The 144,179-nt window shown below is 49.9% G+C and overlaps 1 protein-coding gene and 1 pseudogene across 2 annotated transcripts; one reads left to right on the top strand and one right to left on the bottom strand.

The window, feature by feature from the left end:
• Nucleotides 1-47,184: 47,184 nt before the first annotated feature.
• On the bottom strand, nt 47,185-117,137 carry GPATCH11 (G-patch domain containing 11). Of its 2 annotated transcripts, none has more exons than XM_078678848.1 (3): nt 116,565-117,137; nt 115,195-116,089; nt 47,185-47,944 (listed from the first exon to the last, which is right to left on the bottom strand). In XM_078678848.1, exons 2-3 carry the CDS (start codon nt 115,520-115,522, stop codon nt 47,469-47,471), a joined length of 804 nt encoding a protein of 267 aa, XP_078534974.1. In that variant the 5' UTR covers nt 115,523-116,089; nt 116,565-117,137; the 3' UTR covers nt 47,185-47,468. The 2 variants fall into 2 exon arrangements, with proteins under 2 accessions (XP_078534974.1, XP_078534975.1); XM_078678849.1 differs by having other exon boundaries at nt 115,195-115,945.
• On the top strand, nt 99,115-99,768 carry LOC144821961 (proton-coupled zinc antiporter SLC30A2 pseudogene; annotated as a pseudogene).
• Nucleotides 117,138-144,179: the final 27,042 nt, after the last annotated feature.

Genomic DNA, 144,179 nt, shown 5'->3' with positions numbered 1-144,179 from the left:
ATAGAATACATACATTAATAAATAAAGACTAAAAGTACTCAACTGGTGCTTCTAAAATATGCCTACCCCGGTGTACCTAACCTAGGTCTAGTACAAGGGAAGAAGTAAGTGAGGTGTAGCTTAGTTTCAGTATTCTTTTGCCAAGAATCTAATCCAAGAATTCTCTAAGGGTCTAATCAGCTACGTACCTTGGTTTAGAATGAAGGAGTTCTAGTATCTCTCTCTCAGGACTCTATTTCCCAACAACCCGCAAGGGTAGCTTGGAAACACTGGAGCTGGATTTCTCGGCAGGAGAAAAGACAGCGTGTCTCTCAGTGCGTCTGCTGGAGGGTCGGCTTTCTTCGGCACTTGCTGTAGCAGGGCGTCGGGCAAGTAGATGGTTGAACTGCTCCAAACCACCGTGTGTTTGCTTGGGCAAGTGTGGGCATATTTATACCTTGAAGGTGCCTGGTTTGACGTAAGGTTGGACATAATAACGTCATCAAAGACTCAGTTCTTTGAAAACTCCATGAGTTTTTGGATAAATCAATATTCAAGCAAGGGGAAGTCCCTGACTGCTGAAGGCGGGTTTTTCCAAGAAATCGTTGTGGATTTTCGGAACTAGTGCAAGTAGCCATGCCGTATTTTGACTGCATAGGCTAAGTCTAAATATGGTTATGATTTCTATGCCTATATAAGGATAGGGTGATTTATACCTATATATGGCCATGAATCGGGACAATTACACTATGGTCCTCAATTCATATACAACAAGACGCCCCACAGGAGGTGGAGCCAGCATTGTGGAGGAAAGGCACAGCCTTGGAGCACTTTGTTGACATGATTCCTTCTCTTCTTTCACTGTGCAGGGCAGAGACATAAGACGCGCCACAGGGGGTGGAGTCAGCACTGTGGGGGGCAGGCACAGTCCTATTCAGGTACCAGGTGCAACTCCTTCCGCCCACCATATGCAGATCTCTCTATTCACCACTGGGATGACTCATACTGTCTCTTGGAATCCCCCAGCCCTGTCACTCAAACTCCAGACAAGGAATACACAACTCAGCAGAGGCCGGCTTGGCTAGTTAGGCAAGAAAATACCTACTTTCTGAAAGTGATATTTTCAAACACAGAATGTTAAAACCAACTTTAAAAGATGTATTTTATCATTCTGAGTTCAGGCATACTAAACTCGAATTTCTATCATGTTCCCTGAGTCAGTTAGGATTATAAAAATTTAATAATATAACTTCCCATTCTGGCCTATGGAGAACAGGTAGCCTTGCAATAGTGAAAAACGAAAATGGCTGTAATTCACTATTAAGACATACCACAAACACCAGGGCACGTCCTACCTTTACTTACAATGCACCCTGTCCTTGGGCCTACCATAGGGGTGTCTGACATGAAGAAAAGGGAAGGTTTAGGGACTGGCAAGTGGGTGCACTTGCCCAGTTAGCATGACAGTACCAGACTGCAGACAGGCTCTGCAATGGCAGGCCTTAGACACACTTTTACAGGCCGCTTCTGTGGGTGGCACAACTAGTGCCCCAAGCCCACTAGTAGCATTTGGATTTACACACCCTGGGCACACTCAGTGCACTGTACTAGGGTCTGACAAGTAAACCAAACAAGCCAATCATGGAATCACTAATCCATTCATCAATTTACAATAGGGAGAGCATAGGCACTTATTTATTTATTTATTTATTTAGTAGTTTGTAGAGCGCACAGCTACCCCCAACGGGGGTGTCCCGGCGCTGAAGAAAGTATCTCGAAAGGTTCAGAGGGATGCGGAAGGAAATGGGCAGATTAAATTAGGGAGAAGAGCCAGGTCTTGAGTTTTTTTCGAAACAGAGGCTCTGAAGTCAGGAGTCTCAGTTCTAGAGGAAGGAGATTCCACATTCTGGAAGTGGCTACTGCAAAGGCCCTTCCTCCCGTTCGTGCGAGGCGAAAACGGGGGCAGATCATAAGGCGGAGATGGTTAGATCTGAGGTTTCGGGAATTATGTGAGAACTTCATTCTACTTCTCAGGTAGATAGGGCCTCGATCATTAAGAGCTCTAAAAGCTAGGATCCGAGATTTGAATTGAATGCGAAATCTCACTGGGAGCCAATGAAGTTTGATCAAATGAGGTGAGATGGAGTGACGGTAGGGGATGTTGCAAATCAACCTGGCAGCTGAGTTCTGAACTGTCTGTAGTTGATTTATGAGATACGCCGGGGCTCCGACATACAGACTATTTGCGTAGTCCAAGTGAGCAGTGATGAGGGCATGGACTATTGTCTTGCCTGAGTCTAATGGTAAAAAAGGGATGATTTTTTTTATCATACGGAGCTTTCCAAAGCAAGACGTAGTGACTTTGTTAATTTGGGTCTTGCAGGAGAGGGCAGTATTGAATTGAAACCCTAAGTTACGGGCAGCTTGGACTGGAACCGGAGGAGGATTTAATTCAGTCGGCCACCAGAGACTGGAAGAAATGGGAGATTTCTGGTTAAAAAATAGGACTTCCGTCTTATCTGTGTTAAGTTTTAAATTGTTAGAGGACATCCAGGCGGCAATGTTCACCATGCAGTGGCGAAAGTTGTGAAAAGAGTTTTCGGAATGATCCCTAAAGGAGAACACCAGCTGAGTGCACTTTAGCACTGATCAGCAGAGGTATCATGCCCAGAGTCCTAAAACAGCCAACAATTCAGGGATGACTCTGCAAAAAGGGCCACGTCCAACACAACCCCCTTCCAGCCAAAACGCAGGGTAGACCAATCACTACCTTGATGGGCTTCCCTGCTTTGGGCGATAGAACATGGACCTGGCCCGCAACAGCAGGGGCATATTCCAGTTCTACGCCAATCTGAACCTATTTCAATTCCTCTGTCTATACTCTCCGGTCCCACCAAGCTAACCCATGTGAAACCCTTCTCCTCACCTGTGGACACCGCCTATGCAGCATCTAACCTTAACTTGCTCACAGGTGTGTCCCAACAGACAGACAGTAAGCCACAGTGGTCACTGGCAGTAGTCGGTGATGAGACCCAGGCCTTATGCCTCTCAAAGCTCTGTGGCATCTGAGAGCGGGGGCAGTAACCCCAGGTGCTTGGCACCCTTTGTCCACTCTCCCTCCTGTGAGGTCATATCCTGACACTGACCCACCAGCCCGAGGCCTGTACCCGGCAGCTGGACCAGAGACTGGGATGGGCTCTCCCACACCCGGTCCTCCTCCTTAGGGCTTTGTACCCTCCCACCTGGAGCGGTACCCCCTTCCAGAATTGTCAGGGTGCCTGCAGCAGGTGTCCTGCACAATTCGCCCACCAGTTCAGGGGTTCTATTCTGCAACTGGGCTACCAGTTCAAGGGGGACACCCTGAACCTGGCCCTCTAGCCTAGGGTCTAAACCAGGGGTATTCAAACTGTGCGACGTGACCCCCAGGGGGGCGTGGAGTGATAGAAAGGGGGTCACGCCTTCCCAGTCACACTTCTGCCCAGGCCCTATAGCTTCAGCCCCCTCCTTCCTCTCGTGTGTCTCAGCCCGGGCTGCTGCAGTGCAGCTCGCACTGCTGGGGGCATGGCTGGGCAGTGTCTGGAGTCTTATTTCAGGCATACCGAGTTTTTCACAGGTCATTAAAGGTAATTAGCATGTTTACATATCTTTTGTAAACTTGTTACAGAGGCTTCTTTCTAGTTCCAGCACCCCCTGGGCCCCCACTCTGCCTATTCCTTACATTTGCATTTTACATTTACTAGGGTAGTGTGAGAATGCATTTCATGAAAAGGAATATAAAGTAGGGTTACCTAAAGAAAATACCAGCCCTGTGTTGTTTAAAGAGCCTGCAAAGACGTCCTCTTGACACTAAATAGAATTATAAATAAAAAAAATGTATTAATTTGTTATGTGACTGTTCTGTCTTTGGTCCCTTTAATTATCAGTCATGGATCATTGAGGCAGCCCTAGAACACAATTAAAAGTGCTTTCTATTTATATTTGCTGTTCTAAGTATGCACAGATAAGTGCTGAAAATATAGCTTTAGGTGTCTGCTTATTTTTATACCATCTGGGACATCAAAATAATGAGCTGGCAACCCTAATCATAGGACTGGGTGCGGGACAGCAGTGATTGGGGAAGAGAGGGAGTGCTGGGGTGGGTGTTGAGCAGTGATTAATTTGTAATAAAACAACATGTCCGGGCCCTCACCAGTAGACCACTGCAACTTTAACCACCCACCCATTGCCTTGCTTGCCCGGCCAATGACAATACCTATGGAATTATGAACCATAACCCTTGTACAAGTGTGACTGCAGACTATTTCAAGCCTCCAAAGCTATAAGAATTTCATTGGTGTCAGAAGTTTATCATTTTTAATGTATATTGAAATAATAAATAGCTGTTCTGCTCATCTCTAAATTACTAATATTAGAGCCACCATGTGGCAGACTCTCATAGTGCCAGTGTGCACAACTAGGTGCCAGTGCAGAGCACCGGAAACCAAATTAGGCACTGGTGCTGAGGTAACAGGGGAGAGGGACATTGGTTCAAGAAGGTGTGGAAGAACAAAGGTGTGGAAGATGAATGGAGAGACTTGAGGTGAATGAGAAGTGCTGAGGGGCACGGGAGGTGACGGGCCAGAGAGGCCATGAGATAAATGCGAGAGACTGTTAGAGATGAGGGCAGTGAAATGGCAGAAGGTGGTTAAAGGTGAAGTGAGAGGTTGAATAGGAAGAGTTCAGAAATTGTATAAAGGGCTGATAGAAGTGGCCTGCCAATTGAGAGAGTGATCCGGGATTAGCAGAGGAGAGGGGGTGAGAGGTAAAGTGGCATAGTTAAACTGCTTAACTCTGCACAAGACCGCCAGGGTTTTAAGGGACCCCTGTTGGTCTCGGCCAGGGCCAGGTGAGCTTCTAATGTGCAGCACGTATTCCTGTGGAGTGGAAGGCCCATCACAATGGTTAAATATACATCTTTCTGATGTTAATTCCTGTATTTTGGTTATAAACTGGTACTGATAGGGTGATATTGTTTCGCAGTGTTACTGTTTGTAAAAATAATGGAGCAATGCTAACCCAAAATACGCATATTCACATAACATTATTTACATTTTTTTCCCACACAATTTGATCAAGCCTGTCACGTAATTTGGTGCTCACTTGCCTCATAATTCCAGTAGTCCTGCCTACAGGTTTAGAAATTTTGTCAGGTGGCGGGCCTTACGCTTGAAAATGTTGACGGGGGTCTCGGCATCTTAAAGTTTGAAGACCTCTGGTCTAAACCCTCCAGTTGAACCGGGGTCAGAGATGAGGACTCCCTCCCTCTGCACCCCCTTCCAGAGCACTGCACCCTCCCAACTGGAGTGGTACCCCTAGAAGATACCTCGGTCAGGACTCTGATTACAGTTGCCCCTTCCTCCAGGTCAGACAACACCTGAACCTGACATGCCAACACAGGGACCACACCCTGCGGTTGAACCCTTGCCTGGCAAACCAGGACTTCCTCGGGAGCACGCATACTCTCCCGAGGGTGACACATAACTCATGTGTCGTGTGACAGTCTGCCCGGCGCAGATCTCCCGACCCCTGTCCATCTGACAGTGCGTGAAGATCCACCAGGACAGAAGTGGTGTCACCATGGTCACTTACCGGTGACTCAGCCTTTTTGGTTGGCCCCTGACCCACTGGTTCTTCCACTGGGGACTCTTTCCCCCTCTCACCCTTCAGTCTGGACCTCTGTACCCTCCCAACTGGAGCGGCACTGCCAGACACCATAACTGAGGGAGGTCTGATTACAGACACTCACAGCTCACCAGACTCTAGGGGATCCCCCACAACGGGTGGCCCATCAGGGCAACCTAGGCTCCCCACCTCGTGTTCCCTCAAAGAACCATCCAGGCTCTGAGACTGGGTTTCGGGCACCTTGGGACACAGCCCCACACTCACTCCTTCTCCACTGAGACAGGACGTGAGCCCCTACACCCCTCCCACTACAAAGGGACCTAGCTGGGCTACTCTGCACCACCTTCACCTCTCTGGGTTGGACGATACCTGAGCCACTCCTCACAGGGTCACTCCCCAATGCCTCTCCAGACCCTCTGGAATCCACCAAAAGGTCTGCCTCCAATGTGAGCTCCCTGGGGTCAGAGAACTCACTCTCCAACAGGTGTTGGCATAGCTCTGGAAAACAGGGACTTACAATAAGCTCTCCCACAATTGGATCACACAGCCCCCTACAGGGGTTAACCAAACTATCCTTCACCTCACCATCCAGTGCCTTGCACACGTACTCTCCTAAGATTGGCAAGACAGTATTTGACTGTCTCTGTCATTCAACCCACACTCTTCTGGGCAGTCTTCACATGCATACCAGGACTTCAACCTTGGGGGAACCCCTCTCCTGCACCTCTCATCTAGAGTCAGTAGAGTGTCCCTCCCACCACTAGGACCATGAACCCCTGCGCCAATTACCCCATTTTCCTTAGGGACACTGCACACTTCTGGAGCTACCTCATGTCCTTGAACCTCCTTGTGTATGTTAACACCAAGTCAGGCGCCACATCTCTGTGTGTTTGTACTACTCCCTCAGCACTAGAAAATTCAATTTTGCTGCCACCATCTGAGCTGGATTCCACTTCCAACCCAGCAAAGCTCAATCTCTGAGCTACACACATTTCATGTTGCTGGGCTGAGACACTCATGGCCTCAAGCCTCTCGAGCTCTAAATCAAGCTCCCTCATTCTCAACTCATGCTCCATTTGCATTCTCTTTTCCTCTAGGACCAATTTCCTATTCTCTAACTTCAGTTGTACACTCAACTTGAGCTTGGCCAGCTCCATTTCATGCATCCTACATCTCCCTCTGTCCTCCCAATCAAAATCAACAGAAGCTATGGATGCTGCTTTACTCATTGTGGTTAAACTTGGCAGTTCTTGGCAAAAATAGAAAATCCCAAAAAGAAATCTACCAAAAGTATGTGGTTGCGTTTTGGTCTGCACTCGCTATTAGTGTTTACCAATCACTGTACATGAGTCACAAATGCAAGCCCAGAATCCTCACCGCTGACCACCAATGTTAGATTTGGGGGTCTCTAGTTGGCACAGGTAGGTACTTGTGACAAATGGGGACCCTTACCTCTAGTCAGGGTAAAGGGGTACACTCCTAAAATAACCCCTGCTCATCCCCTTGGTAGCTTGGCATGAGCGGACAGGCTTATCTCAGAGGAAGTGTGTTAAGCATTTGTGAACTGTTAGACCTGGCACCATTGGCGTGGGTCTCCCTTCCATTTTTGCTGTTGCCTCATATATTTTTTGCTGGTGTTAGATTCTTTGGGCACTGTGCCACTGCTATCCAGTGCCACAGTGTAACCATTCAAACCTGCCTCTGCTAGGTAGTGTATTCCTATGTCTGGTGTTGTGAGTGACAGGCTGGGGAATTCCCGGAGACTGGCTGAGTCACCCAGTGGTGAATAGAGAGATCTGCATCTAGATGGGAGGGAGGAGTTGCACCTGAACCTTGAATAGGGCTGTGCCTGCTTTCCACAATGCTGGCTCCATCCCCTGGGGAGCGGCTGATGTCTCTGCCCTGCACACTGAAAGAAGAGAAGGAGTCCTGTAAACAAAGTGCTCCCGGACTGTACTTACCTCCCACAATGCTGTCTCCACCTCCTGTGGGGCGTCTGATGTTTCTGCCCTGCACTGTGAAAGGAAAGAAGGGGTTATGTACACAGAGTGCTTCAGAACTGGTTTGGACTGGGAAAAGTCCCCTCTCCCCTCAGAGAACAAAGGATTTTGGGGTATAAATATTGGGACCCTGATCCCTTGAAATTAGATCACTTTTGGACTACAAGAAGAAACCTTTACTGAGGAGAGGAACCTGACGAAACTGAGGAGACACTATTCCCAAGCTGAAGTGCTGCTTGGGGGATTGGTCTGCAGTGGTTGCTTTACTGCCAAAGGAAGGAGAAAGGAACTTTGTGTACTTTGCTTTCAACTTGTGAAGGATCTCCAAGGGCTTGGAAAAGAGTTTGCCTCCTGCTGAAGTCTCAGGGACAACAGACTTCAACCCCCAGCTCCCTAGAGTGGAAGTGCCTGCTGCTGTTTTGGGCCTTCTGAGGAACTGCGTGTCGTAAGGAGCTGGAAGCGCAACTCAGTGAGAAGAAGTGTGTTGCTGTGCCTGCCGTCGCAACTCCGAAGGAGGGTGTCGACGCAGGAACTGTCGCACTGCACCGCATCGGAGAGAAGCGCGCCACAACGAAGAGGAAGTGTGTCGCTGCTGCTGCCGTCGCAACTCCGAAGGAGGGTGTCGCCGCTGTAGTTGTCTCACTACACCGCATCCGGAGAAGAATCTCGCAATGAGGTCGGAGCGTTTCGCCGTCACTGTGCCTGCCGCCGCAACTTCGAAGGAGGGTGTCGCCGCTGGAATTGTCGCACTGCACCGCATCGATTAAGAGCACCTCACATCCCCGAGAAGTGCGTCGCCATCGGAGCTGCTGCCGTCGCATCTTGGATGGCGCCGCTGTAGTTGTCGCTTCGAGCGGAAGCTTCACGCATCGTGGGAGAAGAGCGTCGCCGCTGGAGCTATTGCCGCGCATCGTAAGGGTGTCACTGTTGCAGTCCACGCATCGAACCGAGGACTTCTCGCATTCCCGAGAAGCGTGCCGCATCTGGAAGATATTCACGTCTTTATTTCTTTGTATCTGAACTTTGCCGCACTTCCCATTGGTGCGACATTGCTTGTCGTGGAAGCGCAACGCAACCTAAGGTACATTGACGCAGTGTCGCATCTAAGAACTGAACTAAGCTTAAATCTAACATCTTAAAGTAATCATAGTGTGTATTTTTGTCGTTTATGGACTTGTGGTAACTATATAAAGTCTACTTATTTTTATATAAAACCTGTGTGGTGTTCATTTGTAGTGTTGTCACTGGATTACTGCATGTGGTCACAACTGATTAACTTACAACTCCTCTGAAATAAGCCTTGACTGCTCGCGCCACGCAACCTAGAGGGTGAGCAGGGGTTCTTTTAGGAGTGTAGTCCCCTTGTCCTGACTAGAGGAGAGGGTCCCTATTTGTCACAAGTACCTACCTGCGCCAACTAGAGACCCCCAAATGTAACATTGGCAGTCAGCGGTGAGGATTCTGGATTTACATTTGTGACTCATGTACAGTGACTGGTGAACACTACTTAGTGAGTGCAGACCATAACGATACCGTATACTTTTTGGTAGATTCCTTTTTGGATTTTTGTTCTATTTTTGTAAAGATGCCTGATTCAGTTGTAGTAGAGAGAGCAGAATCAGTAGCCTCCCTTAATTGCGAATGGGAAGAAGAGAGGCTGGAATGCTACACAGTAAAGCAGATGAAGTACTTTTGCAAGAAATTCAATGTTGCCACCTCTGGATTTAAAGTGAAGGAAGAATTCTACAAGGTGCTGAGGACCTGGGTAGAAGCAAGGAAAACTCCTGAGATTGAGGAGGATGATGATGCAGAAGTACAACAGGAAGAGCCATTGGGCTTAGGAGGAAGGAGACCACCTTCCCCTGCAGGTAGCAATGCTTCTAACAAACGTCTGTCTCCAGAGGAGTTGGAGGACAGAGAGAGATCAAGGAGGCATGAAATGGAACTGACCACGTTCAAGGTGAATAGGCAGCTGGAAATAGAAAATAGGACGTTAGATATTGAGGAAAAAAAATGCAGTTTGAGCATGAAACAGTTTTGAGGGAGTTGCAGTTTAAAACCAAAAGTTTAGAAGTTACTCCCTCTGGAAGCAGCATACCATCAGTACATACAGAAAGTAGAGTGTATATTCCCAAGGATGTGGTGAAAGAGTTTTACAAAAATTATGATATTGGTCAGTGGTTCAGAGCCTATGAGGTAGCCATGTCTTCCCACCGGGTCCCTGAGAGAGAGATTGGGGAGCGGGGTTGTGGGGAAGGTTCCTTAGTGAGGGGCGGGATATATTGTTAGACTTGCCTTCTGATGTCCACAATTCATACAACCACATGAAAGATGCATTGATGTCTAGATATGGTTTGACACCTGGGCTCTATAGGCAGAGGTTCAGGAAATGCAAAAAGTTAGAAAACAGTACTTGGGTTGAATATGTCACTTTCTTTTGCAGAGCATTGGATGGTTGGGTAAAGGGCAGCAAGGTTAATGATTTTCAAGGTCTCTTTGATTTGATTGCATGGGAGCACTTGTCTGATCATTGTTTTCCAGAGCTGCGCCAGTATTTATTTATTTATTTATGGGTTTGTATAGCCCTAGGATCGACTCCCGGAGGAGTACCTCTGCGCTTGAGCGGGCTTCAAGGAGAGTTAGGAACTGGCGGAGTTAATAGGTGAGAAACAGGAGAGTCTTTAACAATTTTCTAAATGTCGTATGTTCTGAACAGAGTCTAAGAGAGTCAGGAAGTTCATTCCAGAGGTGTGGACCGAGGTAGTAGAGGGCCTTCCCTCCCAATCTTGCCCTCCTAATGATTGGTACCTCAAGAAGATTTTTACTGCTGGAACGCAGGGCGCGCAAAGGAGTGTAGGGAATAAATTTGCCAGCCAGATAGGATGGGCCCTGATCCAGGAGTGCTTTGTGGATAATGCAGCAGATTTTAAACCTGATCCGTTGGCGTGTGGGCAGCCAATGGAGCTTCACTAGTAGAGGGCGTGATGGTGACCTAGGAGGTGCATTCTGGACCAATCTAGCTGCAGTATTTTGGACTATTTGAAGTCTTGCTAGTAGGGAGTCATTAGCTGAGATCAGGAGCCCATTGCAATAGTCCAGGCGACTGATAACTAAAGCCTCGACTAAGGTTTTCCGGGTAGCATCCGGGAGTAAAGGAAAGACTCTCCGGAGCATTCCGATTATGTGGAAGCATGAGCCAGCAGTCGGTGTTACTTGCTCTTTTAGGCTAAGGGCCTGGTCTAATCGGATGCCTAGGGGGCATATTATCAAGTAAGGGCGTTACATTATCGCTGCTTTTATCGGCAGGAAACTGCCGATAAAAGCGGCGATAATGGGCTTGATAATATGCTCTATGAATTTCAATCTAAGCCCATGTTAGATGTCTTCACATCTAACATGGGCTTCGATTGGAATTCATAGAGCATATTATCAAGCCCATTATCGCCGCTTTATTGGCAGTTTCCTGACGATAAAAGCGGCGATAATGTAACGCCCTTACTTGATAATATGCCCCTTGGTTTTTTACAACTGATTTAGGGGCAGGATTGGGACCCAGATCTGATGGCCACCATTCCGGAGTCCACATAAGGGGAGCATCGCCGAACAGCATCACCTCTGTTTTCCCTACGTTGCATTGCAGAAAGTTGTTTACCATCCACTGGAACACAGCTCGCATTCCATCAGATACGGCCCGTTGGACTGTCGTTGTTAGTTTGCTGAATGGAAAGAGGAGCTGTGTGTCATCAGCATAGGAAACGGGGATGAACCCGAAGGTCCTCAGGAGACTGGCCAAAGGGGCGACATAGATATTAAATAATGTGGGGCTCAGACAAGAGCCCTGTGGCACCCCCTTGGTCAGTTCCATGGGAGTTGAGCGATAAGGGCCGAGGTTGACACTTTGCGAGCGACCAGACAGAAAGCTCCTCTTCCAATCTTTTTAGCATGATGTCGTGGGAAACAGTGTTGAACGCCGCGGATAGGTCCAACAGCACCAGAATCGTAGAATTTCCCTTGTCCAGGGACATTCTGATGTTGTCAGTCACTCAAAGAAGTGCAGATTCGGTGCTGTACCTGGGCCTGAACCCGGATTGGGAAGGATCTAGACAACCAGTATGTTCGATAAAGTTCGACATGTGTGTATTAACATATTTTTCCTTAAGCTTGCTCAGGTATGGAAGAAGTGAGATGGGGCGGAGGTTAGGCAGCTCTGACCATGGAGTGCTGGGATTCTTTCGAATGGGTCTCACCTGGGCCACCTTCCATTCCTGCGGCACCATACCCTCAGTGAGGGACAGGTTGACCAGGGACTGCACTATGGGGCCGAGTTGCTTGGCCAGAAGGGGGAAGGTTTTGGCAGGGATATAATCAGATGGAGATCCAGATTTGATCTGGCACATTAAAGTTTCAACCTCAGTTGTAGTAATGGCAGGAAAATCGCTGAGCAGCAGAGTTAACCAGTTTAGGGGTATGTGAGAATACTGTATTACTCGACCAACATTCCTGTCATTAAAATGTTGTCATATATCACCTCTATTTTATGGGAAAAATAGGAGATATCATCACACATCTTTTGAGATAGTGATTCTAAGCTTTCACATGCCTTAGGTTTGGTAAAAGATTATAGAATTTGGTACAACATTTATGGTGAGTTTCCGGCCTGTGTCAGTTGTGATGATATGTGCCTTTTTCGTGCTGATCTTATGTTCTTGTGGTAGTTGGTCAAAGAACAATAGTATTGGGTTTTATCCTGTTCGGTATGTGTAGTCCTCCAGACCCTTTCTAGCTTCCTACATGCTTGCTTTTGTGTGCGCAACTGGTCAGTGAACCACGCTTCCTGGCGTTGATTGGGGCAATTCCTACACACTTTTATAGGCTATCTGCTCAACCGCCTTAGTAACGGCCAAATTAAATTTGGATAGAGCTGTTTCGGTACTATCAGCAGCATTGAACTGAGGGGCTATGAACACATTTTGAAAAGTATCCGCTGAGACCTTGTGCCACTGTCTTCGCGAATAAGATGTAGCCTGGGTCCGATATTTGGGCACAGTCAGGTCATGCATATGAAATTCGATGATGGAATGATCTGACCAATTCACCTGTCTGGGCGGGTCACATTTAATTTTTGTAGAGTTCGAAAAGAATAAATCCAAAGTATGTCCAGCTGTGTGAGTAGGGCCTTCATTATGCTGAACTAGTCCTAGAAGAGAAATGTCAGTCAGGAGAGTCTGAGCATCCGAATTATCTGTGCATTCACTATGAACATTAAAATCGCCGAGTAACAGGAAGTTGTTACCCGAAGTTACATGTGGAGCCAACAGTTCAACTAGTTGCAGGGAAAAATTGTTTATAGGACCTGGCGGCCGGTATACCAGCGCACCTTTCCAACAGGCAATCCTAAACACCAAAACTTCCATGGTGGCCGAACTGTGTTGGTCTAGGACCAAGATATTGATGTAATTTTTATAAATAATGGCAATACCACCCCCAGTTTTGAGTGGTCTGTCCAATCTAATCATTTTAAATCCTTCCGGGATACCCAGTGTGATAGCCGGAACCGAGTGAGGCTTAAGCCAGGTTTTGGTAAGGAAGCCCAGTTCCGGCTGAACTGAGGAGATTAGGTCCCTGACTTCTGTAGAGTGCTTGAGCAGAGCATCTGATAGATAGCAAGCTAACTAACCCTAGGAAGCTTGCTGAGGAGGCAGACCGCTGGGTGAGCACCCGGGTCCACAAGGGTCACATGGGAGACTCAGCCAAAGGTGGGCAGGGTCCCCGGCAGAAGAGTGGGGGGGACAAGAGTAAACAGAAGGTTTCCGCAAAGGGCCCCAAAGTAGGCCCCAAGGGAACCCCGTGAAAGGTTCCCAGCTTCCCCCTGAGAGAAAGCAAGGGGCCCCGACAGGTAGTCCTATTCCCCAGAGGCCCCTGAAATGTTACAAGTGTAGTGACCTGGGTCATAAGGCAAATTATACCAGGTGCCGCCTGTTTGGCAAACTAGCACCCACTGGTGCTCCGCCCCGGCAGATGGCTAGTGTAGCCTTGGGGGAGGAGATTGGTGTCCAAGGTGGGTGGGGTCCCGCACAGATGACCTTAGTCTCTTTAGGAGACAGTGAGATGGTCTCGGAGGCTCAGCTGCCCAGGAACACTAAGAAATATGGGCAGCGAGTGACCGTCAATGGCCAAAGGTGGAGGCTCTTAGAGATACTGGAGCTAGTGTGACAGCTGTCAGGTGTCACCTGGTGTCTCAAGAGCAGATTGTCCCTCATGCATTTGCCGAGTTGTTAACGCCTACAACACAGAGAGTTATTGTCCAATGGCTCAGGTTCCCTTTGAGTGGGGTGGGGGGGGGTCTCTGGTACTCTTCAGGTAGCTGTGAGGCCCACCATGCCTGTTGACTGTTTGTTGGGAAATGATTTGGAGAGCTCCCCTTGGGAAAAGGTGGAGAAAACAACTCACTTGAAGATTGTTGGACTGCCTGACTGGGCGTGCGTGACCACCCGGTCAATGTCAGCCAGTAGGGGTTCTCAAGAGGACCTGGAGCCTGAGAGGGAGGCCCAGGAACCTGCCGGAGAGAGAAGTGGCGAGGGGCACGGGAAACCGGCCCCGAAGTTCCCACGGCCCAGGAGGAGGTAGACCCTGAGGAGGAGGTAGACCCTGAGGGGATGCCCTGGTGCCTACCGGGGCGCAAGTAGCTGAACCGGGGGACCTGCCTGGGGTGACCCATTGGCAGCAAGAAGGAGGTCCCTCCAGGGAAGAATTCTGCAGGGAGCAGAGAGAATGCCCTTCTCTTGAGGGCTTGCGGCAGCAGGTGATCAGTCTGGGTCACATTGGATCTACTGGGAGAAAGGTCTCCTGTATAGTGAGCCTAAGGTTGTTGAGCCTGAGTCAGCCCGTGTGCTGGTGGTACCCCAGAAGTTCAGAGCCTTCCTCCTGGGGCTGGCTCATGATGTGCCATTAGCAGGACATTTGGGGCAGGACAAGACCTTTGAAAGGCCTGTCACCCACTTTCATTGGCCCCAAATGCGCAAGAGTTCAGATACTCATTGAAAGAGTGGGAGGAAGCACAAGACTCCTCTCCAGTCATTCCCTGTGGTCAGTACCCCCTTTGAGCGGGTGGGGATTGACATTGTGGGGCCACTGGACCCCAAGACAGCCATGGGCAACAGGTTTATCCTGGTCTTGGTGGACCATGCCACCCGGTACCCGGAAGCCATACCTCGGAGGACAGTGACGGCCCCCGTGGTGGGACGAGCACTGATGGGAATTTTCTCCTGAGTAGGATTCCCTCGAGAGGTTGTGTCTGACCGGGGAACCAACTTCATTTCCAAGTATATGAAGTCCCTGTGGCAGGAGTGTGGGGTAACTTACAAGTTCACCACTCCTTACCACACCCAAGGGAATGGGTTGGTTGAAAGGTTCAACCGAACCCTGAAGGGCATGATTATGGGTCTCGAGGAACCCATGAGGCGTAAGTGGGACATCCTCTTACCATGCCTGTTGTTCGCATACCGGGAGGTGCCACAGAAATCTCTAGGGTTCAGTCCCCTTGAGCTTCTCTATGGGCACCCGGTCAGAGGACCTCTGAGTCTGGTCAAGGAAGGCTGGGAGCAATCTCCCAGGAAACCTCCCCAGGATGCACTTAACAGATGACGGACACCATATCCTTTTAAGTCATTTTGATTTATTCTCACCAGTTTCTTATCACATGCAGTAGCATCTATTAGTTAGAACAGAGGCCCCGAAGAAAGTCTAGGGTCCTGTACCCAAGAGGCTGAAACATGTTGGCCCCCATGCAGGTATTTGTTTAAACTGCATTTAGTTGTTGTACTGTTCTAGTTTTTAACAAGAAGAGGCTGTATCACCAATTAAAGATTTCTCAGTTCTCTATCCTATTTTAAAGTCACCACCTCTACACTGGTTTTTTGTTTGCACTGCACTCATTCTCATCAGGTCCATACCATTTGGTTTAAGAGTGATTGTGGCTTTGAAACCCTTCTTCCGGATATGGGTACGATCCTTGTCTCAATGATCTAGAGACATATGACCCTGGAAGGACGACCAAATGATAACATTGATCGTACAATTTCTTTGATGGGAATCCTGAATGAGTTTCTAACACAATCACTATTAGTTCACTCTTGTGCCTTTTATGTCTGAACTAGCGAGTCTTGACGTAAACTGGTTGTACTAATCCAGACATCCAGTCATTCATGTGTTTGTTTGATAGAGAGGCCCCCCTTTTCCTCTTGCTAGACCCCTAGGTTCTTGTGTTATGAATATAATGATTGTGAGGAATTCTACCTAGGCAGGTCTTTAAATACTCCTTAGACCCTTCCCTACCAGATTTGTTATTTATATTTGGTTTACTTGTCAGACCCTAGTCTCGTGCACTGAGTGTGCCCAGGGCGTGTAAATCCAAATGCTGCTGGTGGGCCTGCACCACTGGTTGTGCCACCCACAGAAGCAGCCTTGTAAAATGTGTCTAAGGTCTGCCATTGCAGAGCCTTTGTGCAGTCTGGTACTGTCATGCTGACTGGGCCAGTGCACACACTTCCCAGTCCCCAAACCTACTCTTTTCTTCATAGCAGTCACCCCTATGGTAGTCCAAGGGGCAGGGTGCATTGTAAGTATAAGGTAGGACAAGCGCTGATGTGTGTGGCATGTCCTAATAGTAAATTACAGTCATTTTCGTTTTTCACTATTGCAAGGCTACATGTTCTCCATAGGCCAGAATGGGCTGTTAGTGTTATTACATTTTATATTCCTAACTGTCTCAGAGAACATGGTAGAAATTTGAGTTTAGTATGCCTGAACTCATAATAATAAAAGACATCTTTTAGTAAAGTTTACTTTAATATTCTGTGTTTGCAAATACCACTTTTAGAAAGTAGGTATTTGCTTGTCTAACCATTCAAACCTGCCTCTGCTAGTTTGTGTATTCCTATGTCTGGTTTTGTGAGTGACAGGGCTGGGGAATTCCAGGGGCAGGCGGAGTCACCCAGTGGTGAATAGAGAGATCTGCATCTAGATGGGAGGGAGGAGTTGCACCTGAACCTTGAATAGGGCTGTGCCTGCCTTCCACAATGCTGGCTCCACCCCCTGGGGAGGGCTGATGTCTCTGCCCTGCACACTGGAAGAAGAGAAGGAGTCCTGTAAACAAAGTGCTCCAGGACTGTACTTGCCTTCCACAATGCTGGCTCCACCTCCCGTGGGGCGTCTGATGTTTCTGCCCTGCACTGTGAAAGGAAAGAAGGAGTCATGTACACAGAGTGCTTCAGAACTGGTTTGAACTGGAAAAGGCCCATCTCCCCTCAGAGAACAAAGGATTTTGGGGTATAAATATTGGGACCCTGATCCCATGAAATTAGATCACTTTTGGACTACAAGAAGAAACCTTTACCAAGGAGAGGAACCTGAAGAAACTGAGGAGAGACTATTCCCAAGCTGAAGTGCTGCTTGGGGGATTGGTCTGCAGTGGTTGCCTTACTGCCAAAGGAAGGAGAAAGGAACTTTGTCTACTTTGCTTTCAACTTGTGAAGGATCTCCAAGGGCTTGGAAAAGAGCTTGCCTCCTGCTGAAGACTCCGGGACAACAGACTTCAACCCCCAGCTCCCTAGAGTGGAAGTGCCTGCTGCTGTTTTGGGCCTTCTGAGGAACTGCGTGTCGTAAGGAGCTTGAAGTGCAACTCAACGAGAAGAAGCGTGTCGCCGTCGCTGTGCCTGCCGTCGCAACTCCGATGGAGGGTGTCGCCGTTGGAACTGTCACACTGCACCGCATCAGAGAGAAGCGCGCTGCAACGAAGAGGAAGCATGTTGCCGTCACTGCTGCTGCCGTCGCAACTCCTAAGGAGGGTGTCGCGCTGTAGTTGTCACACTGCACCGCATCAGGAGAAGAATCTTGCAAAGAGGTCGGAGCGTTTCGCCATCGCTGTGCCTGCCGCCGCAACTCCGAAGGAGGGTGTCGCCGCTGGAATTGTCGCACTGCACCGCATCGATCAAGAGCACCTCGCATCCCCGAGAAGCGCGTCGCCGTCGGAGCTGCTGCTGTCGCATCTTGGATGCCGCCGCTGTAGTAAATATTGGGTCCCTGATCCCATGAAATTAGATCAATTTTGGACTACAAGAAGAAACCTTTACTGAGGAGAGGAACCTGAAGAAACTGAGGAGAGACTATTCCCTAGCTGAAGTGCTGCTTGGGGGATTGGCCTGCAGTGGTTGCCTTACTGCCGAAGGAAGGAGAAAGGAACTTTGTGTACTTTGCTTTCAACTTGTGAAGGATCTCCAAGGGCTTCGAAAAGAGCTTACCTCCTGCTGAAGTCTCAAGGACAACAGACTTAAAATCTTAGCTCCCCAGAGTTCTTTTGGAAGTGACTGCTGCTGTTTTGGTCCTTCTAAGGAACTGCGTGTCGCAAGGAGCTGGAAGCGCGACTCAACGAGAAGAAGCGTGTCGCCGGTGCTGTGCCTGCCGTCGCAACTCCGAAGGAGGGTGTCACCGCTGGAACTGTCGCACTGCACTGCATTGGAGAGAAGTGTGCCGCAACGAAGAGGAAGCGTGTTGCCGTCGCTGCTGCTGCCGTCGCAACTCCGATGGAGGGTGTCGCTGCTGTAGTTGTTGCACTGCACCGCAACAGGGGAAGAATCTCGCAACGAGGTCGGAGCATGTCGATGTCGCTGTGCCTGCCGTAGCATCTCCGAAGGAGGGTGTCGCCGCTGGAACTGTCGCACTGCATCGATCAATAGCACCTCGCATCCCCGAGAAGGCACCGCCGTCAGAGCTGCTGCCATTGCTTCTTGGATGTCGCCGTTGTAGTTGTCGCATCGTGCGGAAGCTTCACGCATCGTGGGAGAAGAGTGTTGCCCCTGGAGCTGCTGCCGTCGCATTGCGGAACAAGGGTGTCGCCGCTGCAGTCCACGCATCGAAGCGAGAACTTCTTACATCCCCGAGAAGCGTGCCGCATCTGGAAGATCTTCACATCGTTATTTCTTTGTATCTGAACTTTGCCGCATTTCCCATCGCTGCAACATTGCTTGTCGTGGACGCGCAACGCAACCTAAGGTACATTGACGCAAAGTGTTGCATCTAAGAACTGAACTGAACTAGCCTTAAATCTACCATCTTAAAGTAATCCTAGTGTGTATTTTTTTTGTTGTTTATGGTCTTGTGGTAATTCTATATAAAGTCTACTTATTTTTTATATAAAACCTGTGTGGTGTCCATTTGTAGTGTTGTCACTGGGTTACTGTATGTGGTCACAACTGCTTAACTTACAACGCCTCTGAAATAAGCCTTGGCTGCTCGCGCCACGTTACCTGGAGGGAGAGCAGGGGTTATTTTAGGAGTGTAATCCCCCTTACCCTGACTAGAGGAGAGGGTACCTATTTGTCGCAAGTACCTACCTGTGCCAACTAGAAACCCCCAAATCTAACAAGCATCCACAGCATGCATAGTATCCAAAGCATCCACAGCATGCATAGTATCCAAAGCATCCACAGCATCCACAGCAACCAAAGCATCCACAGCAACCAAAGCATCCACAGCAACCAAAGCATCCACAGCAACCAAAGCATCCAAAGCCTCTACAGCATCCAAAGCCTCTACAGCATCCAAAGCCTCTACAGCATCCAAAGCCTCTACAGCATCCAAAGCCTCCACAGCATCCAAAGCCTCCACAGCATCCCTCCACAGCATCCAAAGCCTCCACAGCATCCAAAGCCTCCACAGCATCCAAAGCCTCTACAGCATCCAAAGCCTCTACAGCATCCAAAGCCTCTACAGCATCCAAAGCCTCTACAGCATCCAAAGCCTCTACAGCATCCAAAGCCTCTACAGCATCCAATGCATCCAAAGCATCCACAGCATGCACAGCATGCACAGCATCCACAGCCCCTACAGCATCCGCAGCATCCGCAGCATCCACAGCATCCGCAGCATCCGCAGCATCCGCAGCATCCGCAGCATCCACAGCATCCGCAGCAGTCAAAGCATCCGCAGCAGTCAAAGCATCCGCAGCATCCAAAGCCTCTACAGCATCCAAAGCCTCTACAGCATCCAAAGCCTCTACAGCATCCAAAGCCTCTACAGCATCCAAAGCCTCTACAGCATCCACAGCATCCACAGCATCCACAGCATCCACAGCATCCACAGCATCCACAGCATCCACAGCATCCACAGCATCCACAGCATCCACAGCATCCAAAGCATCCACAGCATCCAAAGCATCCGCAGCATCCGCAGCATCCGCAGCATCCGCAGCATCCGCAGCATCCAAAGCATCCGCAGCATCCGCAGCATCCGCAGCATCCGCAGCATCCGCAGCATCCAAAGCATCCGCAGCATCCAAAGCATCCGCAGCATCCAAAGCATCCGCAGGATCCAAAGCATCCGCAGCATCCACAGCATCCGCAGCAACCACAGCATCCAAAGCCTTTACAGCATCCAAAGCCTTTACAGCATCCAAAGCCTTTACAGCATCCAAAGCCTCTACAGCATCCAAAGCCTCTACAGCATCCAAAGCCTCTACAGCATCCAAAGCATCCGCAGCATCCAAAGCATCCAAAGCATCCGCAGCATCCAAAGCATCCGCAGCATCCGCAGCATCCACAGCATCCACAGCAACCACAGCATCCAAAGCCTCTACAGCATCCAAAGCATCCGCAGCATCCAAAGCATCCGCAGCATCCAAAGCATCCGCAGCATCCACAGCATCCACAGCAACCACAGCATCCAAAGCCTCTACAGCATCCAAAGCATCCGCAGCATCCAAAGCATCCGCAGCATCCACAGCAACCACAGCATCCACAGCAACCACAGCATCCAAAGCCTCTACAGCATCCAAAGCCTCTACAGCATCCAAAGCCTCTACAGCATCCAAAGCCTCTACAGCATCCAAAGCATCCACAGCATCCAAAGCATCCACAGCATCCAAAGCATCCACAGCATCCACAGCATCCACAGCATCCACAGCATCCACAGCATCCACAGCATCCACAGCATCCACAGCAACCGCAGCATCCAAAGCCTCTACAGCATCCAAAGCCTCTACAGCATCCAAAGCCTCTACAGCATCCAAAGCCTCTACAGCATCCAAAGCCTCTGCAGCATCCACGGCATCCGCAGCATCCAAAGCATCCGCAGCATCCAAAGCATCCACAGCCCCTACAGCATCCACAGCATCCGCAGCATCCACAGCATCCACAGCATCCGCAGCAGTCAAAGCATCCGCAGCATCCAAAGCCTCTACAGCATCCAAAGCCTCTACAGCATCCAAAGCATCCACAGCATCCACAGCATCCACAGCATCCGCAGCATCCGCAGCATCCGCAGCATCCACAGCATCCGCAGCATCCGCAGCATCCGCAGCATCCACAGCATCCGCAGCATCCACAGCATCCACAGCATCCGCAGCATCCACAGCATCCGCAGCATCCGCAGCATCCGCAGCATCCACAGCATCCACAGCATCCACAGCATCCACAGCATCCACAGCATCCACAGCATCCAAAGCATCCACAGCATCCAAAGCATCCACAGCATCCGCAGCATCCAAAGCATCCGCAGCATCCAAAGCATCCGCAGGATCCAAAGCATCCACAGCATCCACAGCATCCACAGCATCCACAGCATCCACAGCAACCGCAGCATCCACAGCATCCAAAGCCTCTACAGCATCCAAAGCCTCTACAGCATCCAAAGCCTCTACAGCATCCAAAGCCTCTACAGCATCCAAAGCCTCTACAGCATCCAAAGCCTCTACAGCATCCAAAGCCTCTACAGCATCCAAAGCCTCTACAGCATCCAAAGCCTCTACAGCATCCACAGCATCCGCAGCATCCACAGCAACCACAGCATCCACAGCAACCACAGCATCCAAAGCCTCTACAGCATCCACAGCAACCAAAGCATCCGCAGCAACCGCAGCATCCACAGCATCCACAGCATCCACAGCCTCTACAGCATCCAAAGCCTCTACAGCATCCAAAGCCTCTACAGCATCCAAAGCCTCTACAGCATCCAAAGCCTCTACAGCATCCAAAGCCTCTACAGCATCCAAAGCCTCTACAGCATCCAAAGCCTCTACAGCATCCAAAGCATCCACAGCATCCACAGCAACCACAGCAACCACAGCAACCACAGCAACCGCAGCAACCAAAGCATCTGCAGCATCCAAAGCCTCTGCAGCATCCAAAGCCTCTGCAGCATCCAAAGCCTCTGCAGCATCCACGGCATCCGCAGCATCCAAAGCATCCGCAGCATCCAAAGCATCCGCAGCATCCAAAGCATCCGCAGCATCCAAAGCATCCGCAGCATCCAAAGCATCCGCAGCATCCAAAGCATCCGCAGCATCCAAAGCATCCGCAGCATCCGCAGCATCCGCAGCATCCGCAGCATCCGCAGCATCCAAAGCATCCGCAGCATCCAAAGCATCCGCAGCATCCAAAGCCTCTACAGCATCCAAAGCCTCTACAGCATCCAAAGCCTCTACAGCATCCAAAGCCTCTACAGCATCCAAAGCCTCTACAGCATCCAAAGCCTCTACAGCATCCAAAGCCTCTACAGCATCCAAAGCCTCTACAGCATCCAAAGCCTCTACAGCATCCAAAGCCTCTACAGCATCCAAAGCCTCTACAGCATCCAAAGCCTCTACAGCATCCAAAGCCTCTACAGCATCCAAAGCCTCTACAGCATCCAAAGCCTCTACAGCATCCAAAGCCTCTACAGCATCTGCAGCATCCGCAGCATCCGCAGCATCCGCAGCATCCGCAGCATCCGCAGCATCCGCAGCATCCGCAGCATCCACAGCATCCACAGTATCCACAGCAACCACAGCATCCAAAGCCTCTACAGCATCCACAGCAACCAAAGCATCCGCAGCAACCGCAGCATCCAAAGCCTCTACAGCATCCAAAGCCTCTACAGCATCCAAAGCCTCTACAGCATCCAAAGCCTCTACAGCATCCAAAGCCTCTACAGCATCCAAAGCCTCTACAGCATCCAAAGCCTCTACAGCATCCAAAGCCTCTACAGCATCCAAAGCCTCTACAGCATCCAAAGCCTCTACAGCATCCAAAGCCTCTACAGCATCCAAAGCCTCTACAGCATCCAAAGCCTCTACAGCATCCACAGCCTCTACAGCATCCACAGCCTCTACAGCATCCACAGCATCCAAAGCATCCACAGCATCCACAGCATCCACAGCAACCACAGCAACCACAGCATCCGCAGCAACCAAAGCATCCGCAGCATCCAAAGCATCCGCAGAATCCAAAGCATCCGCAGCCTCTACAGCATCCAAAGCCTCTGCAGCATCCAAAGCCTCTGCAGCATCCACAGCATCCGCAGCATCCGCAGCATCCGCAGCATCCAAAGCATCCGCAGCATCCAAAGCATCCGCAGCATCCAAAGCATCCGCAGCATCCAAAGCATCCTCAGCATCCAAAGCATCCGCTGCATCCAAAGCCTCTACAGCATCCAAAGCCTCTACAGCATCCAAAGCCTCTACAGCATCCAAAGCCTCTACAGCATCCAAAGCCTCTACAGCATCCAAAGCCTCTACAGCATCCAAAGCCTCTACAGCATCCAAAGCCTCTACAGCATCCAAAGCCTCTACAGCATCCAAAGCCTCTACAGCATCCGCAGCATCCAAAGCATCCGCAGCATCCAAAGCATCCGCAGCATCCAAAGCATCCGCAGCATCCAAAGCATCCGCAGCATCCAAAGCATCCGCAGCATCCAAAGCCTCCGCAGCATCCAAAGCCTCCGCAGCATCCAAAGCCTCCGCAGCATCCAAAGCCTCCGCAGCATCCAAAGCCTCCGCAGCATCCAAAGCCTCCGCAGCATCCAAAGCCTCCGCAGCATCCAAAGCCTCCGCAGCATCCAAAGCCTCCGCAGCATCCAAAGCCTCCGCAGCATCCAAAGCCTCCGCAGCATCCAAAGCCTCCGCAGCATCCAAAGCCTCCGCAGCATCCAAAGCCTCCGCAGCATCCAAAGCCTCCGCAGCATCCAAAGCCTCCGCAGCATCCAAAGCCTCCGCAGCATCCAAAGCCTCCGCAGCATCCAAAGCCTCCGCAGCATCCAAAGCCTCCGCAGCATCCAAAGCATCCGCAGCATCCAAAGCATCCGCAGCATCCAAAGCATCCGCAGCATCCAAAGCATCCGCAGCATCCAAAGCATCCGCAGCATCCAAAGCCTCCGCAGCATCCAAAGCCTCTGCAGCATCCAAAGCCTCTACAGCATCCAAAGCCTCTACAGCATCCAAAGCCTCTACAGCATCCAAAGCCTCTGCAGCATCCAAAGCCTCTACAGCATCCAAAGCCTCTGCAGCATCCAAAGCCTCTGCAGCATCCAAAGCCTCTACAGCATCCAAAGCCTCTACAGCATCCAAAGCCTCTACAGCATCCAAAGCCTCTGCAGCATCCAAAGCCTCTGCAGCATCCAAAGCCTCTGCAGCATCCAAAGCCTCTGCAGCATCCAAAGCCTCTGCAGCATCCAAAGCCTCTGCAGCATCCAAAGCCTCTGCAGCATCCAAAGCCTCTGCAGCATCCAAAGCCTCTGCAGCATCCAAAGCCTCTGCAGCATCTAAAGCCTCTGCAGCATCTAAAGCCTCTGCAGCATCCAAAGCCTCTGCAGCATCCAAAGCATCCGCAGCATCCAAAGCATCCGCAGCATCCAAAGCATCCGCAGCATCCAAAGCATCCGCAGCATCCAAAGCATCCGCAGCATCCAAAGCATCCAAAGCCTCTACAGCATCCAAAGCCTCTACAGCATCCAAAGCCTCTACAGCATCCAAAGCCTCTGCAGCATCCAAAGCCTCTGCAGCATCCAAAGCCTCTGCAGCATCCAAAGCCTCTGCAGCATCTAAAGCCTCTGCAGCATCCAAAGCCTCCGCAGCATCCAAAGCATCCGCAGCAACCAAAGCATCCGCAGCAACCAAAGCATTCACAGCAACCAAAGCATCCAAAGCCTCTACAGCATCCAAAGCCTCTACAGCATCCAAAGCCTCTACAGCATCCAAAGCCTCTACAGCATCCACAGCATCCAAAGCATCCGCAGATGCATCCAAAGCATCCGCAGATGCATCCAAAGCATCCGCAGCATCCAAAGCCTCTGCAGCATCCAAAGCCTCTGCAGCATCCAAAGCCTCTGCAGCATCCAAAGCCTCTGCAGCATCCAAAGCCTCTACAGCATCCAAAGCCTCTACAGCATCCAAAGCCTCTGCAGCATCCAAAGCCTCTGCAGCATCCAAAGCCTCTGCAGCATCCAAAGCCTCTGCAGCATCCAAAGCCTCTGCAGCATCTAAAGCCTCTGCAGCATCCAAAGCCTCTGCAGCATCCAAAGCCTCTGCAGCATCCAAAGCATCCGCAGCATCCAAAGCATCCGCAGCATCCAAAGCATCCGCAGCATCCAAAGCATCCGCAGCATCCAAAGCATCCGCAGCATCCAAAGCATCCAAAGCCTCTACAGCATCCAAAGCCTCTACAGCATCCAAAGCCTCTACAGCATCCAAAGCCTCTACAGCATCCAAAGCCTCTGCAGCATCCAAAGCCTCCGCAGCATCCGCAGCATCCGCAGCATCCAAAGCATCCAAAGCATCCGCAGCATCCAAAGCCTCCGCAGCATCCAAAGCCTCCACAGCATCCAAAGCTTCCGCAGCATCCAAAGCCTCCGCAGCATCCAAAGCATCCGCAGCATCCAAAGCATCCGCAGCATCCAAAGCATCCGCAGCATCCAAAGCATCCGCAGCATCCAAAGCCTCTACAGCATCCAAAGCCTCTACAGCATCCAAAGCCTCTGCAGCATCCAAAGCCTCTGCAGCATCCAAAGCCTCTGCAGCATCCAAAGCCTCTGCAGCATCCAAAGCCTCTGCAGCATCCAAAGCCTCTGCAGCATCCAAAGCCTCTGCAGCATCCAAAGCCTCTGCAGCATCCAAAGCCTCTGCAGCATCCAAAGCCTCTGCAGCATCCAAAGCCTCTGCAGCATCCAAAGCCTCTGCAGCATCCAAAGCCTCTGCAGCATCCAAAGCCTCTGCAGCATCCAAAGCCTCTGCAGCATCCAAAGCCTCTGCAGCATCCAAAGCCTCTGCAGCATCCAAAGCCTCTGCAGCATCCAAAGCCTCTACAGCATCCAAAGTCTCTACAGCATCCAAAGCCTCTACAGCATGCAAAGCATCCGCAGCATGCAAAGCATCCGCAGCATGCAAAGCATCCGCAGCATGCAAAGCATCCGCAGCATCAAAAGCATCCGCAGCATGCAAAGCATCCGCAGCATGCAAAGCATCCGCAGCATCCGCAGCATGCAAAGCATCCGCAGCATCCGCAGTATGCAAAGCAACCAAAGCATCCACAGCATCCAAAGCATCCACAGCATCCAAAGCATCCACAGCATCCGCAGCATCCAAAGCATCCGCAGCATCTGCAGCATCCAAAGCATCCGCAGCATCCAAAGCATCCGCAGCATCCAAAGCATCCGCAGCATCCAAAGCATCCGCAGCATCCAAAGCATCCGCAGCATCCAAAGCATCCGCAGCATCCAAAGCATCCGCAGCATCCACAGCATGCAAAGCATCTGCAGCATCCGCAGCATCAAAAGCATCCGCAGCATGCAAAGCATCCGCAGCATCCAAAGCATCCATAGCATCCAAAGCATCCGCAGCATCCAAAGCATCCGCAGCATCCAAAGCATCCGCAGCATCCAAAGCATCCGCAGCATCCAAAGCATCCGCAGCCTCCAAAGCATCCGCAGCATCCAAAGCATCCGCAGCATCCAAAGCATCCGCAGCATCCGCAGCATCCAAAGCATCCGCAGCATCCAAAGCATCCGCAGCATGCAAAGCATCCGCAGCATGCAAAGCATCCGCAGCATCCAAAGCATCCGCAGCATGCAAAGCAACCAAAGCATCCACAGCATGCAAAGCATCCACAGTCCCTACAGCATCCACAGCATCCACAGCATCAAAAGCATCCGCAGCATCAAAAGCATCCGCAGCATGCAAAGTATCCGCAGCATCCAAAGCATCCGCAGCATGCAAAGCAACCAAAGCATCCACAGCATGCACAGCAACCGCAGCAACCAAAGCATCCGCAGCATCCACAGCATCCAAAGCCTCTACAGCATCCAAAGCCTCTACAGCATCCAAAGCCTCTACAGCATCCAAAGCCTCTACAGCATCCACAGCAACCGCAGCAAACGCAGCATCCACAGCATCCAAAGCCTCTACAGCATCCAAAGCCTCTACAGCATCCAAAGCCTCTACAGCATCCAAAGCCTCTACAGCATCCACAGCAACCAAAGCATCCGCAGCATCCACAGCATCCAAAGCCTCTACAGCATCCAAAGCCTCTACAGCATCCAAAGCCTCTACAGCATCCAAAGCATCCGCAGCATCCGCAGCATCCACAGCATCCACAGCAACCACAGCATCCACAGCAACCACAGCATCCAAAGCCTCTGCAGCATCCAAAGCATCCGCAGCATCCAAAGCATCCGCAGCATCCAAAGCATCCGCAGCATCCACAGCATCCACAGCAACCACAGCATCCAAAGCCTCTACAGCATCCAAAGCATCCGCAGCATCCAAAGCATCCGCAGCATCCAAAGCATCCGCAGCATCCACAGCAACCACAGCATCCAAAGCCTCTACAGCATCCAAAGCCTCTACAGCATCCAAAGCCTCTACAGCATCCAAAGCCTCTACAGCATCCAAAGCATCCACAGCATCCAAAGCATCCACAGCATCCAAAGCATCCAAAGCATCCACAGCATCCACAGCATCCACAGCATCCACAGCATCCACAGCATCCACAGCATCCACAGCATCCACAGCATCCACAGCATCCACAGCATCCACAGCAACCGCAGCATCCAAAGCATCCATAGCATCCAAAGCCTCTACAGCATCCAAAGCCTCTACAGCATCCAAAGCCTCTACAGCATCCAAAGCCTCTACAGCATCCAAAGCCTCTGCAGCATCCACGGCATCCGCAGCATCCAAAGCATCCAAAGCATCCACAGCCCCTACAGCATCCACAGCATCCGCAGCATCCACAGCATCCACAGCATCCACAGCATCCGCAGCAGTCAAAGCATCCGCAGCATCCAAAGCCTCTACAGCATCCAAAGCCTCTACAGCATCCACAGCATCCAAAGCATCCAAAGCATCCAAAGCATCCACAGCATCCACAGCATCCAAAGCATCCACAGCATCCGCAGCATCCACAGCATCCGCAGCATCCACAGCATCCGCAGCATCCGCAGCATCCGCAGCATCCACAGCATCCGCAGCATCCACAGCATCCACAGCATCCACAGCATCCACAGCATCCAAAGCATCCACAGCATCCGCAGCATCCAAAGCATCCAAAGCATCCAAAGCATCCGCAGCATCCAAAGCATCCGCAGGATCCAAAGCATCCGCAGCATCCACAGCATCCACAGCATCCACAGCAACCGCAGCATCCGCAGCATCCGCAGCATCCAAAGCATTTACAGCATCCAAAGCCTCTACAGCATCCAAAGCCTCTACAGCATCCAAAGCCTCTACAGCATCCAAAGCCTCTACAGCATCCAAAGCCTCTACAGCATCCAAAGCCTCTACAGCATCCAAAGCCTCTACAGCATCCAAAGCCTCTACAGCATCCAAAGCCTCTACAGCATCCAAAGCCTCTACAGCATCCACAGCATCCGCAGCATCCGCAGCATCCACAGCAACCACAGCATCCACAGCAACCACAGCATCCAAAGCCTCTACAGCATCCACAGCAACCAAAGCATCCGCAGCAACCGCAGCATCCACAGCATCCACAGCATCCACAGCCTCTACAGCATCCAAAGCCTCTACAGCATCCAAAGCCTCTACAGCATCCAAAGCCTCTACAGCATCCAAAGCCTCTACAGCATCCAAAGCCTCTACAGCATCCAAAGCCTCTACAGCATCCAAAGCCTCTACAGCATCCAAAGCATCCACAGCATCAACAGCATCCACAGCATCCACAGCAACCACAGCAACCACAGCAACCGCAGCAACCAAAGCATCCGCAGCATCCAAAGCATCCGCAGCATCCAAAGCATCCGCAGCCTCTGCAGCATCCAAAGCCTCTGCAGCATCCAAAGCCTCTGCAGCATCCAAAGCCTCTGCAGCATCCAAAGCCTCTGCAGCATCCAAAGCCTCTGCAGCATCCAAAGCCTCTGCAGCATCCACGGCATCCGCAGCATCCAAAGCATCCGCAGCATCCAAAGCATCCGCAGCATCCAAAGCATCCGCAGCATCCAAAGCATCCGCAGCATCCAAAGCATCCGCAGCATCCGCAGCATCCAAAGCATCCGCAGCATCCAAAGCCTCTACAGCATCCAAAGCCTCTACAGCATCCAAAGCCTCTACAGCATCCAAAGCCTCTACAGCATCCAAAGCCTCTACAGCATCCAAAGCCTCTACAGCATCCAAAGCCTCTACAGCATCCAAAGCCTCTACAGCATCCAAAGCCTCTACAGCATCCAAAGCCTCTACAGCATCCAAAGCCTCTACAGCATCCAAAGCCTCTACAGCATCCGCAGCATCCGCAGCATCCGCAGCATCCGCAGCATCCACAGCATCCACAGTATCCACAGCAACCACAGCATCCACAGCAACCACAGCATCCAAAGCCTCTACAGCATCCACAGCAACCAAAGCATCCGCAGCAACCGCAGCATCCACAGCATCCACAGCATCCAAAGCCTCTACAGCATCCAAAGCCTCTACAGCATCCAAAGCCTCTACAGCATCCAAAGCCTCTACAGCATCCAAAGCCTCTACAGCATCCAAAGCCTCTACAGCATCCAAAGCCTCTACAGCATCCAAAGCCTCTACAGCATCCAAAGCCTCTACAGCATCCAAAGCCTCTACAGCATCCAAAGCCTCTACAGCATCCAAAGCCTCTACAGCATCCACAGCCTCTACAGCATCCACAGCATCCAAAGCATCCACAGCATCCACAGCATCCACAGCAACCACAGCAACCACAGCATCCACAGCAACCACAGCATCCACAGCAACCAAAGCATCCGCAGCATCCAAAGCATCCGCAGAATCCAAAGCATCCGCAGAATCCAAAGCATCCGCAGCCTCTACAGCATCCAAAGCCTCTGCAGCATCCAAAGCCTCTGCAGCATCCACGGCATCCGCAGCATCCACGGCATCCGCAGCATCCACGGCATCCAAAGCATCCGCAGCATCCAAAGCATCCGCAGCATCCAAAGCATCCGCAGCATCCAAAGCATCCTCAGCATCCAAAGCATCCGCTGCATCCAAAGCCTCTACAGCATCCAAAGCCTCTACAGCATCCAAAGCCTCTACAGCATCCAAAGCCTCTACAGCATCCAAAGCCTCTACAGCATCCAAAGCCTCTACAGCATCCAAAGCCTCTACAGCATCCAAAGCCTCTACAGCATCCAAAGCCTCTACAGCATCCAAAGCCTCTACAGCATCCGCAGCCTCCAAAGCATCCGCAGCATCCAAAGCATCCGCAGCATCCAAAGCATCCGCAGCATCCAAAGCATCCGCAGCATCCAAAGCATCCGCAGCATCCAAAGCATCCGCAGCATCCAAAGCATCCTCAGCATCCAAAGCATCCGCAGCATCCAAAGCATCCTCAGCATCCAAAGCATCCGCTGCATCCAAAGCCTCTACAGCATCCAAAGCCTCTACAGCATCCAAAGCCTCTACAGCATCCAAAGCCTCTACAGCATCCAAAGCCTCTACAGCATCCAAAGCCTCTACAGCATCCAAAGCCTCTACAGCATCCAAAGCCTCTACAGCATCCAAAGCCTCTACAGCATCCGCAGCCTCCAAAGCATCCGCAGCATCCGCAGCATCCGCAGCATCCAAAGCATCCGCAGCATCCAAAGCATCCGCAGCATCCAAAGCATCCGCAGCATCCAAAGCATCCGCAGCATCCAAAGCCTCTACAGCATCCAAAGCCTCTACAGCATCCAAAGCCTCTACAGCATCCAAAGCCTCTACAGCATCCAAAGCCTCTACAGCATCCAAAGCCTCTACAGCATCCAAAGCCTCTACAGCATCCAAAGCCTCTACAGCATCCAAAGCCTCTACAGCATCCAAAGCCTCTACAGCATCCGCAGCCTCCAAAGCATCCGCAGCATCCAAAGCATCCGCAGCATCCAAAGCATCCGCAGCATCCAAAGCATCCGCAGCATCCAAAGCATCCGCAGCATCCAAAGCATCCGCAGCATCCAAAGCATCCTCAGCATCCAAAGCATCCGCAGCATCCAAAGCATCCTCAGCATCCAAAGCATCCGCTGCATCCAAAGCCTCTACAGCATCCAAAGCCTCTACAGCATCCAAAGCCTCTACAGCATCCAAAGCCTCTACAGCATCCAAAGCCTCTACAGCATCCAAAGCCTCTACAGCATCCAAAGCCTCTACAGCATCCAAAGCCTCTACAGCATCCAAAGCCTCTACAGCATCCGCAGCCTCCAAAGCATCCGCAGCATCCAAAGCATCCGCAGCATCCAAAGCATCCGCAGCATCCAAAGCATCCGCAGCATCCAAAGCATCCGCAGCATCCAAAGCATCCGCAGCATCCAAAGCATCCGCAGCATCCAAAGCCTCTGCAGCATCCAAAGCCTCTGCAGCATCCAAAGCCTCTACAGCATCCAAAGCATCCGCAGCATCCAAAGCATCCGCAGCATCCAAAGCATCCGCAGCATCCAAAGCATCCGCAGCATCCAAAGCCTCCGCAGCATCCAAAGCCTCCGCAGCATCCAAAGCCTCCGCAGCATCCAAAGCCTCCGCAGCATCCAAAGCCTCCGCAGCATCCAAAGCCTCCGCAGCATCCAAAGCCTCCGCAGCATCCAAAGCCTCCGCAGCATCCAAAGCCTCCGCAGCATCCAAAGCATCCGCAGCATCCAAAGCATCCGCAGCATCCAAAGCATCCGCAGCATCCAAAGCATCCGCAGCATCCAAAGCCTCTGCAGCATCCAAAGCCTCTACAGCATCCAAAGCCTCTACAGCATCCAAAGCCTCTACAGCATCCAAAGCCTCTACAGCATCCAAAGCCTCTGCAGCATCCAAAGCCTCTGCAGCATCCAAAGCCTCTGCAGCATCCAAAGCCTCTGCAGCATCCAAAGCCTCTGCAGCATCCAAAGCCTCTGCAGCATCCAAAGCCTCTGCAGCATCCAAAGCCTCTGCAGCATCCAAAGCCTCTGCAGCATCCAAAGCCTCTGCAGCATCCAAAGCCTCTGCAGCATCCAAAGCCTCCGCAGCATCCAAAGCATCCGCAGCAACCAAAGCATCCGCAGCAACCAAAGCATTCACAGCAACCAAAGCATCCAAAGCCTCTACAGCATCCAAAGCCTCTACAGCATCCAAAGCCTCTACAGCATCCAAAGCCTCTACAGCATCCAAAGCCTCTACAGCATCCACAGCATCCAAAGCATCCACAGCATCCACAGCATCCACAGCAACCACAGCATCCACAGCAACCACAGCATCCACAGCAACCAAAGCATCCGCAGCATCCAAAGCATCCGCAGAATCCAAAGCATCCGCAGCCTCTACAGCATCCAAAGCCTCTGCAGCATCCAAAGCCTCTGCAGCATCCACGGCATCCGCAGCATCCATGGCATCCGCAGCATCCACGGCATCCGCAGCATCCGCAGCATCCAAAGCATCCTCAGCATCCAAAGCATCCTCAGCATCCAAAGCATCCTCAGCATCCAAAGCATCCGCTGCATCCAAAGCCTCTACAGCATCCAAAGCCTCTACAGCATCCAAAGCCTCTACAGCATCCAAAGCCTCTACAGCATCCAAAGCCTCTACAGCATCCAAAGCCTCTACAGCATCCAAAGCCTCTACAGCATCCGCAGCATCCAAAGCATCCGCAGCATCCAAAGCATCCGCAGCATCCAAAGCATCCGCAGCATCCAAAGCATCCGCAGCATCCAAAGCCTCTGCAGCATCCAAAGCCTCTGCAGCATCCAAAGCCTCTGCAGCATCCAAAGCCTCTGCAGCATCCAAAGCATCCGCAGCATCCAAAGCATCCGCAGCATCCAAAGCCTCCGCAGCATCCAAAGCCTCCGCAGCATCCAAAGCCTCCGCAGCATCCAAAGCCTCCGCAGCATCCAAAGCCTCCGCAGCATCCAAAGCCTCCGCAGCATCCAAAGCCTCCGCAGCATCCAAAGCCTCCGCAGCATCCAAAGCCTCCGCAGCATCCAAAGCCTCCGCAGCATCCAAAGCATCCGCAGCATCCAAAGCATCCGCAGCATCCAAAGCATCCGCAGCATCCAAAGCATCCGCAGCATCCAAAGCCTCTGCAGCATCCAAAGCCTCTACAGCATCCAAAGCCTCTACAGCATCCAAAGCCTCTACAGCATCCAAAGCCTCTACAGCATCCAAAGCCTCTGCAGCATCCAAAGCCTCTGCAGCATCCAAAGCCTCTGCAGCATCCAAAGCCTCTGCAGCATCCAAAGCCTCTGCAGCATCCAAAGCCTCTGCAGCATCTAAAGCCTCTGCAGCATCCAAAGCCTCCGCAGCATCCAAAGCATCCGCAGCAACCAAAGCATCCGCAGCAACCAAAGCATTCACAGCAACCAAAGCATCCAAAGCCTCTACAGCATCCAAAGCCTCTACAGCATCCAAAGCCTCTACAGCATCCAAAGCCTCTACAGCATCCACAGCATCCAAAGCATCCGCAGATGCATCCAAAGCATCCGCAGATGCATCCAAAGCATCCGCAGCATCCAAAGCCTCTGCAGCATCCAAAGCCTCTGCAGCATCCAAAGCCTCTGCAGCATCCAAAGCCTCTACAGCATCCAAAGCCTCTACAGCATCCAAAGCCTCTGCAGCATCCAAAGCCTCTGCAGCATCCAAAGCCTCTGCAGCATCTAAAGCCTCTGCAGCATCTAAAGCCTCTGCAGCATCCAAAGCCTCTGCAGCATCCAAAGCATCCGCAGCATCCAAAGCATCCGCAGCATCCAAAGCATCCGCAGCATCCAAAGCATCCGCAGCATCCAAAGCATCCGCAGCATCCAAAGCATCCAAAGCCTCTACAGCATCCAAAGCCTCTACAGCATCCAAAGCCTCTACAGCATCCAAAGCCTCTACAGCATCCAAAGCCTCTGCAGCATCCAAAGCCTCCGCAGCATCCAAAGCATCCGCAGCATCCAAAGCATCCGCAGCATCCAAAGCATCCGCAGCATCCAAAGCATCCGCAGCATCCAAAGCATCCGCAGCATCCAAAGCCTCTACAGCATCCAAAGCCTCTACAGCATCCAAAGCCTCTACAGCATCCAAAGCCTCTGCAGCATCCAAAGCCTCTGCAGCATCCAAAGCCTCTGCAGCATCCAAAGCCTCTGCAGCATCCAAAGCCTCTGCAGCATCCAAAGCCTCTGCAGCATCCAAAGCCTCTGCAGCATCCAAAGCCTCTGCAGCATCCAAAGCCTCTGCAGCATCCAAAGCCTCTGCAGCATCCAAAGCCTCTACAGCATCCAAAGTCTCTACAGCATCCAAAGCCTCTACAGCATGCAAAGCATCCGCAGCATGCAAAGCATCCGCAGCATGCAAAGCATCCGCAGCATCAAAAGCATCCGCAGCATGCAAAGCATCCGCAGCATGCAAAGCATCCGCAGCATCCGCAGCATGCAAAGCATCCGCAGCATCCGCAGTATGCAAAGCAACCAAAGCATCCACAGCATCCAAAGCATCCACAGCATCCAAAGCATCCACAGCATCCGCAGCATCCGCAGCATCCGCAGCATCAAAAGCATCCGCAGCATGCAAAGCATCTGCAGCATCCGCAGCATCAAAAGCATCCGCAGCATGCAAAGCATCCGCAGCATCCAAAGCATCCATAGCATCCAAAGCATCCACAGCATCCAAAGCATCCGCAGCATCCAAAGCATCCGCAGCCTCCAAAGCATCCGCAGCATCCAAAGCATCCGCAGCATCCAAAGCATCCGCAGCATCCGCAGCATCCAAAGCATCCGCAGCATCCAAAGCATCCGCAGCATCCAAAGCATCCGCAGCATGCAAAGCATCCGCAGCATCCAAAGCATCCGCAGCATGCAAAGCAACCAAAGCATCCACAGCATGCAAAGCATCCACAGTCCCTACAGCATCCACAGCATCCACAGCATCAAAAGCATCCGCAGCATCAAAAGCATCCGCAGCATGCAAAGTATCCGCAGCATCCAAAGCATCCGCAGCATGCAAAGCAACCAAAGCATCCACAGCATGCACAGCAACCGCAGCAACCAAAGCATCCGCAGCATCCACAGCATCCAAAGCCTCTACAGCATCCAAAGCCTCTACAGCATCCAAAGCCTCTACAGCATCCAAAGCCTCTACAGCATCCACAGCAACCGCAGCAAACGCAGCATCCAAAGCATCAGCAGCATCCAAAGCATCAGCAGCATCCAAAGCATCCGCAGCATCTGCAGCATCTGCAGCATCCACAGCAACCAAAGCATCTGCAGCAACCAAAGCATCTGCAGCAACCAAAGCATCCGCAGCAACCAAAGCATCCGCAGCAACCAAAGCATTCACAGCAACCAAAGCATCCAAAGCCTCTACAGCATCCAAAGCCTCTACAGCATCCAAAGCCTCTACAGCATCCAAAGCCTCTACAGCATCCACAGCATCCAAAGCATCCGCAGATGCATCCAAAGCATCCGCAGATGCATCCAAAGCATCCGCAGCATCCAAAGCCTCTGCAGCATCCAAAGCCTCTGCAGCATCCAAAGCCTCTGCAGCATCCAAAGCCTCTACAGCATCCAAAGCCTCTGCAGCATCCAAAGCCTCTGCAGCATCCAAAGCCTCTGCAGCATCCAAAGCCTCTGCAGCATCCAAAGCCTCTGCAGCATCTAAAGCCTCTGCAGCATCTAAAGCCTCTGCAGCATCCAAAGCCTCTGCAGCATCCAAAGCATCCGCAGCATCCAAAGCATCCGCAGCATCCAAAGCATCCGCAGCATCCAAAGCATCCGCAGCATCCAAAGCATCCGCAGCATCCAAAGCATCCAAAGCCTCTACAGCATCCAAAGCCTCTACAGCATCCAAAGCCTCTACAGCATCCAAAGCCTCTGCAGCATCCAAAGCCTCCGCAGCATCCGCAGCATCCGCAGCATCCAAAGCATCCGCAGCATCCAAAGCATCCGCAGCATCCAAAGCATCCGCAGCATCCAAAGCCTCTACAGCATCCAAAGCCTCTACAGCATCCAAAGCCTCTACAGCATCCAAAGCCTCTGCAGCATCCAAAGCCTCTGCAGCATCCAAAGCCTCTGCAGCATCCAAAGCCTCTGCAGCATCCAAAGCCTCTGCAGCATCCAAAGCCTCTGCAGCATCCAAAGCCTCTGCAGCATCCAAAGCCTCTGCAGCATCCAAAGCCTCTGCAGCATCCAAAGCCTCTGCAGCATCCAAAGCCTCTGCAGCATCCAAAGCCTCTACAGCATCCAAAGTCTCTACAGCATCCAAAGCCTCTACAGCATGCAAAGCATCCGCAGCATGCAAAGCATCCGCAGCATGCAAAGCATCCGCAGCATCAAAAGCATCCGCAGCATGCAAAGCATCCGCAGCATGCAAAGCATCCGCAGCATCCGCAGCATGCAAAGCATCCGCAGCATCCGCAGTATGCAAAGCAACCAAAGCATCCACAGCATCCAAAGCATCCACAGCATCCAAAGCATCCACAGCATCCGCAGCATCCAAAGCATCCGCAGCATCTGCAGCATCCAAAGCATCCGCAGCATCCAAAGCATCCGCAGCATCCAAAGCATCCGCAGCATCCAAAGCATCCGCAGCATCCAAAGCATCCGCAGCATCCAAAGCATCCGCAGCATGCATAGCATCCACAGCATGCAAAGCATCTGCAGCATCCGCAGCATCAAAAGCATCCGCAGCATGCAAAGCATCCGCAGCATCCAAAGCATCCATAGCATCCAAAGCATCCACAGCATCCAAAGCATCCGCAGCATCCAAAGCATCCGCAGCCTCCAAAGCATCCGCAGCATCCAAAGCATCCGCAGCATCCAAAGCATCCGCAGCATCCGCAGCATCCAAAGCATCCGCAGCATCCAAAGCATCCGCAGCATCCAAAGCATCCGCAGCATGCAAAGCATCCGCAGCATCCAAAGCATCCGCAGCATGCAAAGCAACCAAAGCATCCACAGCATGCAAAGCATCCACAGTCCCTACAGCATCCACAGCATCCACAGCATCAAAAGCATCCGCAGCATCAAAAGCATCCGCAGCATGCAAAGTATCCGCAGCATCCAAAGCATCCGCAGCATGCAAAGCAACCAAAGCATCCACAGCATGCACAGCAACCGCAGCAACCAAAGCATCCGCAGCATCCACAGCATCCAAAGCCTCTACAGCATCCAAAGCCTCTACAGCATCCAAAGCCTCTACAGCATCCAAAGCCTCTACAGCATCCACAGCAACCGCAGCAAACGCAGCATCCAAAGCATCAGCAGCATCCAAAGCATCAGCAGCATCCAAAGCATCCGCAGCATCTGCAGCATCCGCAGCAACCAAAGCATCTGCAGCAACCAAAGCATCTGCAGCAACCAAAGCATCCACAGCATCCAAAGCATCCGCAGCATCCAAAGCATCCGCAGCAACCAAAGCATCCACAGCATCCGCACCAACCGCAGTAACTAAAGCATCCACAGCATCAAGAGCATCCAAATGAAACTGGACTAATACCACTACTAACAAGAAGTATAAGACAAGTCCCAAGACTCTGTAATTAATTAATAAAAACGTCACTTACTAAAAAACTGTGTAATGTCTTTCTTGAGTGATATTTACTGTCTATAAAAATGAACCAAATATCCTAATGTCTTTAACTAAAGGTACTGGGGTGGGTGGGTGGGAATTCAATATTCTCATTACCCTCTATGGGGACAACTCCCTATATTTATACATGTAAAAAAAATAAGTAAGCGGGCCACCCACAGCATCCACAGCAACCGCAGCACCCACAGCATCCGCCGCATCCACAGCATCCAAATGAAACTGGACTAATACCACTAATAACAAGAAGTATAAGACCAGTCCCAAGACTCTGTTATTCATTAATAAATACTTTACTTACATACTACAAAACTGTATTGTCTGTATTGAGTTATATTTACTGTCTATAAAAATGAACCAAGTATCCTAACGTCTTTAACTAAAGGTAATGGGGTGGGTGGATGGGAATTCAATATTCCGATTTCCATCTATGGCGACCACACCCTATATTTGAACATGTAAAAACTTTAATTACTTACTAAAAAAATGTGTAATGTCTTTCTTGAGTGATATTTACTATCTATAAAAATGAATCAAGTATACTAATGTCTTTAACTAAAGGTACTGGGGTAGGTGGGTGGGAATTCAATATTCCAATTCCTCTCTATAGGCCAGTTGCTTCTTCCTTGGCAGAGGTTCCTCTTGACCACAAAATGGGTCCAAACCTTTTCAGTCTCAATCCATTTTGATTCCAAAACCAAAGTCTAGGGGTCTCAGCTCTCATAGTTATACCCCTCAATGTCTTTAAAGTATTTGTGTGTTTGGCACTGACCCCTGTCTAAATAAGTTCTCCCTCCTAGTGACACCATCTTCCTTTGATACTGGGGGTCTGGATTGTCAATCACTCAGCTGGAGATGGGCCAATTGTTTTATAGCAGCAACCCAGTCCTGTTCACCTCACGGGCTTCTCCTCCGCATACTCTCCAGATGCAGGTCAGCCTGTTGCTGTCTCACCTCCTCCCTTGGGTCAAGACCTTCCCCAGATCCTATCACTATCAAATCGAGACAGTCAATCCACATCCAGGAAGAGACACACAGCAATGCAAAAGCACAAACACCCAGCCACTTCTAAAAGAGTGGTTTTTGAACACACAATGCAAAAACTACCTTCATAGAAAGATGGGTTATGACACTGTGAGCTCATACATACTAAACGTGCCTTCTCCATCTTAAGTCTATGGGAAAATAGGCTGGACAACATACACACAGCACCCCCCTTCTATCCTATGGGCACGATGGCCTTTTAATAGTGAAAAACGAAATGGAGTGTTTTTCACTGTCAGGACATAGCATACACCTCAGTACATGAGCTGCCTTTCACATACACTGCACGCTGTCCAGCGGTTACCTTGGACCTACCATAGGGGTGTCTAATGTGCACGCAAAGGGAAAGCAAGGCCTGACAAGTGGGTACACTTGTCAGGACAACATGGCAATTTAACACACTGCGCACAGGCACTGCAGTGGCAGGCCCGAGTTCCCTTTTTAGAGCTACTTGTGTGGGTGGCACAATCAGTGCTGCAGCCTACTAGTAGCCTTTGCATTACCAGACCTGGCACACATAGTGCACACCGTTAGGGACTTTACTAGTAAGGCAAACACACCAATCATGGGCAACCAATTACCATCACACTTTACACAGGGAACACTTGAACTTTGACACTGATCAGCAGTGGCAAAGCGCCTACAGCAGCTAAGTTAGCAACACCATGTCAGGAAAACGATCTAGGGGGAAGGCAAAATGTTTAGGGAACTTTAGCCAAAAAGGCCCAAGTCCTACACACATCATTTCGTACCCTAGCAGAAGTTTCTCGAAAAATGAGAAGGCATGCTCCGAGGAGGTAAATGAGTGTGGGGTGTGGGCATGTGAGCAGCATCGTTCATATCTGTATGGAAACATGTTTACAATTGTGACGGGTCATATATGATATCCCAAAAGCAAAAACAGTTCACAAAAACTATTCACAATGAAGTTACCATACAAAAAGAAATGTCAATGATACACACAGATAAATGTATATAAAGTGTGTGATGAGATTTACAAAGCAGTAAAGGGTCACGCAACATTGGTCCACTAACGGATTCCAAATGAGTTTACCACATCGTCGAGACGGTTGAAGTTAAGAATTGTAATCTCCCAATCACTTGTGCCACATTATTGGGAAAACGTTGCCACAAAAGCTGTCAATGTTGGAGGCTCCAGGATATGTTTGCTCTATAGTAGACACAGTTTTGTTGCTCAGTCAGCACATTTGCATTTTCTAATAGTTTAACAATAACATCTGTGTCTTCTTGAGCTGTACTTCCGGCACTGGGTAATGTGTTTGCTGAATGGGAATACCCAACACTCAAACCCCAGAATTGGACACCATTCAGTGGAATGGAATGTCAACGCTTCATGTATTACATGGTTGTCAGTCATAAGAATGTGCATTAGAGGATATGTAAATTTTCCTGGTCCTGCAATAGTATGAAGTAGAGGGTGATCTTGATAGGTGGACGGTATATTTATAGTGTGTGCAGTAGAGGGCGTATGGTATTCCCTGGTCCTGCCTTTTGTTTAAGTTTACAACTTCTATATTACTACTTTATTACTTACATTACTAATACTACATTTACTATGTCATTATTATTAACATTATTATTACATAGAGAAGGTTATCTTACTGTTTATTACTTACATTATTACTATTGCATTGTTGTTATTATTATTTCATAACTTACATTACTATTTCTCATTATTGCATTGATTTTACATTATTATTATTATTATTACTTAAGCAGAGTTTGGCTCCTGTTATTATGGTGTTCTTTTACGTTTACTTCTGGAATGTTTCTCTTCTCTTCCTATGTTTATATATGTGTATACTATTTCATTTTGTTAAATATTATAAAAGGGAAGATGTGTAGTAATCTGCTTCTCATGTAATGCATCTCCCTGGCCCTGGTTCTCTGCCTGATGCTCGAGCTATACGATGTCATTTGGAATGTTATGGATGTTTGTACTTGAAGGTGGAGCTGTTGGAGAAGATGGGCTGAGTAGCCAGGAGGCTGCTCCTGGTGGGGCTTATATTAAGACTTACATTGGAATTTACCAAGATGTAACTTGAAGAATAAACTACAACTACAAGAGCTGTCCACTAGATTTTATTGATTTCTACAGAATCACTTCATTGCCAATGGTTATCCTGAAATGTGGCATGGATCCGGCCCTCGGGTACCATGATTGGATAACAGTGATTCATTCGGCCAATTCTTTCCCACCTATTCATTAATCAAGTCATCCATCTACCCCCGTAGTCCTTCTCTACCAGACTTTATTTACTGCTGCAACATCTCTGCAGGGACACTTTATAAGGCTGGTAATGAGAACTCGTGCAAATCACATTACTTACTTGAACTGGCTCCATATTTCCGCCGTGCCCTCACCGCAGCGCTCCCCCTAGCGCTATAAATCACGGGTTATTTAACGACTCGGGAGCAAACAATATCACACACTTATTGTGCAATTATCGGCAGCACGGCTAGGGGCTCACATGCTTAATTGGTACCGTTGGGATTGCAGGGCGAAAACTGGCTTCACTGCAGGATATTGTGTCTACTCATCCAAAGGAAAGAATAGATGGATTGCGGATTGATAAGCTCCGATAGAGCACGGGAACAGACTGATTTAAATGTAGAGTCCAATTGGCTCACAACACAACTCAAATAATCAAAGACCCCCTCTGTGATTCAGGGCAAAACACTTAATCTCCCCTGTGTCTAAAATTGAATGTGTCTGTCTGTAATGCAACCGGTGCTCATGTCGAGTACGCTCGGATACCTTCGGGTCGAGTTTGCGCTATATAAAAAGCGCTCGCCATTTGTCTCTAAGCCTCGTCCTTCTCAGACTGAGGGGTGTGTTTTTGACTTTCTTTCTAGGATGTAAACAACAGTCAAAAATACGCCCCCCCAGTCGGAAAAGGACTGGGCTTAGAGACCAATGGTTCTTTCTGTCTAAGCCCCGTCCTTTTCAGACTGGGGGGGCGTGTTTTTGACTGTTGTCTAGAAAGAAAGTCAAAAACACGCCCCCAATCTGAAAAGGACGGGGCTTAGATAGAAAGAAGAACGTCACTAGGACCTCTTCTCCAATGGCTGGCCACCGTTTAGGAGGCCAGTCAATGGAGAAGAGGGGCGGGGCTTAACCTCACCCCATTAGGTCTCGCCAGCGAGACTGCGCATGTGCGCAGTCTTTCGCAGGCGGAGACCTAAAAAGTGCGAAGCCTGCAGAGACGGGAACGTTTAATGAGACAATGATGGAGTGATTTTTTTTACTTTACTTCTTACATTATTTCTTCTATATTTAAAACGAGGAAGATGTAATGTTTAGATGATGTCATATGTATTTGCTTGTGGGATTTTTACATATAGACATGCAGCAGCCCACAGTTCTAAGAACTTTAAAGATGCAATGGGACGGGGAATTCTGTTGGTTGTTCAAAGTAGTGGGGGTTGGGTTTTACCGAGCTCTGTGCCTATGGTATATGTAAATCTATAAAATACCTGAATACTTGCAGTGTCCTGCGTCCTGGTGATGAATCTGACAAACCTGCTCTTCCAGCTGAGGCTGTAGTGGGAGAGAAGATGCATGGTTGGCAGACAAGGACATCTGACAGGGGCCTACTCTGGCTTCTGGTTCAGGATAAAGAAGGGCCTGTATGCTACTCTTGGGGTGCGAGATCAGGAACTCTACAGTGGTGCAAACAAAGGTTTGGCAAGTTCAGTTGTGCCATTTCTGTTGTTTGTGTAATAAGGTTTTGTTGTATCCTCATTTCCCCTCTTCATTGTCCTTTCTTAGTGTCTTGTTCTCTGCTGCTCAGCCTGTCTCTGTGATGTCATCTTGAGTTCTATCTGTGTATGTTTAAGTGTACTTGTCAGTTAACTTTGAGGCTGAGCAGCAGGGCAGCTGCTCCCAGTGGGACCTTTTACTGGATTCTACTATCTTGATTATATGCTGTGTTTATTTATCCTATGACTTCATATAAACAATAAATCTACATCTGGAACACAGCAACTAAGGAGTCGTCTTTATTTTATGAAATGTTACAGTTTGGAGAAAACTGATTGTTCTTGTGAGATAATCCAGTGTGGCGGTATTCCAGGGCAATCGGTGGTTGATGGGCCTCAACTGCATCAATGGAAGTCACTTGACGTCCGGTGCCCGAAGACCCTGTGCAGCGGACCCTGGAACCTGGGGGTTAGCTCCAAACATGGCCTGTTCTGGTTACTAGCTGACAATTTGTGCACCTGCAAACCCTACAATAAAAAGAAGCAATATCCCAAACCAGAAGCAGGCCTATTGCAGCAAGGGGCTTTGCTCGATTACCTAGGTGGCGCACACATGCTTGGTCTGGTGTTGCCATAATACAGACGTACAGGGCTGCTGCCTTTTTAACAAAATTTCCTGAGCAACAAGAGTAAAGATGAAGTGTGTCCAATTTTTCTTATTTCCAATTATATACATTTCTTCTGAATTCTTCCGCCTCACAAGTTCTTATCTTCAAATATAGCCTTCAGATATAGTCTGTTTCATCAGATACCAATGTTCTTACATCACTGACTTCATCAGGGCTTCCAAAATCCACAAAATATATCAAATCTTCCAATCGTTTCTCAATTCTTATCCATCTTATTTCCCAATGGTGAGGATTAAACCACGTGTTGTTCATTCTCTTCCATCGATGACCACGCCATCCGGAACCAGGCATGGAGTACTCTCCGATCGAAGAGGCTGCCTTGTGCATCTGTTTGCCTCTCACTCTGCCTGTCTTGTGTGTCTGTTTGCCTCTCGATCTGCCTGAAATGTGAACCCGTTTGCCTCTCTCCGCCTGTTTTGTGAATACGTTTGCATCTCATTTCACCTGTCTTGTGCATCTGTTTGCCTCTCTCTGCCTGAAATGTGCACTAGTTTGCCTCTCTCCGCCTGTTTTGTGTATGTTTCCCTCTCTCTCTGCCTGTCTTGTGCATTGGTTTGCCCTTCACTCTGCCTGTCTTGTGCATCGGTGTGCCCCTCTCTCTGCCGGTCTTGTGCATTGGTTTGCCTCTCACTCTGCCTGTCTTGTGCATCCGTTTGCCTCACTCTGCCTGTCTTGTGCATCTGTTTGCCTCTCTCTCTGCCTGTCTTGTGCATTGGTTTGCCCTTCACTCTGCCTGTCTTGTGCATCTGTTTGCCTCTCACTCTGCCTGTCTTGTGCATCTGTTTGCCTCACTCTGCCTGTCTTGTGCATCTGTTTGCCTCTCTCTCTGCCTGTCTTGTGCATCTGTTTGCTCCTCACTCTGCCTGTCTTGTGCATCTGTTTGCCTCACTCTGCCTGTCTTGTGCATCTGTTTGCCTCTCTCTCTGCCTGTCTTGTGCATTGGTTTGCCCTTCACTCTGCCTGTCTTGTGCATTGGTTTGCCTCTCACTCTGCCTGTCTTGTGCATCTGTTTGCCTCTCTCTCTGCCTGTCTTGTGCATTGGTTTGCCCTTCACTCTGCCTGTCTTGTGCATCTGTTTGCCTCACTCTGCCTGTCTTGTGCATCTGTTTGCCTCTCTCTCTGCCTGTCTTGTGCATTGGTTTGCCCTTCACTCTGCCTGTCTTGTGCATTGGTTTGCCTCTCACTCTGCCTGTCTTGTGCATCTGTTTGCCTCTCTCTCTGCCTGTCTTGTGCATTGGTTTGCCCTTCACTCTGCCTGTCTTGTGCATCTGTTTGCCTCTCACTCTGCCTGTCTTGTGCATCTGTTTGCCTCTCACTCTGCCTGTCTTGTGCATCTGTTTGCTCCTCACTCTGCCTGTCATGGTGTGCACCTCAGCACAGCCATCACCCTCTTGCTTGGCTTTGCTGCTCACTATACACAGAGGGCCACCCCCCCCACTCCAGGATGGACGGACCTCTCACTCATCTCAAACGCCTGGTGTGTTGTCGGAAAGGGTCATTAACACTAGAATTGGGGGTTTCTAAGTTCCAGGAGAGCTGGGAGAGTGACTAAGCCAAATCTGGCATTGGAGGGCTGGGGGCATGGATGGATGGGGGCATGGATGGATGGGGGCATTGGAGGGCTGGAGGCATGGAGCATTCAGGTGGGGGCATGGAGGGCTGGAAGCATGGATGGCTGGGGGCACTGGAGGGCTGGAGGCATGGACCATGGAGGGCTGGAAGCATGGATGGCTGGGGGCATTGGAGGGCTGGAGGCATGGAACATTCAGGTGGGGGCATGGAGGGCTGGAAGCATGGATGGCTGGGGGCATTGGAGGGCTGGAGGCATGGAGCATGGAGGGCTGGAAGCATGGATGGCTGGGGGCATTGGAGGGCTGGGGGCATTGGAGGGCTGGGGGCATGGAGCATTCAGGTGGGGGCATGGAGCATTCAGGTGGGGGCATGGAGGACTGGAAGCATGGATGGCTGGGGGCATTAGAGGGCTGGAGGCATGGAGCATGGAGGGCTGGAAGCATGGATGGCTGGGGGCATTGGAGGGCTGGAGGCATGGAGCATTCAGGTGGGGGCATGGAGGGCTGGAAGCATGGATGGCTGGGGGCATTGGAGGGCTGGAGGCATGGAGCATTCAGGTGGGGGCATGGAGGGCTGGAAGCATGGATGGCTGGGGGCATTGGAGGGCTGGAGGCATGGAGCATTCAGGTGGGGGCATGGAGGGCTGGAAGCATGGATGGCTGGGGGCATTGGAGGCTGGGTGCATTGGAGGGCTGGGTGCATTGGAGGGCTGGGGGCACTGGAGGGCTGGGGGCATGGATGGATGGCTGGGGGCATGGATGGATGGCTGGGGGCATGGATGGATGGCTGGGGGCATGGATGGATGGCTGGGGGCATTGGAGGGCTGGGGGCACTGGAGTATCCCGGTGTCACCAGGGATGTGGAATTCCTATAGCCCGACGTCCAGGACATATTTTTTGGGGTCAAGGCAACAAGATTTCATGTGTATTTTGTCCTTGGGATAAGTCGGCCCACCCCCTGCAGCAAGAACCGTTTGGCTGCCAGTTTACAGTAACACATTATGGGTCAGGGAAGGGCTTGGCCTACAGTAGAGGTAAACTGTGTGTCCATGTGTCAATGCTGTTCAAACTTGTATTTATGGTTCATTCATTGAAAGCCTTTATTATTAGGGTGAACGCTCTAAGTAAATGTTGTTAGCTCATCCTGCACTACTGACAGTGGTCCCAGCATAAATGTGTACACACGTTTTCAAAGTTTGTCAATATGACGCTATGTATAATGTTCCCAGAATACTCACTGATTTGATGCAAATATTTGCAGACGCTTGAAAGCAAGATTGATGATTCTCTGATTTCAAAATAAAATGTTCAAAAAAAATGAAAGTAGGAAAAAAAACATTTTGCTAAACTACTGTAAAATGTCAGGTACCATTTCTTTGCAGCATCGTTTAGTAACACGTGTTGATGCATGCTAGTATCTCTCAAAAATATTCATAATGGAAAATCAGTGTAACCGGTTTCAGTAACATGATGGGAAACACAAATAAACAAGCATTAGCAAAGCCAGCAGAACTGAAATTGTTGGTCAGCTTTTAAGTTGTGGCATGATTTTTGTAAAACCTTATTGTGTGGGAGCTGCCTGGCCCTCACCATTATAACAAAAAACATTGGCAAAAGCAAAAATTGTTTTTTGGTCTCAAAAAGCACACACTGCCACAGTAGTTACTGGCACTGAACAAAACTACTTTGTGTACCGACATGCTGCTTGTGAAAGAGCAGAATGCGGTCACCCACAGTGAAGCCAGCCGATAGACAGGCAGAGAGACAGAATTTTGATCAACACAAAAGGTCATGGTCAAAGCCAGACCAAATTAGGGGCCCAATTATTAAAGAAAGTTTCAAAAGTGCACAGATTGTATATGCCCTTGCATTAAGTGCAGCTATATGGCTTTCGTGAATTCCTAAGAATTTACAGAAGTAGGACAAGTAATAGTACTCCTGAAAAATATTTGTGAACAGCATTGTAGCATGAGCAAATATGAATGTGTAGATTTGCTCATGAGAAAATCTGAGTGTTTGCAAGTTTACTTTCCCTCCAGCCACTTTTTTCCCCAACTCTGGAAGAAGGTTTACATCTGCCATTGTCAGGAGTAAATTTCCAACATTTCTCAGCATGGGAAAAGATTAGAGAAGAGTTGATTAAAACCCTTAAAACATGAAAGTTAGTAGGTTTGCACAGACTCAAAAGGGCATTCTAACCCTGGAACTATTGCTTACCACTACCTTCAGCCCCAGTATGTAGATCTGCAGAAACGTGGCAACATAAGGGGACTGCAAGTATTCAAACACTGCTATGGTATGAGCCCCAGCATAATCAGAGAGGCCATATCACAGCTCTTATATAATGAGTTTGCTGCCATAATTTGTCACCACACTACATGGCCCCAAAGGGGCAAGTGGATTTTGTAACAGGGCAAGTAGATTTACAAATAGACATTTTATTAAATTCCAGACCCCTGCGGTGTGTTTCACGTTTCATTCTGAAGTAGCTTCAGTGACTCTTTATGAACGATACTGGAAGCACGTGTGGGGTCTGGAGACAGTTTCCGCTGGCTGGGTGTGCCCCCTCAGGCTGTAACAGCCTGACCACTAGACAATTAAAACACTGCAGTGCACTTTGCCTTTCTTGCATTGCAGAAGGAACCTCAGCTCACCCAAAATTAACAACTGTGTGTGGTATAAAAACTGAGGAAAAACAGTAATGGACTTGCAATGAAGTGCACAGAAAATATACAAACACGTCCATGTACACCAAACCAATGGAAGGTATGCAAATCTTCCATCGCATTGTGCAAACAACACTTTTATTTATTAACTGAAAAACATAAATTACCATCTTGATATCTAGAGCTATTAAGGGCGATACACAGGAAATGCACCTTTTTACTTCCTGCATAAAGGTCATGACACTGGACATCACCCCCTACTGTGGGGGGAGCTCAGTTTGTGATTGTTTGCACTTCCATGTGTCCTTTGGGAATGCTTCAGTCCTAGCCTCAAAGCGCCTCCTACAGGAGCTGCCGCTTCAGTCGTGGTCAGCAGCGCAGTCGCCAGGGCAGCTGGAAGCCAGGTCATCGGCATCCTCATAGGCAGTTCCACACCAAATGCAGTAGAGATGTTTCTCTCTTAAGTAGGCCGTCAGGGCCTGCAGCTTCTCCAGGGAAGTCAGCTCTTCAGCCGTGGAGTCCTCTTTGTCATCCCCATCTTCCTCCTCTTCTTCTTCCTCCTCCTCATCCTCTGGTTCGTCAATCTTGGGCCAGAACCACAGTTCCTGAGGGGCTTGCAAGCCCTTCTGCTCGTCGAGCTGCAGACAGGCTCTTTGACTTTTCCTCAAATCTGCCTCAATCCTCATTTCTTCGTGCTTGCTCTTGAACCGCGAGCGGAAGTGGTCGGCAGCTTGCTCCGACGCGCGCTGTCTCATCTGTATCTTTCGCCTATAATTTTCAAGCCTCTCCTCTGCTTTGCGCTTCTGCAACTCTTCATGGCCAAGTCCACTTCTGCCTTTTAAACAAAAAGATATTCATTAGATTTAAAGAAACAAATAAACGTACAATAAAGTGTTTTAAAATTGTTTTGTAAACCAACAAAAATAACATTACCAGAGTATGTACCCCGCAGCAACAGAACATGACCAGGATACAGTTCACATCAACAAAAGCAACACATTAATAAGGTAAGAATAACTTTTACTCAAGATACTCCACAGTTTTGATTGTGCCTCACCAGCCTGCGTGCACCAATCTGAGATGTAAATCTGGGTACAGTAACATTGTGCATTTGTAAACCCATCGACCCCTCCTGCAGGCTGTAGGTTCGATGGTGCCCGCACTACAAATCTGTAGCTTGCCCGTATAGACCAAAAGTTGTGGAAAAACGGCGCCAGCATTTCTTTAATCAATTTCAGTGATGGGAGATAGACAATTAAGAGAAAAATAAAAAATCTCGCCTTACACTCATAAATGAAACTCTGCAACAAAAGTGGAAACCTCTAAATTATGGGTACTCCTAGTACGGCTCGTGGGCCTCCAGCGGCCCGGCAAGCCTTCCCTGGCGGCCCGCGGACCTTGCAGACAATTTACCCGTGTTAAAAAAAAAATTACAGTGTCTGCCAACACTGAGGGCATAGACTCTGCTGCTCTGTGGGCGCCCGGGCGCTAAGAGGTGAAAGACAAAAGCCTCATTAACATACCAATGGTCTTTGCCCTGGTCTTTGCAATGGTGTGTGCCCTGAAGCTGTCTCAGCCCGTGCACAGACAGGCAGGGAGAGATGAAGAGGGTGACAGAGGGAGGTAGAGGGAGGAAGACCGAGGGAGTGAGAGAAAGGGAGGAAGACAGAGGGAGTGAGAGAAAGGGAGGGAGACAGAGGGAGAGTGAGGGAGGGAGGGAAAAGGAGTGTGAGGGAGGGAGAGCGAGGGAGGGAGGGAAAGGGAGGCAGAGAGAGGGAGAGGGAGGGAAGGAAAAGGAGGCAGAGGGAGGGAGGGAAAGGGAGTCAGGCAGAGGGAGAGCGAGGGAGGGAAAAGGAGGGAGAGCGAGGGAGGGAAAGGGAGGCAGACAGAGGGAGAGCGAGGGAAGGAAAGGAGGGAGGAAAAGGGAGGCAGACGGAGATAGAAAGAGAGAGAGAGGGAGACAGACGGAGACAGACGGACACAGACAGAGGGAGGGAGACAGACTGAGGGAGACAGACAGAGGGAGGGAGACAGACAGAGAGGGAGGGAGACAGACAGAGGGAGGGAGGGAGACAGACAGAGGGAGGGAGGGAGACAGACAGAGGGAGGGAGGGAGGGAGACAGACAGAGGGAGGGAGGGAGACAGACAGAGGGAGGGAGACAGAGGGAGGGAGGGAGACAGAGGGAGGGAGACAGACAGAGGGAGGGAGACAGACAGAGGGAGGGAGACAGACAGAGGGAGGGAGACAGACAGAGGGAGGGAGACAGACAGAGGGAGGGAGACAGACAGAGGGAGGGAGACAGACAGAGGGAGGGAGACAGACAGAGGGAGGGAGACAGACAGAGGGAGGGAGACAGAGGGAGGGAGACAGACAGAGGGAGGGAGACAGACAGAGGGAGGGAGACAGACAGAGGGAGGGAGACAGACAGGGGGAGGGAGACAGACAGGGGGAGGGAGACAGACAGGGGGAGGGAGACAGACAGGGGGAGGGAGACAGACAGGGGGAGGGAGACAGACAGGGGGAGGGAGACAGACAGGGGGAGGGAGACAGACAGGGGGAGGGAGACAGACAGGGGGAGGGAGACAGACAGGGGGAGGGAGACAGACAGGGGGAGGGAGACAGACAGGGGGAGGGAGACAGACAGGGGGAGGGAGACAGACAGGGGGAGGGAGACAGACAGAGGGAGGGCGACTGCAAGAGGGTGGAGGGAGGCAGAGGGAGGAGGGATACAGAGGAAGGGAGACAAAGAGAGGGAGTCAAAGAGAGGGAGACAAAGAGAGGGAGACAAAGAGAGGGAGACAGATAAAGGGAGAGGGAGGGAGACAGAGTTACAGACAGAGGAACGGAGGAGGGAGGGTGACAGACAGAGGAAGGAGAGAGGGGAGAGGGAGGGAGGAGGGTAACAGACAGAGGGAGGGAGGAGGGTAACAGACAGAGGGAGGGAGGAGGGTGACAGAGAGGGAGGGAGGAGGGTGACAGACAGAGGGAGGGAGGGATGGAGGAGGGTGACAGACAGAGGGAGTGAGGAGGGCGACAGGTGAGGAGGGCGACAGAGTGGGAGAGAGAGAGACAGAGAGGGAGAGAGAGGGAGACAGAGAGGGAGAGGGAAGGAGAGAGAGGGAGAGAGGGAGTGAGACAGTCAGAGTGAGTGAGACAAAGGGAGTCAGGGAGAGAGAGAGAGGGAGACAGAAGAAGTGAGAGGGAGCGAGAGGGAGTGAGAGTCTGTGTGAGACAGAGGGAGAAATAGGGAGAGAGGAAGGGAGAGAGGGAGAGAGAGAGGGAGAGAGAGGTTGAGAGAGGGAGCGAGAGGGAGCTAGAGGTAGAGTGAGAGATGTGTATATGCAGGGTCTGGTGGCTCAGTGGACGAAGGCGTCCGCTGCAGGGACCTGTGTTCAACCTCATGGTCACAGTTTTTTTTGTTGCTCTAGCCCTACCACCTCCTCCACTGACCCCGCCCCCACCGGTGCGGCCCTCTGACACAAACCACACTGTAAATTTGGCCCCCGAGAGAAAGTTTGTGAGTACCCATGCTCTAAATGTTACCAGACATCTTATACAATCATGTAAGCCACAGAAATCTAAAAGAAAAAACGGGTTAATTCAATATGAAGTTTAAGGAGAATGGGGGGGGGGGGGTACTGTCATACACAGTTTGTAAGAACATCCGTCTAATGAAGGTGCATGCACACACCCTGTAATTGCTTCTCAGGATAAAAAACTAATTGATGCCAGCGCTGGATTTATTACAAAATGTACTCGGAGGACATCTTAGAAATACCCCCTGACAAACGGCAAACTCCCTCATGCCCAGCTGACTGGTCTGCACCAGCCTGCCACACACATGTTTCTGACCCCTGAGGTGGGAGCCCTTGTGTTCTTGTGGGTCAGGAACAGAGCGTGTTTGGGATGAGGCGCTTCTCATCTACCCCCAAGCAGGAACAGCATTCAGGGCAGTGAGCCTCAAAGGCTTCCTGCCCTTTGTTATGCTAGCCAGGGCCTTTCCAGTTAGTGGAGATGCCCGCCCCACTTTTTGGCGGCAAAGTCGGTGAAAAAATTGGTCAGGAGAGGTGTGTCCCCCTCAGTCAGGATAACTCCTAAGTTGCCCTGCACCGAGGTCACCCCCTCCTTAGGAAATCTCCATTTTGAATGGAAGGATTCTAGCCAATAGGATTAGGAAATGCCCCCTTCCCAACGGGAGGGGAAATACTAGGGGTGTAGTCACCCTAAAAGGTAAATATCCCATTGGTTACTACCTGCCTGTACCGCCCCTAAATTCAGTTTTTAGCACACCACTCTGGTACACCGATCAACTGGGCACGCTGATTCACACAAAGGGTTTTGACTGATGGGACCTGATAGGAATTTCGAAAGTGGGGGGTTTGTGGAAGGCAGGTTACATGGTTTCCTTTGCCCAACTACAAGTGGAGTACTAGTTGGCGGCCCGAGTATTTTAGATACTTACAAATCAGGCACGCTTTGTTAGCAGTGTTGCCCAGGGGGGGAATCGCTACCCGAATCCACCACCCTTGAGGATAGGGTCCTGAACGGGGATCTGCCGGAGAAAGCCATATCACTTAATTATAAAAAGTGAATTAATAACACGGCAGACCTGCTGCTCCGACTCCTTGGCGCACAGGACTACGACGTAGCAGGGCTTAATTACGAAGAATGGACCGCGGTGGTGGCCTCCCCAAGAGAAGTGGCCATTTCCTCCAGGCTTCGGTTAGTGCAATTGAAGATACTGCGTTGGACCTACCTAGTCGGGCCGTTGCTGGTGCGCATGGGATAAAGCCCTAGAAAGTGTGGACAGGAGGGTACTTTTATTCACATGCTCTGGGAGTGCATGACTATCCAGCAATACTGGTCGGCGGATGCGGGCTGCATTGAGGAAGTGGTGGAACAAAAGATTGATTGCAGTATCAAGCTCTGTAAGTTAAATGTCTGGGGTCTAACTGAGCTGAGTGCTAAGGAGAAGATATGGGTGACTCTGGGTTTTATGGTAGCAAAGCGAAATATAGTGCGCAAGTGGAAAGCAGATGACCCACCGCGTATAGCGGATTGGAGTAAAGATATGGATTGGTGCACGATTATAGAAAAGACAATTTATGAAGCCAGGGGGTGCCCCGCCAAGTCGACTCAGATCTGAGAGAGTTGGAACAACTATAGGGGTGGGATCTGTGAGCGCCCACAGTCAAGAAATAAACCAGGAATTTGGGGGGCGAGAACTGGGGAACTTTGATTCCTATGCTGTTTGAATACGTGCTGATGTATCACTTGCCTGCCTTGCGTTATCATTTTATCATCACTGCTAATGTATGCATTCCTGCTGATTGTCAAGTCCTATTTTTTTTCAATAAAAAGAACTATTAAAAAAAATCTGTATTTAGGGACACCCCTGTATCTTGATCCTCAGATTCATACAACCTACGATGAAGACGCAGTGCAGCAAAGCCTGAAGCTGCCTGCAGACTTGGCTCCAGCCCTACTGGCCGGTCTCTGGCCTAAAGAACCTGCACATATGACGACGCCTATCCTGTGGCCAGTGACTTCGAGAAACCCGAGGAAGACTGCCCCCTCTTCAACAAAGACCAGATCTCCTGGGGACAGTGGCCCTGTCCAGAAGAATCCAGCGACAAGGACTCCAGATCCAGCTGGAACCACGATTCCTGCCTACTCTACACCCGACGCCCTCGGCCCGAGTCTGGGTGGCTCACCTGTCCTGTGAAGTCTCCCCAGCGATCCAGACCTCGTCTCCAGCGGTTGCTGACCTCTCCTGGACCCCACAAAGATGTCTGCCTGCAGCCTCTTTGTGAAGGGTCGCTCTGACCGTGATAGTCTACGGTGAGGAAAATCTGACACCAAAAGACACCCCTGCATCCTCAGCTCCCCGACTTTGGTGAGCCCAGCAGACAGTGCCCAAGTGTCCGGCGATTCCTCAACTTACCTGCCCAGCTGTTGGTCACCATTGTCCAGCCTTCTGGTCTGAGCCTGCAGCCTCTTTTTGCGACCGAGATCCCGCTTTACCTGCATTGGGAGCTCAACGCTTATTTGCACCTTGTACCCGGCTGACACCTGTGTCGCTGGTGGTGTATGACTGGTACTGCTTTGTAGCCCCCTCTGTGCTTGCTTTAATCCCCAGGGTCTGTGCACTGAAACAGCGGGCACTTACCTGCAAACTGTACCTCTTGTGGCTGCCCCCAATCTCCATTGACTAGCATTGGGCTCAGTGACCTCTGCCCCCAGCCGCCCAAGAGCTGCTGGTGGTGTAGTACCTACCTTGATCTGACCCATGCCCAGGGTTGGTCCAAACCTCCGAAGACAGGATGTGTAAGTCGAGTACTTACCTGTAACTGCATATAATTGTTTTCTTTCCATAGGATTGCATTGCATTTCTGCCTATTGCACTAAGTGTCTAACACCATTGCTACGTTTGCTACAGTTTGATTGACATTGCCAAAGTATTTTTAAAACTCCTGTAAAGTACTTTTAGGCCTTTACAACAGAATACCTGGTATGTTTGAAAAGTACTGCTATACTTGAAACTGTTACTTACCTGCAACAGAGTTCCTCATGGTTCTAATAAAAAAATAACAAAGTAATAACTTTTATACAAAAATATCAATCTTGGATTTAGTCTGAGTGTGTAAAAATGTCTTTCCATGACTGTGTACAACAAATGCTTAACACAGCCCTCTGATAAGCGAACTGCTCGACCACACTACCACAAATAGAGCCATGTGTATATTCTACTTAAGCCTCTGGGCATCCAATAAACTCTATATACTAATCCGAAGTAAGGTATAGTGTGCACAAAGAGCCAGCTTCCTACAAATGTTTAAATAAGTCATATTTAAACATTGCCAGTTTAATAGAATAATAGTGAAAACGTTTGACGGAGTGGGGGGCTCCGAGGATTTTTTTTTTCCCTGTTGGGGCGCAGCATTAAAAATTTTGAAGACCATTGGTGTAGAGTGATACTTCTCACAGCAGAGGGATCTACAGTGCGGGCTACCCCCTCGGATGCACCAAGAGGTATGAGCTGTCTGCACCTAGCTATCAACACCCACACTGAACAGCGATCAGGGACGAGAAAAAAGGACAGAGCACACACTCATCTGCTTCCGGATTCCTACTCATAACGCGACAGGAAAAACAAACACATGTTACAAGAATCTGTCTAGATAGTGGCGGAAAATTACCCTGGTTTTGGTGGCTAAGAAGCCAATGTTCAGTATCCCTTCAGATACCCCAGACGTTGATCAAGCGCTCTCTGACTACGACACAGCTCTGAATTCAGTTTTTGAGAAATAGCCCCTCTCAAACCTTATGATAATGGGCTACATGGACCCCACACACCTTGTTGCACAATAGAACTAAAAATGGAGAAAGCCTTTTGTAAGAGATAAGAAAGAAGGTGGTGTCAGACTAATCATATAACTGACAAGAACACCTATAGACTATCCTTAACCATGAACCATCGCAACATCAAGAAAGCCCATAAACTGTTTATAGTAAATCAAGTCGCAGAGGCTAACAATTCCTCCACAGCGCTGTTTAAATTGCTTAATACTTTAAAAATCAAAGTATATTTAGTTCAGTTAATAAAAACCATAATGTTTTACACAGCTTGACCAATAGAGATTACAAGTTCATTAAATGTAAACAAACACTTCTTTCTAGCATTAAAATATAGTTTGACCAATTTCTATTAAAAGTACAGAGGCTAAAAGTATATAAAAATAAATGCGGATACTAGCATGTTCGGTATTCATTACAATCGGCTCCAGTTTAATGGCATTATTGGTTTGTTAAAAATCAAGTGCTTTTCCTGCCTTTGTCCTGGATAAAGTGCGAGCGTGTTCGTGCAGAGTCGCCTTGAGTCAGACAGTTGTTCATTTATTGAAGTGACACAATACTCCTCCTGTTTCTCCTTTTTCCAAATTTTTGTACTGATATGTTCATGTAAGGTCTCTTAAGGTGCATGAGGATTTTAAATTAAGACTCGTCTGGATATAATATAATCATGTTTGTGCAAGGCAGCCAAGTTATGGTTGTGATAGCATCAAGCCAATGTACTTCTAAAGATGCAGACATCACGCTAACGCGTTGAGAAACAACAACTGCTTAATACTTGCATAAATCCGGGTGATTGCTCCCTAGAAATAACTATTTTGCAAACACTCCGTGATGCCTTGACCAACTACTTGGAAGACAAAATCTAAATGATTTATCAGAATTTCTCCAGCCCACCTGATCAGGCCTGTGAGGAGCTCGATTTTTGTGCACATCCCCCTAATTGTGCTACGAGCCTAAGTACATTTGAAGATTCTTCACCAGAGGCAATTCTGAAAACTTCTTGTCTCAGCTAAGTCAGGCTCTCCCTTAGATGTCTGCCCTCCCAGAATTATGGCAGACCTCTCATATGAGCTTGCCCCCTTAATCTGTTCCCTAGCGCCTAATCTCAGGGAACTAAGTTATATATGCACCATAACTGTTTCCATTCTAAAGATCATCTCTGCTAAAATGCTATGGACTATCTTCATGAGTGTAGGAGAGTAGGGTCTGCTATCCTATGGTCACCCCAAATTTTTGCTTTTTGCTTCACTGGTTTTCGACTACTGAGGCTGTGGGCCTGCTGATCAGACCCCCAGCCTGCTGTTCTCTCACTAAATTACTGATACATGTGCTATAGGTACATACCACAATTGGAAATGGACTCCTTGTCAGCCCCTGTATACTGCACTATAGGTGCCCAGGGCATAGGGGCCACCAAGGCCTACCAGGGGCTGCAGCATCTCTTTTGCCACCCCTGGCTGGTTCTTAAATTGACACAACTGGCTGATCACTCAGCTGGGGTAAGGTGGTGTAATCACCCCTTGCTTAGATATAGTATACCTATGTCTAAACCTATATCTGGACACATATAAACCTGTGAGCCACTCCTATGGAAGGCCTCATCAATCCTGGAGGCAGAGTGCGTGGTTTAATGTGAGATGGAGCTCTAGCATGAGCTGAGCCTGTCTGCAGCTGTCGGGAACAAATCCCTAAGCTGTTTCAGGATAATGCCATACCATATACTCTTAAGTGCATTATAATCCTCGCGGTTATATAGCAACTTTGGTTTGGCTTTATCAAAACATGTTGTGTAAGGTGTCATACGATTTGGAATACTATCCCCTCGCCAGTTCTGGCGACGGGGATAGCATTCCACCCCTCTAGAGGGGTAAGACATGTTACTTTACTTAAATGCGGTTAATTTCTAAAAGGACCTTGGATCCACAAAATGGATGCCTCTGCCACAGACACGAGTCTGACCCCCTGAAGCTGACCGAAACTCAGCCAAATGGGGCCTGGACAAAGGGTTTCCTGTCGCAGGGAGGTGTTACACCCCCCCAGACAGGAGATAGTGGATTGTAGCAGGGAGGTTTGAAAGAAACCAGACACTGCCTGGGGCGCACAAGGCTGCCCCTTGCATAATCCGGCCAAACCGGTTCTGGGGCACTCCAGCCCTCGTGCCAGGGCGGCCTGGATCAAAGGAAGGGGGTGTATCCACCCACTTCCTGGGTCCCACCCATAGGAGGGGACCTAGCAGGTAATCCAGCCCCCCAGATTCGAATAAGAGTGGGAGCAGTGCCAATGCACTTCAGATTATCCTGATGAAACATAAGAAACGAAACTCTGGACCCTTCGACATCCTACTCGACGTGGAAGCCCGAAGAATCTCCCTTGTGGTCAAGGAGTGACCACCCTGTGCAAACAGGCACCATCCAGCCATCGACGTCTGCTTTGTCGCAGTTCCCGCCGGAACTCGAGCGACAGAGATCGACGAGATCAACCTTGCCTGCCTTCTAACAGCCCGATCCACAGTCCCTGCAGAGCTGAGACCCGTGGAGGCGACCGGAAGCGTGGGGCACGCCATCTTGGAAAGACCACGAGACGCTGACCGTGCAGCCCTCGAGTGACCCTCGAAGCTGTACACCGGGGTTTGAGAAGCCCCAACCCTGAGCCACTCTTGCACCGAAGTTCAGCCCTCCACACTCGACGAGTGCTGCGTGGGGCCCTTCTGCTTCTTTTGGCTCAACGCGTTGGCCCGGTCACTTACCAGCCTGCTTGTGGCCCCTGTGCCGACGAAACTTGAAATTCGACCTGCGATTCTGGTTGCTCCAGATTTGCACCAGCTCCCCTGAAAAGGAGCCCCCACTCTGACCCTCCTGGTTCGAGTGAGAAGCAATCTCCCGGTTCCGCGTGGATTGCTTTTGCCAAGTGTTGTTTGCTCCAATCTTGAAGCCGACAGCGAGAGCCTGCGTGGGACAGATCGTGACCCGCTCCTGGACGTCGTAGATGCCCCAGAGCCCACGTGACAGCGGAGAGAAGCTCCTCGACGACCACCTGATTGCGCCCGACATTGCCTGGTTCCGTCCTGGTTCCACCCTGGTCACTGCTGAGTGACCCAGACTCTGTCCCCTCTGCTTTCAGGTACTCTTCGACTTGAGTCCACCCTTGGACTCCACCGGACACTTCTCTTTCACCCTGCCTGCAGCCCTTTCAGCTCCAAGCACCAAGAGCCTGCGTGACGAAACCCGACTCAACTTCGACCCTGTGCACCCGTTTCCTGTGGGTGAGGTAACTTTGCTCCGCCGGTGTTCCCACACTGGTACACATCTCTAGGGTCTGTGTCTTAAGTTTTGTTCCTCTAGGTTCAGAGGAAGTGTCCTTAAACTTTAACTTTACAACTTTTACGCACCCTTGGTTAACATTGGTGCATGCGTGCGCTTTCTGCACTGCACCCGAATCCCGCGGGCTTTTCCCGACATCAGCACTGCTTGTCCCGACTGCTCCCAGCGATTCCCTAGGCCCTAGGCCTAACCACTGTTCGATTGGTATCTCTTATACCACTTGTTTAGTATATGGTCTGAGTGGCCCCTCGCCCTCATCCATATTTGTGCAACTTTGTATGTTATACTGTGCTTTTGATTTAACGCTTGTGCCCCTTTATTCATAAAGAATACTGGGGATTGTTTTTAGTAATAAATACATATATTTTTATAATATATACTTGTGTGGTGTCCTTTCATTTGATATTACAGGATTGTATGTGGTAAAACAGCTCGCTTAACACGACCTCTTAAGTTAAGCCTTTAGGCTGCTTAGTCCATGCTACCCCTAGGATAGCTTGTCTAATAAGGTTGACTTACAACCAGACACCATAAGGGATTGTTTGGTCTGATAACCGGTGGTTCCAGAATTGGAAACATCACCTATCAGGCCAACTTCTCACATTGGTGAGCAGCGGTGCGGATTTGAGCTTGCTGTTTTACCATTGCAATATTTTATCAAATTGAAAGATCACATCAAGTACCTCTAGGTACATATAAATCAAAAGCTTAGCATATTTAAGTTCTACTGAACTTAGTAGTTGTAGATTAAAGGGGATTAGCACACCCTGACTACAACTTACTAGCAAGGTACAGTAGGGAAACACTTAGTGTAGGTAGGTGCATCACTTACACCACACTAGAGTCATGTCTGACACAGGAAAAGCCTCAGGGCCTGCTCCTGTGACAGTTGACCTTACCCAGGCAACTTCCAGCTATGACAAACTAACCCACAAAGACTTGGTTGCCTTGTGCATCTCAAGAGGGTTAAAAAGGGGCAGAAGTCCCACCAGTCCTTCCCTGATAGCCATTCTAGAACAGGATGACTTAGAAAAGGCGAATGCAGTTCCCTTAGAATCAGGAGATGGAGTGAACCCCCCTGTAACTGATACCCCTCCAGAGGAAGAAGAAGAGGAGGAAGAGGAGGAGGAGGAGGACTAAGATGTGGAGGACCCAGAAAAACAGGATCAGAGGGGTAGCCAGGTCCTAGTTGCCAGGCTTAACCAGGCCAACTTAGACCTACTGGGAAATGGAGAGGGCCAGCACCTCCCCAGATCCCACCATGTCATTCTCCCAGGCAACAGAAGAGTGAGATGTCCCTCAGGGGGCTCTCATATTTCTAGTGCCTCAAGAGAATCTCAGAGAGGTATGACTGCTTCTCAGAAGATAGAGCATAGGGCCAGAATGAGGGCTGTCAAACTCCAAATAGAGAGGGAGGAGGTAGCCTTGGCTCAAGCTAGACTTGCCTTGGCAAGAGAGCAGACATTGTGTGGCTTAGATGCCACTGGTGGCAGCAATATTCCTCGAGAAAAAGACAGGAGCTATGATAATAGAAACCTGACACAAATTGTGGCCCCCTACAAGGAAGGGGATGACATCCACAAATGGATGACTGCTCTTGAGAGAGCCTGCATGGTACAGCAGGTTCCTCAGGACCAGTGGGCTGCAATTTTATGGTACTCCTTTTCAGAGAAAGGGAGGGACAGGCTCCTCACAGTTAGACCTGAGGATGCCAAAAACTACTCTGTCTTGAAGAGTGCTCTTATTGAAGGGTTTGGCCTAACCACTGAACAATACAGGTTGTTGTTCAGAGACACCCAAAAAGCACAGACTCAAGACTGGACTGATTTCGTAGATTGTGCCACTAAGGCTCTGGAGGGTTGGTTGCAGGGAAGTAAAGTTTCAGACTATACAGGATTGTACAATCTTATCATGAGAGAACAGATCCTTAATAACTGTACAAACCAGCTGTTGCATCAATACCTTATTGACTCTGATCTGACCTCTCCCCAAGAATTGGGAAAGAAGACGGACAAATGGGTCAGAACAAGGATTAAGCAGAAACCCCAGAACCAAGGTGGTGACCAGAAGAAAACAGACCAGAAGGGTGGGAATCAGAAAGATAAAGAAAAGGACCAGAAGTCTTCAGGCCCCCAAACTAATAATAAGGAGGGTGGTTCCCAAAATGGAAACAAGAAAAAGAAGAATAATGGCCCAAAGAAGCCTTGGTGTAATACCTGCAAATCAGTTTCACACTGGGGCAGTGAATGCACCAAGACAAATCCAGTCCCCACCACTGCAGCTCCTAAAGCACCTGCACCCCCTAGTACAGTTAACAGTGGTGTAACACAGCCAAAGGGTGTAGTAGGGTTAACCCTGGGTACTGAAGTAGGATCTGGCCTAGTCAGAATCCCTACTCAGGCAGTTCTCCTATATGATGTGGACCTAGCTTTGTCCACTACAGTGAGTCCCAGTAACCTGGGCAAATATAGGCAGACGCCTTTAATCAATGAGAAACTGGCTCAGGCCTACAGGGACACATGTGCCAGTGTCACAATGGTGACACCTGACTTTGTGGACCCTGGACAGATTGTACTAGGTGAAAGTTACCTAGTGACCAATGCCAGCAACTCCACTACTTCCCATAGTGTGGCAGTTGGGAACTTCTCCTGGGGAGGGGTAGATGGCCTAAAGAAAGTTGTTGTGAGTGCAGACCTCCCAGTAGACGGTCTGTTAGGCCATGATCTTGAAAGCTCAGTTTGGTCAGAAGTGGAGTACAGGACTCATGCAGAAATGCTAGGGATTTCAGCACATGTCCTTGCAGTGACAAGGACTCAGGCTAAGAAGTGCCTTCCTGAACCAGTGGTGGATCTTGGAACAATAGACCAATCACAACCCAAGAGAAGGAGCAAGAGAGGAAAGGCTGAGCCTTCCACCTTGCCCCAGGTTGAGGATCAAGTTTCACAGGAAACTGTTTCTGCAGTCCAAGAGGAGACTGTCCCTGAGGAGCTTGAACCTGACCAGGTTGAGTTTCTGGGGACAGGGGGACCCTCAAGGGCAGACCTGAGGCAGGCTCAATTAGATTGCCCTTCCCTTGAACCCCTCAGACAGCAGGCTGCTGCTAAGGCTGCTGGGGATGCCCAAGGTACCCATACTGTGTATTGGGATGATGGACTCCTTTATTCAGAGGCTAGAGACCCCAAGCCTGGTACAACCAGGAGGTTGGTCATACCTTTGAAGTTTAGGGGTTTCCTTCTTACCTTGGCCCATGATATTCCCCTTGCAGGACACTTAGGCCAGAACAAGACGTGGGACAGGCTTGTTTCACACTTTCACTGGCCTCATATGTCAGAAAATGTCAAGGAGTTTTGTCGCGCCTGTGTCACTTGCCAAGCCAGTGGTAAGTCAGGTGGCACAACAAAGGCCCCCCTCATACCACTACCTGTGGTGGGGGTACCCTTTGAAAGAGTTGGAATAGATATTGTGGGTCCCATGGATCCTCAAACAGCATCTGGGAACAGATTTATACCGGTGGTAGTGGATCATGCCACCAGGTATCCAGAAGCTATTCCCCTGAGGACCACCACAGCACCTGTGGTGGCAAAAGCCCTCATTGCAGTTTTCTCAAGAGTGGGCTTTCCAAAGGAGGTTTTGTCAGACAGAGGTACTAACTTCATGTCTAGCTATTTAAAAGCAATGTGGAAGGAGTGTGGAGTAAACTACAAGTTTACCACACCCTATCACCCACAGTGCAATGGGCTTGTGGAGAGATTCAACAAGACCCTCAAGGGAATGATAAAAGGATTACCAGAGAAGCTTAGGCGGAAATGGGACATTCTTTTACCCTGCTTGCTCTTTGCTTACAGAGAGGTCCCACAGAAGGGGGTTGGCTACAGCCCTTTTGAACTTTTGTTTGGCCACCCTGTGAGGGGTCCATTATGTTTGGTGAAGGAAGGATGGGAGTTACCTCTCAAAAAGCCTAAGCTAGATGTAGTGGACTATGTACTTGGTCTCCGCTCCAGGATGGCTGAGTATATGGAGAGAGCATCCAAAAACCTGGAGGCCAGTCAAGAATTACAGAAAGCTTGGCATGACCAAAAGGCTGTTCTGGTTGAGTTTCAGCCAGGGCAGAAGGTGTGGGTGCTGGAGCCAGTGGCCCCAGCAGCACTCCAGGACAAATGGACTGGACCCTACCCTATCATTGAGAAAAAGGGAGAAGTCACCTACTTGGTTGACTTTGGAACCCCTAGGAGCCCCCACAGGGTGCTCCATGTGAATCGTTTGAAAGCATTTGTGGACAGGGAGGACATGAGCTTGCTCATGGCCACAGATGGGGAACAGGAGGAAGAGAGTGACCCTCTCCCAGACCTGCTTTCTCAGAACCCTGATGATGGTTCAGTTGATGGAGTAGCCTTGGCAGGCAGCCTCACTGACCAGCAACAGATGGACTGCAGACAAGTTTTGCAGGCCCACAGGCATTTGTTTTCACTCACACCCAGCCAGACTGACTGGTGCACCCATGAGGTGGACACTGGTGACAGTCTGCCTGTCAAGAATAAGATCTACAGGCAACCTGATCATGTCAGGGATTGCATCAAGGCTGAGGTGCAAAAGATGTTGGAGCTTGGAGTGATTGAGCCATCAGAGAGCCCATGGGCCAGCCCAGTAGTCCTTGTGCCAAAACCTCATACCCAAGATGGAAAGAGAGAAATGAGGTTGTGTGGACTACAGAGGTCTCAATGCTGTCACTAGGACAGATGCACATCCCATTCCAAGAGCAGATGAGCTCATTGACAGATTGGCTTCTGCCAAGTTTCTGAGCACATTTGATTTGACAGCTGGCTACTGGCAAATCAGACTAGCTGAGGAGTCAAAAGCCAAGACAGCATTCTCTACCCCCAGTGGGCATTATCAGTTTGTGGTGATGCCCTTTGGTTTGAAGAATGCCCCTGCTACCTTACAAAGGTTGGTGAATCAAGTCCTTACTGGGCTGGATGACTTTTGTGCAGCATATCTAGACGATATTGCTGTCTTTAGCTCCACCTGGGAGGATCACCTGATCCACCTGAAGAAGGTTTTGGAGGCTCTGCAAAAGGCAGGCCTAACTATCAAGGCTACTAAGTGCCAGATAGGGCAGAGTAAGGTTGTGTACCTGGGCCACCTAGTAGGTGGGGGTCAGGTTCAACCACTGGAGAGCAAAATCCAGACCATACAGGACTGGGCTCCTCCAGTTACCCAGACACAAGTCAGGGCCTTCTTGGGCCTGACTGGGTATTACAGAAAGTTTGTGAAAAACTATGGGTCCATTGTGACACCATTAAATGACTTGACATCCAAGAAGATGCCAAAAAAGGTTCAGTGGACAGTTAGCTGTCAAAAGGCATTTGATGACCTGAAGTAGGCCATGTGCTCTGCACCTATCCTGAAGAGTCCTGACTACTCCAAACAGTTCATTGTACAGACCGATGCTTCTGAGTTGGGGGTGGGAGCTGTGCTCTCACAACTTAATCAAGATGGTCAAGACCAGCCCATTGCTTTTATTAGCAGAAGGCTGACCCCCAGAGAGAAACGTTGGTCAGCCATTGAGAGGGAGGCCTTTGCTGTGGTTTGGGCCCTGAAGAAGTTGAGGTCCTACTTGTTTGGAACTCACTTCCTAGTTCAGACAGACCATAAGCCCCTCTTGTGGCTCAATCAGATGAAGGGTGAAAATCCCAAACTGCTCAGGTGGTCCATTTCCCTACAGGGGATGGACTTTACAGTGGAGCACCGCCCAGGGACTTGTGGTAAATAAATAAATAATACCCTATTTTTGACTAGACATATATCATAACAGATAGCTCAATAAATAAGAGTCAAGATTCGAGGTAGTAGGAGTTTTTGCAGGTTTAATACAGCATAAGGACAGGAACAGGACAACCTGCATAGGAATAGGATGACAGGGCCCATCAGGACGACAGGGGCCCAGCAAGACGACAAGGGCCCAGCAGGACGACAGGGGCCCAGCAGGACGACAGGGGCCCAGCAGGACGACAGGGGCCCAGCAGCTGCTGGGGCTGGGTCTGGGATGAGCGCGCTAACTTTCAATAACAATACGCGAGCATATATACATAGCGTAAACACATAGCATTACATTGCAGTAGGCGTAGCAGTGGGTGGAACAGAAGACGTGACGCGTAGCAGTCGCGAAAGATAAGAGTAAAAAGAGGTGTAACTGGGCGTATACATAGACATGTGGTGCAAACGTAACAGAATATGTCATGAATGGGCGGAAACATAGGAGGGGGCTACCTAAGGAGCCGAGACCTCTAACCTGATGGTGCGCGCAAACTGGCAATGACGTGTTACGAGGAGAAGCTGGGGGCTATGAACTCTGTGCTAGGAGCAGAGACTAAAGTCTGGAGGGTCGGAGCGACATGTACCTAAACCCTATCTAGTATCTAATGTTTAGGGAACATGTTGATATAAACTAAGAGTCATGAGGGGAGAAGCTAACTGACTAAGACTGGAGCATGCATTTATTCTACATGTAGTGCGTGATGAAGAATATTAAATGACCATTAAATACAGTATTTCTCTTAACGGGGAGCCGCATAGGCTAGACAATGACGGAAACTATTGATGCAGTTCAGTAGCTTAGGAATGCAGAGAAGGAGGACTAAACTGATAGCTGGAATCATAACATAGTCTTGGCAGACTCAGAGGCAGAGCCAAGCTGCACCGGGCACTGCGAGGCAGGAAGTAAGTGAAAGGTCGAGGATACAGGTGGGGGCTGTATCGCTCCTCAGCGAGGCTTCAGGAGACAGGAGCTGAATCTGATGTCCGGGCCCTGTTGAGGCCTGGAAACGGGGACTTTATAATGAAATAACGTGCACACTGAGAAACGTGGCAACATAACTTTACATAGGCCTGACATTCGTAGTATTCACGAGGACTGGGAAATGACATACCAGAGGTGGACACAACTATAATTGCGTCATTAATCGGACATGGGGAATAACATATGCATATTGGTCATGCACACATAACATATGATGGATGACACGTAGGGACACAGAACATGACAAAATTTACTTTTCCACATTCCCTCCTTGTCACTACGTTTCCATCAGGAAACATCAATATTCATGATACCATCTATCATTTCATACAGTACCATTTGCTCATCTCGAATTGTCTTGGAACGAGATTTAGAACGGGGCTTGGGACTAGGAATACAAGAGGTAGCACACATGCCGCAAATCGCAGGGCCACATTGTATACAGAGGCAGCAGCTGAATATGATCGCTACTGCGATACCTAGAAAGGACAGGACTTTCCATCCCCAGGCGGAAATTATATTCCAGAACCAACCGGACCATGTCCAGGTGCCTGGATCTTGGTGTAATAGATGGGCAATTTTATGAAGTCTGGTTATAGCTGAATAAACAGACGGCGCGTTATTTGGAATGAAAATGCAACAACTGGATCCGAGGACTCTACAGGCCCCGCCCCTATCGGCCAGTATGACGTCAAGGACGAGACGATTCTGTAAAACGACAATTCTCATAAAGGATTGCTCTTCGGTTAAGTTACCTAGAGCGGAGGCAGTCTCATCTACTACTGCTTCAAGGGTTCTTGTTAACCTACGGATTAGCTTACTGTTTACAACTGTACCTAAATAAGGGAACACACCTTTATCAATATCAATGAATTGCTCTGCAGCAGTCTCAGTATAATCGACAATCGGGAGGTTTCTCTTGTGTCTAGTATGTACTAGGAAGGAATTCCTATGGTAGTCAGGTGGGGCTAGGAAAACAGGTGGCAGTAGGAAGGCAATGTAACAGGTTCCCTCCCAATCGAGGGGCAGACGAACATATGCAGTTTGACCACAAACAAAATAAGAATGACGTGAAGCTTTAAAAATAGATTTCCCACTGTCACTATACTGGATAATAGTAGTACAATCACTATGTCCTACATGTACGGAACCATAATTACGGACACATAATTCGCCTTTGACTGGTAACACTGAAATAGCAGGTAAGTCTGGAGTAGTATCAGACTGAACATTCAGGACCATGAAATTCGAAGAATAGTTACCTAAATTATACACTTCATTTTCTAGATCTAACCCTGTTCTGTGGGGGAGACCTTGCTTGTCTGGGAAACATGTACTGTTAAGAAAAGACATATCAGTTGAGGATGACGTTAACGTGGACCATGCTCCACACGAACCATTATGTGAAAAAGGATAAGGAAAGAGTGGCAGAACTCCCTTTGACGTCTGGAAAGGGGGGAGTCGACCACACACCCAACAATTAGTGGCATTGCTGGTCTGGTGTGAATAATGTAACATGCGGATAAATGAGTTATTGCGCATAGCGAGGCGGTAGGACAGCTCGTGAGGAGGCAGATCACTAAACGTGTGCTCTACTGTAACATTAGAAGGCTTATTTACATGAGGAACTGGAAAACACAGGAAAAATGCGTAACTAGTGCAGGAAATCATTATGCTGATGAATAATATGAAACTTAGAAAAACGATACATCGGTTTGAGTTTTGACTAACTCTCTCACTATGGGGGTCTATTTTATACATGTCAGAAACAGTCTAACCGTTTCACCTAGGGGAGGACTTAGACAATCAAACTGACTGACTTATTTTACTAGACCGGAGTTTTTGCTTGTACTCCTGCTGCGGAGTTTTCTCTAACAAGGGAGGGGTTGTATCAATGTCATTTGCGGGACAGTCCTTAGGAACAATGTTTTGACAAGTCTTGATATCCTGGGAAATGTTCTTAGAGACCGGCTTTAATCCGTAGAATTTCTTGACGTGCGAAAGATGTACCCAGCCGCGGCGTCCTTCCAATTTCACAGCTGTACGGGTGGTGAGGAGGACCTGACGGGGCTCCTTCCAACGTGGCTCCAGCGGACTTGATCTGTCAAAGTTCCGGACGAGCACCATCGAACCTGGAACGATCTCATGCGGTGCCACCTCGGTATTGTCTGGAAATGCGGCGGCAACCTGTGAACGACATGAGTTGAGGGCAGACATCAAGGAAGCTAGGTAATCTGTCAGCATATTACATGAAACATCAGTAATACTTCGGGGTCTAGGAGTACCCCACATGTTAGGGGGGCGGCCGAAAACGACCTCATACGGGGACAGACCTGATCTGGAATGTGCGACCATGCGCATATAAAACAAAGCGACTGGCAGAGCTACTAGCCAGTCCACACCCTTATCTTTACATACTTTGGCAATTCGAATTTTCAGAGTCTGATTATGTCTCTCGACTAGACCGGCTGCTTCAGGATGGCGTACACAATGAAACTTCCACTGGTACCCCAACAACAGGGAAACGTGCTTCATCAGTTCAGATGAGAATGGCTGACCGTTATCAGAATATACGACTCTAGGGAGTCCATATCGAGGGAAAAACTCACGAACCAACTGCTTGGCAGTGGTCGCGGCTGTGTAATCTGGGACTGGATATGCTTCTGTCCACCTGGACAAAGCGCATACAACTACAAGGACATACTTGAAACCTCGACATCGCTCCATCTGAATATAATCCATCTGGAGGACCTCAAAAGGGTGGTCAGGGGGCTGGAATCCACCTTGTTCCACCGGGACACTTTTACCTGGATTAAACTGACAACATATCATACAGGTACGGACTTTCTGCTTGGCTGCAGCTCGTAAATGCTTGTTAAACCAAATGTTCTGGATACTGTCTAACATTGCTTTTTCTCCTAAATGTGCTGGACTATGTGCGGTATTAATAATGACTTGAACCATAGAGTCGGGGAGAAACCATGCGGTTCTACCCTTCGTTAACCATCCTTGATCTGTCTGGACCCCTCCTTGTTCGGACCATTTCTTGGTTTCATCGGGAGTAGCATGTAACTGGATATCTATGACATCTTGGGTGGGGTCCTTAACTGTCATACATGTAGTCAGATCTGGAGTGTGTGTCATGTTAACTGGAATGTCTAGAGTCTGTGCTGTAAGCTTGGCTGTAAGCTTGGCTGTGCGATCTGCTAGATCATTACCTTGGGAAATAATGTCAGTAACTTTCGTATGTGCTTTGCATTTCATGATAGCGATAGATGTCGGTAAGTGTATGGCATCTAACAGAGCTTGAATAAGGAGACCATGCTGAATCTTGGTTCCATGAGAAGTCATGAAACCTCTCTCCTGCCAGAGTACTCCAAAGTCGTGAACAACTCCAAATGCGTAACGTGAATCTGTGTAAACATTAACTTTCAGGTTCTTGGCGTGTATACAGGCTTGTGTCAGAGCAACTAGCTCTGCTGCTTGAGCGGACAGGGTATCAATACGGTGTGTTTCAATAACTTCGGTGTCAGTAGTCACTGCATACGCGGCGACTAGTTCTCCTGTACTAGTTCTCATACATGAACCATCCACATAAAGTGTCAGGTCAGGGTCTGGTAACGGAATATCTGTCAGGTCTTGTCTTGGCTTTGTCGTAATGTTAACTACTTCCACGCAATCATGTGTGGCTGGATTTGAATTAACTGATGGTAACAGTGTAGCAGGGTTCAGGATGTTGCAGCGTCTGATTTCTATGTGTGGCTGGAACAGTGTCAATTCATAACCTGTTAAACGTGCAATTGTCAAGTGTTGTGTTTGGTTTAAAAGAACTTCCACGGAGTGTGGGACTTGTACTGTCAAGGAGTGCCCTAAAACTATGGAATCACTTTGTCTGATAGCTAGTGCTGTGGCTGCAACTGACTTGAGGCACGCAGGCAGAGCCTGGGCTACAGGATCTAATGTGCTAGAAAAATAAGCACAGGGCTTGTATTGTCCTGCTTGATCTTGTGTAAGAACAGATAATGCTGTACCTTCGCGTTCAGTGACGAAAAGTGTAAAAGGCTTACTGTAGTTCGGTGTAGCTAGAACTGGAGCTTGACATAAAGCTTTCTTTAACTCATTGAAACTAAGTGTATGTTCAGATGTCCAAGGGAGGACAGTCGATACGGCTGCCTCCTGTGTCGTTAACTGTATCAGTGGCTTGGCTAGAAATGCATACTGAGGAATCCATTGTCTACAATAAGAAGTAAGGCCGATAAAGGCACGTACCTCCTTCTGGGTCTTGGGCTGAGGAAGACTCGCTATTAACTGGATACGGTCTGGTGTCAACTGCCTACCCCTCTTGGACAGTAAGTGTCCCAAGTAGACCACTTGCTGGACACAGAATTGAAGCTTCGAAGGGGACACCTTGTGCCCCATCTCGGCTAGGAAATACAGAACCGTCAGTGACGCTCGCTCGCAGTCACGTTCAGAACGGGCTGTGATCAATAGATCATCGACATACTGGAGCAGGGCAGTGTCAGTTGGCATGTGAATGTTGTCTAGTTGTCTCTTAAGTGCTTGACTGTAAATACTAGGGCTTTCTGTGAAACCTTGAGGAGCGCGTGTGAACATATAGCTCCTTCCATTTAAACAAAATCCGAAAAGAAACTGGCTGTCTGGATGGATGGGAACACTAAAAAATGCGTTCTTAAGGTCGATTACTGTAAAGAACGTGGCTTCGGAATCAATGGCTGTCAATAGGGAAGAGATATCTGGGACAACTGGGTACTGAGGAATAATACATTTGTTAAGTTCTCGTAAATCAATCACTAATCGATATACTGGGGGTGCATTTGGATCAGTACGTTTCATAACTGGAATGATCGGAGAGTTACATACATTGGAGTCAGTTTCTACAACTACTCCTTGAACCATGAGCTCGTCAATAATTTTGGATAAGGCTGCTACAGCCTCAGGTGGCAATCTGTACTGTCTGATTCGTGGTAACACTACACCTGGTTTGAGGGTCACACGATGGGGTGTGATTTGCATGTAACCTACATCAGTTGGACCTTGCGCCCATAAATGCTGCGGGACATTAGACAGTCTGGAATCAAAATCTCGTAATACATAGTGACCCTTAAAGTCACGTAGGAACAGACGTATTCCCTCTGGGGAACAACATATAACTGCACCTAACTCTTTCAGTGTTTTAATGCCTAATAGATTTTCTGGACATGACTTAGTAAGTAACAGATCAGTAGTACGGGACAATGGACCTACTTCTAGAGTGACTGGCTTTGAAATCTCATTAACGATAGGCTTTCCTGAAAATCCAAGGGAAACATTTCTTGAGCCTGAGAGCGGAGCCCCTGGAACTTCGGCGTGACTAATTGTGGTCCTACTTGCCCCTGTATCAATCAAAAACTTTCTGTCTTTCCCTAATACTTGACTGTGAACATAGGGACCTTCTTGATCTACAGGTATCTCGATGAGAGGCAAGCCTACCTCCCTCTCTAGGCTGTTTCATGAATATGGCTGGTACTCTGGATACTCAGACTGTGCATACTGGTACATCTGCGATGTAACATGCTGTGTTGCAGCGATAGGCTGCGGTGCTGTAACTGTCTGTTGTGCATTCTGTGGCTGAGGAATCTGTGAAACTTGCTCTTGTCTAGGCGGACGTGGTCTTTCTTTAGTTTTACCGGTAGCTATGTTGTGTTTCAGAACTGCACACTCATTTATAAAATGACCTGGCTGTTTACAATAATTGCAGTTCCCTTTAACGGGAGCTGCAGGATGATTGGCTTGATTCGGACCCTTCTTCTGACTGTCTTGAGGAACAGATTGTGCAACTAGTACTTTCATTTTCGTGTCTTTTATACGTTTTCTCTCGTGTTCTTGCTCTTCCCTGATTCTATTCTGGTGGTACTGGAGCATCTGGAGCATCTGGGACGGAGTATTTGCTTGCCAGGTGCTTTCGACTTTCAGAACTCGGTTTTTAACTTGTGGGCTTGAATTCTCGACTAATTTGGTAACGAAAAGGTGAGGGTATGACTCACTACTTGTCTTGAGGCCACTGTTGATACTAAAGCATTTTTCAAACCTAGAATAAAAATCACTAATATCTTCATCTTGTTTCTGTTTACAGGCTGAGATTGCATCCCAGTCTTCCTTTTTCGTTGTTAATAATCTGGGTAAAACTTGAATCAATAATTCTGGTAATTCTTTACATTTCTCTCCTAGACCAGTACCTGGTACACGTATCTTATCTTCTGCTTCTAGGACTGCCCAATCTATCTTTTTCTCTCCCACCTCCCATTCTTTTTCCTTTAGCTTTTCATACACCCCTGCGGGTAGCAGAACCTTTAACATTTTAATGATATCTGGGTAAGTGTATTCTCCCATACGGAGCATGTCTTTTAATTCTCTATGGAACCCTGCTGGATCTTTATCATGACAGGGAATTAATTTCTTCATTTCGAGGAGTTCCATCTTTGTGATCGGGGTGTAAACAAACACTCGTTGCATTTCGCCACCCGCTCCTCTGACTGGGTGGACTTCTCGTAACGGATTCTGTCTGTCTATGTAGAATGATTTACTTTCTGGGGGTGAGACATGAACAAAATGCGGGTTCAAGAATGTTCTATATTTGAGCAAATACTCCGTCCCAGATGCTCCAGTACCACCAGAATAGAATCAGGGAAGAGCAAGAACACGAGAGAAAACGTATAAAAGACACGAAAATGAAAGTACTAGTTGCACAATCTGTTCCTCAAGACAGTCAGAAGAAGGGTCCGAATCAAGCCAGTCATCCTGCAGCTCCCGTTAAAGGGAACTGCAATTATTGTAAACAGCCAGGTCATTTTATAAATGAGTGTGCAGTTCTGAAACACAACATAGCTACCGGTAAAACTAAAGAAAGACCACGTCCGCCTAGACAAGAGCAAGTTTCACAGATTCCTCAGCCACAGAATGCACAACAGACAGTTACAGCACCGCAGCCTATCGCTGCAACACAGCATGTTACATCGCAGATGTACCAGTATGCACAGTCTGAGTATCCAGAGTACCAGCCATATTCATGAAACAGCCTAGAGAGGGAGGTAGGCTTGCCTCTCATCGAGATACCTGTAGATCAAGAAGGTCCCTATGTTCACAGTCAAGTATTAGGGAAAGACAGAAAGTTTTTGATTGATACAGGGGCAAGTAGGACCACAATTAGTCACGCCGAAGTTCCAGGGGCTCCGCTCTCAGGCTCAAGAAATGTTTCCCTTGGATTTTCAGGAAAGCCTATCGTTAATGAGATTTCAAAGCCAGTCACTCTAGAAGTAGGTCCATTGTCCCGTACTACTGATCTGTTACTTACTAAGTCATGTCCAGAAAATCTATTAGGCATTAAAACACTGAAAGAGTTAGGTGCAGTTATATGTTGTTCCCCAGAGGGAATACGTCTGTTCCTACGTGACTTTAAGGGTCACTATGTATTACGAGATTTTGATTCCAGACTGTCTAATGTCCCGCAGCATTTATGGGCGCAAGGTCCAACTGATGTAGGTTACATGCAAATCACACCCCATCGTGTGACCCTCAAACCAGGTGTAGTGTTACCACGAATCAGACAGTACAGATTGCCACCTGAGGCTGTAGCAGCCTTATCCAAAATTATTGACTAGCTCATGGTTCAAGGAGTAGTTGTAGAAACTGACTCCAATGTATGTAACTCTCCGATCATTCCAGTTATGAAACGTACTGATCCAAATGCACCCCCAGTATATCGATTAGTGATTGATTTACGAGAACTTAACAAATGTATTATTCCTCAGTACCCAGTTGTCCCAGATATCTCTTCCCTATTGACAGCCATTGATTCCGAAGCCACGTTCTTTACAGTAATCGACCTTAAGAACGCATTTTTTAGTGTTCCCATCCATCCAGACAGCCAGTTTCTTTTCGGATTTTGTTTAAATGGAAGGAGCTATATGTTCACACGCGCTCCTCAAGGTTTCACAGAAAGCCCTAGTATTTACAGTCAAGCACTTAAGAGACAACTAGACAACATTCACATGCCAACTGACACTGCCCTGCTCCAGTATGTCGATGATCTATTGATCACAGCCCGTTCTGAACGTGACTGCGAGCGAGCGTCACTGACGGTTCTGTATTTCCTAGCCGAGATGGGGCACAAGGTGTCCCCTTCGAAGCTTCAATTCTGTGTCCAGCAAGTGGTCTACTTGGGACACTTACTGTCCAAGAGGGGTAGGCAGTTGACACCAGACCGTATCCAGTTAATAGCGAGTCTTCTTCAGCCCAAGACCCAGAAGGAGGTACGTGCCTTTATCGGCCTTACTTCTTATTGTAGACAATGGATTCCTCAGTATGCATTTCTAGCCAAGCCACTGATACAGTTAACGACACAGGAGGCAGCCGTATCGACTGTCCTCCCTTGGACATCTGAACATACACTTAGTTTCAATGAGTTAAAGAAAGCTTTATGTCAAGCTCCAGTTCTAGCTACACCGAACTACAGTAAGCCTTTTACACTTTTCGTCACTGAACGCGAAGGTACAGCATTATCTGTTCTTACACAAGATCAAGCAGGACAATACAAGCCCTGTGCTTATTTTTCTAGCACATTAGATCCTGTAGCCCAGGCTCTGCCTGCGTGCCTCAAGTCAGTTGCAGCCACAGCACTAGCTATCAGACAAAGTGATTCCATAGTTTTAGGGCACTCCTTGACAGTACAAGTCCCACACTCCGTGGAAGTTCTTTTAAACCGAACACAAACACAACACTTGACAATTGCACGTTTAACAGGTTATGAATTGACACTGTTCCAGCCACACATAGAAATCAGACGCTGCAACATCCTGAACCCTGCTACACTGTTACCATCAGTTAATTCAAATCCAGCCACACATGATTGCGTGGAAGTAGTTAACATTACGACAAAGCCAAGACAAGACCTGACAGATATTCCGTTACCAGACCCTGACCTGACACTTTATGTGGATGGTTCATGTATGAGAACTAGTACAGGAGAACTAGTCGCCGCGTATGCAGTGACTACTGACACCGAAGTTATTGAAACATACCGTATTGATACCCTGTCCGCTCAAGCAGCAGAGCTAGTTGCTCTGACACAAGCCTGTATACACGCCAAGAACCTGAAAGTTAATGTTTACACAGATTCACGTTACGCATTTGGAGTTGTTCACGACTTTGGAGTACTCTGGCAGGAGAGAGGTTTCATGACTTCTCATGGAACCAAGATTCAGCATGGTCTCCTTATTCAAGCTCTGTTAGATGCCATACACTTACCGACATCTATCGCTATCATGAAATGCAAAGCACATACGAAAGTTACTGACATTATTTCCCAAGGTAATGATCTAGCAGATCGCACAGCCAAGCTTACAGCCAAGCTTACAGCACAGACTCTAGACATTCCAGTTAACATGACACACACTCCAGATCTGACTACATGTATGACAGTTAAGGACCCCACCCAAGATGTCATAGATATCCAGTTACATGCTACTCCCGATGAAACCAAGAAATGGTCCGAACAAGGAGGGGTCCAGACAGATCAAGGATGGTTAACGAAGGGTAGAACCGCATGGTTTCTCCCCGACTCTATGGTTCAAGTCATTATTAATACCGCACATAGTCCAGCACATTTAGGAGAAAAAGCAATGTTAGACAGTATCCAGAACATTTGGTTTAACAAGCATTTACGAGCTGCAGCCAAGCAGAAAGTCCGTACCTGTATGATATGTTGTCAGTTTAATCCAGGTAAAAGTGTCCCGGTGGAACAAGGTGGATTCCAGCCCCCTGACCACCCTTTTGAGGTCCTCCAGATGGATTATATTCAGATGGAGCGATGTCGAGGTTTCAAGTATGTCCTTGTAGTTGTATGCGCTTTGTCCAGGTGGACAGAAGCATATCCAGTCCCAGATTACACAGCCGCGACCACTGCCAAGCAGTTGGTTCGTGAGTTTTTCCCTCGATATGGACTCCCTAGAGTCGTATATTCTGATAACGGTCAGCCATTCTCATCTGAACTGATGAAGCACGTTTCCCTGTTGTTGGGGTACCAGTGGAAGTTTCATTGTGTACGCCATCCTGAAGCAGCCGGTCTAGTCGAGAGACATAATCAGACTCTGAAAATTCGAATTGCCAAAGTATGTAAAGATAAGGGTGTGGACTGGCTAGTAGCTCTGCCAGTCGCTTTGTTTTATATGCGCATGGTCGCACATTCCAGATCAGGTCTGTCCCCGTATGAGGTCGTTTTCGGCCGCCCCCCTAACATGTGGGGTACTCCTAGACCCCGAAGTATTACTGATGTTTCATGTAATATGCTGACAGATTACCTAGCTTCCTTGATGTCTGCCCTCAACTCATGTCGTTCACAGGTTGCCGCCGCATTTCCAGACAATACCGAGGTGGCACCGCATGAGATCGTTCCAGGTTCGATGGTGCTCGTCCGGAACTTTGACAGATCAAGTCCGCTGGAGCCACGTTGGAAGGAGCCCCGTCAGGTCCTCCTCACCACCCGTACAGCTGTGAAATTGGAAGGACGCCGCGGCTGGGTACATCTTTCGCACGTCAAGAAATTCTACGGATTAAAGCCGGTCTCTAAGAACATTTCCCAGGATATCAAGACTTGTCAAAACATTGTTCCTAAGGACTGTCCCGCAAATGACATTGATACAACCCCTCCCTTGTTAGAGAAAACTCCGCAGCAGGAGTACAAGCAAAAACTCCGGTCTAGTAAAATAAGTCAGTCAGTTTGATTGTCTAAGTCCTCCCCTAGGTGAAACGGTTAGACTGTTTCTGACATGTATAAAATAGACCCCCATAGTGAGAGAGTTAGTCAAAACTCAAACCGATGTATCGTTTTTCTAAGTTTCATATTATTCATCAGCATAATGATTTCCTGCACTAGTTACGCATTTTTCCTGTGTTTTCCAGTTCCTCATGTAAATAAGCCTTCTAATGTTACAGTAGAGCACACGTTTAGTGATCTGCCTCCTCACGAGCTGTCCTACCGCCTCGCTATGCGCAATAACTCATTTATCCGCATGTTACATTATTCACACCAGACCAGCAATGCCACTAATTGTTGGGTGTGTGGTCGACTCCCCCCTTTCCAGACGTCAAAGGGAGTTCTGCCACTCTTTCCTTATCCTTTTTCACATAATGGTTCGTGTGGAGCATGGTCCACGTTAACGTCATCCTCAACTGATATGTCTTTTCTTAACAGTACATGTTTCCCAGACAAGCAAGGTCTCCCCCACAGAACAGGGTTAGATCTAGAAAATGAAGTGTATAATTTAGGTAACTATTCTTCGAATTTCATGGTCCTGAATGTTCAGTCTGATACTACTCCAGACTTACCTGCTATTTCAGTGTTACCAGTCAAAGGCGAATTATGTGTCCGTAATTATGGTTCCGTACATGTAGGACATAGTGATTGTACTACTATTATCCAGTATAGTGACAGTGGGAAATCTATTTTTAAAGCTTCACGTCATTCTTATTTTGTTTGTGGTCAAACTGCATATGTTCGTCTGCCCCTCGATTGGGAGGGAACCTGTTACATTGCCTTCCTACTGCCACCTGTTTTCCTAGCCCCACCTGACTACCATAGGAATTCCTTCCTAGTACATACTAGACACAAGAGAAACCTCCCGATTGTCGATTATACTGAGACTGCTGCAGAGCAATTCATTGATATTGATAAAGGTGTGTTCCCTTATTTAGGTACAGTTGTAAACAGTAAGCTAATCCGTAGGTTAACAAGAACCCTTGAAGCAGTAGTAGATGAGACTGCCTCCGCTCTAGGTAACTTAACCGAAGAGCAATCCTTTATGAGAATTGTCGTTTTACAGAATCGTCTCGTCCTTGACGTCATACTGGCCGATAGGGGCGGGGCCTGTAGAGTCCTCGGATCCAGTTGTTGCATTTTCATTCCAAATAACGCGCCGTCTGTTTATTCAGCTATAACCAGACTACATAAAATTGCCCATCTGTTACACCAAGATCCAGGCACCTGGACATGGTCCGGTTGGTTCTGGAATATAATTTCCGCCTGGGGATGGAAAGTCCTGTCCTTTCTAGGTATCGCAGTAGCGATCATATTCAGCTGCTGCCTCTGTATACAATGTGGCCCTGCGATTTGCGGCATGTGTGCTACCTCTTGTATTCCTAGTCCCAAGCCCCGTTCTAAATCCCGTTCCAAGACAATTCGAGATGAACAAATGGTACTGTATGAAATGATAGATGGTATCATGAATATTGATGTTTCCTGATGGAAACGTAGTGACAAGGAGGGAATGTGGAAAAGTAAATTTTGCCATGTTCTGTGTCCCTACGTGTCATCCATCATATGTTATGTGTGCATGACCAATATGCATATGTTATTCCCCATGTCCGATTAATGACGCAATTACAGTTGTGTCCACCTCTGGTATGTCATTTTCCAGTCCTCGTGAATACTACGAATACCAGGCCTATGTAAAGTTACGTTGCCACGTTTCTCAGTGTGCACGTTATTTCATTATAAAGTCCCCGTTTCCAGGCCTCAACAGGGCCCGGACATCAGATTCAGCTCCTGTCTCCAGAAGCCTCGCTGAGGAGCGATACAGCCCCCACCTGTATCCTCGACCTTTCACTTACTTCCTGCCTCGCAGTGCCCGGTGCAGCTTGGCTCTGCCTCTGAGTCTGCCAAGACTATGTTATGATTCCAGCTATCAGTTTAGTCCTCCTTCTCTGCATTCCTAAGCTACTGAACTGCATCAATAGTTTCCGTCATTGTCTAGCCTATGCGGCTCCATGTTAAGAGAAATACTGTATTTAATGGTCATTTAATATTCTTCATCACGCACTACATGTAGAATAAATGCATGCTCTAGTCTTAGAGTCAGTTAGCTTCTCCCCTCATGACTTTTAGTTTATATCAACATGTTCCCTAAACATTAGATACCAGATAGGGTTTAGGTACATGTCGCTCCGACCCTCCAGACTTTAGTCTCTGCTCCTAGCACAGAGTTCATAGCCCCCAGCTTCTCCTCGTAACACGTCATTGCCAGTTTGCTTCATATTTGTGGCGTTGTTCTAGAATGACACTAATTAAATCGGTACCTAGACCTTTCCATCTATACTGGAGTAACTCGTTCAGGACATCATGTAACGGGCCTGGATCAGAATGTTGACCCTCATACAGTGTAATGAGGTGCTGAATCATATACATACCCACCAGTCGCTGCTCGGCTGGGGGCATTTTCAGAAACATTTGTGCCACTATTTCGTCTGGAAAAGTGGTAGAATCAGTAATCCATCTGACTGCTGATCGGGCTAGTTCTTGTTCATGCATGGTACTTAACTCACTGTAACCGATTCGTGATTTCAGAATGTGATCGGTAGCTTGAAATACTTGTTCTAGGGAACCTTGTTCTGGTGCTGAATGATGGAAAATAGACTTGTGTTCTAGACGTAAATGGCGATCTGGAAATCTAGGTTTTCCTACATACGCTATTCTGGCAGTATTCTCGTCGTCTTCCTCTTCTGGATCAGAGGTACTTTCTTTCTCGCTTACTTGTGCTGCTTTACGCTGTTCGTGTATCTTTATTATCTCTCTACGGATTTTCTTGTACATACTCTCCATGGCACTAATGGTATTGTGCTTTCCTTCGGCTATATTATCACTCCACTTTGTCAGAGTTTTCATTTCTTCCGGGTTTTTAGACGGATAATCTTGTTCTCTTATTAGACAGTTAATTAAGAACTTTAATATCATGCGCTGAATCTCGGCTTTCCTTTGAGACATGGCATCACTAATACTTTGTGGGTCATCCCCTGTACGGATGAAACGATATATCCTGTCTAGATCTTCTTTCATATTCGGCAGGGTGACTAGATACTCGGTCACTCTCCTTACGCGTACGGAATATAAAACCATATTAAACTCGCCTGGAACTGGGTCATAGACACATTCGCCAAGGGCTTGCCTGATTTCTGCAACAGACTTATTACTCTTAGGAGTACGCTGTGATGCTTGAGCATGTAATTCGAGTGCTGATAAACGTTTGTATGGCGGCGGGGTTTGAGGAAGACCTCTTCCTGCGGCCCCTAAACTGGAATCATCAACTGATGCTTTTCGTCCTGGCAGGGTCGGTAATTGTAACGTGGGCTGGACTTGTATGGCGGGCTGACCCGGGGGGGCTGTTAAGGGCACCCCGGTATCTGGGGGAGCAGGAATTACCTGGGGCGGAGTGCGGACAGGATTTGCATATTCTGGGACTGTGTCGTCCAGATAGGACGAAATAAAAATATCAGCTGCGGTCGGTTTGTGACGTAGCTTGGTCGGAACTAATGGTGGCGGAAAATTACTGGATGCCTCCGGGGTCGCTTTTGGCAAGCCCTCGGCAAGAAGAGGATACATACCCTTAATGAGGGCATTCCTCTATCTGTCTGATTGCTCAGTTCTAACTCGTTCACCTATCTCGATTAATTCTCTTTCTTGGGCTCGTTCTTGGGATTCTCTACTTAATTCTGTCTTTCTGATTTCTCTTTCGGTTCTTTTATGAGCTTCTTTGCGCCATAACTCGATGGCATCTTTCTGTGATTGTCTGGCTTTCTTTTTCCATAATGCCTCTTCTACTCGCATGATGCATTCGGCATCCCATGTACCCGATACGGGCCATCTATACTTTTCTTCTAACTGTTTGGTATACTCTACCCATAAATCTAGATACAATATGGCACTTATGCCATGTTTCTGATACATAAAGTGACCTGGACTGTCCCTGGGCGGGACGGGAACTGCTGCTTCCAGCAGACCCTTTCTAGTTTTTAACTGACGTAACTTGGAAAATATGGGCATGACTGAACTGTAATCTAGACACAATACAATACACAATGAACACGATACTTATACTCCATTCATACCACGACATTAAAATACATGAAAAACATTATGAATAACAGTTCGAACAGAATACCACCTGAAAATACTGAGAACAGAACACATAAATTTTCTCGAGAACAGAAACTGACTAGAACAGAAACTAGATGCACTGCTGAAACAGTACGAAACTTACCGGTCTCTTAAAGAGACACGTCAGGACCCGCATCCACCGAAGTGAACACTTCGTTTGTGGGACTGTGTACCACCAACCCACAGACCAGAGTCAATTAAATTGACCCTGTCTAGATACCACCCCAGTAACGGTACTCACCGGGCAGCAAGAACGGAAGGCCTCGGACTGGACTGGACTGCTACGACGACGAACTTCGGACTTCAGTTACGGGTGGACCTCCGGATACCTCGGACCTTGGACTCTTGGCTTGGGCTCTGGTCGGGACTCGCCGCGTTCCTCCACCGTCTCGTCTGGATGCTGGACCGCCTCCTCCGTCTCCTCCGTGGGCCTGAGGGATACTTGAGCAGAAATATCTGCCACTGCGCAGAAGAGTTCCGTCACGACTGCAGAGGGTCAGGGGGTCGGCGTGGCTTCACCGACGCGTGGGGAAAGGGCAAGTCCCTATTCGGGCGCCATTATGTGGTAAATAAATAAATAATACCCTATTTTTGACTAGACATATATCATAACAGATAGCTCAATAAATAAGAGTCAAGATTCGAGGTAGTAGGAGTTTTTGCAGGTTTAATACAGCATAAGGACAGGAACAGGACAACCTGCATAGGAATAGGATGACAGGGCCCAGCAGGACGACAGGGGCCCAGCAAGACGACAGGGGCCCAGCAGGACGACAGGGGCCCAGCAGGACGACAGGGGCCCAGCAGGACGACAGGGGCCCAGCAGCTGCTGGGGCTGGGTCTGGGATGAGCGCGCTAACTTTCAATAACAATACGCGAGCATATATACATAGCGTAAACACATAGCATTACATTGCAGTAGGCGTAGCAGTGGGTGGAACAGAAGACGTGACGCGTAGCAGTCGCGAAAGATAAGAGTAAAAAGAGGTGTAACTGGGCGTATACATAGACATGTGGTGCAAACGTAACAGAATATGTCATGAATGGGCGGAAACATAGGAGGGGGCTACCTAAGGAGCCGAGACCTCTAACCTGATGGTGCGCGCAAACTGGCAATGACGTGTTACGAGGAGAAGCTGGGGGCTATGAACTCTGTGCTAGGAGCAGAGACTAAAGTCTGGAGGGTCGGAGCGACATGTACCTAAACCCTATCTAGTATCTAATGTTTAGGGAACATGTTGATATAAACTAAGAGTCATGAGGGGAGAAGCTAACTGACTCTAAGACTGGAGCATGCATTTATTCTACATGTAGTGCGTGATGAAGAATATTAAATGACCATTAAATACAGTATTTCTCTTAACGGGGAGCCGCATAGGCTAGACAATGACGGAAACTATTGATGCAGTTCAGTAGCTTAGGAATGCAGAGAAGGAGGACTAAACTGATAGCTGGAATCATAACATAGTCTTGGCAGATTCAGAGGCAGAGCCAAGCTGCACCGGGCACTGCGAGGCAGGAAGTAAGTGAAAGGTCGAGGATACAGGTGGGGGCTGTATCGCTCCTCAGCGAGGCTTCAGGAGACAGGAGCTGAATCTGATGTCCGGGCCCTGTTGAGGCCTGGAAACGGGGACTTTATAATGAAATAACGTGCACACTGAGAAACGTGGCAACATAACTTTACATAGGCCTGACATTCGTAGTATTCACGAGGACTGGGAAATGACATACCAGAGGTGGACACAACTATAATTGCGTCATTAATCGGACATGGGGAATAACATATGCATATTGGTCATGCACACATAACATATGATGGATGACACGTAGGGACACAGAACATGACAAAATTTACTTTTCCACAGACTGACCATGGTAATGCAGATGGTCTCTCCAGGTACTTCCACTTAGAACATGAAGACTTATCTGGTCAAGGTTAGTTGAATGTCCCTGCGTTGGGGGGGGGGGGGGGGGGTTGTGTAGGAGAGTAGGGTCTGCTATCCTATGGTCACCCCAAATTTTTGCTTTTTGCTTCACTGGTTTTCGACTACTGAGGCTGTGGGCCTGCTGATCAGACCCCCAGCCTGCTGTTCTCTCACTAAATTAATGATACATGTGCTATAGGCACATACCACAATTGGAAATGGACTCCTTGTCAGCCCCTGTATACTGCACTATAGGTGCCCAGGGCATAGGGGCCACCAAGGCCTACCAGGGGCTGCAGCATATCTTTTGCCACCCCTGGCTGGTTCTTAAATTGACACAACTGGCTGATCACTCAGCTGGGGTAAGGTGGTGTAATCACCCCTTACTTAGATATAGTATACCTATATCTAAACCTATATCTGGACACATATTAACCTGTGAGCCACTCCTATGGAAGGCCTCATCAATCCTGGAGGCAGAGTGCGTGGTTTAATGTGAGATGGAGCTCTAGCATGAGCTGAGCCTGTCTGCAGCTGTCGGGAACAACTCCCTAAGCTGTTTCAGGATAATGCCATACCATATACTCTTAAGTGCATTATAATCCTCGCGGTTATATAGCAACTTTGGTTTGGCTTTATCAAAACATGTCGTGTAAGGTGTCATACGATTTGGAATACTATCCCCTCGCCAGTTCTGGCGACGGGGATAGCATTCCACCCCTCTAGAGGGGTAAGACATGTTACTTTACTTAAATGCGGTTAATTTCTAAAAGGACCTTGGATCCACAAAATGGATGCCTCTGCCACAGACACGAGTCTGACCCCCTGAAGCTGACCGAAACTCAGCCAAATGGGGCCTGGACAAAGGGTTTCCTGTCGCAGGGAGGTGTTACACCCCCCCAGACAGGAGATAGTGGATTGTAGCAGGGAGGTTTGAAAGAAACCAGACACTGCATGGGGAGCACAAGGCTGCCCCTTGCATAATCCGGCCAAACCGGTTCTGGGGCACTCCAGCCCTCGTGCCAGGGCGGCCTGGATCAAAGGAAAGGGGTGTATCCACCCCCTTCCTGGGTCCCACCCATAGGAGGGGACCTAGCAGGTAATCCAGCCCCCCAGATTCGAATAAGAGTGGGAGCAGTGCCAATGCACTTCAGATTATCCTGATGAAACATAAGAAACGAAACTCTGGACCCTTCGACATCCTACTCGACGTGGAAGCCCGAAGAATCTCCCTTGTGGTCAAGGAGGGACCACCCTGTGCAAACAGGCACCATCCAGCCATCGACGTCGGCTTTGTCGCAGTTCCCGCCGGAACTCGAGCGACAGAGATCGACGAGATCAAGCTTGCCTGCCTTCTAACAGCCCGATCCACAGTCCCTGCAGAGCTGAGACCCGTGGAGGCGACCGGAAGCTTGGGGGCACGCCATCTTGGAAAGACCACGAGACGCTGACCGTGCAGCCCTCGAGTGACCCTCGAAGCTGTACACCGGGGTTTGAGAAGCCCCAACCCTGAGCCACTCTTGCACCGAAGTTCAGCCCTCCACACTCGACGAGTGCTGCGTGGGGCCCTTCTGCTTCTTTTGGCTCAACGCGTTGGCCCTGTCACTTGCCAGCCGGCTTGTGGCCCCTGTGCTGACGAAACTTGAAATTCGACCTGCGATTCTGGTTGCTCCAGATTTGCACCAGCTCCCCTGAAAAGGAGCCCCCACTCTGACCCTCCTGGTTCGAGTGAGAAGCAATCTCCCGGTTCCGCGTGGATTGCTTTTGCCAAGTGTTGTTTGCTCCAATCTTGAAGCCGACAGCGCCGACGGCGAGAGCCTGCGTGGGACAGATCGTGACCCGCTCCTGGACGTCGTAGATGCCCCAGAGCCCACGTGACAGCGGAGAGAAGCTCCTCGCCGACCACCTGATTGCGCCCGACATTGCCTGGTTCCGTCCTGGTTCCACCCTGGTCACTGCTGAGTGACCCAGACTCTGTCCCCTCTGCTTTCAGGTACTCTTCGACTTGAGTCCACCCTTGGACTCCACCGGACACTTCTCTTTCACCCTGCCTGCAGCCCTTTCAGCTCCAAGCACCAAGAGCCTGCGTGACGAAACCCGACTCAACTTCGACCCTGTGCACCCGCTTCCTGTGGGTGAGGTAACTTTGCTCCGCCGGTGTTCCCACACTGGTACACATCTCTAGGGTCAGTGTCTTAAGTTTTGTTCCTCTAGGTTCAGCGGAAGTGTCCTTAAACTTTAACTTTACAACTTTTACGCACCATTGGTTAACATTGGTGCATGCGTGCGCTTTCTGCACTGCACCCGAATCCCGCGGGCTTTTCCCGACTTCAGCACTGCTTGTCCCGACTGCTCCCAGCGATTCCCTAGGCCCTAGGCCTAACCACTGTTCGATTGGTATCTCTTATACCACTTGTTTAGTATATGGTCTGAGTGGCCCCTCGCCCTCATCCATATTTGTGCAACTTTGTATGTTATACTGTGCTTTTGATTTAACGCTTGTGCCCCTTTATTCATAAAGAATACTGGGGATTGTTTTTAGTAATAAATACATATATTTTTATAATATATACTTGTGTGGTGTCCTTTCATTTGATATTACAGGATTGTATGTGGTAAAACAGCTCGCTTAACACGACCTCTTAAGTTAAGCCTTTAGGCTGCTTAGTCCATGCTACCCCTAGGATAGCTTGTCTATTAAGGTTGACTTACAACCAGACACCATAAGGGATTGTTTGGTCTGATAACCGGTGGTTCCAGAATTGGAAACATCACCTATCAGGCCAACTTCTCACAATGAGGTACAGGACTCCTTGATTAAGTGCAGATTGAATTAGAGCGATGTCTAAGCAGGTGGTTCAAAAGGCATTGATATCACAGATGAACAGGTCTGCTGCATTTTTGTTCCCAAGGTGAAGGCACCATTTGTTTGACCTTTGCCCGCGCCCTGCTGATTTTAGGGGCAGTTTGGTCTCTTTGGTAATGGCTTCGTCAGAGAACTCCTGTTTTTCCCTTAACCCAGAATGGGCTTTTCTGTGGATGATTCTATTGAAAAAAAGAGGGGTTTTAGGATGGGGGAAATACCGGGCGCCCTGCCCCTTTCTTGCACATAGGTGTGATGTAATGATGGTGGAGACAGTGGTGCAGACAGGCGAGGGGAAGAGCCCTATAACCCCTCATTAAGTGTGTAGTAGAAACCACACGCTGAACCAAGACAAACAAATGTCTGTTGCACACATCTAAAAAAAAAAGTATGGATTTTGTGTCACGATGGACACCTAAAGGATCAAATCACAGCTGTCAGAGAGAACACAAGTGTCTTTAAAGGTCAAATCTTCATTTAATATTCTTGATAGCCAGCCGACACGTGTTTCGTCGCATAGGAATGTAATGATTCCGCGACTCCTCAGGGCTAAAAGAATGAGGTGGCGCACCACAGGTCGCTAGGCCGGTGATAATTCCAACCCGGCCCCGCTCAAGATCAGGTAGTCAGTTGTGGGTCCTGATCGCAGTCTGTGCGATTCTCCAGGTGAGTCTGCTTGGAATGCTTGTTCCGGGTTCGGACACCTGTGTCCGAACCGGGAACAAGGCACATCACATACTTGCAGGAGAAACACGCTTCATAGAAACCTCCCCTCACCGGGGCCATAGAACGACTGGGAGCCTACTCACTCCCTGACCTATACCATCTCACTCACTGGACAACTATTACCTCAAACGCTAACATGAGAGTATCCCTTACTTTGAAGAATCCTACGCTGATCGCACGGTCACAGACCCATATGGATAACGAATAAGCGACAAGCAGACTCACTTGGAGAATCGCGCAGACAGACATTTGTTTCTTTTCTGTGGATGAGGCAGGTATTGTTAATGTGAATACCTCCTGAGGAGCATTGCATACAGAGATGCAGTTTTCACAGAGAAGGACAATGTATGGCTCTAGGTATCTAGCAGAGGGAGTGGGAATTGAACGTCTCATTGGTGCGAGTGCTGCCTTGAAGTTGGCTTCTTGAAGAGTTAACCAATAGATGTATTAGGGTTCCACCAGTAGTTGTGGATTTTTATTCCAGCGCCATCCGCTTTCACTGCCGCAATGCTTTATTTAATTAATTTGCAGCGCGGTCCCCATCAGTTCAGTGTAGCACATGCAAACAAGCATTTGCAAAGCAATAAGTCTCGCATTTACGCGAATTTGAGCTATTGGCATTGTAAATGACAATGTCTTTTAATTATGTTTTGGTTTTTGAAACATAAATCAAACGCATTTTCATTTTCTGGGCCTGGTGTGTGTTTTCTATGTCTTGCCTGAGCCAGCGTGCATGCGCTGCTCTTCGAGGCTTCTAGTAAGGACTTTTAACTCGGAGCACACGCTCGTGCTTTTTTTTCTTTTTGCTCACATGCTATTGGCCTTTGCATTAGTCTTTCTAAGAAAGATCGCACGCAATTGGCCAAAGGCGGGTGCATGTCCCGCCTTCTCTCTCCCCTGGCCTAGGGAGCTTGGGAGCGAGCAGCAGCACGGCCGGGTACCAGCTGCATACCTGACATTCCTTGCAGTGCTCGCGTACCGCACTCTCGTTCTGAGCCGGCGACAAATGTGAAAAGCTGATTACCTCTGATTTAGGAGAACAGATTTGCTAAATGCACATTCAGTAATCTCACAATAATTTTAGGCGATGCAACCCAGGCCTGTGTGAAAGGAATGACAGATTTAAAGAGCTTGTTTCCATCCCCATGTCAACCTTGCTAAATGTGGGCACGTTTCCATAGAGATTGTTATCGCCAGTCACTGTGTTTATTACTTTGCGAGCTGCACAATTTCCTTTCTGTTCAGCAGGTTCCAAGGGTACATTTTTGCACCGTGGGCTGCAAGTTCTCCGATAGAAAGGTCTACATTCAGGAAGAGTGCATCACTGTTGGTGTAGAGGGTATTTAGAAAAGAAACAGGGCCCATTTGACCTCAGGCGCCCGGCAGCAAGGATTTAATATGAAAGAGATATCAATATGCAAAACTGTAATTCAAAGCATGTGAAAGGCGGCCTGGTTAATTTTCCTCGGATGAAAAAAACGTTGACCATCTTTAAGGGAAACTGCTCTCTGGAGAACAACATATTTGCAAAATATTTGTTACCAAAAAAAAGCCTGTTTACTAATGAGAACATTTAAAATGTAAAATAGTGCAGTCTCGCCTGCTGGGTTCCAGTATTCCAGTAATTATGTCACGTCCTCTATATATCACGGAATACTGATGCGACTCTGAATATCCTGATAATGTGCAGTAAGGAGTACTTTATCCCAAATAGTTTGAGCAATAGCTTCACAAGGGGCTGGGGCAGCCACACAGCTATTATGAAGGTTTTCCTTTCTTAAAGGGGCCATCAGATGAATCAGTCATCATTTAAAACAAGCATTTGCAATGCAATCGGTCTCGCATTTACACGAGTCTAAGCTATTGGCACTGCAAAAGACAATGCCTTTTATTTAGGTTTTAAATACAAAAACAAAAATAAAAGGCATTGGTATTTGCAATGTCAATAGCTCAAAGTTGCGTAAATCCGAGACCTATTGCATTGCAAATGCTTGTTTTTCCCTGCAAGGGGCATGTCCTGGAAAACTTTTTATATGTCCTGTAACTGAGTTTTTCCACAGTGTAATGAGAAATCTGTGGGTTTACCATTTAGTTTGCAAGTAAACTCCTTTGAATGAAGAACTGCCATCAAAGAGCTGCATGCAAACACACTCGTGCATGCAGTCATCTATTCAAACACTTAGGGCAGGATTACCAAAACATGCAGATGGGTCTTACTCCAATAGTATTACAAACTTTCTCACAAATTTCAAGATAAAGCCAGGATTTAGCGCTGCATGAGAAAACACTTATAAGGCCCCAAAGGCAAGACTTATTGGCTATGCCAATGCTTGTTGTTATTGCAGATAGGGGCTTGGCAACTGGGACGGGAGGGGGCAAGGTGACACCACCGGGACAACTGGAGGAGGGAGAGGGCAAGGAACTACGCACAGCGGAAGATAGAGGGAGTGGGCAAGCCACACTGACAACGGGAGGGCAGGTGGGCACCGTGCTGAAAACAGAAGTGCGGCACCCTTGTAAGTTTTATGGCGTGCACTAAAAGCGTTGGCCTCCTGAAGCTGCTGTAGAGCACGGCAGCACAAAGGGGAGTGGGGGGCTGGAATGTATGTATCAGGACTTTTTTTTTTAACATTATGCGTGACGGCAGAACAGATTTTAAATAAACAACCTATATGAATGTGGCCCGGACAGAAAGAAGCCCTCGTGCATATTATGCATATTATAAAAGATATTGGTCTGAAATACTCATCGGGCGGGAGGTGGTGGGGCATTAAGGGATGGATGGGAGCCGAAGGTAAACCACACCAAAGGGCGAGCAGGAAATAAATAATAACAAGCGGGAGGGAGGAGGAGATGGAGGCTGCACCCCGAAAAGAAGGACAGTTTGGGTACCAGCGAGTTCCTGAGTGCTTGTAAAGTAATAATTAACATGACAAGTAACAGCACACGTGACAGGGCCAGTCCTCATGGGAAGTTACAAAAGTAGAAAAAGGGGGACTCCTGAGCATTTTACCCAAAGAAAAGCAGCCATTTTACAAAAGACAGTGAAAGGAGTCTTTGGGAAAGATGGGCGGTGCTTAAAGCCCCTATTCCAGATACACCATGTCTCGAAGAGACAGCGCAAGCGCTGCCTATGTGAGACCTAAAAACAAGGATACCAGATACTCAAAGTCGGGCACTCGGAGCTGGGAAACAAGTGTCCACCACGCAGAGGACCCTCCTGCCCTAAAAAATGCAGCACTTCTATATCTAAAATGTCGTCGCTTGGTAATGAGTGACAAAGGTGAGATAGCAGCAGTGCTTTTTATGTTTTTGAACCCTGTTTCTTTCATCAACTTTCGGAAATTCATGTAGGCATTTATTTTGAACACCAGGCTTTTCCCTTCCCCTTTTTTTGGCTTTGTATTTTTCGGTGTATCTGCAACATATAAAACTTTGTAGCAACCACCCTTAAACCAAAAGAACTAATTATCTGTAATTTGATGATCATACATGGCATTTTTTCTATTTTGGCTTGGTCAATCAATCAATCAATCATGCCATTTGTATAGCGCACTACTCACCCGGGAGGGTCTCAAGGCGCTTGGGGGGAGGGGTATGCTACTGCTCGAACAGCCAGGTCTTGAGTTGTTTCCTGAAGGCGAGATGGTCCTGGGTCAGCCGAAGGTGGATGGGGAGGGAGTTCCAAGTCTTGGCAGCCAGGTAAGAGAAGGATATTCCTCCGGCGGTGGCTCTTCGGATGCGTGGTATGGCTGCGAGGGCGAGGCTGGTTGACCGTAGCTGGCGGGTGGGCGTGTAGAAGGTCAGGCGGTCGTTGAGGTACTTGGGGCCCAGGTCGTGGAGAGACTTGTGTGCGCGGGTGAGGAGCCGGAACGTGATCCTCTTGTCGACGGGGAGCCAGTGCAGGTTCCTCAGGTGGCTGGAGATGAGGCTGCGTCGGGGGATGTCCAGGATGACTCGGGCGGAGGCGTTCTGGATGCGCTGGAGTCTTTTCTGTAGCTTGGCTGTGGTTCCGGCGTAGAGGGCATTTCCGTAGGCTTGGTCGGGGAATCACTCAAATAAATATTGCTTTGAGTATTTGGATTAAATTCTTTCGTTTTTTCTTCACAGAAAGTAATTCTGTAGCCTCTTTTTAAACCACTGGAAAATGTAAGACTAGTTGTCTATTTGCTGGCATCTTACATATAAAAGAATTTGCTTTAAGTGGACGGTTTTAGTATTTTCGCGATAAAAGAGAAAGAACAATTCTCTTCCGTGGAGAAAATACACTGTAATTCACATTCCGCGACTGACCCTTGATGATGGTAGATACTGAAGGAGTAAGCACATTTTGCGTTGCAGACGTTTTGACCACAGAGAGGGGTGGGCCCCGGCCCCACTCACAAAATCACCCACGCCTATTTAAAAAGAGAGCCCAACATGGTGTCAAGCAAGTCTTTTCATCTTGAAGCACCACGACTATGCTGATTGTTATCAAAGCTGTAAGATCTGAACTTGCTTTCTTTTGAGAATCTTTGGTATTTCTTCCAATATTCTTTTATATTTAGGGACAACTTTGAGTTACGCTTTGAGTTACTTATGAAAGGTGCGTAAAGCGTATGGATTTTTTTTGCTTTATGAAGTATTGCTTGCGACTCAAGAACTGCCTGACACTCACGTTTGTTTCTTTGAATTGTTTAACAGTTGTGCTTAAATTACATCAGTTGAGCGCAATGAGAAGGATATAGTTCCACAAAATGTATGGTCCTGACACTAAATAACTGCACCATGACAATTTTCAATGCTGTTTTTTTTTTATTGTTTCCCTTTAATGCGAGAACAAGAAACTCGGTACAGCTAGACATTTTTTTTAAATAAGTGTTGTGTTTTTTTGGTCTCCTACCAGATACCTGTATAGCACGGGTACTCCTAGTACGACCCGTGGGCCGCCAGCGGCCCGGCAAGCCTTCCTTGGCGGCCCGCGGACCTTTCAGACACTGTACCTGTGTTTTTTTTTTTTTAATTAAAGAGTTTCAGCAAACACCGCCGCAGCAGCGCAGACTCAGAGACTCTGCTCTATGGGGGCCGGGCGATTCCAGTGATCGGCAGAGTGGAGATGCAGGGGCGCTAAGAAGACATGAAATACAACAAAGCCTCATTAACAAGTGAAGGGTCTTTTAAAGACCTGTGAAGTACTCAGTTGCGGCTGTATGTGTACCTGAGAAGCTGGGGTGAGGTGACAGAGGGAGACAGATTATTTATATAGAAAGAGAGATGTGTGTATACCGGGTCTGGTGGCTCAGTGGACGAAGGAGTCCGCTGCAGGGGCCTGTGTTCAACCTCATGGGCACAGTTTTTTTTTACTCTAGCCCCACCCCCATCCCCCGCTGACCCCGCCCCCACTGGTGCGGCCCTCTGCCACAAACCACACTGTAAATTTGGCACCCAAGAGAAAGTTTGCGAGTACCCATGCTGTATAGCATACTATAAATTATTGTTAGGCTCTGAGCGCTTTCATATCACTAACTGACGAGCATTCTGCTCGAACACTGCTCATTGATAAACTGTCAAACCTAGAAAATGCTGGCTTTGCCTGTTTATTACTACGCCAGGTATTAGTATTAGTATTAAACCATTTTATAGCGCGCTCCGTTACTGGGGAGTATCCTGGCGCGAAAGAGGGCAAAGCAGACAGCAGAACACAGAGAAAAAACACATTAGATTGTACTCTTGAAAAGGTGAGTTTTCAGGTGTTTTTTGAATGCAGCCACTGTAGGCATGGAACGCAGATGGAGAGGGAGAGCGTTCCAGGCCCGGGCCACAATCACAGAAATCGACTGGCCACCAAGTCTAACACGTTTGAAGCGTGGAAGGGACAATTTAAACAGAGTGGAAGATCTCAGGGTACGTGCAGGGACATAACTAGTAAATCTCTTTCTCAGATACAGGGGGCCTCGATCATGAGTTGCACGAAACGCAAGCACCAGAGATTTAAACAAAATACGCTGTACCACAGGAAGCCAGTGGAGCGTGCGCATCTCCGCGCGAACGCTCTTCCATCTAGGGATGTTAAATAATAGACGGACAGCCGCATTCTGAATAATTTGCAGGCGCCGCACCAGATAAGCCGGAATGCCACTAAACAGTGCATTCGCATAATCCAACCTAGCCAATATGAGTGCCCGAGCAACCGACTCCCTAGCATCCCTAGGGAGCAAGGGGAAGAATTTGCGGAGCATTTTCAAAGTGGCAAAGCAGGTGCCTGTAAGCTTTTTAATATGGTACTCGAACCTAAGGTCCTCTGAGAAACAGATGCCAAGATTTTTGGCAGGTCTCCCCATCTCTTTCGGGCCAGGAATGTTAGAAGGCCACAATGAGCTCCTAAACGAGGGGGGGAAAGAGCCATAAAAAAGCACCTCCGATTTGTCCTCGTTGCATTTCAACTGGGCCTGCGTTAACCAGCGAAATACAGAGGACAAACACAGGTGGACTGTAGATGTATCCAGATCGGCATCCGGCCAAGTGAACAGCAGTTGGGTATCATCTGCATACCCTATGATCTTAGGTTCTGATCTATTTTATGCTACAGGAAGATTTTCAGGTTGAAGATTAATTACATCTCTTTTTCGTCAGGTACAGGATCAAATTCACTCTTTAAATATATACTCTTCAGGACTAGATGGTGTCCAAAACAACCGTAAAGAACATTATTAGGATCTAATGTACTATTTAGCACACCACCTCTCATATTTTAGAAGCCTAGTGCTCTACGGACTTGTAACATATCCTACTTTTTTTGTCGGAATTTAGCTTTTACAGGAATCTATTAAAAATCAAGTTTTAATGCTTTCGGACCAATTACGGAGTAAAACAAAATATTGAATGTGAACATATTCATGCTGTTTAAGAGTGGTTTAATATGCGAAAGAATTGCCACAAGGGGTTACTGTTTGATTTTACGAGGAAATCTGCTGATTGAAATAATATGGCCACTCATGGCTCGTGTTTTTCTTGGATATGGCACATGGTACTCTCGCAGCTCTTTATAGGATGTTTTCTTATCCAGCAACTTGTCTGACTTACAATTTCAAGTGATATAATTTGTTTCTTTATCACACATGCTTGTTATCTTACTTCTTGAAAGTGCTTAGTTAATTGCAATTTGTTGGTCACAGATTTCTGAAATGTAAATATAACTAGTATGAAATGATGACAAATGATGTTCATTTTCTGCAGGTCTCTTGCTCCTCTTCCTCACGCTCCTTATCTTCACTTTGACCTTTTTACTTCAGTGATTTTATCTGATCTTTTTACTCATTTTCCCATCTTGGGGTTGAACGGCAAAATATTGTAGGACACATGGCTTGTCAATATCTTTTGTAAAGATCTGTTATCTAGACCCTGATGAAGAAGCAACAAATTTTGAAAAGCCACAAAACACCTGCTGCCAAATTAATTTTGTCCATGACTGAAATTATAAATCTGAAATCAAAATAAAGTGTATGATCTCGATAAGATTGATTTCTGAATGTTCAATTACTTTCTGCGCACAACTTCTGACGTTACAATAGAAGACCTGATAGGTGTCTTATATGATAGTTTTGTGTAGTGTCAACCAATCAAGTGTAGCGTGAAATTTTATAGAGCAGACATAGCTGAAAAGCAAAGGAGCGCTGCAAATTAAATGGGGGTAGGGTGGGGAAGTTGGAAGATGATCTAAAAGGTTACGAACGTAAAGTGGGGATTACACAAACACATGTCAGACTTTTTTAGGCTCAGGCAGATTAAGTAATTTGCCCATCATCCCACGATGTAGAGGCAAGCGCCAAGGTGGGGATTCAAGCCTGGGTTCACAGGTTCCAAAGTTGGCAGCTTGAGGTACATCTCCTCCCTGTAGTATAGAGTAGCCTTTAACAGTGTAGTAGTTATCATGGTGCAGTGCGTTGCCTCATGGTGTGTTGTGTTTTGGAATACTGCAGAGAAAAGCGGAGGCCAAGTTGATGTCTTGGGCAGAGTGTAGTGCAGTGGCTGTGTATACTATGGATGTACTTTATGCGCTCTAGTGTGAGAGAGTTATGTTGTGTGACATCTTCTGGTATATGTGTAGGAGAGTACTGAGTGGAATGCTGCAGTGTTGTATGTTGTGGGGGTGTAGTGAAACATTTCAGGAGTGATTTGAAGGTGTGTGCGTATGCCCTCCTGACTCCACACACAAATCTACCCGGTTTGTAGCTCCCAACTCTCGTGAATTGATCATCAACGTTTGGACCCAGATGTCTGACATGCCTATCTTCCGTTGTAGCACCCTGCCTAGGTCTCAGGGGTTTGTGGTCCGCTGGCCCCTTTGCATGAAATTCCTGCGTTTCCAGTGTTTGATGTTTATGTCCTCCTGCATCGTGTGTACTCTCTACTGTGCTTATCTCCACCTGCCGACTGATCTGTGCTTGTGCCCTCCAGACCCCGGTGTATGGACCTCCTTCCTCTGGTGTTTATGTCCTCCTGACTCCTCTGAAGATATCTCCTCTCCCTGGTGTCTGTGCTTTCCTACACCTTGTCTCCACCTCCTGTCGTGGTATCTGGGTCCTCATGATTCCTAAGTACTGATCTCCTTTCTTATGTGTTTGCACCATTCTAACCTCTGTGCCTTGGTCTTTAAGACATTCTGAACCCCGTGTTCAGATCTCTTCTCTCACCAATGCTTATACCCCCCTGACTCCTGGGTATGGGCCTGCGGTCATTGTGCCTTTCTGACTCCTGCATATGGGTCTCTCGTCTTGGGCGTTAATGTCTTCTGATCCCAGAGTCTGGGCCTCTGGTATGTGTACCCTCCTCACATATGTGTATGCATCTCCTGGCTTCGACGATACGCACACACAGGGGTCTGCGTATGAACACTGGTCTTTTTTTGCCCTCCTGACCCTCGAGTTTGGGTCTCCGTTCTTTGGGCCTCTAATCCCTGTGTCTGGGTCCCTGGTGTGTTGTGCTCTCCTCACCTCTGGGCATGCATCTCTTGTCTTCAGTGTATGTGTCATCTTCAACCCTGTGCAGGGGTCTCCAGTTTCTGATGTTTGTACCCTTCTAACCCGGGTGTCTTGTACTCTCCAATGTTTGTGTTCTCAAGACCCCCTTCACTGTATTTAATCTTCAGTGTCTGTGACTCTTATGTTTGGATTTCATCTCTGTTGTTTGAGCTGTAGCTGGATCTCCTGCCTTGGGAGTGCGCACCCTTCTGAACCCTCCGCACACATCTCGTGTCTTTTGTTTAGGCCACCTTAACCCATAAGTGTGGCTCTCCAGTATTTAGTGTTTGTGCATATTCCCGAGTCTCCACTCTTTGGCGTTTGTGCCTTCCAGACCACTGTGAATAGAACTAAGGTACTCATTGTCTATTCCCTTCTGACCGCTGCGTCTGGGTTTCCAATCTCTGGGGTCGGTGTCCTCCCGACCCCTATATACAGGTCTCATCTTACATAATTGTGTCTCTCTGATCCTTCACTGTGAATCTCTGGTTTTCAGTATTTGTGTCCTCCTGACCCCTGTGACCGGGTCCCTGGTTTCTGCTGTTTGCACCCTACTGACCTTTGTGTTGAGGTCTCCAGTTTCCAATGTTTGCGATCTCCAGTGGGTTTCCGGGCTTTGTTGTCTGTCACCCCCACCCGATCCACTTTTATGGATCTCTGGTCTTCATGTGTTTGCACCATCCTCATCCCTGTGTACAGAGCTCCTGCCTTTGGTGTTTGTGCCTCTATGATCTTGGTGTACGAGTCTCCCGTCTTTGGTGCTCACGCCCTCTTGACTCCAGAGTCTCCCGTCTTTGGTGCTCACGCCCTCTTGACTCCAGAGTCTCCCGTCTTTGGTGCTCACGCCCTCTTGACTCCAGAGTCTCCCGTCTTTGGTGCTCACGCCCTCTTGACTCCAGAGTCTCCCAGTCTATGGTGCTCACGCCCTCTTGACTCCAGAGTCTCCCGTCTTTGGTGCTCACGCCCGCTTCACTCCAGAGTCTACCGTCTTTGGTGCTCACGCCCTCTTGACTCCCGAGTCTACCGTCTTTGGTGCTCACGCCCTCTTGACTCCCGAGTCTACCGTCTTTGGTGCTCACGCCCTCTTGACTCCAGAGTCTCCCGTCTTTGGTGCTCACGCCCTCTTGACTCCAGAGTCTCCCGTCTTTGGTGCTCACGCCCTCTTGACTCCAGAGTCTCCCGTCTTTGGTGCTCACGCCCTCTTGACTCCAGAGTCTCCCGTCTTTGGTGCTCTCGCCCTCTTGACTCCAGAGTCTCCCGTCTTTGGTGCTCACTCCCTCTTGACTCCAGTCTCCCATCTTTGCGCTCACGCCCTCTTGACTCCCGAGTCTCCAGTCTTTGGTGCTCACGCCCTCTTGACTCCCGAGTCTCTCGTCTTTGGTGCTCACGCCCTCTTGACTCCAGAGTCTCCTGTCTTTGGTGCTCACGCCCTCTTGACTCCAGAGTCTCCCGTCTTTGGTGCTCACGCCCTCTTGACTCCAGAGTCTCCAGTCTTTGGTGCTCACTCCCTCTTGACTCCTGAGTCTCCCGTCTTTGGTGCTCACTCCCTCTTGACTCCTGAGTCTCCTGTCTTTGGTGCTCACGCCCTCTTGACTCCAGAGTCTCCCGTCTTTGGTGCTCACGCCCTCTTGACTCCCGAGTATCCTGTCTTTGGTGCTCACGCCCTCTTGACTCCAGAGTCTCCCGTCTTTGGTGCTCACGCCCTCTTGACTCCCGAGTATCCCGTCTTTGGTGCTCACGCCCTCTTGACTCCAGAGTCTCCCGTCTTTGGTGCTCACGCCCTCTTGACTCATGAGTCTCCCGTCTTTGGTGCTCACGCCCTCTTGACTCATGAGTCTCCCGTCTTTGGTGCTCACGCCCTCTTGACCCCAGAGTCTCCAGTCTTTGGTGCTCACGCCCTCTTGACTCCAGAGTCTCCGTCTATGGTGCTCACGCCCTCTGGACTCCCGAGTCTCCAGTCTTTGGTGCTCACGCCCTCTTGACTCCAGAGTCTCCGTCTATGGTGCTCACGCCCTCTGGACTACCGAGTCTCCCGTCTTTGGTGCTCACGCCTGCTTGACTCCAGAGTCTCTCGTCTATGGTGCTCACACTCGCTTGACTCCCGAGTCTCCAGTCTTTGGTGCTCACGCCCTCTTGGCTCCAGAGTCTTCCGTCTTTGGTGCTCACGCCCTCTTGGCTCCAGAGTCTTCCGTCTTTGGTGCTCACGCCCTCTTGACTCCAGAGTCTCCCGTCTTTGGCGCTCACGCTCTCTTGACTCCAGAGTCTCCCGTCTTTGGTGCTCACGCCCTCTTGATTCCCGAGTATCCCGTCTTTGGTGCTCACGCCCTCTTGACTCCAGAGTCTCCCGCCTTTGGTGCTCACGCCCTCTTGACTCCAGAGTCTCCCGCCTTTGGTGCTCACGCCCTCTTGACTCCAGAGTCTCCAGTCTTTGGTGCTCACGCCCGCTTCATTCCAGAGTCTACCGTCTTTGGTGCTCACTCCCTCTTGACTCCAGAGTCTCCTGTCTTTGGTGCTCATGCCCGCTTCACTCCAGAGTCTACCGTCTTTGGTGCTCACGCCCGCTTCACTCCAGAGTCTACCGTCTTTGGTGCTCACGACCTCTTGACTCCTGAGTCTCGCGTCTTTGGTGCTCACGCCCTCTTGACCCCAGAGTCTCCCGTCTTTGGTGCTCACGCTCTCTTGGCTCCAGAGTCTACCGTCTTTGGTGCTCACGCCCTCTTGACTCCAGAGTCTCCCGTCTTTGGTGCTCACGCCCTCTTGACCCCAGAGTCTCCTGTCTTTGGTGCTCACGCCCTCTTGACTCCAGAGTCTCCCGTCTTTGGTGCTCACGCTCTCTTGGCTCCAGAGTCTACCGTCTTTGGCGCTCACGCTCTCTTGGCTCCAGAGTCTACCGTCTTTGGTGCTCACGCCCTCTTGACTCCCGAGTCTCCCGTCTTTGGTGCTCACGCCCTCTTGACTCCTGAGTCTCCCGTCTTTGGTGCTCACGCCCTCTTGACTCCAGAGTCTCCAGTCTTTGGTGCTCACGCCCTCTTGACCCCAGAGGCTCCTGTCTTTGGTGCTCACGCCCTCTAGACTCCAGAGTCTCCCGTCTTTGGTGCTCACGCTCTCTTGGCTCCAGAGTCTACCGTCTTTGGTGCTCACGCCCTCTTGACTCCCGAGTCTCCCGTCTTTGGTGCTCACGCCCTCTTGACTCCAGAGTCTCCCGTCTTTGGTGCTCACGCCCTCTTGACCCCAGAGTCTCCTGTCTTTGGTGCTCACGCCCTCTTGACTCCCGAGTCTCCCGTCTTTGGTGCTCACGCCCTCTTGACTCCCGAGTCTCCCGTCTTTGGTGCTCACGCCCTCTTGACTCCAGAGTCTCCCGTCTTTGGTGCTCACGCCCTCTTGACTCCAGAGTCTCCCAGTCTATGGTGCTCACGCCCTCTTGACTCCAGAGTCTCCCGTCTTTGGTGCTCACGCCCTCTTGACTCCAGAGTCTCCTGTCTTTGGTGCTCACGCCCTCTTGACTCCAGAGTCTCCCGTCTTTGGTGCTCACGCCCTCTTGACTCCAGAGTCTCCCGTCGTTGGTGCTCACGCCCTCTTGACTCCTGAGTCTCAAGTCTTTGGTGCTCACTCGAAGCAATGTGCAAGTCGAGGGAAAATGCCCTAAGGGCACGGACTCACCGCCGGAAAATCTACCTCCCGACGCGATGCATCAGACCTAGAGGCACAGCTGGCCGCTTTGGCACAAACCCGGAGGCCCAGAGACCCTGGACAGCCCCCAGTGCTCCACCGGCATTGTTTCCCCCCCCCCCGCCCCCCCGACTATGGGCCGCGGCACGGCGCAGGCTTTTGCAAGCCTACCCCCCCCCCCCCCCCCCCCCCCCAAGTAAAACCTGGCGGCCGAGAAGATATCTCGCGGTCAGTGCGGGGCTGAGCCTCTCAGAGACTGTCTACCCGCAGCGGACCAGAGCCAGCTCTGCTGGCAGTCAAAATATACCGGGAGGTGTGGTGAGGGGGGAGAGGGGCTCATAAGTGGAGGCCCCCGCCAACACAAAGGGGGAGGGGTGAACCTGGAACCCCGATCAGGCTTGGGAGATGAGTGCTATGCGCTACATCGCAACATGCTTAAAGGCAACCTTCCTGGTGTCCAACCCTCCAGCTGAGAGGAGGAAGGATCCCTCGTAGTTGGACCCCGCTGGAGAGACACGGTGAGGGGCAGGACAGACAGGGGCAGGAGGAGACAGTGGTGCTAGGGAGAGACTGGGGCGCTGGAAAGAGTGAGAGAGAGAGTGGCGCAGCTGTACTGAAAGAGACCGCGAAGAGCAAGAGAGAGAGGGGCTGGGGAGAGAGAGGGGCTGGGGAGAGAGAGGGGCTGGGGAGAGAGAGGGGCTGGGGAGAGAGTTGGGGCGGAGAGAGACAGTGAGGTGCAGACAAGAGGGGCTCGGGAGAGACAGTGGAGGCGCAGAGATACCATGAGAGGCAGGACGGAGAGGGGGTCTGGTGGAGACAGTAGGGGTAGGAGGAGAGAGAGGGGCAGGGGAGAGACAGTGGGGATGGAGAGAGACAGAGGGTTCGGCGAGAAGATTGTCGAGATGTCACCGACAGACTTAGGGCGTAGACCGGGAGAGAGGGGGGCAAGGAAAGAGTGAGGGAGAGCCAGAGACGGTGAACAGGACTCAGGACAGGAGCAAGGGCAGGATAAGGGCAGTGTAGGGTTAGGGATGGGGCAGGGAGCATGGGCAAAGTGCAGTAACAGAGAGTGTGTCCAGGAGCCAGGACAGAGTGCAGGGGTTGGGACAGGGAGCAGTGGCAGAAAGGCAGACATGTTGGGCAGAACAAGGGACAGGGGGGAGTGCAGTGGGTATGCAGTGAGTAGGGAGTGGGACAGAGGCAGGGTGCTGTGGCACAGAGCCGGACACACAGGGGGTACCGGAAGCACGGAGTGAGAGCAGGGGAGGGCAGAGAGCAGAAATAGGGGATAGGGTGCAGGGGGCGATAGCATGGGCATGGAGCCGGGCAGGGAGAGGGCACCGGAAGCACGTGGTGAGAGTGGGCAGGGAATAATATACTGATCACCTCACCATTATGAACAGTTAACATCGTAATGGTGGGTTTTATCCTGCATCAGACCGGGCATGGTCATAGTCATGGCCCTACGGAAGGATCACATGAACATTCGCACAAGACCACCCCCGAGAAGGAGCAGAGCACCAGTGTGCGAGCCGCCTTCATTCATGTTGTGGGGGACCTGGTGCAGAGCGTTGGGGTACTGGTGGCTTCTTACGTCATCTAGTTCAAGCCAGGGTATAAAATTGTGGATCCCATCTGTATGTTCCTCGTCTTCTCCATCCTGGTCTTCTCTGGGGGTCACACTATTCTAGCCATACTGAGGGATGTGCTGCTCGTACTGATGGAAGGAACTCAAGGGGCGTAGAGTAGACTTCAGTGCTGTGAAGGAATCTCTGCTGCGCATACCCGAGACTGAAGGCGCTGCAGAGCCAGCACATCTGGGCACTAACTGTGTCGCAGCCAGTGCCATCGGTGCACATTGCGATCAATGAAGATGCTGATGCCCAGGTATTGCTCATAGAAGCCAGCACCCAGTTACAGAGCAAATTTAACTTCCATACCATGACAATCCAGATTCCATATTGAGAACTACTCCGAGGATATGAAAGACTGCTCTGAATGTCGAGACCCCTCTGACTGAAGACTCCCTGTTCGCCCTTAGCAAAGAGGCTCGCTTGATGGACCTGTGCAACACAGCTGTGTGTGGGAACAAGTCAGATAGAGGTGCAGGAGGCCTTTTGACAAAAAAAGTTGTTGTTACACTGATGCTAGCTTTCTGACTCCTGCCTTCACTTCAATATAACATCCAATAGTTGTCTCCAACCTCCCCTGCCATGCCCCATTTAAGCTTCTATCTCTCAAGCTGGTCCATTCTGAGCCTGTGCTGACTGAACCAGAGGTGGGCTAGACCACAGTGTGCCTTTTCACCGGCCTCTGTGCGCTCTTCAGGGACACAGGCAGCTCTGGCTTCCCAGCTCTGGCCTCTCCACAGTGAGGCCTAGACTGTTCCATGGTGTCGTGTGGCCACTCAGGATGTTATGTATGGTTGTTTTGTGGTCTGTTTGTGTGACGATTTTATTGGTTGGTGGTCTGTGCCAATGCTTGTCTGTGGGTTTTTGGCTATTTGTGTGCCGATTTATTGGCTGGTGGGCTGCTTTTTAGGTTTCGACTGCAAAAAGCTGCGCAAGCAGCTTTTGCGCAGGAGAAATCTTATGAGAACTGTAGTGTGGCTTTGGGTCGGCCCTCGTCATTCATTGGCTGGCTCCATAAATGGAGCATAGCCATTGGACGAGGGGCCTGTCCGTCAATGCCGGACCAGATTCGGGGGCGTTCCCGAGATTCTTTGGCTTTTGCCAACGTCACGCGACGTCAGCCGAAAGCCGGGAACGCCCCCGAATCTGGTCCGGCATTGCCGGCACTTCTGCGTCTCTCCACCCCCCTTTCCCGCCCCCTCCCGCTTGTTTGCTTTGCATTCTGTGACTGGTAGATTTTATAAGGGTATAAACGGGAATACAAAACCTGTGAGCCATAGGATTCTGAGATCTTTACCCGAAATATAGTAGTGTCTGCCTAAGTTTCTTGATAAATGCCAACCTGCTGTTACTTTATTGAAAATAAGGTTGATATTATTGCCGTCAGTTTCTTGTAAAGTGTCTTAAATAAAACTATCAAAAATTACTCGCTAGGGATATAGTACCTTTTTAAGATGGCCGTCTTTGTGACCTAATCCTAGCTTCGAAGAAGCTCCTCTTCCATGACGGCAGCCACTATTGCCCGGTCCGTATATAGTACAGGTAAATACACATTTCAATGTGTGTATATAACATCTGCCATGGTTACGGTAACCCTTCTCGCCAAGCTTCTGCTTCAAGATAATTACTCCGATGCTGATCTACGAACTTTGGCCAGACCTTCCCAATCCAAGATGGCCGCCTCCGGAGGGTGGTAGTACGGATGCCGAGAGGTCCACATCCCTTGTTGGCAGTTCCCTATTTGAGTGAAGCTTCTTCCGGGTTCTTTTTTTCTTTCAATAACTTTATTGAGCGTCGCCCCGTCACACTGCGGGTCGGAAAGGGTGTGTGTTGGTTGCAGTATGTAGACGGTGGAGCAGGGATAGCAGCGTTCTCGCCCCTCCGCCAGCGCCATGGGGCAGTAGCACAGCTCTGCGGCCAGCATGAAGTACAACGAGAAGGAGCTGCTGTCCTTGTCCAAGCAGCCGGCAGAAAAGGCTGATGAACTACTCATGAAGGGGCCCAAGAAGGGCAGCGGTAGGTCAGACGGCATAGCCCACTCTAGCAGCTTCTGCTTGCGTGACACACTTCAGGAGGGGTACTTTAAGATGTCATCAACACCTAATGAGTTATATGTGGTGGCTTATAGTGTTGGAACTATTTGGGCATAGCTGTCAAGTTTCCCCAGCTCCATAAGTGATGTGCTGCTTCAATCCAGCTTGTTTTCCTTTCAATGATGGGATTTGTAGTCCTATTTTATCATGGAATAAACAAGACAAGTCCCAATATGCAAAGAAAAAACCTGGACCTGGGAAACTTGGCTGAGCTTTTTGGGGTACTGATGAATAAGTGACCAAGTGTGCACCAGATGACAAGTACCACTGTGGGCCACAGGGGATAATGAGTTCCGTCGCTTATCCTGCTTTGAGGGAAAAATCAGGTGACAATTGATGCAGTGGCATTGAAGGGGAGGGTTTATGAAATGATTGTGTGGGGTGGAAGTGCCGGCACCACAAAAGAGACAGCAGTGTAAAAATGTCAAATGAGAAGCGGGCAGCGTGATGTACAAAGGGATGGCGAGCATGCTACTGTGGCGGTACCAGATGCCGAGGCTGCACTGTATGAGTCCGAAAGATGATAGCCACTGATGGAATATCACATTAAGAGGAGGGTGTCCTATGGTGAGGGGCTCTGACGAACAATTTTGGAGAAACACTGTTTAGGAGAAGGGAAGCATGTCTAGGGATTTCTGCGGAGGATTGTATAATTAAGGGTTTCACTGATTTGTTGATAATGGGCACAGCCAGCAAAAAATGTGATGGTACTGTGGGTTACTGGATTTTTGGATCGTTTTGGATTACCTAGTGACCAGTCAGCACTGTGGGTGTCTAACAATGAGAGATGGCACTGAGTGAACCAGATGAAGTAAAGAATTGACAGTAGTGTTCATTACAAAGTTATGAGAGGCATTGATTGCTTCGGTTCTTCATGAGTGGTTATCCATGCCCCTAAGTAAGGGTGACGCCACCGGGGCATGAAATGATTATTGAGCAGTATGAGTTGCCAGAGAATGAGAGGGGTTTGTGATTAAGGACAGTGGGGTATTTGTCGGGTGACATTGTGAAGGGGCACTCTTGAGTAAAAATAGGCAGGAGGTGGCTAAAATAGAGGCAGGACTGCAAATACAAATGGGTACAAAATGACGAAAGGGCACTCGAGGGTACCAAATAATTAGGGTGTTGAATATTTGCTAAATGTATTTTGTAGAAAATAATCTCCGGGTCAAGTAGGTCCCAAATGATGAATGTGCCAGAAGGCTGTTTTATGATGTGTGCACCAGTGAGGGTGAGCTGCCAGGTGCTGATGTGGCACTGTAAAATATTAAAAAATGCTGACGCCGTAGGATGCAAAATTAGGAGGTATTACTGCCAAGTGCCAAATATTGTCTATGGCTGGCACTGTGGAAATAATTGAAGGTGGTCTGCTGGTATGAATTATATTGTGATTTGATTTTTAATTTAGAATTGAGGGAAAATAAACTAATTGTTCCCCCTACACCACACTACAATGATGTGCTAGTAGCCCAATTACTAGGAGACACAGATTCCATGTTATTTTTATGTGTATGTTATAACTTGCGAAAATCTAGGCAGTTGTAGTGACATCTGCATTAATCCGTTCCTTGTGACATATCCCCGGAAATTCATTTTATGAACCACAAAAGGAACCCTGAACTCTGTTTCAGCACTTTGGTAAACATCACACACATTAACGACCTGTAACTGGCCTAGCGAAAGGGACCAGTACCTGTAAAACAAGTTGAACTGAAGACAAATTGGATGTGGTGTACTGTTTGATGAAGAGCACTGGTTATTAAATCTACAGGGGCACGGTCCCTCAGTCAGGTTGCTTGGTAGTATACGAAGTGATGTGGGTAGTACTATGTGACATGCGACTTTAACCGTGAGCTAAGCGAAAGGGTCTTATAGTGAACTAAATTAAAGGGCATTGTAATTTATTAAATCAGGAGTTGCTGTGTTCAACTAAAGTTACAAAGGCCAATTTTGTGTGCTAAATTATGGATGACACTGTATTGTATAAACTGATGGAGAGTGTAATACATGAAGGATGCAGAGTCCACTTGATAGGTTAAGATCCTTTATTGCAGGTTCCTTCCAGGTTAGACAGACAAGTTAAGATTATAGGTAGACTGTAGATAGACCCCACCAGGAGCTCGCTGTTGGTAGCTCAACCTCAGATGACCAACTGCCTCAATAGGGAATAGAAAGGTACAGTCAGCTAGAGAGACTCCTTGGCATTCTATGATGTCATAAGTATAATAGTATTGTCTAGCCAGAGAGGAACAGTGAAGATAGTATTTACTACACATCCTCTCTCTTTATGGAGTAATAGAACAAAGGAATAATCAGCAACAATCTCTCTGTGTGTGGGTCTGTGTGTGTGGGTCTGTGTGTTTGTGTGTGTGGGGGGGGGCTCTGTTGGTGTGTGTGGGTCTGTGTGTCTCTGTATGTGTGTTTTTGTGTGGCATTTGCCAGAGATTAAACTATTGGCATTGTAAATGACAATGCCATTTATTTATCTGTTTTGAAGACCAACACATAAATACAAATTTTGTCATTTACAGTGCCAATAGCTCAAACTTTTCAAAAGGCGAAACCATTGCATTGTAAATGCTTGTTATTATAAATGTTTCTGATAGTACCAAACATTGCCTGCTGCAAGCACAAATAGCCAAGTTGTCTTCCATACCTTGAAAAACACCGTCCTACAACATGTCTAAGTTTTACTTATTTTGCAAATGTGGCCCACTCTTTTTAGCTATTTGATTTGCCTGCCCTCTATTTAATAACATAACAGGTCTAGCTGCAAAGCGCACGATTACTCGAAGGTGTCATGGGGCAGAATAACAGATGTTTATTGTTACCCAAGTCAATGCTATTCATTATATCGACCTCAAATGGATGAAAGGCTGAGTGGACCTGCTGGGATGTAAACCTGTCACCATGAGGTCAAGCACAGGCCCCTGCAGTGGCCGCTTTACTGCAGTGAGCCACCAGACCCTGCTTATGGGGCTGCTTTTAATTTTGTGCCAGAGCCTCTTTTCTGTCCCATTCCGACAAGCATCGGCCTCCGCTTGCACGGATTGTGCTTTTGTTGTGTCACTGTTGTGGCTTGTGCTTTAGCTTTTTGTCTCACTGAGCTGCAGAAGGCAGTGCACAGGTAAAAAGGGAAAAAAAGTTGTTTCTTTCAGTGTTATTGTGTTGAAGCCTCAGTATGGGGCCCATGGGCTCTGAAGAAATAGGCTTAACGTCAATAAAACTGGGCGGGGGAGGTCGCTCAAAAAAATGCGCGAGTTGCTTGGGGTTTAGTAGCTCACGACGATTTTCACTAACCAGAAGTAGCTCACACTACACAAAAGGTTGGAGACCCCTGCTCCAGAGTCTCCCGACTTTGGTGCTCATGCCCGCTTGACTCCAGAGTCTCCAGTCTTTGGTGCTCACTCCCGCTTCACTCCAGAGTCTCCAGTCTTTGGTGCTCACACCCTCTTGGCTCCAGAGTCTCCCGTCTTTGGTGCTCACGCCCTCTTGACTCCCGAGTCTCCCGTCTTTGGTGCTCACGCCCTCTTGGCTCCAGAGTCTCCCGTCTTTGGTGCTCACGCCCTCTTGACTCCAGAGTCTCCCGTCTTTGGTGCTCACGCCCTCTTGACTCCCGAGTCTCCAGTCTTTGGTGCTCACGCCCGCTTCACTCCAGAGTCTCCCGTCTTTGGTGCTCACGCCCTCTTGACTCCAGAGTCTCCAGTCTTTGGTGCTCACGCCCTCTTGACTCCCCAGTCTCCCGTCTTTGGTGCTCACGCCCTCTTGACTCCAGAGTCTCCCGTCTTTGGTGCTCACACCCTCTTGGCTCCAGTCTCCCGTCTTTGGTGCTCACACCCTCTTGACTCCCGAGTCTCCCGTCTTTGGTGCTCACGCCCTCTTGACTCCCGAGTCTCCAGTCTTTTGTGCTCACACGCTCTTGACTCCAGAGTCTCCCGTCTTTGGTGCTCACTCCCTCTTGACTCCAGAGTCTCCAGTCTTTGGTGCTCACGCCCTCTTGACTCCAGAGTCTCCCGTCTTTGGTGCTCACGCCCTCTTGACTCCAGAGTCCCCCGTCTTTGGTGCTCACGCCCTCGTGGCTCCAGAGTCTCCCGTCTTTGGTGCTCACTCCCTCTTGACTCCAGAGTCTCCCGTCTTTGGTGCTCACGCCCTCTTGACTCCAGAGTCTCCCGTCTTTGGTGCTCACGCCCGCTTCACTCCAGAGTCTCCCGTCTTTGGTGCTCACACAATCTTGACTCCCGAGTCTCCAGTCTTTGGTGCTCACGCCCGCTTGACTCCAGAGTCTCCCGTCTTTGGTGCTCACGCCCGCTTCACTCCAGAGTCTCCCGTCTTTGGTGCTCACACGCTCTTGACTCCCGAGTCTCCCGTCTTTGGTGCTCACGCCCTCTTGACTCCAGAGTCTCCCATCTTTGGCGCTCACGCCCTCTTGACTCCAGAGTCTCCCATCTTTGGCGCTCACGCTCTCTTGACTCCAGAGTCTCCAGTCTTTGGTGCTCACGCCCGCTTGACTCCAGAGTCTCCCGTATTTGGTGCTCACGCCCGCTTCACTCCAGAGTCTCCAGTCTTTGGTGCTCACGCCCTCTTGACTCCAGAGTCTCCGTCTATGGTGCTCACGCCCTCTGGACTCCCGAGTCTCCCGTCTATGGTGCTCACGCCCTCTGGACTCCCGAGTCTCCCGTCTTTGGTGCTCACGCCCTCTTGGCTCCAGAGTCTCCCGTCTTTGGTGCTCACGCCCTCTTGGCTCCAGAGTCTCCCGTCGTTGGTGCTCTCGCCCTCTTGACTCCCGAGTCTACCGTCTTTGGTGCTCACGCCCTCTTGGCTCCAGAGTCTCCCGTCTTTGGTGCTCACGCCCTCTTGGCTCCAGAGTCTCCCGTCTTTGGTGCTCACGCCCTCTTGACTCCTGAGTCTACCGTCTTTGGTGCTCTCGCCCTCTTGACTCCCGAGTCTACCGTCTTTGGTGCTCACACCCTCTTGGCTCCAGAGTCTTCTGTCTTTGGTGCTCACGCCCTCTAGACTCCAGAGTCTCCCGTCGTTGGTGCTCACGCCCTCTTGACTCCAGAGTCTCCCGTCTTTGGTGCTCACGCCCTCTTGACTCCAGAGTCTCCCGTCTTTGGTGCTCACGCCCTCTTGACTCCCGAGTCTCCCGTCTTTGGTGCTCAGGCCCTCTTGACTCCCGAGTCTCCCGTCTTTGGTGCTCAGGCCCTCTTGACTCCAGAGTCTCCCGTCTTTGGTGCTCACGCCCTCTTGGCTCCAGAGTCTTCCGTCTTTGGTGCTCACGCCCTCTAGACTCCAGAGTCTCCCGTCGTTGGTGCTCACGACCTCTTGACTCCAGAGTCTCCCGTCTTTGGTGCTCACGCCCTCTTGACTCCAGAGTCTCCAGTCTTTGGTGCTCACGCCCTCTTGACTCCCGAGTCTCCCGTCTTTGGTGCTCACGCCCTCTTGACTCCCGAGTCTCCCGTCTTTGGTGCTCAGGCCCTCTTGACTCCAGAGTCTCCCGTCTTTGGTGCTCACGCCCTCTTGACTCCCGAGTCTCCCGTCTTTGGTGCTCACGCCCTCTTGGCTCCAGAGTCTCCCGTCTTTGGTGCTCACGCCCTCTTGGCTCCAGAGTCTCCCGTCTTTGGTGCTCACGCCCTCTTGGCTCCCGAGTCTCCCGTCTTTGGTGATCACGCCCTCTTGACTCCAGAGTCTACCGTCTTTGGTGCTCACGCCCTCTTGGCTCCAGAGTCTCCCGTCTTTGGTGCTCACGCCCTCTTGACTCCCGAGTCTCCCGTCTTTGGTGCTCACGCCCTCTTGACTCCAGAGTCTCCCGTCTTTGGTGCTCACGCCCTCTTGACTCCAGAGTCTCCCATCTTTGACGCTCACGCCCTCTTGACTCCAGAGTCTCCCATCTTTGGCGCTCACGCTCTCTTGACTCCAGAGTCTCCAGTCTTTGGTGCTCACGCCCGCTTGACTCCAGAGTCTCCCGTCTTTGGTGCTCACGCCCGCTTCACTCCAGAGTCTCCAGTCTTTGGTGCTCACACGCTCTTGACTCCCGAGTCTCCAGTCTTTGGTGCTCACGCCCTCTTGACTCCAGAGTCTCCGTCTATGGTGCTCACGCCCTCTGGACTCCCGAGTCTCCCGTCTATGGTGCTCACGCCCTCTGGACTCCCGAGTCTCCCGTCTTTGGTGCTCACGCCCTCTTGGCTCCAGAGTCTCCCGTCTTTGGTGCTCACGCCCTCTTGGCTCCAGAGTCTCCCGTCGTTGGTGCTCTCGCCCTCTTGACTCCCGAGTCTACCGTCTTTGGTGCTCACGCCCTCTTGGCTCCAGAGTCTCCGTCTATGGTGCTCACGCCCTCTGGACTCCCGAGTCTCCCGTCTATGGTGCTCACGCCCTCTGGACTCCCGAGTCTCCCGTCTTTGGTGCTCACGCCCTCTTGGCTCCAGAGTCTCCCGTCTTTGGTGCTCACGCCCTCTTGACTCCTGAGTCTACCGTCTTTGGTGCTCTCGCCCTCTTGACTCCCGAGTCTACCGTCTTTGGTGCTCACACCCTCTTGGCTCCAGAGTCTTCCGTCTTTGGTGCTCACGCCCTCTAGACTCCAGAGTCTCCAGTCGTTGGTGCTCACGCCCTCTTGGCTCCCGAGTCTCCCGTCTTTGGTGATCACGCCCTCTTGACTCCAGAGTCTACCGTCTTTGGTGCTCACGCCCTCTTGGCTCCAGAGTCTCCCGTCTTCGGTGCTCACGCCCTCTTGACTCCCGAGTCTCCCGTCTTTGGTGCTCACGCCCTCTTGACTCCAGAGTCTCCCGTCTTTGGTGCTCACGCCCTCTTGACTCCAGAGTCTCCCATCTTTGACGCTCACGCCCTCTTGACTCCAGAGTCTCCCATCTTTGGCGCTCACGCTCTCTTGACTCCAGAGTCTCCAGTCTTTGGTGCTCACGCCCGCTTGACTCCAGAGTCTCCCGTCTTTGGTGCTCACGCCCGCTTCACTCCAGAGTCTCCAGTCTTTGGTGCTCACACGCTCTTGACTCCCGAGTCTCCAGTCTTTGGTGCTCACGCCCTCTTGACTCCAGAGTCTCCGTCTATGGTGCTCACGCCCTCTGGACTCCCGAGTCTCCCGTCTATGGTGCTCATGCCCTCTGGACTCCCGAGTCTCCCGTCTTTGGTGCTCACGCCCTCTTGGCTCCAGAGTCTCCCGTCTTTGGTGCTCACGCCCTCTTGGCTCCAGAGTCTCCCGTCGTTGGTGCTCTCGCCCTCTTGACTCCCGAGTCTACCGTCTTTGGTGCTCACGCCCTCTTGGCTCCAGAGTCTCCGTCTATGGTGCTCACGCCCTCTGGACTCCCGAGTCTCCCGTCTATGGTGCTCACGCCCTCTGGACTCCCGAGTCTCCCGTCTTTGGTGCTCACGCCCTCTTGGCTCCAGAGTCTACCGTCTTTGGTGCTCTCGCCCTCTTGACTCCCGAGTCTACCGTCTTTGGTGCTCACACCCTCTTGGCTCCAGAGTCTTCCGTCTTTGGTGCTCACGCCCTCTAGACTCCAGAGTCTCCAGTCGTTGGTGCTCACGCCCTCTTGACTCCAGAGTCTCCCGTCTTTGGTGCTCACGCCCTCTTGGCTCCAGAGTCTCCAGTCTTTTGTGCTCACACGCTCTTGACTCCAGAGTCTCCCGTCTTTGGTGCTCACGCCCTCTTGACTCCCGAGTCTCCAGTCTTTTGTGCTCACACGCTCTTGACTCCCGAGTCTCCCGTCTTTGGTGCTCAGGCCCTCTTGACTCCAGAGTCTCCAGTCTTTGGTGCTCACGCCCTCTTGACTCCAGAGTCTCCCGTCTTTGGTGCTCAGGCCCTCTTGACTCCAGAGTCTCCAGTCTTTGGTGCTCACGCCCTCTTGACTCCAGAGTCTCCCGTCTTTGGTGCTCACGCCCTCTTGACTCCAGAGTCTCCCGTCTTTGGTGCTCACTCCCTCTTGACTCCCGAGTCTCCAGTCTTTGGTGCTCACGCCCTCTTGACTCCAGAGTCCCAACAGTACAATGTCCCCGCCCGATGGGCGTGGCCACCCCAGTGGCCTGTGGTAAATGCCAATAAAGCTGCCATTCTCTCTGTTGCTGCTTGTGAGCCCCAGATGAAGTGATAAACTCTCGAAACGCGTTGGGCTGATCAAATTGTTAGCGGGCTGAGCTGACTTGCCTTATCACCTCCTACAATAAAGCACGGTGGCGAATACTTACCGGATGTTTGGGCCTTTTCTTTTACAGGTAACTTTGTTGTGTGGATTATGGCGGCCTGCCTGAGCCGCGGAAAAGTGCCCGGCTGTTGTTTTTGGCAGTCCGACAGAGGCGTCACATGGCGTAGCTGCGAGGGACATCTGGAGCCTGATTTGTGAGGAGCAAGCAGGTGGTATGGACAATTGCAGTTCCGTACTGCAATCCACTGGATGTAAAATGAGCATTTATTTAATGGACAGAACGGCAGCTCACTTGAGACTAAGATGGGACTCCATTTACCACAGGCCACTGGGGTGGCCATGCCCATCGGGCGGGGACATTGTACTGTTGAAAATGCCGATAAATCTGCCGCGCTCTCTGTTGCCGCTTGTGAGCCCCAGATGAAGTGATAAACTCACGAAACGCGTTGGGCTGATCAAATTGTTAGCGGGCTGACTTGCCTTATCACCTCCTACAATAAAGCACGGTGGCGAATACTTACCGGATGTTTGGGCCTTTTCTTTTACAGGTAACATATATATATATATATATATATATATATATATATATATATATATATATATATATACACACACACACACTGGGGAAAAAAACATAAGTTTTACAGATGTTATAGTTAGGAATTAGCATTTAAAAAACCTTAGAAATGTACTAAAAAAAAACATAGGTTTCAGGGACGTTATAGCTAGTTGAACATTTGACTCCTATAAAACCAGAGAAATTCGCCTGTTATAGTTAGTTGAGGTAACTATAACTCGCGCGCCCGCAATGCGTCACATATTACATCACTCGTGACATGGTGAGTGACATCACTGATGACAAATACCGAATTGATTTGATATGGGCAAATTTACCTTCACACTCCCTCTATAACACCCTGTAAGCACCATATACAAGCTACAATGTTCGAAACAAAAGTTCACCCAAGTAGATATAACTGCATGCTTACACTACTTGGACAGGTATGGCACAGCGCCTAGAGCACATAACTTCACATCATATGACACACAGTTTGCGCTCACGCTTTCATCCGAGTCCAGCAGCAGCTCAGCTTAGCACCATGAGACTCTAGACAATACCTCACAAATTTTCCGTACCCCAGGACTTTCAGACCAGTACAGGTCAGTAATTTGTCCTAGTAGCTATAAACACATGCTGACACTACTCCCACAGGTGTAGTGCAGCGGCCACGGCACATGACTTCGCAGCATAACACACAAAAACGGTGATGGATCAAGCCCTGATCTTTTGACTGGGTAGGAGTGTTCTGCTTAATTCAGATACTCTGTCCATCACCACCCCCTTTTTGAATCGTGTTGGCCACCACAAGTGTGGAAGGGTATGCTCAGATGTGAGTCCCTTGCTCACTGCACCATCAGGATTCAAGCAAGCCGGGCCGAAGACGGCTGTAATGCCAGAAACCGGTCCCCGGAAGCTTGTTTCCTTTCCGGTAAAGAATTGGCTTGGTAGTGTGGTCTGCCCTGTTCCCATGATGCACTGGGCCAGGGTCAGATTAATTTGCATGTAGCCAGGTTCTGAGCTGGGATGGTGCAGTGAGCTAAAAAACGGTGATGGATCAAGCCCTGATCTTTTGACTGGGTAGGAGTGTTCTGCTTAATTCAGATACTCTGTCCATCACCACCCCCTTTATGAATCATTCATCCGAGTCCAGCAGCAGCTCAGCTTAGCACCATGAGACTCTAGACAATACCTCACATTTCTGTACCCCAGGACTTTCAGACCAGTACAGGTCAGTAATTTGTCCTAGTAGCTATAAACACATGCTGACACTACTCCCACAGGTGTAGTGCAGCGGCCACAGCACATGACTTCACAGCATAACACACTCAATTTGAGTTCACTCTTTAATCCCAGAGTCCCGCACCAGCTCACCTTAGCAGCAACAGACTAAGCAATACCTCACTTAATTTCTGTAACCCACCACTTTCACACCGGTAGGGGTGAATACTTCGCTTCGCACCCCCTCTATAGCACACACTAAACACCCCACAGAGGTGACAGTGCTCCTACCCTCCTATTTCCCACTTTTTTCCCCTTACTCGCTTCAAATGAATCACAAAACGGTGGCCAACACTTCCTAGTTGCAACCGCTCGCAGCCAATCAGCAGCAAGCTCGTGTTCGTACCGCCTCAGCCAATCAGATGGCAGAATTTCCAAATATCGATATCTGTAAATTTCGATATTTCTCAAAAACTACTGAACGGATTTACACCAAATAAACAAAACCGTGCTTTCTAGACCAAGACCCTTCTCCCTGCCAAATTTGGGGTCATTCCATTCGACCTGTAGCCTTGTCTAAAGTTTCCTATGGAAATTAACATGGGGAAAACACGTTTTGGGCCCCCCTTCCCCCCTTGACGAATCACCCCCAAACTTACAAAAACACGTTTTGCCCCCCCTTGATGAATCACCCCCAAACTTTTAACATGTATGTATATATATATATATATATATATATATATATATATATATATATATATCAAACCACACAGTTTGCCTGCAAAGGAACGGCCACACAACAGGTAGGTAAAGCTGATTTTCTTTATTGTAGGCTGTCGAATGAAGACAAATGTTGAGGCTTCACGAGTCTTTGGAGTCCTGCCCAACGCGTTTCATGCTCCCGCACTTAGTCATGGGCTGTAGGCTCACAAACAATGGGACGGCAACAGTTTTCTGAGCACCATAATTATAACAAAGTTCCCGCCCTGATGGGCGTAGCCACTCGCATGGCATTGTGGTACTTGTGGTGCCTGTGTGTTACCCCAGTGGGTTGCCAGCCTTCCCAATGTTCCAATATTAAAAATAACTCCCAAGTGGGTTGTGGCGCATCACTTCGTCCTCATAAGGACACTGTTGCCGTCCCATTGTTTGTGAGCCTACAGCCCATGACTAAGTGCGGGAGCATGAAACGCGTTGGGCAGGACTCCAAAGACTCGTGAAGCCTCAACATTTGTCTTCATTCGACAGCCTACAATAAAGAAAATCAGCTTTACCTACCTGTTGTGTGGCCGTTCCTTTGCAGGCAAACTGTGTGGTTTGATGTTTAGCGGCTGTGCCTGAAGCCGCGGAAGGAGCCCCGCTGTTTTGTTACAGTCCGCAGCAGCGCCACCCGACGCTGCTGCGTGAGGAACAGGAGCTGTTTATTGGGGCTGAAAAGTGTCGTTATGAGGACGAAGTGATGCGCCACAACCCACTTGGGAGTTATTTTTAATATTGGAACATTGGGAAGGCTGGCAACCCACTGGGGTAACACACAGGCACCACAAGTACCACAATGCCATGCGAGTGGCTACGCCCATCAGGGCGGGAACTTTGTTATAATTATGGTGCTCAGAAAACTGTTGCCGTCCCATTGTTTGTGAGCCTACAGCCCATGACTAAGTGTGGGAGCATGAAACGCGTTGGGCAGGACTCCAAAGACTCGTGAAGCCTCAACATTTGTCTTCATTCGACAGCCTACAATAAAGAAAATCAGCTTTACCTACCTGTTTGTGGCCGTTCCTTTGCAGGCAAACTGTGTGGTTATATATATATATATATATATATATATATATGTTCTACCTTTCCAAACGTTACACCTCTATACTCGTAAAATCTACTTTTAATCACGAAGAGATATTTTTAAGGCCTACTCCCACGTTCTGGCGAGCTGACAACAGGTATTCTGCTTGCTCACAAAGTGAATGAGCAATAAAGATGCCTTTAAATCTTCATCATGTTTGCTCTGCATTCAGAGCCAGAGGACAAAAGTCAGTTTGCCTTCCTACATTTACTTTTGTTTCTGCGACAGAAGTTAGAGGATTTTGTAAAGTGACTGTGTGACAATCATGCTGTGCAAAGCATATGAAATGAAAGGCTCTAAGTTTTCAGGATTTTTTTCTAACACAACACTAAAATAGCTAATAAGTGAACTGTTCAAACTTTTCAAATATATTTCACTAATTATTAGGACACATTTTTGCAATTCTGTGGTAAAAAAAAAAGATTTTTATGGGATCAAAACAAATCAGCACACTTTACTTGATGTGGAAATTTCAAATATTTTTGCTGTAACCCAATTTCCAAACATTGTTTATGCGCTATATAGTTTTATCAGTACAACTACATGTTAGAGGGAAAGTTTTGTGGGCATTTCAATGGAAAATATGCTATCTGTAAATGATATTGCACTACCACATCTTACTTTAGTAATATATTTATGAAAAGTGAGTTTTCAAACATGAACTGGGAAACATTCCTGCTCCTGCCCAGATGACAATGACGGTAGGGGTTTCAGAGGCAGGCACAAAGACCTCGAAGCCCTGCCGGCTCCCCTGCTTCACCCATCGCGGATGCAGCAGGAGCAGCGTTGCTCAAATTCTGTGGGAGCAGTTTTCTTTTGCTGCTGCTGGGTGGTAAAAACAAAGCATTTTCCTGCCCGAAAGCACGGGCAGGGAAATACTTTGTTCTCCCACCAGGCAGGATCAGCTTTAAGCAGCCCCGCCCACCCCCAGAGATGGGCGCACTTTACATTTTCCCTGCCCGCGAAATAGACTGTGTACCCAAGACCATTGTATGGCTCAGAGAGGGGAGTACCTGGCTTTCCTTCCTCTTTAACTGAAAGACAGCCTGAAGGGAAGGGGTCCTGGAAGCTCGGACAGGGGGAGCCACGCGCTTCCACCCTTTCTAAAAAAAAAAAACGTTGCGCCTTCTCCTAAGGCCCTGGCCCACCCATTTTTTTCTATGCGGATCCTCCGTGCATATGGCAGAATTTCTTTTTTTTAAAAATGTTTTTGGCCCCAAGTTCAAGAAGATGGAGATTAGAGAAGGTAGTTTCACAGTGGGCAGGATGGAAACATTAACAAAATATGTTCTAATCTGAACACTAGATTGTAGTGGATCCCAGGCGCTGACAGAGGAGAGACGGCAGGTGAGTGCCAGTCGTGCAGGTGTTTTGAGATAATAAAGGATGAAGTGGTGCTGTGTCACTGGTGTAATTCAGATAGCAGTAAGCTGTTACCGTTCTGGTGTTTTTTGACATAAAAGTAAGTCGTGATGCTTATGATAGAGTGATGGAGGGAAACATTGACGAGAGAAAAAAAAAACTGAGTATAACACTGAGCTGAATGTGGCAGTTAATAAACATTACACCAAGGGAGGTTTGTACAAGAGTATGCGTGTCACCAGTAGGGGTTTTTTTTCAGTTTGGGACTGGCAAGCTTTCTCTGCCCATCCCGCACAAAAAAAGAACAGACAGTCTACTCTAAATAAAGCAGGCGGCCTGATGTTCTTACATTGACAAAGTCTAATACGTCAGGCTGTCGGTGTAGGTTTCCCAGAGCAGAGCTAGCGGGGGCACTGTAGTCGGAAAGGGATATGGACGTTGTGGCAGAGTATCCTGTCTGCTATATTTACATCAGCCCTAGTCTCTTTTCTGAAGTGCCCTGAAGACAAAAAACTCTTCAGCTTCTGCGCTACACAAACATCCGCAGCTCAACTCACGCAAGGTCACAGCAAAGGCTCATTTCTTACCTGTTTTAATATGCAGAGGTATAGGCTCAGCAATCCCGTCTCCGTGCTTGCCCAGGGACTGCCCCTTCTTGTAGCCCATTTTCTGCAGTAGTGCAAAGCCTTTGTTTTCGTTGCCAATGGCACTATTCAGCACGGCTTCTCGCTGCTCTTTCTCCACTTCTTTCAGGCTCTTCTGACGGTTGTTCAGGTTTGCCTCCTTGTGCTTCTGTTCTTTCTGATAAGCTTCTTGGACCCGCCTGGCAATAGGTAAACCTGGCCTGATGTCTTGCTCTGTGCTGATGAAAGCTGCAGACATGTAGTCTTCTTCCTCGTCTGAAGATGCCGCCATTCCTGGTCACAGCCCCTAAGCACTGCACACCAGAGAAGCAGCACTGAGCACGATTCTGCGGCTAAAGATACAACCGGACCTTGTCCTGGACACCCTTGGACGAGGGGCCTTCAGCTCAAACAAGGACAGGGGACCCTACCATTGAAGCACACACGAGGCTCCTGCACTCCAACACAGAGGAGGGTCTAGCAGCTCAAACAAAGGACCCTACCATTGAACCACACACGAGGCCCCTGAACTCCAACACAGCAGAAGGTCTAGCAGCTCAAACAAAAGACCCTACCATTGAAGCACACAAGAGGCCCCTGCACTCCAACACAGCAGAGGGCCTAGCAGCTCAAACAAAGGACCCTACCATTGAACCATACACGAGGCCCCTGCACTCCAGCACAGAAGAGGACCTAGCAGCTCAAACAAGGGACCCTACCATTGAAGCACACAAGAGGCCCCTGCACTCCAACACAGCAGAGGGCCTAGCAGCTCAAACAAAGGACCCTACCATTGAACCATACACGAGGCCCCTGAACTCCAACACAGCAGAGGGCCTAGCAGCTCAAACAAGGGACCCTACCATTGAAGCACACACGAGGCCCCTGAACTCCAACACAGCAGAGGGCCTAGCAGCTCAAACAAAGGACCCTACCATTGAACCATACACGAGGCCCCTGCACTCCAGCACAGAAGAGGACCTAGCAGCTCAAACAAGGGACCCTACCATTGAAGCACACAAGAGGCCCCTGCACTCCAACACAGCAGAGGGCCTAGCAGCTCAAACAAAGGACCCTACCATTGAACCATACACGAGGCCCCTGAACTCCAACACAGCAGAGGGCCTAGCAGCTCAAACAAGGGACCCTACCATTGAAGCACACACGAGGCCCCTGAACTCCAACACAGCAGAGGGCCTAGCAGCTCAAACAAGGGACCCTACCATTGAAGCTCACAGAGGCCCCTGCACTCCAGCACAGAAGAGGACCTAGCAGCTCAAACACACACCAGGACCGTGGAACACACACACTTTAGGCCTTTGTAGTTCAAATACTCACATGACCAGCTCTTCAACCGAGACGTTCCTGCAGAATAAACACACACCGGTGCCCGGTCCCTCACACTAAGAGGATCCTGCAGTTCAAATGCACAGCTGGGCCCTGACCTCAGTTGCACAGCTGGACACTGCAGCTCAGATGCACAGCTGGACACTGCAGCTCAGATGCACAGCTGGGCCCTGCAGCTCAGATGCACAGCTGGGCCCTGCAGCTCAGATGCACAGCTGGACCCTGACCTCAGATGCACAGCTTGGCTGCACAGCTGGGCCCTGATCTCAGATGCACAGCTGGGCCCTGCAGCTCAGTCTCACACACACTCAGCCCTGCAGCTCAGTCACTGTGACGGCCCCTCACCCTGCACCTCAGTCTCACACACTCTCAGCCCTGGAGCTCTGTGTTAGGTCCATGAGTCTCACCCCCAGCTCTGCAGCCCCTCGTCCCGCACCTCAGTCGCACACAGAGACCCTCCCTCTCACGACCTCCGCCCGCCGGGGTCCCAGCACAGTAGCTAAAGCAGAAGAGCCGACGAAGGCGCGGCCATGACAGCTCTCCACCGGAAGTGCTCGGCTGACTGACCCGGAAGTGGCTGCTCTGTATGCGGCCCGCCCGCAGCGGACCGGAAGTAAGACGCCATATTGGTAAGGGGCAGGGTTCCGTCGCTAGGCTACGCCGTCGGTCACAGCTGCCAAGGCTTCAGATTGGCCGTGTGACATTTTCATAACTTCAGTGTATGACGAGTGACGTCTCAACGATCGGAAGGGACGCGTTCTCGCGAGAAACACCGACCAATGAAAGACGAGGGAAACAAACACATACACATCAGCCATGACAGCCAGGAGTGTCTGAGCTGAGGGCAGAGTCACTGGGGGGGGGATGAGGGCAGAGTCACTGGGGATGAGGGCAGAGTCACTGGGGGGGGGATGAGGGCAGAGTCACTGGGGATGAGGGCAGAGTCACTGGGGGGATGAGGGCAGAGTCACTGGGGGGGGATGAGGGCAGAGTCACTGAGGGGGATGAGGGCAGAGTCACTGAGGGGGATGAGGGCAGAGTCACTGGGGGGGATGAGGGCAGAGTCACTGGGGGGGATGAGGGCAGAGTCACTGGGGGGGATGAGGGCAGAGTCACTGGGAGGGGGGGATGAGGGCAGAGTCACTGGGAGGGGGGATGAGGGCAGAGTCACTGGGGGGGATGAGGGCAGAGTCACTGGGGGGGCTGAGGGCAGAGTCACTGGGGGGGATGATGGCAGAGTCACTGGGGGGGGATGAGGGCAGAGTCACTGGGGGGGATGAGGGCAGAGTCACTGGGGGGGTGAGGGCAGAGTCACTGGGGGGGATGATGGCAGAGTCACTGGGGGGGGATGAGGGCAGAGTCACTGGGGGGGGATGAGGGCAGAGTCACTGGGGGGGATGAGGGCAGAGTCACTGGGGGGGGATGAGGGCAGAGTCACTGGGGGGGATGAGGGCAGAGTCACTGGGGGGGATGAGGGCAGAGTCACTGGGGGGGATGAGGGCAGTGTCACTGGGGGGGGATGAGGGCAGAGTCACTGGGGGGGTGAGGGCAGAGTCACTGGGGGGATGAGGGCAGAGTCACTGGGGGGGATGAGGGCAGAGTCACTGGGAGGGGGGGGGATGAGGACAGAGTCACTGGGAGGGGGGGATGAGGGCAGAGTCACTGGGGGGGGATGAGGGCAGAGTCACTGGGGGGGATGAGGGCAGAGTCACTGAGGGGGATGAGGGCAGAGTCACTGGGGGGGATGAGGGCAGAGTCACTGGGGGGGGTGAGGGCAGAGTCACTGGGGGGGGATGAGGGCAGAGTCACTGGGGGGGATGAGGGCAGAGTCACTGGGGGGGGTGAGGGCAGAGTCACTGGGGGGGGATGAGGGCAGAGTCACTGGGGGATGAGGGCAGAGTCACTGGGGGGGGGATGAGGGCAGAGTCACTGGGGGATGAGGGCAGAGTCACTGGGGGGGGGATGAGGGCAGAGTCACTGGGGGGGGGATGAGGGCAGAGTCACTGGGGGGATGAGGGCAGAGTCACTGGGGGGGGGATGAGGGCAGAGTCACTGGGGGGGGTGAGGGCAGAGTCACTGGGGGGGATGAGGGCAGAGTCACTGGGGGGGGTGAGGGCAGAGTCACTGGGGGGGGTGAGGGCAGAGTCACTGGGGGGGATGAGGGCAGAGTCACTGGGGGGGGTGAGGGCAGAGTCACTGGGGGGTGAGGGCAGAGTCACTGGGGGGGATGAGGGCAGAGTCACTGGGGGGGGGATGAGGGCAGAGTCACTGGGGGGATGAGGGCAGAGTCACTGGGGGGGGGATGAGGGCAGAGTCACTGGGGGGATGAGGGCAGAGTCACTGGGGGGGGTGAGGGCAGAGTCACTGGGGGGCTGAGGGCAGAGTCACTGGGGGGATGAGGGCAGAGTCACTGGGGGATGAGGGCAGAGTCACTGGGGGGGATGAGGGCAGAGTCACTGGGGGGGGTGAGGGCAGAGTCACTGGGGGGATGAGGGCAGAGTCACTGGGGGGGATGAGGGCAGAGTCACTGGGGGGGTGAGGTCAGAGTCACTGGGAGGGGGGATGAGGGCAGAGCCACTGAGGGGGATGAGGTCAGAGTCACTGGGAGGGGGATGAGGGCAGAGTCACTGGGGGGGGTGAGGGCAGAGTCACTGGGGGGGATGAGGGCAGAGTCACTGGGGGGGGTGAGGTCAGAGTCACTGGGGGGGGTGAGGGCAGAGTCACTGGGGGGGATGAGGGCAGAGTCACTGGGGGGGGTGAGGGCAGAGTCACTGGGGGGGATGAGGGCAGAGTCACTGGGGGGATGAGGGCAGAGTCACTGGGGGGGGGATGAGGGCAGAGTCACTGGGGGGGATGAGGGCAGAGTCACTGGGGGGGATGAGGGCAGAGTCACTGGGGGGATGAGGGCAGAGTCACTGGGGGGGATGAGGGCAGAGTCACTGGGGGGATGAGGGCAGAGTCACTGGGGGGGGTGAGGGCAGAGTCACTGGGGGGGATGAGGGCAGAGTCACTGGGGGGGGTGAGGGCAGAGTCACTGGGGGGGGATGAGGGCAGAGTCACTGGGGGGATGAGGGCAGAGTCACTGGGGGGGGTGAGGGCAGAGTCACTGGGGGGGATGAGGGCAGAGTCACTGGGGGGATGAGGGCAGAGTCACTGGGGGGGGGATGAGGGCAGAGTCACTGGGGGGGATGAGGGCAGAGTCACTGGGGGGGGATGAGGGCAGAGTCACTGGGGGGGATGAGGGCAGAGTCACTGGGGGGGGTGAGGGCAGAGTCACTGGGGGGGATGAGGGCAGAGTCACTGGGGGGGATGAGGGCAGAGCCACTGAGGGGGATGAGGTCAGAGTCACTGGGAGGGGGATGAGGGCAGAGTCACAGGGGGGATGAGGTCAGAGTCACAGGGGGGATGAGGGCAGAGTCACTGGGGGGATGAGGTCAGAGTCACTGGGAGGGGGGATGAGGGCAGAGTCACTGGGGGGGGGATGAGGGCAGAGTCACTGGGGGGGATGAGGGCAGAGTCACGGGGGGGTGAGGGCAGAGTCACTGGGGGGGATGAGGGCAGAGTCACTGGGGGGGGTGAGGGCAGAGTCACTGGGGGGGATGAGGGCAGAGTCACTGGGGGGGGGATGAGGGCAGAGTCACTGGGGGGGATGAGGGCAGAGTCACTGGGGGGGGTGAGGGCAGAGTCACTGGGGGGGATGAGGGCAGAGTCACTGGGGGGGATGAGGGCAGAGTCACTGGGGGGATGAGGGCAGAGTCACTGGGGGGGATGAGGGCAGAGTCACAGGGGGGATGAGGTCAGAGTCACAGGGGGGATGAGGGCAGAGTCACTGGGGGGATGAGGTCAGAGTCACTGGGAGGGGGGATGAGGGCAGAGCCACTGGGGGGGATGAGGGCAGAGTCACTGGGGGGGATGAGGGCAGAGCCACTGGGGGGGATGAGGGCAGAGCCACTGGGGGGGATGAGGGCAGAGTCACGGGGGGTGAGGGCAGAGTCACTGGGGGGCTGAGGGCAGAGTCACTGGGGGGATGAGGGCAGAGTCACGGGGGGGGTGAGGGCAGAGCCACTGGGGGGGGATGAGGGCAGAGTCACTGGGAGGGGGGATGAGGGCAGAGCCACTGGGGGGGATGAGGGCAGAGCCACTGGGGGGGATGAGGGCAGAGCCACTGGGGGGGATGAGGGCAGAGTCACTGGGGGGGGTGAGGGCAGAGTCACTGGGGGGGATGAGGGCAGAGTCACTGGGGGGGGGATGAGGGCAGAGTCACTGGGGGGGATGAGGGCAGAGTCACTGGGGGGGGTGAGGGCAGAGTCACTGGGGGGGATGAGGGCAGAGTCACTGGGGGGGATGAGGGCAGAGTCACTGGGGGGATGAGGGCAGAGTCACTGGGGGGGATGAGGGCAGAGTCACAGGGGGGATGAGGTCAGAGTCACAGGGGGGATGAGGGCAGAGTCACTGGGGGGATGAGGTCAGAGTCACTGGGAGGGGGGATGAGGGCAGAGCCACTGGGGGGGATGAGGGCAGAGTCACTGGGGGGGATGAGGGCAGAGCCACTGGGGGGGATGAGGGCAGAGCCACTGGGGGGGATGAGGGCAGAGTCACGGGGGGTGAGGGCAGAGTCACTGGGGGGCTGAGGGCAGAGTAACTGGGGGGATGAGGGCAGAGTCACGGGGGGGGTGAGGGCAGAGCCACTGGGGGGGGATGAGGGCAGAGTCACTGGGAGGGGGGATGAGGGCAGAGCCACTGGGGGGGATGAGGGCAGAGCCACTGGGGGGGATGAGGGCAGAGCCACTGGGGGGGATGAGGGCAGAGTCACGGGGGGTGAGGGCAGAGTCACTGGGGGGCTGAGGGCAGAGTCACTGGGGGGATGAGGGCAGAGTCACTGGGGGGGGTGAGGGCAGAGCCACTGGGTGGGGATGAGGGCAGAGTCACTGGGGGGGATGAGGGCAGAGCCACTGGGGGGGATGAGGGCAGAGCCACTGGGGGGGATGAGGGCAGAGTCACTGGGGGGGATGAGGGCAGAGTCACAGGGGGGATGAGGTCAGAGTCACAGGGGGGATGAGGGCAGAGTCACTGGGGGGATGAGGTCAGAGTCACTGGGAGGGGGGATGAGGGCAGAGCCACTGGGGGGGATGAGGGCAGAGTCACTGGGGGTGAGGGCAGAGTCACTGGGGGGCTGAGGGCAGAGTCACTGGGGGGTGAGGGCAGAGTCACTGGGGGGCTGAGGGCAGAGTCACTGGGGGGATGAGGGCAGAGTCACTGGGGGGTGAGGGCAGAGTCACTGGGGGGGGTGAGGGCAGAGTCACTGGGGGGGATGAGGGCAGAGTCACTGGGGGGATGAGGGCAGAGTCACTGGGGGGGATGAGGGCAGAGCCACTGGGGGGGATGAGGGCAGAGTCACGGGGGGTGAGGGCAGAGTCACTGGGGGGCTGAGGGCAGAGTCACTGGGGGGATGAGGGCAGAGTCACTGGGGGGGGTGAGGGCAGAGTCACTGGGGGGGGGTGAGGGCAGAGTCACTGGGGGGGATGAGGGCAGAGTCACTGGGGGGATGAGGGCAGAGTCACTGGGGGGGATGAGGGCAGAGCCACTGGGGGGGATGAGGGCAGAGTCACTGGGGGGGATGAGGGCAGAGCCACTGGGGGGGATGAGGGCAGAGTCACGGGGGGGATGAGGGCAGAGTCACTGGGGGGGATGAGGGCAGAGCCACTGGGGGGGATGAGGGCAGAGTCACTGAGGGGGATGAGGGCAGAGTCACTGAGGGGGATGAGGGCAGAGTCACTGGGGGGATGAGGGCAGAGTCACTGGGGGGGATGAGGGCAGAGTCACAGGGGGGATGAGGGCAGAGCCACTGGGGGGGATGAGGGCAGAGCCACTGGGGGGGATGAGGGCAGAGTCACGGGGGGTGAGGGCAGAGTCACTGGGGGGCTGAGGGCAGAGTCACTGGGGGGATGAGGGCAGAGTCACTGGGGGGGGTGAGGGCAGAGCCACTGGGGGGGGATGAGGGCAGAGTCACTGGGGGGGATGAGGGCAGAGCCACTGGGGGGGATGAGGGCAGAGCCACTGGGGGGGATGAGGGCAGAGTCACTGGGGGGGATGAGGGCAGAGTCACAGGGGGGATGAGGTCAGAGTCACAGGGGGGATGAGGGCAGAGTCACTGGGGGGATGAGGTCAGAGTCACTGGGAGGGGGGATGAGGGCAGAGCCACTGGGGGGGATGAGGGCAGAGTCACTGGGGGTGAGGGCAGAGTCACTGGGGGGCTGAGGGCAGAGTCACTGGGGGGTGAGGGCAGAGTCACTGGGGGGCTGAGGGCAGAGTCACTGGGGGGATGAGGGCAGAGTCACTGGGGGGGTGAGGGCAGAGTCACTGGGGGGGGTGAGGGCAGAGTCACTGGGGGGGATGAGGGCAGAGTCACTGGGGGGATGAGGGCAGAGTCACTGGGGGGGATGAGGGCAGAGCCACTGGGGGGGATGAGGGCAGAGTCACGGGGGGTGAGGGCAGAGTCACTGGGGGGCTGAGGGCAGAGTCACTGGGGGGATGAGGGCAGAGTCACTGGGGGGGGTGAGGGCAGAGTCACTGGGGGGGTGAGGGCAGAGTCACTGGGGGGGATGAGGGCAGAGTCACTGGGGGGATGAGGGCAGAGTCACTGGGGGGGATGAGGGCAGAGCCACTGGGGGGGATGAGGGCAGAGTCACTGGGGGGGATGAGGGCAGAGCCACTGGGGGGGATGAGGGCAGAGTCACGGGGGGGATGAGGGCAGAGTCACTGGGGGGGATGAGGGCAGAGCCACTGGGGGGGATGAGGGCAGAGTCACTGAGGGGGATGAGGGCAGAGTCACTGAGGGGGATGAGGGCAGAGTCACTGGGGGGATGAGGGCAGAGTCACTGGGGGGGATGAGGGCAGAGTCACTGGGGGGGGATGAGGGCAGAGCCACTCGGGGGGGGGATGAGGGCAGAGCCACTGGGGGGGATGAGGGCAGAGTCACTGGGGGGGATGAGGGCAGAGCCACTGGGGGGGGGATGAGGGCAGAGTCACTGGGGGGATGAGGGCAGAGTCACTGAGGGGGATGAGGGCAGAGTCACTGGGGGGGGGGGATGAGGGCAGAGCCACTGGGGGGGATGAGGGCAGAGTCACTGAGGGGGATGAGGGCAGAGTCACTGGGGGGGATGAGGGCAGTGTTTTTATTTTATTTATTTAATTTAATATGATTTTATATAGCGCAAACATTACCCGAAGCATAGCTGCCAAGGTTTCAGATTGCCATGTGTGACATTTTCATAACTTCAGTGTAATTATGAGTGACATTTCAAGAACTATGAGTGACACTTTCTCGTGCGCGAAATCAAGCAATGAAGACAAGGAAAACACATAAATGTATGAAATGACACCCATTTGAGCAAGGTGGCGCTAAGATCTTGCCCAAATACATTGCCCTACATAGAATATGGAAACCTCAGTGTTATAAGTGTGGTCGGTCTCTTCACTTATGAGTATTGTGTAATCCTTCTCAAATCAGCCGATCTTCATGTACTCCGCTCCGTTACCAACAAAATGTAACTAAAAAGCCCTCTATTGTGCACCTGTTTTGGAAGACCATTGCTGGTTTGTTCTGGGCAGGGCCGGCGCTAGGCATGGGCAGCGTGGGCGGCTGCACAGGGCCTCGCGCTCAGCCCACCAGCATGGGGCCCTGCACTGGTGGCGTCCTGTTGTTTCCCTGGCGATCCATTTAAAAAAAAGTTGTCGCCTTGCAATTAACACCTTGAATGCTATGGGGATTTTTCTCCTGTGCTGGAACTCCATGAACCCCATTATTCATGACGAGCTGGGCTCGTCATCAGCGTAGCAGGAGGCTACTGCATGACGAGCCCAGCTCATCATGAGCGTGGAAGGGGTTAAGGTCCATTGGAGGGGGCCCCCTCCCTGGGCCTCTCAGGGATGGTGTCTGTCTGGAGGCATTGGGGAGGGAGACGCTCCCTCAATTGCAAGGAGGCCATTCACAGACACTGTGGTGGGCCCATTGTCCAGCATTTTGGCGCCCCCACAGTCACAGAGGAGGTGAGAGGCGCGGCCCCGGGACTGCGAGGAACAGCGTCAAGTACACCAGCTGTTTCCTCTTCCCGCGCGAGCCGCGCCCCCTCCCAGTGCCCGCCCCCATCAAGGCGTCTATAACCTCTCGCGGCCCCCGCTTCGCGGGTGCCGCTCGCATTGAGGTTTGTGTCCAAGCGCCCTAGCTGTTGCCAGACCAGCGCTACAGGAGTAGCATTTTGGAAATCATCTCACCGTTCAGAAGAGGGAGGAGAAAGCCACCGCGAGGCCGCAGAGGAGGTGAGAGGCGCGGCCCCGGGACTGCGAGGAACAGCGTCAAGTACACCAGCTGTTTCCTCTTCCCGCGCCCCCTCCCAGTGCCACGCCCCCTTTTTCTTATCAGTGATTTAAGTAAGATCTGTAACGCGCACCGCGGGACGCGCGCGGGTCGCAGCCCGGGCCAAGGGCGGGCCCGTTGTTGCCCGTTAGTGACCGGCAGAGACCGGACCGGGCCACCCCCCTTGGTTCCTCTGCACTGCACTTACAGCTAACTTATAAGTCCGTACATATGTCCGTAATGCCTGGAAGAACCAGAAGCAAAACTAAATCTGCGCTGGCTGTAGCACAAATTACTGGGCCCATTGACCAATTTATATCTCGAGTCAACGAGACAATTGACCAGAGTATCACTCTATTGGAGCGAAGAGTGTCATTGGACCTTATGAACGCTAAACGCTCGTCTCTGGGTCCTTTATCAACTGTAAGTTCGCCTCACCAGCAAATTGTAATTAATCGTTCTCTTCCATTACCTCAACCGGCCGCTGGTACACTTACTGTACCAAACTTAGTAGATCTATCAGTCTCTCAGCTGGAGTCTGATTCATCATTTGTCGATCTAGAGGCCACCCCAGACCTTGAAGCTTGTCAAACACCTGAAAAGCCAGAGTCTATCATAGGGAGTTGTCCTCGGGATTCAGGGAAAGGACGCATTCGTGTAGTGCCAGAACCTAGGAATATGTCCAAGACCAAGAAAAAATCCAAAACCAACATCAGGAATCACAACCTTGTGTCTTCAGTTCCTAACTCAACATCAGGCATACCATGTTGGGTCGAAAATATGGTAGCAGACTTAAAATCTGACCTTGAAGCCTCAATATCGGCCCAAATCAAGCCTTTAATGTCCAAAATTGATAGGTTAACATCTTTTATCAATACTAAATGGTCTAATAAGGCAAGTGGAAATGTGTCAACTTTGCCGCAAGGAAATGCCAAAGAACCAGCCTCAACGAATGCTATTAATAGCAACCCACCAAAGGATCTTAATGCAAATGCTAAAACCATACCAGATAATGTAGAAACAGTAACGCACCATTTGGCCCATATGGAGGGAAAGGCTTCTGCACCCCTACCAACTTCTAGGGGTGCAGCCTCTACTACAAAGTCCAAATCACCCGCTGGTTCCAAAAGAGTGCCCAACCAACCTGTCAATGGGCCTAAAAATCTACCAGCCGCTACGACACCAGCTACTTCTCTCAGCAAGCCCGATGATCCTAAGCCTAGACCGCCTCGCTTCAAGTCAATTAATTTGCCGCCGGAAGTCTCACCCTTTGTGGTCGTACTGACGGGGGTGCCACCACTAAAGGAGGGGAAAAAAGAAACTCTGGCCGAATTGAAGAATAAATGTGCCCAGTGGCTTGACATCCACAAACCTCTGCCCAATAATTTATGTGGCGAAATACACGCAGTTAGAAGAGGGGACTGGGTAGGTAGAAACACCAAGTCTATAGCAGGCGATGTCATAACCATCAATTTTAGGAATATTGAGGTAGTTAATTACATTTGCAACTCACCCAACAGTGGGCCGGCTTCTCAAATACACCCTCTTCCTATGTCCTACTTCCTTCCCATGCCCCCAAGGCAATTTCCCCCTCAATTTACTTTCCCAATAAATAGAGGGTAAACACACGCTCCACACCACACTGCCCATCAGTGGCAGCATTCATGGCAAGGTCCACCTCCTCGCTTTGATCCTTTTGTATCCCAGTTTGCCCACTGGAATAGATTCAGTGCGCTGGAAGAGGTGGACTGACATAATCCTAATGAAGCTCTCCCCATGTATTTTTCCACCAAAAGGGGTGAGGAGGAGGGTTTAGATGTTAAGCTACACTTACCATGCCCTAACTCTCCAATTGCGACAACTAATAGCTTGACTAAGGCGCCATCCTCCAGTCCCCAGAGAGAATGCATAGAATCTTTTAGCTCTGGAGACACTGGTGGTAACAGAGGAGAAACCAGCAAGGAGAGAATAAAAATCCTTAGCTGGAATCTTGCAGGTATTCAAAGGAAATTAGACCTACCTGAGTGGAGCGACCTGGTTGAAGCACACAAGATTTGTGTGTTTCAGGAGACCTGGAGTGTAGAACCACTCCACCGGGTTGGGTTTGTCACCTTTTTTATTCCAGCTGTAAAACCCTTAAATGGGAGGGGGCGTCCATCGGGGGGCCTCATTATTTGGGTAAGCATTTCCCTAAATTGTAGAATAACATCTACACAGACAAACAACCCTGATATTCTGGGGATTGTTTTATGTAATCCGTGTAAAACTTTGTCTCTAGCTCTCTACAATGTTTATGTTAGAGGCATAAAAAATGGGAGTACCTCAACCGTAATATCGGACCTTGAGGCCCAGCTTAGGGATTGCAAAGAAGTGGATCATACCCTAGTAGCAGGTGATTTCAACTGCACCTATGAGCCACTCCCCTTAGATGGTATCCCTGACCTGGGCGAAGAAGATAGTAGATGGGGTATTCCTTCACTCTCCATCCCCCCGATTAGACGCTGGACTCGCAGTGCGGTGCAGCTAAATGCACTGACCTTAGAGTTTGGACTTAGAGCCGTAAATGGCCGTACATCTTCTGATCGGATGGGTGCCCCGACGTTCAATAGGGTTGGTCATACCTCAAGGATTGACTACATCCTATTGGACTTGGGGTCCTGGAATTGGGTTGATGACATGACAGTCATACCAACTGTCGAGAGCGACCATAATTTGCTTTCCTTAACTATTAAGAATCCCTGGTCTAATGTAGCACTGCCAGTACCCCCGAAAAGCTTGCATAAGATCATTGTATCCTCCTGTGGAAGACGCCTAAAGTGGGATAAAGTTGCTAATAACCCTGACAAACTTGGTAACATAGAGGTGGTTCTTGTGGCCTCACAAACCGAACTTGGTTCTATTGATTTGGCTGTGGCATCAGATAGAGTAACATCTATTTTCGAGGCTACAGTTAAGTCTATAGGGGAAGCCTTTTGGGCCAAGGGAAACGATGGAAGGAGTAGGCCTCAGATCAAATCCAAGGGAATGCATGCTTGGTTCACAGGAGCCTGCAGGAAAGCTAAGTCCCGACTAATTGAAGCCGTTAAAGGCAAATCCCAACTTCAAATACAGCTAGCCAGGAAGGAATATAAGAGAATACTGGGTCTAGCCAAAAAGGAGTGGGACGAGGCCTACTGGCTTACTCTTAAAGAAGCTAGTCTAAAGAAGGACCCAAAATGCTTCTGGGATGCAATTAGAGTTCGGAACAGGCCTGATAGAGACTTGATAACCTGCAACATTCCTAGTCAGGTGTGGGTTAAACATTTTTCTAAGCTATATACCCGCCAAGAAGACCAATTGCTGTCAAGCGCTTCCCAAGGGGGGATTATGGGTACAACATTGCTCCCTCTAACCTGGAATATTCAGCCTAGTGATTTTGATTTTACTATCAAGGAGGTTGAATATGCAATAGGTACCATCATTCCACAGAAAGCGGCTGGCCCGGATGGTATACCTGGTGACCTGCTAAGATCTGACACCTTAAAGTGGGGGAAAACTCATCCATTCCCTACTTGTTGCTATGTGTAGGGGCGCCCCTGTCCCCTCCTCGTGGAAAGGGGCGGAGGTGGTCCCTATTTTTAAAAAAGGCCCTAGGGATGACCCGTCAAATTATAGGCCTATTAGCTTGTTGGATGTTAGCCAAAAAGTTGGTAAGGTTCTACTGCTAAGAATCCTAAATTGGGTAGAAGAAAACAAAATCCTTACAGACTACCAGGCGGGCTTTAGAGTAGGAACTGGGACAATTGAGCAAGCCTTTAGGCTCATGATGGTCTATTGGAAGGTTGTGGTCGTAGGCAAGGGCAGTCTTTATCTCGCTTTCATCGATTTAAAGACTGCCTTTGACCTTGTACCCAGGGAGACCTTATGGACTGTACTGGCCGATATGGGGTTACCTCATTACTTGCTTGTGTTGCTTGTTAGGCTGCACGAAAACAGCTTTGCCCAGATTAGGTGGGGACCAGAGGGGGAAAAAACTGATAGTATCCCGGTTGAGAGAGGTGTGCGCCAGGGATGTGTCCTGGCTCCCACCCTCTTTTCTCTTGACATCAATGGGGTGGTTGAGCATCTTCGAAAACAACCTTCAGATGAACCATCCCTGGCTGGCGAACGCATACCAACCCTCCTCTTCGCGGACGATACGCTTTTGATATCTAAGACCCCAATTGGACTCCAAAGACTTCTTAATAACTTTCAATCTTTCTGTGCAGACCGTGGCCTGACAATCAACACAAGTAAGCCAACATTTTTGGTATTGAATCCCCCTAAAAAACCAGTTCGCCCTCCTATCCTGAATGCCGAACCGCTGGAAAGGGTTGAAGTCTTTGATTATCTTGGGATACGTCTCTCCCACAAAATGGACTGGACACCACATCTGGACAAAATTCTTTTAACCCACAAGAGAATTACAGGAGCTATTTTGAAAGAACAACGCTCCTGTAAAATAAGACCTATAGCTACTGTTCTAGAGATTTACTCGGCTAAAGGTGTCAGTTCTGCTCTTTATGGGGCCGAACTCTGGGGGTCATCCATCTCTGATGCTCTATCAAGATCTGAGAAAAAATTCTGTAGAGCGATCATGTCTCTACCACAGGGAACTCCTACGGTCCCGCTAATGTTGGACCTAGGATGTCGCCAAATTGATGATCTCGCGAAATTTCGGCCACTCTTGCTATGGGCGCGGCTGTGGCGTGTGGAGGAACTCAGTAAATATGCCCAAGGCCTCGCAGAAATCATGTCATTACCTGGGTGGCATAAAATCAAATGGTTAAGAGACATGAAGTTGCTGCTAGCCAATCTGGGCCTAAATGAAGCGTGGATAAATGGATCTTCTCCGCCGAAGTTTACGTTGAAGAAACTTTACTGGGACTGGATCTCCACTAAAAGAAATACCAGTACCACCATTGGCAGGCTTAGTGAGGACTTCTTGAAATTCAAAGACCAACCCAAACGGGAAGTGTATCTTGACATTATAGAAAAACCCTTTGATAGGGCTCTATATTTCAAATTTAGAGCAGGAACCCTTCCCCTTTATTCTCTTACCTCAAGCTGGAAATCACATGCACAAATCATAGAGCTCTGCCCTGCGTGCTTAAAAAAATCAGAGACAATGGCGCACTTCTTGTTTGAATGCACAGAGTATGCAATTCCAAGGAGGGTTTGGCTTAAAAACTTATGTCGGCAGCTGGGTACTAACAGCCATGTGACCGCAATCAGGATTTTAATGTCTGACAGCCGTCCTACCTATGCTTGTGTTTTAGCTCAATTTTTATCATGGGCTTGGTCCATCCGTCTTAAAAGGCTAAAATTAACTGTTTAATTAATTCTTAGAAAATTTACTCTTTTTATGAACTGCTAGCCAAATCTGGAAAGTATCTTATATGTGTTTCATTGATTCTTTTTAAAATAATGTGTATTGTGTTTTCATGTTGCTTTTATGATAATTTCTTTTTATCGAAATAAAGCCTGTTTGACTTGACTTGACTTGAAAAACTGTGGGGGTGCAAAAATGCTGGACAATAGCCCCTCCACAGTGTCTCTGAATGGTCTCCTTGCAGGGGGCCACTTATCTAAATTAGAGGGGGCCTCGCACGTTGCCTTTTAGCCCAGGGCCACGCAAATCCTTGGACCGGCCCTGGTTCTGGTGTTTCTACATACATTTTTACCAAGCATAAATGCATACAATGTTGGCAAGTTTGATTTTCTTTATTCTTCAGTGTGATGTATTTTAATGTGGATACTTACTCTGACAATATGCAAATGCTCCACTGCACTGTAGTCCTTTGAATTTTTACTGGTGCTTTATGTTACCCTGCAGCTTGAATATTTGTTTGTGTTTTTGAGTGTACGTGAGACAGCTGTATTTCCTTGAATAAGGAGTAGTAGAAGCACTTCCGATTTTGTTTTAAAATACTAAACCCATTTGCTTTACATTCTTTATTGTTCTAACACTATTGCAGCAAATCCAATGTATTATTGAAGGGCGTGACTGAATTGCACAGCAAGGCCATATTTCTAAAGGAATACTCAGGCATTCTTTCTCATTTTGGCCCCATGACCCCACAGATGCTAAGGGTCGCAAGGACAGTGCCAGGGGTCGCAAAAGACACATCAGGGGTCACAGATGCGACCATTTTGCGACCCGTAAATGGCATCCATGTACACACTGCGGTATTTGTTTAATCTGTCTCGGAAGAATGAAAGGGTATTCATTTTAGAGATCTTAGCAGGATGAAATGCAAAGCTGCACACAGCAGAAGGTCACGATATGACTGAGGTAGCCTCAAATAAACACTAACAAATCGGCAGCGATAAGGGGTAGACTCCCTTTCATTAATTATTTGAAGCACCACATAAGCGGGCCAAAACGCAGGGTAGGCTACTGCGGCGCTATCTCCTCAGCAGAAGGGCACAAACATGTGGGATAGGCACCCACAGCGCTATTCACGGCGCCCAGCTCCTCTCTCGGGCCACACAGCTTCCAGGGCCCTGGGACTCCAAAGGGCACAGCGCTTTCAGTGCCCACGGCGCTTCAGGGGCCACAACAGTCACAGGCCACAGCGCTTCAGCAACACAGCAGTTCCTTAGGGGCACACTCCTCCATCTGCAGCACAGCACTTCCCAGGGGGGGCCACAGCTTCACGAGGATAGTGTTTGATAGGCACACATCGAGAAGGGGGGGGCCGACAGTCCCAGCAGCAGGCCCAGAGGTCTCCGGGTGACTCTCCTCACCTCCTGGGGGGGGTCCTGTCCTCAGCACTCCTTCCCTTTCAGGGCGCTTCTTCACGCAGCGCTGGCGTGGTGCAAGGTCCCACAGCTTCCGGGACCTCGGGGGGCCCTCCTTCCTCCAGGTCCCTGGGGACAGAGCAGTAGCACTACTGGGCCAGGTCAACAGGTAGTGGGGGCTTCATCAAAGCAGGGTGGTAGGCTCTCACCATCCCCACTGCAGCGTGGCCCTCCTCCCACACAGTAGCCTTGAACTCCTGAAGTGGGGCTTTACAAGCCCTGGGGACAGTAGAGGGGTTCTGGATGGGTGCAGGGTCCAGCACACAGGCCCAAGTGGCGGTATCCCCTTGCAGCAGGTTCCCTCACATTCCTGTCCCAACTCTGTCTCGCTGCATGGTGGCACATCCCCTTACTTAAACCCTGCTCCCAGGCAGTGCCAGAACCTTCTAGAATGTTGGCAAAACTGGCCTAAACTGGCTCAGGGGGAAAATTAGAGCACCCTGGGTGCCAGGCTTTCCCTCCAAAAGCTAGGGGTGACTGGGTACCTGACGACTAGACTGCTAACCTCCTGCAGTCAGGTGGCACACACATAGCCTGGACATCCATTTTAAAAACACAACATTTCACCAGGATACATTTTACAATGGGGGAAATTGACAAGTGCTCACACAATTGCATGCCATTACATATTAACAAGGTGCCTCACACCACACATGGCCTATACAGGTTTATTACCATGGGGGAGACATTACAAATTAGGGGGGCAAAAAGCGAAAAAGTTTGGGGGAAAAGGGCCACGTCCAACACTCACTATACGATACAAAACCCACTTTATGCAAATTATTTAAAGCCCAGGTTTCCTGAAATAAGCAGGGCATCCACAAAATTGCCCCAATCCGCCTGCTCTAGTTTACCCTGCAATCCTGCTATGTTCCATGAGATAATCGTGAGGCCATTCACGCTTGTTTCCATCCCATCCTGGGGTGTGTCTGACCAGTGGCCCGGTGGCAGTGGGCTGATTGGTCGGCTGCTTGGCGAGCTGCTGCCTTTCCCTTTTCCCGCCCCGCTGATTGCAAGCGGTGGCGACATCCTGGCGGAAATTGTTTTTAAAACTGTTATTAACCTATCTCAAACTTGTGCAGGTATTTAACATTCTTGGGCATTTAGGGGTGAGCTGCCGGCTGGGGCTGATCGGGTCCTTCACGGGCTCCCAGCGGCAGCGGGCGCCATCTTGGCTTGGGCTTCGCCTTCCACCACAGCCCTGCCCCTCCCCCGCCGCTCCGCCCCTACTTAGCAGCGCGTTTTCCTGCTCCCCTCGTGTCTGACCAGTGGCCCGGTGGCAGTGGGCTGATTGGTCGGCTGCTTGGCGAGCTGCTGCCTTTCCCTTTTCCCGCCCCGCTGATTGCGAGCGGTGGCGACATCCTGGCTGAAATTGTTTTTAAAACTGTTATTAACCTATCTCAAACTTGTGCAGGTATTTAACATTCTTGGGCATTTAGGGGTGAGCTGCCGGCTGGGGCTGATCGGGTCCTTCGCGGGCTCCCAGCGGCAGCGGGCGCCATCTTGGCTTGGGCTTCGCCTTCCACCACAGCCCTGCCCCTCCCCCGCCGCTCCGCCCCTACTTAGCAGCGCGTTTTACTGCTCCCCTCGTGTCTGACCAGTGGCCCGGTGGCAGTTGGCTGATTGGTCGGCTGCTTGGCGAGCTGCTGCCTTTCCCTTTTCCCGCCCGCTGATTGCGAGCGGTGGCGACATCCTGGCTGAAATTGTTTTTAAAACTGTTATTAACCTATCTCAAACTTGTGCAGGTATTTAACATTCTTGGGCATTTAGGGGTGAGCTGCCGGCTGGGGCTGATCGGGTCCTTCGCGGGCTCCCAGCGGCAGCGGGCGCCATCTTGGCTTGGGCTTCGCCTTCCACCACAGCCCTGCCCCTCCCCTGCCGCTCCGCCCCTACTTAGCAGCGCATTTTCCTGCTCCCCTCGTGTCTGACCAGTGGCCCGGTGGCAGTGGGCTGATTGGTCGGCTGCTTGGCGAGCTGCTGCCTTTCCCTTTTCCCGCCCCGCTGATTGCGAGCGGTGGCGACATCCTGGCTGAAATTGTTTTTAAAACTGTTATTAACCTATCTCAAACTTGTGCAGGTATTTAACATTCTTGGGCATTTAGGGGTGAGCTGCCGGCTGGGGCTGATCGGGTCCTTCGCGGGCTCCCAGCGGCAGCGGGCGCCATCTTGGCTTGGGCTTCGCCTTCCACCACAGCCCTGCCCCTCCCCCGCCGCTCCGCCCCTACTTATACGGACAGCATGAGGCAGCGCAGCGGACGAGCGCAGCGGGCGCGACGGAGGCGCGCCGGAGTTGCGCCTGAGTTAAGCCCGTCTGCGCCCGTCCGCGGCCGGCCGGGGCTAGGGGCACGGGACGCTGCTGGCTATACCACCTACACCCCGTCTCAGCTATGCCTCCTGTGGTCCCCCGGCTGTATAAATTCCGCTACCACCACCGGCCTACAACTCCTCGGTCTATATAGTCCTCCCCCATCCCACCCCCCCAGTCTAGTATCATCTCTTGTTTCTTCTGCCTCCACATCCTCCCCTGCCCCCCCTTCACTCTCAGCCCCTCCTGCCCAATTGCCTTTTACTTCGGCTACCCTTCTAAACACCAGGTCCGCCGTAAACCACCAATACGAGCTATTTGACTACCTTGACACCAATAAACCAGATCTCCTGTTTTTAACTGAGACCTGGTTCAAGACCGACTCCCTGCCCAATGTGCTTGCCGCCCTACCATCTACTTATTCCGCCATCCGTGCGGATCGCCCTGACGGCAAGCGGGGAGGTGGAGTGGCGTTAATAGCCCGCACTGGTGTCACTTTTCAAATCCTCCCCTCCCCACTTATCACCGATGTTGACCTTCTTGTAGCCCGTTCTACCTCCCATCAAGTCCCCCTTACTCTTGTTCTTATCTACCGTCCTCCCCAGTCCACTCCTTCATTCCTCCCCGAGATCCAGACCCTTTTGGCCAATTTGGTAGTTAATCATTCCTCTGTACTAGTACTAGGGGACCTTAATTTTTGGCCCAATGACCCGGCCGAAAGCCCCCAATCCAAGGAATTCACCAGCCTCATGAAAAATTTGAATTTTGTACCGCTTATCCACAGTCCTACCCACCAACATGGCCACACACTGGACCAAATCTGGACACTAAATGTTTCATCCACTCCTCCCATTATTTTTCCCTGCCCATGGTCAGATTATTTCACCATCACGTTTTCCCTTGCCCTATCACTCCCGGTCAAACCTCCCCTTCCCAAAAACACCTGGGTTCGGAAATGGGGTAAGGTAAACATGCCCTCCCTCTGTTCGGCCCTGGCCACGACCTGCCCGGACCTTACTGGTTTGACAGCCGGCCCTCAATTGGCCGCAATTAACAACTGGCTCACGAGGGCAGGAGACGAATTCGCCCCCCTTAGGCGCCTCTCAGTAAAACGGGCCCATGCAGCCAACCGTTGGTTTACCTCCGACCTCAAAGAGAAAAAACTCGCTGCAAGAAGGGCTGAAAGAGCTTGGCGAAGAACTTACGACCCTGCCTTAAAAACAATTTATCTGGCCACTCTGCACACCTATAAAAAGAGCATCCTGGAAGCTAAGGCTGAATATTACACCCACAGGATACTGGTTGCGGAGTCACAATCGAAAGAAATCTTCTCCACTGTTCATGAGCTTGCCTCATCCACTAGAGCCACATCAACCATCCCCCCGTCTCAATCCCTCTGTGACTCGCTTAACAAGTTTTTTATAGATAAAGTTGTAAAAATTAAACATAACATCCCTCAACCCTCCCCCACCTTTGTGGACCCTTCCCCCCCCCCTCCACTGCTAAACTGACCAACTTCCCACTCCTTACCATTGACACCCTTCATCCCCTGCTTCAACGGGTCAAATCAGGCTCACCCCAGGACTTTGCCCCTGCCAACATACTCAGGGAAATCTACTTAGCTTGTCCCATCCCCCCTCTGACCCTCCTCAATGATTCACTTATCTATGGTCATGTTCCCATTTCACACAAATCAGCGACTGTCATCCCAATTTTAAAAAAATTGGACGCCGATCCTTCCTCTGCTTCCAATTACCGCCCCATTTCACTCCTCCCCTACCTTGCAAAGGTACTCGAAACTCACATCACTTCCACGCTGAGCACCCACATTGAGGCAAATCATTGCCTCTCCCCCTGTCAAGCTGGTTTCCGCCCCCTGCACTCTACCGAAAAAGTAGTCATTTCAGTTATGGACAAGCTGCGTGAAGGAATCAACATCAACCTTCCGCAAGCCCTGATTCTCCTTGATTTATCCGCCGCTTTTGACACGGTGGATCATACCATTCTTCTCAGCCGTGTCAAGGCGGCGGGTGTAGAGGGCCTAGCCTTATGTTGGCTAGAGTCCTTTCTTGCTGGGAGAACACAGGGAGTCCATCTGGCTGGTTTTGCGGCGGCCTCTCGCAAGGTAGAATGCGGGGTCCCCCAGGGTTCATCACTTCCCCTCTTCTGTTTAACCTTTATATCTTCCCCCTTATTTTTATGTTACAGCAACTGGAGGTCACCGTATTCAACTATGCGGACGACCTCCAGTTAATTTTCAACCTGCCCCACTCACCTTCATCTGCCCTGAACGTTCAAACCATCATGACCCTCATTCAAGATTGGATGAACTGCAGCCACCTCAAACTCAACCCGAACAAGACCGAACTGGTCCTGACCGGAGGTGGCTGCAGTCCCTGGTCTCCCTCTTTCTGGCCCCCTTCCCTTGGTGCCCCTCCACTTCCGGTTCCCAAAGTGAAGACCCTGGGTATCTTTCTTAATCCCCAGCTTACTGTTCTCCCACAAGTTAATTCTGTGGTCTCTTCATCTTTTTTTTTCCTCAGAGTGATCAGGAAAGTTTCTCGCTTCTTTTCCCCCCCAGCTCTAAAAATCATCATGATGGCCATGGTACTGTCCCGTATAGACTATGGCAACATAGTCTATAACGGAGCTCCTGCATACATGATCCATCGTTTACAACTGGTGCAGAATCAGGCGGCCCGTCTGATCCATGGCCTTCCCAGATATCATCGGGTCACCCCTTTACTCAGGTCCCTGCATTGGCTCCCCATAAGAGAGCGTGCCCTGTTTAAACTCGGCTGTCTTACCTATCAAGCCAGAGCGGGCACTGCTCCCGAGTTTATTTGTTCCCTCATCAAACCATACTGTCCAGGCAGAGAACTCCGCTCGGCCCATTTGGCCCTCCTTACCATTCCTCGCTTTAAAAAGCAGAGGGCGGGCGGAGCGAGATTCGCTGTCTTGGCTCCAACGTTTTGGAACTCCCTCCCGATTGCCCTGCGCACCTCACTCTCCTACCCCCTGTTCCGGAAAAACCTTAAAACTTTTTTGTTCACCCAAGCCTACCCTTAAATCTCCCTGCTGCTGCCATCCACTGATCACCACTAGCGCCATGAAACCGCTGGGTATGCGAGCGCTGTACAAATGTTTTTAAATTCAAATTCAAATTCAAATTCAAATCCTCAAAATTCAGTTCAGCTTCATGCCTGGTCAGGTTTTCCACTCCTAGGTTAATAATATTAGTCATGGGGGTTTGGGGTGTAGTTCCTCCTCACTGGTTATTGCACTGGTGTATGGGGAGCCAACTTCCATATTACCCACATCCTCTCCAGGGCAGGGGATGTTTTTCCTTACAGTGTCTTCACAGCCCGTATTCCCCCTTAGCTCGAACAATTGTCCTGGGAGATCAACCCCCAGGCTCAATATAGGGTCACAAAAAAGATTAGTAATAGTGGAATGGAGTGAACTGTTTGGTGCCAGTCAGTCAACCACATCCAAGACGCTGTATCTGTTTCTTACTGGAATGTTATATACAGAACCCGTACCTGCAGCCATATGCCATTAGTAAAGTTTCTGTATATAGGTCGTCCCTCCCCTGTCCTTGGCTGACACTCAGGCAACTCCCCATTTGGCATAACAGGGTAAAAATAACCAAGGTCAAGAGCCCGAATGGGTGTACTCAGTTTGTCATGGGCCCTCGCAAATATGTGTGACTACCCGTCTATCACAAAAATCGACTATTACACAATTTCCTGGGATATCTTTCTTCCTCCACCCTAGCCAGGTTACTCTGCGGACAAAGAGGATTTGGCTATGTACATTTGGGGGTAATGGTCTATTGATGTTAAGCCAGTGCATTGTTTTATTCTTTAGTTCGATAAATGATTCTGAACTCCCCTCGGCTAAAGGAGGGACCCCTGCCAAAACTACCACAAAAGGGACTGACTCCGGAGGCAAATCAATATGGACTAGTGTGATCACGTGCTTGTCAGATCCCTTCGTGCCCCCCTGTGTAATTGTCGCTGAACCCTCTTCCACTGGTTGGCCGTGTTCTCTATTACCCCTAGTGGACTCACGAATTACGATAGGAGTTCTGGCATTAGCAACGGTGGGACCTGTTACAATGTTCCCGCAGGATGTTCCTTCATTTAGCGCTTTTGGGTCTGGGGCATTAGCATCAACAGTCAGATTTCTGCCACCAGAAACCATACATCCATCAGTTGGTTTCTTCTTGGCCTGGCCATCAACTTTGATAATCTTCTGGATACCGTCCAAGTTGGACATACCTGAGTTTTCAAATTTCGCCAGCCTTTCCTCTATCGATGTGAGTCTAATGAGTAGGGGTTGTAAGGTCATGGTAATGAGGCCACCAATCTTTTGAAGGAGACCATCATCCATTAGTGGAGACGCACCATTGGGGAGAGAACAGCAGGGGATGTGTCCGCATGTACCAAGCCCAGACTTTGGGGTTTAGCACCGGGTAGGCCTCCCTGTTGTTCAGTTTAGGAAATTTGTCTTTTTTCCCCCTCAATGTGCCTCCTTTCCGTTTCCTCTTCGGTATTGCCCCTGGATTCTGGACCTGTTGGTTGGGAAAGCCTTCCTCGTTAACCCCTACCGATACACTGGCGGTTGCTTGCTTATCAATCATAGTAGTCGGTTCATTCTTACGGGCAATTCTACTTTCCTGGTCAAGTTCCTCATCAGTCAAACCAAGGACCTCCTCCTGAGACAAAGACAAATAATTATTACTTGAACACGGGACTCGGGGAGCAATAGCCCTAGAATTAGCTCTCTCTGGAGTCCGTGCCAAAGCTAGACCACCCAGCGAAGAGCGTTTTACAAATTCGAGTTCCTGTGAGACACGGCGCTCTGTTAGGGCAATTTCATGCGCTAACACCGCGGTAGCCCTTGTAATGAACTGGTCCAGGGTCCCAGCCACATGCCCGCCAGTAGCTGCTTTCCTTCCCTTTCCCTCACGGCCAGGTATTATGACTTGTTCAGGTACACACTATAGAGTCTATGGTTCGTCGCGGCAATAAAGTGGCTGATAACTAACCTTTAGTCCGCAGATGTTAGAGGGTGGGCCCAGCCCGCCCTCCACCGGTCTCCAACGAGCTCAAATGGGCCCGCCCTTGGCCCGGGCTTCACCCGGCACGTGCTGGTGTGCCTCCCGTGCAGCGGGTGCCGCGAGGAGCTAAGTAGGCCCAGGTGCTCTCGGCGCTGGGCTTGTGGGGCCTGTAGTCTGCCCCAACACTCCAATTCCCCAGCGCTGCTCCGGCTCTTGAAGAAACAAAGGCCCCCACTGCGATGCGGCACCCAGGATATAATAGGAAATCAGGGGGGGGAGGTGGAGGGCAGTCAATCCTGGTCTCAGTAGCTGCAGCATCTTATAAATGGTGCAGACCAGCTTCCTAGGCCCAGGATCCACCTTAAACTGATTGTAATGAGCTAAATGTTTAATTAGCTTCACCAGAAGGGCTAAACGTGTTCCTGATTGGCCCATCGGTCAGGCCCAAGCATGTAGTCTGCCCCTTACAGCGCACTCAAAAGACCATTACCCATGAACCCTCCCTGTTTGCAGGATGCTCTGGCAAAGTCTAGTTTCTGTCCCATTATTCGGTTCCAGGCAGTAAAACATGGACTTTAAATCACAATGCACGTGTTCTTTCCAGTCTTCTGATTTTCTTTAAAGTTGTATTTGTGATCTCCTTTAGATGGCACATAAGGGCTGCTCAGGTGACTGATGTCCTGTCTTTCCTGGAGTTCAGTCGCCCCACGATAAGGACTAGCATTACCAATGCAACTGGTTTTGTGATGTATTTACTATGGGTACTGTATCGATCCCCCTATTTCTGACCCTTGTCTGGTTAATAATTAACTAGCAGCCATTCAACTGCACAAAAACCCGTTATCTGACTAGCCATACAACGGCACAGAAGCCCGTTATCTGATTAGGTCATAGCGCATGCCATCTCATTAGGCAAGCACTATTTCTCCAGCCCCCTAATAGGCATACGGAGTTCTCAAAACAAATCAAACCTACAGCGACCTGGGAAATCCCGCAGCCATTGTTTTGATTTAGCCGAGAACTTCAGTAAAGAATGTGCGAACGACCATTTCTTATGACATCCTTATTGACGTATTTATGTCCATCCTTACGTCAATCTCGGCACCTTTCAGGTATAAATAATACCGACATTGCCTTAAGCAAACACACGCGGTGGTGGTGACAAGATTGGAGCAGCGAGACTTGCTGAGGAGCCCAGCTGACAGCGAAGCCCACAGACGCTGCCCCTCCTTTCTGACGCACTGAGAAAGAGACGCTGCCTTTTCTCCTGCTGAGAAATCCAGCTCCGGCGCTTCCAGCCGCCCTTGCAGGCAGCTGGGATATCAAGCCCTGAGATAGAGATACCAGCCCTCCAGCCTTCTAAATACCAGGTACTGAACTGAATAACCCCTTGCAGAGAATTCTTGAAGCAGACCCTTGGCAAAGCAAACTTAACTTAAACTGCTACTTATCTACTCCAGCCCACGTATTAGGCTTAGGTCAGGTACACTGGGGTAGGTGTAGTTAGAAGCACCAGTTGAGTACGATTAGTCAATGTATATATGTATGTATCTATTTTATCCATTTTAAAGTATCATATGGCTAAGAAACCATATCAATGCTTTTACAGTATTATTTTATAATTCTGTTTTTACTGTATGCACTTTACTTAGCTATAAGTATTGCAATAATAGTGATTCATTTCTCTTGTACGAGAAAAGAGACTGATCAATAAATAACATCTTTTATTGAACACGCCCGTCTCTTCCTTTTCTCTACAAACTGGTGAAACTAAGAATGCACTGAACTGACTGAGTAAAATAGGTTGTCTTTTGTTTTCACACGACTCTAGAGATATACTCTTGATTAGGGGAGAGCAAAGTTGTCATGTTCTATGGTTGTCAGAAACTAAATCCCTTCTTGTCTATCCAGGGAGGTTAAACTCCTCCTTGTCTATTCGAGAAAGTTTCTAGTGAACTCTGAGCTAGCTGGCAAACACTAAACTTTAAGTCTAATATCGTCAGTAGAAGACCTAGTTAACCTCTGTCCTAATTCTATACTATTGAAGATATTATTCCAATGCGCAGAGCCTATTGGGATAATAGGAACTACACTACATGGCGCCCAACGGTTTGGATAGGCGATAAATCTAACGTAAGACATTAGAGTAACTCAGTCGTGCTTTTTCACACAGACCCCTTTTTCCCCATAATACTCCAAAGACGTCTGGAGTGGGTGAAAGGTTATATCCGCCAAACTTCGTAGGAGGAAACTCCTATGTATGATTCTTGGTATATTCAACGTTGAAGGATACACTGTTCCAAAATATTGTGCATCTAATCTTTGTTTCCGTGGAAACCTGATCTGCAAATAAACAAAATCTTCTTGTCAGTAAAATGACAGACAGTGAAGAAGAAAGGGAGACAGCTAGAATAGCAGCTGAACTCATAGCAGCTGACAATACTCTGCTGCAAACTGACCCGGAGGCAATACTCATCCCGGTCAACATAAGAAAATCTATAACTTTAAAACTTATAGAAAATGGGCTGACACCGAGAGGTGGCACAGTCATATTCATAATTGAGGCACACAAATATCGGCAGACAGAGGTATTCTATTCATGGATAAACTTTCCAGCAGCAAACGCTGTAACAAAGGACTTCCACTATTACAAAACAGAGGAACCTCCTAATGAGTACACTCCTTTCGAGGAGGTGGAAATACCACTCAAATACCAAGAGCACATGCTCTGGTTTAATGGCGCCCTAAAACATAATAATCACATCACCAGGCTCGGTCCACTAGATAGACCAGGAGCAACATGGCCGGTCTTAGCCGGATACACACCACATCCAGACATTGAAGAAATGCCTGCACCAGATCTTTTACCACAGCTAAAACAATTAATTAAAATACATAGACAATTAGTCCAATATGTAATGCGGACTTCAACAGTCCAACCATCAATTAAAATTCCACAGCTGACCCCTCATCAGGGGAACACAAATAAAATTACACCACAGAACATACAGTCCTATCTAGGTAAAGTACCCGCAAAACAGGAACAAATTCCATTCTGGTTAGCACAAAAAATCACTCAAATAGAGGCAGTGTTCCCTGATACCACCTCTGTTGAGAAACACAGGATTCTGACTATCTGTCTTCCAATGGGAATCGCACCACATGTGGAGGACTGTGACACTTGGGGTACAGTCTTTGCTTCCATTTACACAAAAACACATGGTGTTCCATCCATGTCAGTAATACCAGATGTGCTAAAACAAATTCAAGATGAATATGGTCCAGAACCTGCTTTAACCCTTGGTATGAAATTACTAAAAGACTTCAAGTAGGTCTCGGCAATATTATTAGCCAATATAAAGGGAGAAGCAGCAAATGTGGCGATCCGCCAGAGGTTGAAAGAGACAAATATAGCAGACCAACCATTTGAAATTGCCAGAATCATAGAAAAATCCTATGAGGAACTAGGAAGAGATAGTTTGGGTGGAATACCTGTAAAACCCCAACTTATTGAAAGTCCTGAAAAGGTGTTTATTAAAAATAACCTAAACAATCAAAAGAAGAGCTTGGATGGAAAAAAACAATCCACTCCCAAAGAAAAAAGATTCCAGTCCAGAGGAAGGTCTCCTAGGCGGAGAGAAAGATCTCCGGACCAAGGACGCAAGTCTCCCCAAAGGGAGCCCTCTGTGAAAAAATACAACCTTAGAAATAGGGATAATATAAAAAAAACTGATAGATATCAAGATATTGATACACGTCCCTCTCAATCTTTTCAGACTTCCTCGCAGAAATCGGAAAGAAGAGGACGATCAGAACACAGGGAAGAGCACGTCAAGTCCAAAGACAAGGAACCTGCTCATCAAAATAAAAAATTACAGTTTCCAAAAAAGAAGGTAGCCAGTATTAAAGTAATCAACCATGCCGAGAATACTGAGGACACAGCTGAAAAACGGAGAATGGGCTCAGACAATGCTAGACAGCGCAGCAGAAGTGAGCATAGCTCGCAAGATCCTTATGAATCATCTGGAGATAGTGGACACGAATGAATACATTCAGGTGGAAACTGCAGATACCAGCGTTAGCAAACCTCATAAAATATATGAAATAACATTGCGTATAGAGGGGGATAAGACTAGGAAAATAAGGGGTCTCTTTTGGGATAATCTCTCCAAGGGCTATGACATCCGTCTAGCTGAAAGAGACTGGCCACCAGAGTTTGTCAGGGAGTGCCCTCATGGCGAAGAAATAATTATGCCTGCCTTCTCTAATCATATTCCAATTCATAAAAAATATACACTTGCAAGAAAGTGGGCAGTAGCCCAAGCTCCTGCATTATATAAAAACCATGTGGGATGGGATGAGGACTCTCCTCCTCACAAAATCCAGTTAAAATCACAACCTACTGCACAGAGGCAGTACCCAATTAAGCAAGAAGCTAAAAAACAGGTAAAAGAGATCCTAGATCAACTTGAATACCAGGGGGTGATTGAAACTTGCACCTCACAAATGAACAATCCTTTGTTTCCTGTCTCCAAACCAGAGAATTCATATCGTCTTGTTTTGGACTACAGACACCTTAACTCATGTTGCAAAACCTTTGCAGTACAAAACTCGCATAGTGCTGCACTAATGAATAACATAGTGCGCAAAAAATACAAAACAACATTAGACATCTCTAATGGATTCTTCTGTCAAAATATAGCACCAGAGAGCAGATATTTGACCGCGTTCTCAATAAATGGCGCGCAAAAAAATTTCTGTCGTTTGCCCCAGGGGTTCAAGAACAGCCCAGGATTATTCTCAGCGAGAGTAACAGAGTTACTACAAATATATGATGCTGAGGCATTATCTTATGTCGACGACATTTATCTAACAGATGATGATTTGGATACTCACTTGAAAAGAGTGAACACCATAATACTTGGGTTCGCAGCAGAGGGTTACAAATTCAACTTCAAAAAGTCAAGAATTGCCCATCTAACTGTCCTGTTTTTAGGATATGAACTATCAAGTGAAGGCAAAAGCCTGGCTGACAATTTCCTAGAGAAATGTGC

This window comes from Lissotriton helveticus, chromosome 2_2 (assembly GCF_964261635.1).
Source record: "Lissotriton helveticus chromosome 2_2, aLisHel1.1, whole genome shotgun sequence".
NCBI classification, from domain to species: domain Eukaryota; kingdom Metazoa; phylum Chordata; class Amphibia; order Caudata; family Salamandridae; genus Lissotriton; species Lissotriton helveticus.
The sequence above is the reverse complement of the archived record's forward strand: the minus strand, read 5'-3'. Positions and strand labels throughout refer to the sequence as shown.

Excerpts from the sequence above, each read along its gene's own strand:
- GPATCH11 (XM_078678848.1), bottom strand. The coding sequence starts at position 115,522 with ATGGCGGCATCTTCAGACGAGGAAGAAGACTACATGTCTGCAGCTTTC. Across the intron at positions 47,945-115,194 it reads ACCTCTGCATATTAAAACAG|GCAGAAGTGGACTTGGCCAT; the intron begins GTAAGAAATGAG and ends TTTGTTTAAAAG.